Source organism: Myotis myotis, unplaced genomic scaffold (assembly GCF_014108235.1).
Source record: "Myotis myotis isolate mMyoMyo1 unplaced genomic scaffold, mMyoMyo1.p scaffold_m19_p_10, whole genome shotgun sequence".
NCBI classification, from domain to species: domain Eukaryota; kingdom Metazoa; phylum Chordata; class Mammalia; order Chiroptera; family Vespertilionidae; genus Myotis; species Myotis myotis.
This window is the reverse complement of record NW_023416314.1, coordinates 21314669-21458847: the sequence shown is the minus strand read 5'-3', so window position 1 is coordinate 21458847 and position 144179 is coordinate 21314669. Positions and strand designations below refer to the sequence as shown.

General features: G+C 39.4%; 3 protein-coding genes and 1 pseudogene across 16 annotated transcripts in view; 1 reads left to right on the top strand and 3 right to left on the bottom strand.

The window, feature by feature from the left end:
• Positions 1 to 44357: 44357 nt before the first annotated feature.
• FAM76B (family with sequence similarity 76 member B) lies at positions 44358 to 70303 on the bottom strand. 5 transcript variants are annotated; one of them, XM_036324633.1, is made up of 10 exons: positions 70054 to 70303; positions 68435 to 68499; positions 67330 to 67384; positions 66071 to 66226; positions 63380 to 63579; positions 60319 to 60366; positions 59542 to 59622; positions 58749 to 58884; positions 56548 to 56649; positions 44358 to 46934 (listed from the first exon to the last, which is right to left on the bottom strand). In XM_036324633.1, exons 1-10 carry the CDS (start codon positions 70156 to 70158, stop codon positions 46845 to 46847), a joined length of 1038 nt encoding a protein of 345 aa, XP_036180526.1. In that variant the 5' UTR covers positions 70159 to 70303; the 3' UTR covers positions 44358 to 46844. The 5 variants fall into 5 exon arrangements, with proteins under 5 accessions (XP_036180526.1, XP_036180527.1, XP_036180528.1 ...); XM_036324634.1 differs by having other exon boundaries at positions 58749 to 58881; XM_036324635.1 differs by lacking the exon at positions 70054 to 70303 and adding an exon at positions 69320 to 69598.
• A 118-nt stretch (positions 70304 to 70421) lies between these two features.
• CEP57 (centrosomal protein 57) lies at positions 70422 to 128751 on the top strand. 4 transcript variants are annotated; one of them, XM_036324629.1, is made up of 11 exons: positions 70425 to 70630; positions 85176 to 85332; positions 100046 to 100225; positions 100510 to 100631; positions 104479 to 104595; positions 105728 to 105805; positions 111168 to 111275; positions 111784 to 111861; positions 120054 to 120295; positions 120621 to 120765; positions 126986 to 128751. In XM_036324629.1, exons 1-11 carry the CDS (start codon positions 70586 to 70588, stop codon positions 127217 to 127219), a joined length of 1506 nt encoding a protein of 501 aa, XP_036180522.1. In that variant the 5' UTR covers positions 70425 to 70585; the 3' UTR covers positions 127220 to 128751. The 4 variants fall into 4 exon arrangements, with proteins under 4 accessions (XP_036180524.1, XP_036180525.1, XP_036180523.1 ...); XM_036324631.1 differs by lacking the exon at positions 104479 to 104595 and having other exon boundaries at positions 70422 to 70630; XM_036324630.1 differs by lacking the exon at positions 111784 to 111861 and having other exon boundaries at positions 70423 to 70630.
• On the bottom strand, positions 101829 to 102773 carry LOC118664076 (annotated as a pseudogene).
• Positions 128752 to 137418: 8667 nt separating the features above from the next.
• The window catches only part of MTMR2 (myotubularin related protein 2), a 93782-nt gene continuing 87021 nt past the window's right edge, over positions 137419 to 144179 (bottom strand). For 6 of the 7 annotated variants that reach the window (XM_036324626.1, XM_036324621.1, XM_036324622.1 and 3 more), the window contains 3 exons: positions 141332 to 141445; positions 139302 to 139478; positions 137419 to 138693 (listed from right to left, as the gene is read on the bottom strand). In XM_036324626.1, the coding sequence (XP_036180519.1) occupies positions 138532 to 138693; positions 139302 to 139478; positions 141332 to 141445 (453 nt within the window). In that variant the 3' untranslated portion in view covers positions 137419 to 138531. The remainder of the gene's footprint in view (positions 138694 to 139301; positions 139479 to 141331; positions 141446 to 144179) is intronic. The other variant, XM_036324625.1, reaches the window with a different exon arrangement.

The window sequence follows — 144179 nt, the reverse complement described above, 5'->3', positions numbered from 1 at the left end:
TTCGTGCAAGAGTAGGCCTTCCTTCCCCCGGCTGCCGGCACCAACTTCCCTCCAGCACCCAGAACCAGGCTTCCCTCACAGCCCTGGTTTCATCCAGAAGGTCATCTGGAAGGATGTCCGGTCTAATTAGCATATTATGCTTTTATTGTTATAGATTATAAACATGTCGAACAACCTCACCAGTGGAGTGGGGGGTTAGGGTATTGTCCTGAATAACTTTGGAAATCAGTGAAGTCTGTAAGTCTAAAGGCAAAAGGGACTCTACACGCATTCTAGTTGATAAAGTTGTTTCCCACAAAGTATGGGTTAACAATTCTGAAACCATTATATATCGATACTGGAATTGAACAGTGAGGTAAATGAGTGGCAGACGGTAGAAACCAGATTTCTTACTATTGGAGTGGGAGGTTGCAGATAAGCAATGGGAGGAACCTACAATGGTCTAAGCCAGTGGTTCTCAACCTGTGGGTCGCGACCCCTTTGGGGGTCGAACGACCCTTTCACAGGGGTCGCCTAAGACCATCGGAAAACACATATATAATTACATATTGTTTTTGTGGCTAATCACTATGTTTTAATTATGTTCAATTTGTAACAATGAAATTGGGGGTCACCACAACATGAGGAACTGTATTAAAGGATCACGGCATTAGGAAGGTTGAGAACCACTGATCTATGTGATGTTGAGTTAGAGCTGAAGGCTTCCGAATAAACTAACGTTTAACTTAATAGATACAGGAAATTATATATGGAGGTATATATAAATATGTGCATAGACACAGATAAAAATACATTTTTTTGTTGCTCCATCACCTGAGAGGGCTTGGAAGTAATGACACCCCATGCTAGTTTTCCCTCTCTCCCCAAATATGCCTCTCTCTCCTTGAGAACTCTTGTCTCTCCACACCTGATTTATTTATCTATAAAAGCATGCTGTGCAATGATGCTATAACTCAATAGAGCTGCCCAAGACAGAAAATTTAATTTTTCTAGTTGCTCTGCCTTCACACAAGGAAACTCAATTTATCTTGCAGGGAGCGAAAGGAAGCTTCATCCAATTTATTTTGAGAAGCAGGAAATAAGCTATATATACACAGAAAGAAAAAGCTAGAAAGTACATTTGAACTTAAAATCTAGGAGATGCACCCTGGCTGTGTGGCTCAGTTGGTTGGAGCATCATCCTGTACACCAAAAGGTTGGGGTTTTGATCCCCAGTCAGGGACGGGAGGCAACCAATCGATCTCTCTCTCTCTCTCTCCCTTCCTCTCTCTCTAAAATCAATAAACATATCCTTGGGTGAGGATAAAAAAAAAAACCTGGGAGATGCTATCTCATTAATTTGTATATCACAAATGCAGGATTTTGACAGTTCAGACAGAATGCATGTAATTTTATTGAATAAAAGTAAAAGCTAGCAGTTACAGTATAATATATTTAATGGCATATTCTATTTACATTATTGACTTGATAAAAATGAATCCATGTTAAATATATTAAATGTATATAAGTGTACTTTTTAAAGATTTTTTAATATATTGGAAAATTTAGTCACAATTATTTGGGATATACGATTTTGTATTGTATTAATATTACCAAGGCTCCCAGAACTGAACCCAGGAGCTTGACAAACATACAAATAACTGTGTGTAAAAACATGCTAGAAATAATGTTAAGATAGGAATGAAAGGACAAAGTAATACTTGGAACGTCAAATAAGAGGATGTCTTTGAAATGAATAGTCATCAAATTCATAATGATATTTAAGTCCAAATCCATTGCCTGGTTAATTTTCATTTTAATCTAATTCAGGTGATGATTTCTAGCGCCTGTTGAAGAAGTGGGTATCTTAACATCTTCACCAGCCTTAAAGCAAACTCAGGAGTAAAGATTATCCCTGCCTTCCTCTCCCCATCCTAGAACCTGGTTGAGTTAACAACTATTTAGATAGGTTGATGGTAGTAATTTATATATGGAGAATAAGGCATCACATGTATCAAATGCTAAAAAGGCTACAAAGAAGATTCTGATGAAAATATATATCTTATCTCATTCTTACACATTCACAAATATGTATTTCATCCTACCAAAAATCTTTATTCATTCAAATAATCATCACTTATTTGTATACCAGTTTTAGCTTGAATACAATTTGCAACATTTTTCTTATAGTACTTCCAAAAGGATTATAAAAGGAGTTCAAATAAGAAAAATTTGCATACCTGTCTTCTATAGAGAAACAGATAAACTGTCAATGTCCTTTTGTTTATTTTTAATTATTAATACCATACATTTTATAGGCTTTCTATTTTTCAGTGCCTTTTCATAACGTTACATCACTGGTCTGTTTTATAGGTGATGGAATCATTTCAGAAATATTAAGGGCCTGAATTAAAGTCCTACGGCAAATAAGTGATGATCCTAGGATCAAATTGCAGTCTCCTGACTATGAAGTCCATATTATTTGCAATACAGCTGCAGTGAAAGTTGTTTATCAAAAGGACGTTTTTCAACTTCACTGTTTCTGAACACAAACAAATTAATGACCAAGAATATTAAATTTTGCAAAATCAGAAGAAAATAAAATTATTCCCAAAATCTGTTCAGTTAATAGACACTGACAACAAATCACATAAGAAGCACAGGTTGAGCCCTCAAGATTAATAAATCCGAGAGCCTCACTCTGTAAGATATAACTAGTGAGGGAGTGTTTTGGGGATAACCTCGGGAATCCTGAAGGACTGGAATGACTCAGGACAGAAAAAGTAACTATGTGCAGAGATGAACAGACCGTCCCTTCCTTCACACCTATCATTCTTTTAGTTGGAAGTGACAGACACTAACTCAGGCCTGCTTAAGTCAAAAATGGAAATTTAGTACAAGGACACGGTGCTGCTTCGGAATTCAAGATCGTGTGTCAGGGACTCACAAAGACCCTATTGTGAAGCACTCTTAGCGGGGAGGCTTTCCATGTTGTCTGAAGGAAAAGGGGGAGAGTCTGGCGTATAGAAGGAACATGTCTATGGTTGACTCTGGGTAGAAAATCTGAACAGACCCATTTCTGTATGCACAGAGATGCTGTCTAAGGATTCCCACACTTAAGTGGAGACACTCCACAAGGGTGGGGATTGGTAAGGCCCTCCAGTTCTATAAGCGAGAGCAAAGGAGCCAGCAAATTTGTGGCATTAGGCTAATGTAATTTCATTTCTACCCACAGACTGGAGAAGCCTGAGAATATGGGTTATGCATACATGAGGGTGTGATACAGAAGGGGGGGGGAGATTCTCCACAGACCAGTGGAGAACACACATGGGATTTCTGCACCAACGCCGCCTTCGTCTGTGGTCTTGGCACAATGAAATGGCTAGCGGTAGTACTGAGCAGAGCAGGGGCGGGAGGCAGGGCGGAGCCGAGGCAGCGCCCTGGGCAGTGGCATCTGCTCTGTGGCCTTGGAGACTTTGGCAGCAGGCCTTAGGCAGCAAAGCTGGGGCTGGAAAGAAGTAAAATGATGTGTTTGGGTGTGCATATAGCGGTGAAACACTGTCAAGATGACTTGGCATTCATCAGTAAAGGTTCTAAAGGCATCTGAAGGGAATGAGGCAGAGCCAAAGAAATAATATATTTGTACTGTGATTCCGACCCCCTTCTTTTTACCTCTTAGTGCGTGGCTTGGAAAACATGGTATATACATCTTTAGACATATGTGGCTATAGCTCTCTATCTCCATATTTGTAGAGTTCTCTGAGTATTGCCTCTGAACCATACTATTTCATGGTGTTGGATGACAGAGGTTGTTGGCCCTTGCCTGAACTCTTTCTGACGCACTATAGAAACTCAGTAAACCTTTGCTGCTGATGGCAATCCCAATTCCTCACAAACATGGGAGCCTGTCAGTGTCATTTCCATGCTCCTCATGATATTAGTCAAGATGTCAGGAAGTAATACTTATGGAATGTAGCAACAAAGAACTTTTTTTAATTTATTAAGTTGAGAGAGGGGAGAGAGAGAGAGAGAGAGAGAGAGAGAGAGAGAGAGAGAGAGAGAGAGAGAGAGAAAGGAACATTGACTTGTTCTTCGACTTATTTATGCATTCATTGGTTGAATCTTTTATGTGCCCTGACCAAGGATTGAATCTGCAACTTGGGCATATCGGGATGACACTCTAAGGAACTAAGCTACCCGGCCAGGGAAGCAAAGATCTTTTGAAGCCCAGACACATCCATTATATTCATTGTAAAAGACATGTCTTATATTATGTATTATTTACATTCCTAAAAATTCTATATGTAGTAATGAATTGCATATAAAGACAAATGATATTTTAAGCATTGATCTTTGAAAAAATTCTAGAATCAATTTATTTGTAAAGGAAATAATCATCTATTATTCATTTTCTTGGTAGATTTGTACTGCCTCTTTCGGAGATTTGCAGAGAGGGGATACCATAGCAGAGTGGGAAGAGTTAGGGTTTAAAATTAAATAGATGAAGAATTGGTCTTTATTTCCACTAACTAGCTGTATGACCTTAAACAGGTTATTTGTTAAGTATTTATTTTCTCCTCTTCAAGTACAGCTATTACTAATCTCACAACTGAGGAGCCATGTAAAGAACTGGTACATAGTAGTTGCCCATATATGTGTCTATGTCATGTTTTATATTTCTCTCTCTTTTTGTATATATTAATCATATACATATATAAATTTATACATATATGTGATGCCCACATTTCTGTTTCCTAAAAATTAGTATTTCTAGAATTTTTAAGTGTATATACAGAAATAAAAATTTATACATATACAACACAGTTAGGCAAACTATCATAGCTCCTCAATAGTCTGGATAAAGACTATTAAATTTACACCTTTTAACCATTTTTAAAATTTTACTGAAATTAGTGTCTTAGCCTATTATTTTATTACTGCTTAAAGTTGACAGCTGCACCTCAATTTCTGCAAAATGAAGAAACAAATGAATGAGATGCACCTTTTCTATGTTCAATCCTTCTATCTCTATGAAAACCCAATCAACTGATAAATCAGTACCTGCCATGGCACAGGACTGTGTTGAGCAAATCAGAAAAGACCTTACTAAGTGCTTTTTTTCTCACTGGCATGATATACCTAGCTTTGCCAAAATCTTATTTTTGATAATTTCATTGATCCTTTAAATTTTAGATAAAAAGCTTGCTCAAAATAGCAATGTATTCCAAGAGTCAATTTCAGATGGATTTTCTTCTCTATAACATACATAGTCAAACAGATGCCATGACTAATAGTTGTTGTTTAAGGTTCAATATTTGTATTTTTGCAGTTGCAAAATGGGCCTTAAATTTGTTCAAAATCAATGTGCTTCAAATGTAAGGTTTTTCCCAAGAGGAAAATTAGAATAAATTTTGTATGGTAAAATCACTGTTCTGCATTCTGCACCTGTAGCTGATTTCTACACTAATGTGGAAGAATTACAGGAATAATTTCTGGAACACATTCATCATTAAGTTTGTTGGAAGATAGCTGATTGAGGGCTTAAAGAGGCTAAAACACGAGTTGGAAGGATCTGTTCCTCAATGTTGGGGACTCTGTGTCAAACAAAGACATTAGTTTGTTTTCTTAGATTCTATTAAACCCAGTAAAGCAGGTGTTTGCATAAACTGAAATTTCATTGATGTGCTTGCTCTACATAAAGATAGAAATTACTCCTTATTATTGGTAATGCTTGTCCTAAAAGCAGAATCTTGAAAGTGTTATAATAACTGGATTTATAAAGCTCTTTAGTTTCACCGAAATTCAGGTGGTCATATGCTATTGTCATAAAAAAAGTTTCAAAGGGGAAAAAAAAATACTATTTTGCAAAGTGGCTTAGCTTGACTGATCTCACAGGCTTCAAATCAAGTGATAGAATTTGAAATTTGGAAATGACCTTGTAGATTATGATACTTTCCAACCTACTTATTTTAGGTAAGCAAATTAATGCCCAGAGCTGTGTCTCTTATATCCAATATAAAAGATACTAGGAGCTGTGTCTCCTAGTATCCAATACTGACATTCCCAGCTTTGTGAGCAGTCTCAACTCACAGGATATAAACAATAAAAGGTTTTTTACACCCTACACCTCCCCCCCCCCCCCCCCCCAGTAATTGAAACTAGTTATGCTTTGTTGAACACCCTACACCATTTTCCAGGCTGGGTAGCAGACTCCCTTAAGGTATCTCGTTGTGGCTCCATGAATTTGTAGCCACTTTCAGTTACTAAAACAGTCACATTTTGGGTCTTTAAAGCTGAGTGCTGTTCATTTCGCTTCAGTCTCAAATTTTATCCAAAGTCCTTGTTCTCATTGCCCTAGCACTGGCTAACCTCATGACTTTAGCAGCTTGAGAGGAGAGTGAGGAACACGGGTTGTTGAATTCTCTCCTCTTCACCTCTCCCCATCCTCCACCCCCACCCCCACCCCCCACTCCCTGCCTCTGATGTTGAGGCAGGGGGAGGGAATAGGAGAGGTAAAGAGGAGAGAATTCTGTACCTATCCATGATGAGGTTTCCAGCCCTTTTCTATAGGCAGTGGCATCTTTTCTGTCAACCATGGGTAGGCTAGCAATCCTTTCACTGTTGCTGACATCCAAATATCCTTGAACCTCTTTTTTCTATTCACACTTCATTCCTAGTTGATCTCACCCAGTCTGCGGCTTTTAATATTTTTTATACATTAAAAAAATCCCAATATCCAACTGCTTATTCACTGTCTCTACTTAGATGTTCAGTAAGCATCTCAGACTTTACATGTCCACAGTCCTGCTCCACCTGAACTCTTCCCAATCTTAACTAGCAGCAACTCCATCCCTCTAGTAACTAGAGTCTAGTTGCTCAAACCAAAATTTAGGATCACTTTTCCTTCTTTCTTTCTCTCTAAACCCACAGACAATATTTCAACAAATTCCATCACTCCTACCTTGAAGACTCACCTGGAATCCAAATCCTTCTTACCGTGTCCACTGCTGCCTCCCTCATCCAAGTCCTTGTTAGCTCTAGGCCAGATTATTGCAATGGTCTTCTAATGGCTCTGCTTTGCTTCCTATATCTTCCTTAACATAGCAACAAGAGTGATCCTACTAAAACAGATCAATTCATGCCTGTGCTCAAAATCCTACAAAAAGTCCCTATCTCATCCAGAAGAAAAGCCAGCAAGCGGTCTTGCAATGGCCTAGTAGGCCTTACATGGTAACTTTCATCCCCTATGAGATCTTTGTCCTCTTCTTCTGCTACATTCTTCTCATTCACTTCACACCAGATAAGCTCATTTTCTGCTTTTCTTCAACAAACACTCGAGGATGTTTTCTTTTTTTATTTGAAGTCTAATTTACACACAATAAAACTATAAATCTTAGTGTCCAGTTCATAGATTTTTGACAATTATATCCACCCGTGTAACCAGCACCCAAATCAAGATCTAGAATATTGCTATCTCCTTAGAAAATTGCCTCGTGTTGTGTGTTTTTGTTTTTTTTAGTCAACTTCTACCCATCCCCATAGGCAACCAGTGCTTTATTTCTGTCACCTTAGATTAATTTTACCTGTTCTTAGACTTAATGCAAACAGAATCAAATAGTGACCTCATTCAAAATACAGGAAACTTCCCTCATCAATTATGTCAATTGTTATAACTATTACAAGTTAACAAAGATGCTTGTCTCTGAAATCTTAAAGTGATTCTCAGTACCTGCTCTGCTCAGGGAATAGCCAGGAAAACACATTTCACTTACAGTATTTACAGCAGAGGTTACACAATGCAGGAAGTTGGTTGCATGGGTGATGAAGGAGCTAGGAAGCCATGGTGAGAGGGAATCCAGAAATTAGCCATTTCAGGAAACCACTGCTATCCCTAAGCTGGAAGATAAATGGAGGAAGCAAAATTACCAGAGCCCAGGTGCCAGGGTCACTCAGCAGGAGCTTGTTTCATGGCACACCTGTCAGACAGGACAGGTGCCATGGAAAATATATAGCCCAGCCAGAGGTAGCCACAAGGAAGAGATCAGCAAAGAGAAATAAATACCCTGGCATATTCATTTCTCTCTCACTCCAGTCTCCTGGAGGGCTTCCCATTGGCCACACTGAGCCAGAAGCCAGTTGACACATGAACCTGGGAAATAGCCTACAGGGACCAGCCTACTCAAGCCAGGGATGGGCATGGAACAGATCTGAGGGCAGCAATTAGAACTGTGACAATGCTATAGCATAAATACACATAGCAGAATTTGGAAAACATTCAATAATTTCTATCAGAAACATTTCAAAATGCAAACATTAACATAAACAGATATAAATGCCTATGCTCCCCTGGTTTCAAAAAGGGAAAGAAGGAAGGAAGGAAAGAAGGGAGGAAGGACTACCAAATGCTAAAACATTATTAAAGTAGATTAACACTCAAACAGAGTTTGAAAGGGGGAAGGGGTCTTTTTGGATTCCATCCTATTCTCTTATGGCATTGAGATTGGTAGTAGTGAGGCAAAAAGGATTGGATAATTCCATGTAATTTTTGGTCACTCCAGTTGCAGCATGGGGGGGAAAAAAGAGACTAACAGTACTTGTTCAGATCTTAGCTTGATATTTATCTCAAAAATTTGTATATTTTTAGAGCAATGAAACTAGTAAATAAATTTGGAAGATAAAGTTCCTTTTCCTTCTTTTTGACACTGTAAAGTTATTTCAACAATTAAAAAATAGTCTGGAAAAAAAGGTTGTGCCCCTAAAAATCAAGGGTTTATATACTTCTTAAGCCTGCAATTTACTAGGCAGAATGTTTTGGCAAGACTCACAATTAGGCCATTGCTGTTATGACTGCGGTTAACTTACAAGCAGTGGAGAGTGCCAAGGATTTTGAGTTCCAAGACCCGGCTCTGAGTACCACCTGGAGTACTTTCCTACCTGTGTATTTTTAGACAAACAACTTGGCAACTCTGAGACCCTGGTCATTTAAAATAAACTAGCTCCAGTCATGGTACCACGACACAGGGTCATTGTGATGATTAATGAAATAAGGTTGGTGACTGTTACTGCACAAATGTTGGCTGTTGTTGTTGTTTTATCTCAAGGACCTGAGAATGAGCCGTTCTTTTACCCGATGAAAAAACATGGAACACAAACATTATGTCATCAGAAGCAACCTAAAATAGCCACTATATAATTAACTCAGTCTTCAGAAGAGAAAATAACTGCAGGATGAGAGAAGGAAAAACACAATTTTCAGTGCCTTCTCAGTTGCAGCAGCTGAATGAAGACTTGTCAAACTCATTTATGGTACCCAGCCATGTTACGGAATCTTTACAGCCCTCAGTATTCCAGATGTGTAGGGCTCACCGGTGTCTGGTAAGCTAGTAAACAGGCTAAACAGTGGTTTTCTACAAAACAGTGGATTAAAAAATCAGAAGAAGAAATGAAGAACACCTGGACATTTTCATCTTAAAATAATTGACAGAGGGGGTGGGGAAAAATTAGTTTTGTAAACCCAAGTTTCTTGCAGCAGTATTCCTATTTAAAGAATCCTGGAAAGCATTTTGTCTACCAAATCACCAAGTCCTGGTTTCAGCTCCATTGCTTATCTTCCTCTCTAATTCAGACCCCAAGAACAACCTATTACAACCCACTCACTCTCTTTTTAAAGGATCCTTTACTTCATAAACTCCTCTCTCTCTCTCTCTCTCTCTCTCTCTCCTCCCTCCATTTTAGTCCCTTGGAGTAATTTTACACATCATTCATCATACAATGAGACTTAAAGACCTCCAGTTATTATGTGCTCTGCTAGGCCAGGGTTGGGGGATGGGGGGGGGTGGACTACATTAGAAGTAAACAAAGATCCCTGACCTTCTGAGCTTATATTCTAGTGGGGGAGACAGACAATAAATAAGCAATATAATAAAGAGGTAAATTAGATAACATGTTAAGTGAAAACTGTTATGGATTGAAAAAATGAGTTGTAGACCTGACCTTGAGGAAGGGAAGAAGGGTAGAAAATTCTCCCCTGTCCTTTCAACAGTCAACATTCAAGAGACTGAGGTTTCTGTGAAGGCACATTCCTTCCTCGGGAACAAGGTTTCATACGGCCAGTAATAGCCTGTTGCCCTCCCATTCATGCAAGTAATGCAATTTTACACCGTTCTTTTTACACTTTCGATTTCCAGATCTGATTTTGTGGAACGACATATATTAAGGTACCCTTGTTTCTCTATTCATTATATTTCATTAGAACTAATTTAGCTTCTCATCTCCGAGTCCTCAATCTTTCCATGTTCCCTTCACTAATAGAATAATTACCAGTTCACATCCTTTGACGTCAGAATAGTCCGACCAACTCAGTGTTTTACCAATTCAATTCTGAGGCTTTCATCTGATTCCCTGGACCTCATTCGAACTTCCCCGGGTACAAGTCCATCTTAATAAAAGACACTGACTCAGTAAAATAGTAAAGCAAGTGAAGACTGGGAGGGAGCCCCTCCACTGTCGATTTATGAGGTTCTTAACCCATTTATTGCTGCACTTTCTTTCTTCTTCTCCCTTCCAATGGTGGACTATACCCTCATTCCATATTTCCCTCAGCCAAAGCCTACACCCTGTATGGCAATACCTTGAGGACTTTCCACATAACTGGTAAACCAATGCCTGCTGATACATTAATTCACACAGTTACTTTAAGTAAAGTGAATATTTTATTTAAAGGAAGGGGGGTGCTTCTGGCTTATTCTTATTCAGCATTGTATCTCCAGGGCTCAGTACATGTTAGTACTCAATATATGTTTGATGGAAGGATGAATGAATAACATTATTACAGGAAGATATAATTCTGACATAGAGGAAAGAAAACAATGTAAATTTTGTGTAAGTGGTTGAAACTTGGATTCTATCTCTCCTATAACTGAATGCTTTATCCCCTGCTCATACATGCTTTGATTTTATTTCACCATGTTTCATTTGTCCGTCTGGCTGCCCCCTCTTCCACTGGGCCCGGAGTTCCTTGAGAGATTATACGTGTTCAGCTGTTTTATTTCCCGCCATTAATATCCAGGCTGGGAGAACACCACTTGTTTCCAGCCAGAGAAGAGCAGGAATGTCTACATGCCTCCTCAGAAAAGAAAAGCTGGGAGAAACTACGAATGTCTCTCCAAGCCCTCTCGCTCCTCACCATTGGGAAACATGGGAGAAGACATCACAGGTACTCAGCTCAGCCCCATTCACCTCCACCCCACTCTCTGTGGCTGCCAGGGGGTAAGCTGGAGAGGGAGGAGGTTATACTGCTCGTCCAGGGCCTGGGTGGGTAGGTCTGCCCAATTCAGAAGTAAAGTCTTAAGTGGTTCATTGGGAATGTCATTTCTAAACCGCAACTTCTACTCAGCCTTACCCACAAAGCCAGTTTTCCTTCTGTTAGATTCCTGCATCTACGCCTGAATCGGCTCTCACTGCCATCACTAGCACAGGGCCTGGCTCGGGATATGCACTCAAAGATGAATGAGATTAATTCAAGAATGTTGTCAGGGTCTTTGTGATGCTTGGGTGGAAATGTGAAGAATGACCTAGATAAGCACAAGGCACTTTCATTGCTCAGGAAAATGGGGAGTAGTTCTCATTCAGAAGTCCAGGAGTCATTAATTTATTTGGTACTCGAAGGCAGCGATTTTCAACCTTTTTTATTTCATGGCACAGATAAACTAATTACTAAAATTCTGTGGCACACCAAAAAATATATTTTTTGGCTATCTGGCTAAAAAAGGTATAAGGTGTCATTGCGATTCATTCAATATTATTGATGTGTTGGCGGTTGGCGGTTTTTTTATTTGACAATCTAAGGGAAAAGAGGTCAGTGCCTCTGACTAAATAGTCAGGAATTGCATGTTTTAAAAATTCTTATATCTTACCAATGTGCCCACCAGTTGAAAATCACTGCTCTAGGGAGTAGGTTTAGGCTAGGGTGAACTGAAAAATGTCTAACTTGTCTCTGTTTTCTTGTCTCCACTATATCATAAATGTGTTGACCCAGAGCTGGGGCACATCCAGCAATACCTGATATATTTATCCTAGAAATACCCTTCCCAAAGTGCGATCTGTGAGATTCTGCTTGAGCAAGATGCTCTTGGGGAAAAGAAAAAAGAAAGAAAATAGAGCATTGTAATCAAGAGTATGGGTTCTGTAGCCAAACTGCTGATTCAAATCCCAGCAAAGGCACTTGCTCATCATGACTTTCGCAAAGTTTTTTAAGCACTCCAAGCCTCAAGGCCATCATTCCAGAAAATAAAGATACATCATAGAATAATTATATGGATTAAATGAAGCAATCTATGTAAAACTATGTAAATCTATAAAAGTAATTTATATATGTAATAAATAGTACATAGATGCTCAATAAATGCTGGTTTCCTTATATACATCTGATAATTGTATTACCTCCCTCCCTTAGAGATGCGCAATGCTCATATGTATACTCACTGCTCTGAAATACCCTGCACTAAAGAAATTCATTGTACTTTGTTCAATACAGGACTTTTTAAATGTATTTCACCATAAATTCTTTTCTGTGTGTGGGTTTTCAAATTATTCTTAACATCCATGCACAAACTTTAGGCAACAGTGTCACAGGATTGTGAATACAGCCCAGAGCCACACACAATCTTAGTGGCCATCAAACCTTAAAAAAAAAAGGAGATGCAATTCAGAAATATACACCCATTTGGCCAGTTACTCATTTCTGAACTCTAAGAGTACAGCGACCCTTCATCATCTGCTTTTTCATGACCAGCAGTCTGCACAGGCCTTAGCTAATTGAACTTGCAAAGTGCCACCCGCAGACAATGATCTCAGTATATATTTTAAGTCATCATCCACCGAAATCAGAGATAAGAGCAACATGTAATGGCTGCAAATACATAAATAGCCACGTCCATTCACTTTCAATTACTCTGCAGAGAAATCTGGTCACAAATGAGCTCAGTAAATTTACAATATGTTATCCTCAATAGCCAAGCTGAGCAAAATGACCCAATTTGTTAGACCATTAATCCTCTATAAGTGTTCCAACCCTAATCATTTTATGGCTTCAGATGGCTTAATGGTAAAGTTAAAAGAACCCCCAGGGATGCCCAGGTGTGACCTTCAGTTAGTCAAATGCAGACAGTCTCCTGATAACATGGATGCGAGTAGTGCTGCCTCGATACCTCATTTACACTAGTGTGGCAGGTGCCATACTCTCATTTGCACTACAGTACATGTCACTGACTAAGTCATCCTGGTTGGTAGAATGTCCAGATCTTTGAAAGTAAGGATTATGTCTTATTTATTTTTGAATCTCCAGTGATGGGTATAATATCAGGCACATAGGAGTCAAGGTACATAGGAGTCACTCAACATATTTTGTTAAACGAAAGATCAAATAAATGACCCTCAGTAGTCACTTTCAATAATGAGGAGAGGGGAGGGGTGCTTTTTATACCTGTCAATCTAAAGGTGGAGCTGTAGGCTCTTTTTGCTTGATTTTCCCTGTGAGGAGTAATTCTGAAGTGCTGATAATATAAGTAAAACTGGTAGGATAATGTAACAAAAGCACAGACTCTGCATCATACTTTATGGGTTTCAATCTTGGATCTGCCTCTTAGTAGCTGTGTGACCCTGGGAAAGTTACTTAGCCTCTTTGTGTCTTAGTTACTAAACTACCAGACAGGGATAATAATGAAGGTTGTCATGAAGAGTAAATAAATTGTATATATTTACATATATAGCTATCTACCTATACATATGTCTGTATCTATGTATCTGTCTACCTAATGTCTATGTGTGACCCTAAACCTGGGCTGTTACTGTGTGAAGGACTAGTAGTAAAGCAGTAATGAGTTTATTGCACTCATGTAAATTGCTCCCTCTTAAAGTTCTGTTCCCTTTTCTGCATCTCTTAGAATTCACTTCTCACAAGGCTGATGCAGCATGAGAGAGAAAAGCCTGGCAAGGAGTAGTGTATATTTGTGTGGCCTCGCCCTCTATTCAGATCTCTCTGGGACCTAGTAGAAGTGGGATCTGGTCAAGAGCACCATCAAGCACAAGGCAGACTTGTGCCCTTTGGCCCTCCCTTTCCTGCATTCTTGGAGTCTCTCACTCACACCTCCCACCACCCAGAGCCTATGATAAATTCTAGCCATGCAAAACCCCCACATCTCCATCAAAGGAACTGTATTCAGATCCTCGCTTGGATATTGAATCAGTGTAACATGAATTCATATAATCAGTAGGATGATTGTTGCTGGCTGACCAGTGATCATCTCAGGGAATCATGCTTTATAGTAACCTTCTTCTTCCCAATTTAAAAGAACAAACACCAAATGCCATTTAAAAAAATCAACTTGAGGTAAAAATTATCTTAAATAATAAAAGGCTAATATGCAAATCAACTGAATGGCAGAACGAGCGGTCGCTATGATGTGCACTGGCCACCAGGGGGTAGATGCTCAACGCAGGAGCTGGGCTCACAGCTGGTGAACGCAGTGGCTTTGGCATGAGCCTCTCCTGCCTCTGCAGCAGGGCTAAGGATGTTCAGGGAGCAGGCCTAAGCCACCAATTGGACATCCCCCAAGGGCTCCCGGACTGTGAGAGGGTGCAGGCCGGGCTGAGGGACACCCCTGCCCAGTGCATGAATCTCATGCACCCAGCCTCTAGTATGTAATAAAATGCTTCCATTTTTAAGTGTTCAGTTTAATGAAATTTGACAAATACCTATATATATATATATATATCTGTATAAGTATCATCATCAGTACATTTCCCTCACTCCATAAAGTTCCCTTGTACCCCTTGGTAGTAAATTATTCCCATCCTAATCCCCAAGCAACCACTCATCTGCCATTATGATGAGTTTTTCTTTTGCTAAATCTTCATATAAATTCACTTTTGTGTATTTTATTCAGCACTAGATGCCCGGTGTACGAATTCGTGCACCAGTGGCGTCCCTCAGCCTGGCCTGTGGGGATTGGGCCAAAACTGGCTCTCTGACATCCCCCAAGGGGTCCCGGATTGCAAGAGGGTGCAGGCCAGGCCAAGGAACCCCACCAGTGCACAATCAGGGCTGGGGAGGGACGCGGGAGGTTGGCCAGCCAGGGAGGGGCCACGGGAGGGCTCCAGGGCATGTCTGGCCCATCTTTCTCAGTCCCGATCAGCCAGACCCCAGCAGCAAGCTAACCTACCAGTCAGAGCGACTACCCCCTGGTGGTCAGTGTATGTCATAGTGACTGGTCGACTGGTCAACTGTCCCTTGATGGTCAGTGCACATCATAGCGAGTGGTTGAGCGTCCTTAGCATATAATTAGCATATTACACTTTGGTTGAATGGACGACTGGACACTTAGCATATTAGGCTTTTATTATATAGGATGTTTTTGAGAGCTTATCCATGTTGTTTTATGTTTCAGTAGTATGTTGCATTTTATTGCTAAGTAGTATTCTAGCATATGTATATACTATAATTTGTCCATTCATACACCTGTTGATGAATTGTTTCAATTGTTTGCAGTTTTTGGCTATTATGAATAAAGAATCTGAAAATTCATGGACAATTTTTCATGTAGTCATATGCTTTCATTTCTTTTGGGTAGATTCCTAGGCTATTGCTGATCCTATGGTAATTTTGTACTTAACTATTTAGAATCTATCAGTCTGTTTTACAAAAATTTTATAGTTTCAGCATTTATACTTAGGTCTATGAACCATTTCAAGTTAATATGTGAAAATGATGTGATGTAAGGTTTGTTCATTTTTTTTCTGAACTTATACCCATTTGTTCCAGCATTATTTGTGAAGAAGACTTGGTACAAAGGCACTTCAGTACACACACACAAACACACAAACACACTATCTTCTGTTCTATTGATCTGTGTGCCCATCCTGACATCAAAACCATACTATCTTGAATACCATAGCTTTTGTAAGTCTTGAAGAGAGGTGGTGTAAATCCTCCAATATTATTCTTTTTCAAAATAGTTGTCATTACTCTAGATCAGTGGTTCTCAACCTTCCTAATGCCCCGACCCTTTAATACATGTTGTGGTGACCCCCAATTTCATTGTTACAAATTGAACATAATTAAAACATAGTGATTAGTCACAAAAACAATATATAATTATATATGTGTTTTCCGATGGTCTTAGGCGACCCCTGTGAAAGGGTCGTTCGACCCCCAAAGGGGACGTGACCCACAGGTTGAGAACCGCTGCTCTAGATGCTTTGTAGTTCCTTTTTTTTTAGTTTGTTTTATTATTATTATTATTATTATTTTGTTTTATTGCTTAAAGCAGGGGTCCTCAAACTTTTTAAACAGGGAGCCAGTTCACTGTCCCTAAGACCATTGGAGGGCTGGACTATAGTTTAAAAAAAAAACTATGAACAAATTCCTATGCACACAGCAGCGGCAAAAACACCCGGCAGGCCGGATAAATGTTTTTGGTGGGCGGCATGTGGCCCGCAGGCCGTAGTTTGAGGACAAAGAGTATTACATGTGTCTCCTTCCACCCCCCCTTGACATTTCCCCGGCCTCCCCTACCCCCCAGTGTCTTATGTCCATTTGTTATGCTTATATGCATGCATACAAGTCCTTGGGTTGATCTCTTACCCCCGCTCCCGTCCCCCAACCCTCCCCAGCCTTCCTCAGTAGTTTGACAGTCTGTTCGATCAGCTTCACAATTTCTACCAAAAAAAAAATTGCTGTGTTAGAGCTAAAAATCTATGTCAAGTCAAAGCAAATTGATATTTTAATAATACAGCATCTTCCAATTAATGATGATGGTATTACCTTACCATTTATTATTTAGATGTTCTTTTATTTCTCTCAGCAATGTTTTGTGGTTGTAAAGTATTATAGTGTACAGTCTTAATATCCTTTGCTAAATGTATCCCTAATTATTTTATGTCTTTTATACTATTCTAGATGGAATCACTTTTTATTGCATGTTCTTGAGGTTCATTGCTAGTATATAAAAATACAGTTATATTTGTATACTACCTAGTGTCTTGTGACCTTGCTAAATTCACTTGTTAATTATAGATATTTTACCATGAATATGTATTGAATATTGTCCAATACTTATTCTGCATCTAAGGAAGCATTGTTTTTCTTCTTTATTCTAATGATATGATGACTGATATTAATTGATTTTTTAATGTAAATCAACTTTGCATTTCTGAAATAAACCTTACTTGTTCATTTTTTATTATTTCTATAACGTATTGCTGGATTTCTTTTGATGATAATTTGTAGTGTAGTTTTGTTTCAGTGCTGATGAGGGACATGGGTCAATAGTTTTCTTGTAATGTCTTAGTCTGCTTTGTTATCAGAATAAGGCTGGCCTCATAAAATGAATTAATATTTCCTCCTCTGCTGTTTGTCAATAAAATTTGTGACCCATTTGTATTTATTCTGTAAATGTTTGAAGGAATTCACCTTTGAAGCAATCTAGCAAATCTGTAATTTTCTTTGACAGAAATCTTTAATTTTTAATGCAATATCTTCTCTATAGGGCTATTCAGATATTTTGTTTTTACCTATGTTAGTTTTGGTAATTTGTGCTTTTAAGAAATGTTTATTTCATATAAACTGTCAATTTGGGTGGGGGGGCATATAGTTGTTCGTAATATTTTCTTATTTTTCTTTTAATGCAGAAAGATCTATATTGATAAATCCTCTTTAAATATTTATAAGTTGTATTTTTTCTGATCAGCCTCACCTGAGGCTTATCAATTTTATTTTACTTTATTTTTTCCACTTATCCCCTCTATGCCCTCTTCCACCTCCACCTAACCACCCCCCCAACATACACACAATCACCACATTGTTATCCATGTCTATGAGTTCTCTTTCTTTTTCTTTTTTGCTCAGTCCTTTTACCACCCACCACCCTTCACCACACACACACACACACACACACACACACACACACACACACACCAGAGCTGTCTGACTCTCTATTTTGCTTGGTAGTTCAGTTTGTTCATTAAATTCCACATATGAGTGAAATCATATAGTATTTGTCTTTCTCTTACTGGCTTATTTCACTTAGCATAATATTCTCTAGGTCTGTCCATGCTGTTGCAATTTTATTGATATTTTCAAAGAATCAACTTTTGGTTTTATTGATTTTTCTCTTAGTCCTCTTTTCTATTTAATTACTTTCTGTCTTTATTATTTCTTTCCTTCTCTTTATTTTGGGGTTTATTTCCTCTATAGTGTCCAACAGCATCTTCTTAAAGTGGAAGCCTAAATCGTAATGTACTTTTTTTATCCTGATAATATTCTAGTTTGAGTCTAATTTAAAATAGCCACTCTATTTTTCTTTTGATTAGTTTTTTCTTGGTATTTTTTTCCATTCTTTTAATTTTAACCCAGGTTTTGATATTTAAAGTAAGTTCTTGTAGGTACTATAGAGTTAATTGTTGCTTTGTTAATGTAAATGGAGTAAAGGCCCCAAATGAAAGGCCAAATTTGACAATATTGGTTTTTTATTTAGGGTCTTTAGTCCATTTACATTTCATGAATTATTGATATGGTTGGGCTTAAATCCACAGTCTTGCTATGTGGTGTTTATGTTTGTCTGAATAAGTCTTCTTTTCCTTTTTTATTTAATTTATTGAGGTGACATTGGTTAATAAAATTCTATAGGTTCTTTGAATATATCTTTTTCTCACCTTCACTCCTGAAGGACATTTTTGCTTAATATAGAATTCTAGGTTAACAGGTTTTATTTTCTTTTTCCAGTAGTTTAAATCTGTTTTTTCAATTACATATTGGCTCATATTGTTTCTAATAATAAGTCTGACATCTTTGTTCCCTTTTATATACATGATATTTCTTCTCCTCTGGCTGTTTTAGGAACTTCTGTTTATCATTGATTTTCAGTAATTTGATAAAGATATACTTTGGTAGGTTTTGTTGCTTATTGTTTATGTAATTGTTTTTTTTTTTTTTAAATATATTTTATTGATTTTTTACAGAGAGGAAGGGAGAGAGAGATAGTTAGAAACATCGATGAGAGAGAAACATCGACCAGCTGCCTCCTGCACATCCCCCACTGGGGATATGCCCACAACCCAGGTATATGCCCCCGACCGGAATCGAACCCGGGACCCTTCAGTCCGCAGGCCGACGCTCTATCCACTGAGCCAAACCGGTCTCGGCTGTTTATGTAATTGTTAATTTTGGTTGGGATTTGTTGAGTTTCTTGGATTTATAATTTATGGTTTTTACCAAATTTGGAGATTTTTTTTTTTTATTTCATCAAATACTTTTTCTACCCCCTACCTTTCTCCTTGGATTTTATATATAGGTATGTAAAGTACCTGAAATTGTGTCAAATATTGCTGAGGTTCCATTCACTTGTTTTAATCTATTTCTTTTTCTGCTTTCCTTTGGATAGTTTCTATTCCTATATCTTCAACTTCACTGATGTCTTGCACTATATTATCTAATTTTCCATTGTGTTCATCCTATAACATGTTCATTTTAAATATTGATTTTTTTTTCATTCTTGGAAGTTCCCTTTGATTTTTTTTAAATGTTTTTATTTCTTTCCTCACTAAATGTTTTTTTTTTTAATTCCATGAGCATATTTGTTACAGCAATTTCAAAGCTGTTACATGTTGATTTCATCTTCTATGTCATGTCTAAGTTTCTTACTACTAACTAGTTATTTTCCTGGTAATGCGTCACATTTTTTCATTTTTTTAACATGTCTAATCATTTTTATTGGGTGCTTGGAATTGTGATTGTTACACTTTGAATGCCTAGATATTATCTTCCATTAAAGTGTTTTCAAGTTTGTTTTGTCAGGCAATCAATTTACTTGTGGATCAACTTGATCTAATTGAGGTTTGTTTCTAAAATTTTAGGAAAGTCTAGAGTAGCCTTTACTCTAGGGCAGTGGTCAGGAAACTCATTAGTCAACAGAGCCAAATATCAACAGTACAACGATTGAAATTTCTTTTGAGAGCCAAATTTTTTAAACTTAAACTATATAGGTAGGACATTATTAACTTAATTAGGGTACTCCTAAGCTGGCCTTTGCTAAAAACGTGGTATTTTGTGGAAGAGCCACACTCAAGGGGCCAAAGAGCCACATGTGGCTCGCGAGCCGCGTTTTGCTGACCACTGCTCTAGGGTTAATAAACTGTGAACCTTCCAGGGTCCCTATTTAATATTCTGTGAGGCCTCACTACTTTGGCTAGTTGGAACTCAAATAGTTTTCAGTCAATTGTAATCTATGAAAATTGCTTAATGGTTCCCTGCTTGGCTGTGAGTTTTCATGCTCTGCATAGATAGATAGTTTAGAATTCAGCAACAGACTAAAGTGGGCTTCTGTGTAAGTTTCTCTGCATGGCTGCCTGCTCTTTAGTTCACTGATCTACAAATCCAGCTACCTCAACCTCCTCAACTTCTGATTTTTGTATCTTCAACACAAGAAGACCACTGAGTTCTGCTTGGGCTCTGCGTCTATGAGCCGCCATCCAGAAAGAACAGAAAGCCGGGGTCATTGAAAGAATGACCCCACATTGCTTTGCTTACCTTCTCTCAAGGGTCACAGTCCTGTACTGCCTGTTGTCCAAAATCTGAAGATAGTTGTTTAATTTTTTCCCCCCAATGTTCGAGTGTTTTGGGTGGGAGAACAAGTACAGTCTCAGTTACTTCATCATATCTGGAAGTAAAAGTCAAACATGGTGTTTCAATTGCTGTTATACTATAGGAAAAAGGTTTTCTGATTTAACTAAGATTTACATTAATCTACAAAAGATGTAACCTTCCCCTTCAAAGACCACAGTAATTCCTTTTAATCATTGAACGCGTTTGAAGAAGAGCAAAGAATAAATGGTCAAAGAAATCCTAAAGTGGTGATGTTGGCAAGGATTTCCATACAAGAAGATGTACCCCTTTCAGGTATCAACACTCCTCACCTCCCACCCTTCCTCATTCGCAGTCTTGGTTCTAGATTCCCCCCTGCAGTACACTATGCCCTTTACTTTTTTCAAAATATCTCTGAACAAAATTTTCTAATTATCCATGTGTTCAGAGCCCAGGTCCCCATTCAGAGGCTGTATGTGGGCCACACTTCAGTGGTGGTGGGAGACTAGCTCAGTGTTTACTGCTTTTGACCAACATAACATCTGTTCTTGTCAGCAGGCACTTTCTGGGGACAACAGTTCTGCCTTTGTTGTTTAACTCAAAAGAGCACATCTAATCAGCCCAGGTAGGAACAAAGGCTGCTTGGCCAGTCACTCAGAGTGAACATTTTAATTAGACCAACTCTTTAAGTAAGTCTCCAGGTGAATAATTAATAAAACTGGAAAACTTTTCATAACATTTAGACACAATATCTATACCTCCTTTCGGTCTCCAGAAGAGCAACTGAAGGGAGCATTCAAAACGATTGCTACTTAAATGACCTCCAAGGAATGATACAGCCATACTTGACAACTGTGTACAGTTTGAGTTTTTTTTGTTTTATTTATTTATTATTTTTACTGAGTAATTTGTTAATTGGCACATTTGGAGTTATTTACTTATTAATTCTGAAACAGTTATTTCACAGTTACTATGTGTCATGCCCTATGCTAGCCATTCTAGGGATGAATGGATATGGTGGCTGTTCCTCAGGAGCTCACAGCCTCCTGAAGGAGCAAGATATGTAACTGTGTTATTATAATATGTTGTGAAGTCATTTGATGGAGACATGCGCAGAGAGCTACAGGAACACAGAAGGGGGTGTAATTCTCCATGCCGTGAGAAAAGCTATCCACAGCAGGTACTATTTCAGTAGTAGATTACAGTCAATATATCTGAACATCTCAGAATTAAGATAGTTTTGAACTGAAAACATTGTAAGAGATATAGGGAGCTGTAATTTAATCATTACAGTTCCAAGTATCTACCTATGGGGCCTGGGAGGAGCTGCTGATTAAAGCTAAGTGAGGATATTCTTGTGCTCAATGCCAGATTATCAGAGAGGAGAGAAATCAAGAGAGCAGGTCTGCTGTAGTTCATAGTGAGAAAGCTGGATCCCTGTGAGAAGGCTGAGTAATGATTGCATATGAAGGAGAAACATAATTGACTAACAAGCACGTTCCTATAGAGCAGTAATGCCTAATCTAAGGTCCATGACTGGGTTTCAGCTGTATGGAGACAATGAACCTCTCCATCCCTGAAATTGTCTTCGCAATGATGTTTATGCATTTTTTTCTCAAAAAAAAGTTTCTTAGCTTTGATCAGGTTGTCAAAATATCACATGTTAAACACTGTTGCATAGTAAATTATCAGGTAATGGAAATAAGCCAGGAAGCCAAAAGACTCAAGTTTGAGACTTAGGCCCATAGACTAGCTATGTGGCCTTGAATATGTCCCTTTATCTCTCTATGCCTAAATCTGTCGTCTGCTTACCTTGTACAATTATCGTGAAAGTCAAAGGATTTCATAAAACATAAATTGCTACACTATTGTCTATAAAAATTAACTTAAGTAAATGCATATTTATTAGAAGTTTATTGCTCAATTAAATATAGCAAATCTACTAGTACTCTAGAGGTTAATTCCTACCTGTATGTGTATGTGTGTGTGTGTAAACTTTAAAAATTTTTTCCGTGTGAAAGTTTTCCAACATATGCAAAAGAAAAGAAAATAGTATAATACACCCATGTAATAGTTTCCATAATTATCAACATTTTGCTGATCTTGTTTCATCTATACCCCCATTTCCTCCTCCTCCATTCACTGAATTATTTTGAGGTAAATCCAATACATATTTTACTTCAGTATGTTTCTTATAAAATAGAGACTTTTTTTTTTTTTTTAGAAAATAGCATTACCATTTTAAACATAACAACAAATATCACTATCACACCCCAAAATAACTGTAAATCTTTAGCATCATCAGTGTTCCCATTTTCTGGTCTTCTTTCTGAATCAGGTCCAAATAAGGTTCACTGAACCTTTGGTTGATAGAGCTAGAGGTTCACTCCATGCTGACCTTCCCACGTCCTCCTCGCCAGGCCCCTAGATGCCCTTCTCCTGCAGCCAGGGCTGATCAGGCCAGGGACTCTAGCAGCAGCTTCAGCCACCAATCGATGGATTGGGAAGTTATTTTTGTTGCCATATCTGTTATCAACTAGGGCTCCGCTTGATTTTCCTCTGAGCTTTTGCTTTGATTTCCCTGATTAGCATCTGACAATTTAACTACTGCTCTCATGACTATCTGTGGTGGATTTAGTGCCCAGCTACAAATTCTTTGACACTCCTTCTATTGAGTAATGATGTTTATGCCCCACTTGAATCTGGATGAGATTCCACTGCTTTGACCAATTAAGTACAGCAGAAGTGGTACAATGTGACATACAAGGCTGAATCATAAATGGCCAGGGAGCTTCTATCATCACGCTGTACCATTCCAGCACGCTGATAGGAAGCTCAAGCTACATGGAAGGGCCACGTGTGGTCATTCCAGTGGACAATCCTGGTTGAGCAATCTTTACACCATCCCACGGGTATCATACCTGCAGCTGAAGAAATTTCTAGATGATTCCAGTCCCTAGTCATTTGAGTCAATCTAGATGTTTGTCTTCCCAGTTGGGACTAGAGGTATGATAAAGCAGGGACAAGCCATCCCCACTTAAGTTTTAGTAGAGAGCGCCCTGTCTGAAATCCTGACCCACAGAATCCATTAGCGTAATAAAATGGCTTATGTTTTATGCCACTAAACTTTGTGGTGGTTTGCTGTATACAATGTTAATAACCACTCTAGTTCTTGGCATACCTGTTTCCTTAGAGGGCTAAATACTCCCCCAAGCTCCTTTTTTAGTGCAATACACCGAGTGTCCACGATTTGGGAGACCAGCTAAAGAAACAGACTGAGAGAGCTTACCAATCACTCTGCAGAATTTAGTGTAATCCTCATTTCTAATAAAGTGACTCACTCTGACCCCAGGCTGTATTTGTCATCACTAAATCCAAAGTGATTTGGTTCAATTTTTTGGACAATAAACTCCCAGATTCCAGGCTTAAAGGGGTGGGAGAAGTGTTCAAATAGTCTAAATTCCAAGAAACCTTCATTAAGTCCAGCCTTACCCTGCCTCCAATTCCTAAGTCTTTCCTGGGTCCTGCAGAGTAAAGCCTCATTGTTGGCACCTTCTTTTCACTCGGCTAAGTTGGAATCCATAAGCTTTCTCTCTTCTACAACATTTGTTGGAACATCATGTCAGGTGTAGTTTCCTACTGCCTGTTCTCTATCATTGTGTATTTGCGCCTTGTTTTATTCATCCTCGGGCATCTGATCTAGAAGCAAGACAGGGAAAGTGGCTGGAGGGCTGGTCTTATTTTCTGAATGTAGACTCAACCTCAGGCCCTGATTTCTGGCCTGCCTCTCATCCCAGTCATACACGATACACAATATTGTGGAGTTCTGAGCTCAAGCTTTCTTTTGTTTGTTGCAGACTTTCAAGCAGTCTTCTAATTTTCAGCACTGGGCCTCAGTCGCAACTTCCACAGTATTTGACACCTCCAAGTTCTGAGCCTTGGAAGGTTTCGCTGCAGTGGACAAGCTCACGACTAGTAAGTTTCCCTTTTTGTAGACTCTACTGTGCTACCTCCGTCATCACTTCTCTGTCCACTTTCTATCTCTCAAAAATGTACCAAACTCCTGCATCTGTTGAATTGCCATTTTCTTCCCAGGTCTATAGCTTTTTTATTTCTTTAGTTTTAATACAATCTTGGAAGAAGATATAAACCTGTGTGGTTAATACACCATATTTAATAAAAATTGAAAATCACCAATATTTACTTAGAAAGTGACCAGTGAATAATGAAGGTTTTGCTTCAATAAAAATCAGTATTTGTAGAAATAATGAATAGCAGTTGCTGTATTGTTTCACCCTCAGTATCTGATTTTCTTCTTTATTTTGTGGGAGGGTGTTGCAGAATATTGAGGATCTTCTATTTCACAGAGAAAAGTTGCAAATGATAATGTTTTTTAACAGATTGCCCAACAGCCTCTGTTGCCTCCTGACGATATCTAACATTGTAAGCAATTAAGGGGAGAAATGCCAAAAGAGCAGAGAATGGGAAAGAGGATATCAATGTAGAAAAGTCATCAGTAAATTTTCATAAGATAGAAACTAGATGATATAATACCAGTGGATGAGCAAAAGTAGATGAATCTCCAACTCCAAGCATGTCCTGACATGGCTGAGGCAGAGGGCTGATCAATTTTCATGATACCCATCAGAGTCAGGACATAATAATTATCATGAGTTTTATTTTATTGAGCACTTACTACATGTCAAACAGTGTTTTAAGCTAGGTGTTATCCCATTTAATCCTTCAACAACCTTATAAAATTGATTCTAGGTCCATTGTATAGATAAAGAAATTGAGGCACATAAAAGTCAAGTAATATGGCCAAGATTCTCAGCTTGTAGGTGGTAAAGTTATAAGTGAAACTCAGGCAATTCATCTCCAGTATCTCATACTGGCTGTTTCAAGTGGCTATATTCATTTCATTTTGCATGTGGAATTCAAACTTTAAGGTTTGCTTTTATCATTGATATTTTATCTGCATTTATAAGCTGGAAAATACTGGAAGACTGTATTGTAAAATTGAGCTTATTCAGCTTATTAAAAGTTAGAAAGCACCACACACTCACAAATGCTAAATCTATCTATAATATAATTGGATCACATGTTACCCATTCACATATTTCCTAAAACTTCTATTTCTCCATGAAAATGCCACACATCCAGGGGATGCATCTAAGTGTTGCCTCACATTTAATTGAGTACAGCATATGTGGGTTGCTGTCATGTACTTATGTATATAACTTTATGAGGGAGCACACACAGCAGGCTGAGCTAATAAAACACTAGAGTAGGCCTATAAATCTCTTATCTAATGCATTTTTTTAAAAGTACAAATACAAAAGCTGTCAGAAAATTTTTATTCCAAAGTTTGCACAAAAGCAAGCTAAACTACGTATCATAAGTCAACGCATAACATGTGGCCCCTGTAGTAGCTCAGAGATACCTCAGTGCCAGCACACACAAAGCCCCTCACCCACAGGTGCTTATACTGTACTTATACTGCGTGATTCTGTGCCCTGCAACTAGGGATTCAAAGAAGAAGCCACATGGACACTGGTAGGAGGGGCAGAGATGAGAAACCGGCTGGTCCCACACCCACATGTGGCAGCTGAAAATCGGGAGGGATATCTCAGCTGCGGAGGTTCCCCACTGAAGAGCAAGAGGACCCAGCCCCACATCATGTCCCCAAGTCCAGGGTTTCAGTGCTGAGAAGAGAAATCCCCATAACTTCTGTCTGTAAAAACAAAACAAAACAAAACAAAACAAAAAACAGTGAAAATTGAGGCTGAGCCCAATGGAGGCTGCTGGAGTCCCAGGCAGCTCTTAAAGGGCCTGCTCAGGAATTTCCTATGACTGAGCTCCAGCGCTGGGATGGCAGCTCCAAAGGCATCAGGGGCATATGAGGAGGAACTGAAGTGTCTGGCATCAGGGCAAGAACTGGGGGACAGCTTTCTCCCAGATAAAAGTACCTGGCAGAGGCTACTGGTCCTTTGATAAGCACTCCCCTCCACAGAGCTGGGAAGTGGGTGCTATATCTGAGTCTCCACCAACCTGGTTATCACTGTTTGTCCCCACCCTGGTGATTCCCTGAGACCCCACCCCACCAAACTTGCAGGCCTACCCCAAGCTGTTTCCAGTGGAATGGCCTCTCTTGGCTCACACTTCAGACTTTTCTAAAATCTCTCAAGCAGCATCTGGACTTAGCATGCCCCTTACCCCTCTCTTAGTGGCTCCAGGTAAGCACAAGCAGAAGCTGGCTGTGTTTCACAGCTTGGCCTGTCCTGGACACCTCCAAGCCCAGGACAAATAGCAGGCAGCTGCAGATAGTTTTGTAGCTCAAGCCCTGGGCAGAACACAGATGACCACTGATCTTGGCCTATACCTCCCAGGGAGGCTGCAGAGCCAGCACACCTGGTGGACAGCTGTGGGTTGGCATTATAACCCAACCACCTCCATGATGTCAGTGGTTGTAGCCAGTCTTTGCAGCAGATCGACCTGGGGGTAAATCTCTCCAGTTGACATGCCAACATCAGTCAAGGATCAACTATAATAGGAGGGTATACACAGCTCACATGGGGTGAGGGGGTACAACTGGAATTCTCAGCTTGGGTGATCAGGGAGGCTGTGCCACTAAACCCTACAGAACACCTTCTACATAAGGCCACTCTACCAAGCCTGGGAGACATAGCGGTTCTACTTAAAACATAGAAACAAACACAGGGGCCGGGTAGAGGTCAATGGTGGGAAAAGGAGACTCATGTAATACTTTAAACAATAAAGAATTTAAATTTTAAAAAAAGAAACAAACAAACACAGGAAGGCCAAAATGAGGAGACAAAGAAACATGTCCCAAATGAAAGAACAAAACTCCAGAAAAAGAACTAATGAAAACAGAGACAGTCTACTAGATGCAGAGTTCAAAACACTGTTTTTAAGGATGCTTATTGAACTTAGGGAAAGAATAGCTGAACTTAGAGAGAACCTCAACAGCATAAAAAAAGGACATGGATACCATAAAAAAGAACAAGTCAGAAATGAAGAATACACTAACTTAAATGAAGAAAATGTACAGAGAATCAACAGCAGAGTAGATGAAGCCAAGAATTGAATCAGCAATTTGGAATATAAGGAAGCAAAAAACACCCAATCAGAACAGCAAAAAGAAAAAAGAATCTTGGTGAATGAGGATAGTGTAAGGAGTCTATGGGGCAACTTCAAGCATACCAACATTCACATCATGAGGGTACCTGAAGGAGAAAGAGGAGAGCAAGAGATTGAAAACCTATTTGAAAAAATGACAGAAAATTTCCCTAACCTACTGAAGGAGATAGACATACAAATCCAGGAAGCACAGAGAGTTCCAAACAAGATGAACCCAAAAAGGCCCACACCAAGATATATCATAATTAAAATGCACAAGGTTAAAGACAGAGAATCTTAAAAGCAGCAAGAGAAAAGTAGTTAGTCACCTACAAGGGAACTCCCATAAGACTGTCAACTGATTTCTCAACAGAAACTTTGCAGGCCAGAAGGGGTTGTTAAGAAATATTCAAAGTGATGAAAAGCAAGACTCTAAAACCAAGATTATTCTAGTCCACAAAGCTATCATTTAGAATCAAAGGACAGATAAAGAGCTTTCCAGACAAGGAAAAGCTAAAGGAGTTAATCACCACCAAACCAGTATTACATGAAATGTTAAAGGGTTTTCTTTAAGAAGAAAAAAAAATGATAAAAAATATGAAAAATAAAATGGCAATAAATACATATCTATCAATAAATGGATCTGGAGCAAAACAAAATAAACAAAGAAGTGCAACAGAAACAAACTCATAGATACACAGAATATTTTGACAGTTGCCAGATGGAAGGGGGTTTGGGGAGAATGCATGAAAAAGGTGAAGGGATTAAGTCCAAATTGGTTTGTTACAGAATAGTCATGGGAGTGTAAATAAAGTACAGCATAGGGAATACAGTTAATGATATTCTGATAACTATATATGATGTCATATGGGTACTAGATTTATTGGGATGTTCATTTAGTAAGTTATATAATGTCTGATCACTGGGGTATACACCTGAAACTAATGCAATATTGTATGGCAACTGTAATTGAATAATAAAAGATTAAATTTTTAAAAAATCTGTTATGTGAAGATTCTGATTCATAAAGACAGCCCTTTTGCTAGCTCTGTATCATACTGAGAACTTGTAGTCCTGAAGGACATTCAGGGAAAGGGCATGTAACTTGTTAACTTTGGCAGCTTCCTAGTGCATAGCAGAATTCTGACTGCGCTGTGTTTAAAGTACCCCAGTGGACTCAGCTCAGCTCAGCTGGCAAGGAAAGATCTGCTAGATGGTCTATAATAACAACAATATTTGATGGCAATCAATTGTATAGAGGAGCCAAAACCGGTTTGGCTCAGTGGATAGAGCGTCGGCCTGCGGACTGAAGGGTCCCAGGTTCGATTCCGGTCAAGGGCATGTACCTGGGTTGCGGGCACATCCCCAGTAGGAGATGTGCAGGAGGCAGCTAATCGATGTTTCTCTCTCATCGATGTTTCTAACTCTCTATCTCTCTCCCTTCCTCTCTGTAGAAAATCAATAAAATATATATTTAAAAAAAATGTATAGAGGAATTTTTATAATCATGATCTTATTTGCTTCTCATAGCCCTGAGGATTGAAGGTTACTGCAATATTATTGTGACACTTTAAAAGTGAGGGGGAAAAGTGAGATGCAAAAAAAAGTTATCTTTTCAAGGTTTCCTGATTCCCAATCTCACACTTCTTTCCATCCATCACAGGCCTTTAATTCGATAATTAATTTTATAGAAACTCAGCTCTGAAGGTTACGCAATGGCATAGATATCCCTTTCTCATGAAAGAGACAAATAATTTAAAAGCAAGTGAATATCAAGAACTTTTTCAAGTGAGCAAGTTGTCCAATCAGATTCCATTTTTAGGAAATAAAAATAGCCCATTTACTGAGCACTAACCATGTGCCAGGAAATGGAATCAGCATCTTCTGTGCTTTATTTACACTTAACAACACCATGTGATTAACCTCCATTTTAGCAAATGATAAAACTGAGACTCAGAGAGGTTATGTAACTCACTCACTGATGCACAGCCAGATAGTGACAGTGTCTGGGCTTGAACCATAATCTAACTCTAAAGCCTCTGTTCTTAAACAAACTGTGTTCTTAACCACATCTGTGGTCTCTATGCAACACTGTGCTAAATCTAATGAGAGATATCTTGTCTTTGAGTTAAGGAAAAGTTAAAGTGTTTTCAACAATTGCCATTAACAATGCTAGAAAGTGTTATTTACTAGTAGGAGTTGGGGAGAATCATCAAAAACTAGATTAAATTGTTTGACTTAAACTTTAGTGGTCAGGAAACATTACTTTCCCAAATTACTCTTTTTCCTGCAGTTCAGGATACATGAGTTGTTATCCCACTTTTATTTTGTATATCCTTGTTAAAATTTATCTTTTTTTTTTAATTTTAATTAAATCTTTATTGTTCAGATTACTACATTTGTTCCTCTTTTTTTCCCCTCCATAACTCCCCTCCTCCCGGTTCCCACCCCACCCTCCGCCCTCACTCCCCACCCACTGTCCTCATCCATAGGTGCACGATTTTTGTCCAGTCTCTTCCCGAATCTCCCACACCCCTTTCCCCCCCAAGAATAGTCAGTCCATTCCCTTTCTATGTCCCTGATTCTATTATAATCACCAGTTCATTCTGTTCATCAGATTATTTATTCACTTGATTCTTAGATTCACTTGTTGATAGATGCATATTTGTTGTTCATAATTTGTATCTTTACCTTTTTCTTCCTCTTCCTCTTCTTAAAGGATACCTTTCAGCATTTCATATAATCCTGGTTTGGTGGTGATGAACTCCTTTAGCTTTTCCTTATCTGTGAAGCTCTTTATCTGACCTTCAATTCTGAATGATAGCTTTGCTGGATAAAGTAATCTTGGTTGTAGGTTCTTGGTATTCATCACTTTGAATATTTCTTGCCACTCCCTTCTGGCCTGCAAAGTTTCTGTTGAGAAATCAGCTGACAGTCGTATGGGTATTCCCTTGTAGGTAACTGTGTTTCTTTCTCTTGCTGTTTTTAAGAGTCTCTCTTTATCTTTTGCTCTTGGCATTTTAATTATGATGTGTCTTGGTGTGGTCCTCTTTGGATTCCTTTTGTTTGGGGTTCTCCACGCTTCTTGGACCTGTAAGTCCATTTCTTTCACCAGGTGGGGGAAGTTTTCTGTCATTATTTCTTCAAATAGGTTTTCAATATCTTGCTCTCTCTCATCTTCTGGCACCCCTATAATTCTGATGTTGGTACGCTTGAAGCTGTCCCAGAGGCTCCTTACACTATCCTCGCATTTTTGGATTCTTTTTTCATTTTGCTTTTCCGGTTGGGTGTTTTTTGCTTCCTCGCATTTCAAATCATTGACTTGATTCTTGCGCTCCTCTGGTCTGCTGTCAGGAGTCTGTATAATATTCTTTATTTCAGTCAGTGTATGCTTAATTTCTAGTTGGTTCCCCAATATAACATCGAGGGTCTCATTAGTTTTCTTGTAGATCTCATTAAGTTTATCGGCGGCTTCTAAACAGTTCTTGAGAGACCTTAAAAGTGTGGTTCTGAACTCTATATCTTCCATTGACAATTTTGTCCTGTTTCTTTGTCTCCGCATTTTGTTATGCTTCCTTGGTGCACCCACAATGGTCTTTGTTCGCAGTCTTATAGTTAAACCTTGTTGTAGCTAATACCAGGGAGGGTTTGACCTCCAGGCCAAGTGGCTATGAGAATCAGCTGTGTCAGCAGTGAGAGAACTTTTGTCCTCTAGGGAGGTGCTAATCTAGTCTTTGCCTGAGGCTATCCGGCAAATGCCTCTGTGCAGGGCTTGGGCGGGGCGGGTCGCACAGGATCAACAGGGTGGGCTGGAGAGAGCAGTTATGGCGGCTCTCAGTCCTGTCCCCAAGGGCTCCGCCTCTCTGAGTCCCAGCACCCGCTGCAAAGCTCAGAGAGAAAGCTGCACTCGCTCTGACCGAAGCCAGACAGTCCCGCTTCTCCCGTTTGAGTCAGGGTCCCTAGAGACTCGCCCGTATCTGGAGCTCAGAGTCTGCGACTCCCTCCCGATTGAAAACGCCAACCGCGCCTCCACCGCCAGCCCGCTCCGCGCACTCCGCACTTCAGAATTTGACTTCAGCACTGCACCTCCTCTGAGTGTCCATATGCGTTTCTCTTTCCTCCTAGTTGTAGGACTTCCACTCAGCCAGCGTTCCTGTGGTTCTTGGTGATGTCCGTTCTGTCTTTTAGTTTCACTTTTGAAATAGTTGTTCAAAGCAGCAAACTCCGGCGTTAACCTATGCCGCCATCTTGGTTCTCCTAAAATTTATCTTTACTGTTATTTTAAATGCACAATTCTCTTTATTTACTTAAAGCAGAATAGTTTTTTCTAAAAATAAAAAAACTCTTCAGCACTAGGTCATTTAAAAAAATAAATACATCTAATTTTTGTATATTTAAAAACATGATTATATTCATGCTAGATTCTTGTGGCACAGTTTTTCCACATTACTTGCCACTTCTCTCTTCCTGTAGTTATTTTTAAATGATGCTTTCATTTTTCCTTTTCATTATTTTTATGGATTTGATCAAGCTGCTTTCAGCCTAGTTTCCCCCCAGTATCTTATAAGTTGTACCTCCTTTTCATTTCATTAATGGCCACAACTCTTTCCTGTGCTCACAATCACACTCATCTTTACCTGTTTCATTGAAGAAAAGACACCAATTGGTTTCTCCCACCTAAACGATTCTATATTTTCATTTTCTCCTCAATCCTTTATATGGTCACTAAAGGCCTGGTGCACAAAATTCATGCACAGGTAGGATCCCTAGGCCTGGCCAGGGAGCAGGGCTGATCAGGGCCTTCCCACTGCCAACCGGGGCCTTCTTTCATTCCATACCATCCCCTGGTGGTCAGCGCACATCATAGCAAGCGATCAAAATCCCAGTCTCCCAGTTGAACTCCTGAGGGGACACTTTGCATATTAGCCTTTTATATATATATTGATAGATTCCCCTTTCTCCTGCTGTCTGTCATTTGCTGCCTGCCTTGCTTGCTTGAAACTTTGGGAATGGAATTATTTAGTCGTTTCCTATCTCCAGCTCCTATATTTAAAGGAGATAGTCAAAATCTTTGTAGTTCCTTCTTTTTCAAGAGTTCATTTTTATCACTTCAAGATATTAAAAGACCCCAGGCTAACATTATCTGTTTAGATATAAAGATAAATATATCTTGCAAACTTCATTGCTCACCACCATTTCCTCTCTGCCACACCTCCATACTGGATTTCCTTTCCTAGTTCCTTTGTTTAGTGTCTTTTCTAGAATAGTTTTCCCGTATGTAGAACATGGGTGATACAGTCTTTGATTACTAGCACATCCACATTCTTCTTGACAGGAGAATGATACTTGGCTAGTGTAGGATTCCTTGGTAGCTGCCTCTTTCTGTAAGTGGTTTGTGGGATGTTGGTTCACTATAGCTTCTGGTGTTAACAGATGAGAGTCTAATTCCTTTTCCTTTGCAGGAAACCTCTTTTTGTCTGGAAGCTTATGAGATTTTTTTCTCTTTAGCCTTGGAATATAGACATTTTACCAGGATTTTTTTTTTTAAATCAATACTACCAGAAATGTATTAATTCCTTTTAATACATAGACTCAAGCCTTTCATAGCTCTGGGATGATTTCTACTATAATTTAATGTATGTCTCTATTCCTTCTGTTCCTTTTACATTTTTTATTTTAGAACTCTTTTTAAAATTATTATTGCTTTGCATGTCAGGACTCCTGAATCTATATTATAAAGAAATGAATATATTTTATCATTATTTCTGCTTTGCATTTTGGATGTATTTCTTGTCGTTATTTTTCCACTTATCCAACCTTAGCAATGACTATCCTCTCCATTTACTGAAATGTTTGGTTTTATCACTTTTTTTTTCATCTGTGTGTTTGTGTTTTAATCTCTACTATATATTTAATTATGTGCTGTTTTTTTTATTTTAAGCCTCCATCATTGCTGTGAGGTTTTTTAATTTAAATTATTGTTTAAAGTATTACATAAGTCTCCTTTTCCCCCATTGACCTCTCCCTAGCCATTCCTACTCCCCAGCACATGCCCTCACCCACCTACTATATGTGTCCATTGGTTATGCTCATATGCATGCATACAAGTCCTTTGGTTGATCCCTTACCCACCCCACACCGCCTTAGGTTGAATGACCTGTTTGATGCTTCTGGATCTATTTTTGTTCATCGGTTTATATTGTTCATTATATTCCACAAATGAGTGAGATCATGTGATATTTATCTTTCTCCAATTGGCTTATTTTGGTTAGCATAATGCTCTCCAGTTCCATCCGTGCAGCTGCAAATGTTAAGAATTCCTTCTTTTTTATATCAGCATTGTATTCCATTGTGTAGATGTAACATAGTTTTTAATCCACTCATCTGCTGATGGGCACTTAAGCTGTTTCCAAATCTTAGCTATTGAAAATTGTGCTGTTATGAACATAGGAGTGCATATATCCTTTCTGATTGGTGTTTCTGACTTCTTGGGATATATTCCTAGAAGTGGGATTACTGGGTCAAATAGAGTTCCATTTTTAATTTTTTGAGGGAACTCCATACTGTTTTTCACAGTGGCTGCACCAGTCTGCATTCCCACCAGAAGTGCACGAGGGTTCCTTTTTCTCCACATCCTCTCCTGCACTTGTTTGTTGATTTGTTGATGATAGCTATTCTGACAAGTGTGAGATGGTACCTCATTGTTGTTTTGATTTGCATCTCTCAGATGATTAGTGACTTTGAGCATGTTTTTATGTCTCCTGGCCTTCTGTATGTCCTCTTTTGAAAAGTATCTATTTAAGTCCTTTGCCCATTTTTTGATTGGATTGTTTATCCTCCTTTTGTTAAGATGTATGCGTTCCCTATAAATTTTAGAAAGTAGGCCCTTATTAGATATAACATTGGTAATGTTCTCCGATGCAGTGGGCTTTCTTCTTGTTTTGTTGATGGTTTCTTTTGCTGTGCAGAAACTTTTTATTTTGATGTAGTCCCATTTGTTTATTTTCTCCTTAATTTCCATTGCCCCAGGAGCTGTATTGGTAAACATATTGCTATTACATATGTCTGATATTTTGCTGTCTATGGATTCTTCCAAGATTTTATGCTTTCCCATCTTATGTTTAAGTCCTTTATCCATTTTGAGTTTATTTTTGTGTATGGTGTACGTTGGTGTTCTAGTTTCATTTTATTTTGCATGTATCTGTCCAATTTTCCCAACACCATTTATTGAAGAGACTATCTTGAGTCCATTGTATGCTCTTGCGTCCTTTTTCAAATATTAATTGAGCATAATGGCTTGGGTTGATTTCTGGGTTCTCTTTTTTTAAAATATTTTATTGATTTTTTACAGAGAGGAAGGGAGAGAAATAGTTAGAAACATCGATCAGCTGCCTCCTGCACATCCCCCACTGGGGAAGTGCCCTTGACCGGAATCGAACCTGGGACCTTTCAGTCCGCAGGCCGACGCTCTATCCACTGAGCCAAACCGGTTTCGGCTCTGGGTTCTCTTTTGTTGTTGTTTGCCAATTTAATTATAGTGTGTCTTGGGGTTGGTCTTTTTGGGTTCATCTTGTTTGGGACTCTGTGTGCTTCTTGGACTTACATGATTTTTTTCTTCCCCAGATCAGGGAAGTTTTCTGTCATCATTTCTTTAAACAGGTTTTCTATTCCTTACTCAGCTTCCTCTCCTTCTGGCACCCCTATTATGTGGATGTTGTTTCATTTCATGTTATCCCAAAGCTCCCTTAGGCCCTCCTCCTGCTTTTTAAGTTTTTATTCCAGTTGCTATTCTGCTTGGGTGTTTTTCTACCTTGTCTTCTAACTCGCTGATGTGGTCCTTAACTTCTTGTAGTGTGTTGTTGAAACTTTCCATTGTGTTCTTTATTGTAGTTAAGTCATTCTTCATTTCCTCTTGATTCTTACACCTTGTTGAATTTGTCTTCCATTCTTTTCAGTGTCCTAATAACTATTGCTCTGAATTCTTTCTCTGACAAATTACTTGCCTCCATTTCATTTATTTCCTTTTCTGGTGATTCCTCCTTTTCTTTCATATGGGGTTGTTTCTTGTCTCCCCATTTTTGCTATTCCTTTGTGATTGTTTCTATGTATTAGATCAAACTGCTATGCATTCAGACTTTTTGAGTTTATCTTATATAGCAGATGTTTTGTGGGTCCCAGTGGTGCAATCTCTCTGGGCTGGGTATTCTAGGGAAGCCCCTTACTTGGGATATTTGAGTTCTCTTGGTGTAGTTGGGTCTTGAGTGTTGTTATCCCCTTTGTGGATGGAGTCTCCTCCAAGGTGTCTGGTTATGTGGCTCACTCTCTACTACATTGACCAAACAGCACAAAATACAACTCAACAAGACATGACACAAAGGGAACAAAACCCAAATGTACTCAGGACACCAATAACCCCAATAAAAGTAACTACCAAAGAAAAGAGAATTAGGAGAGAGAAAAGAGAGCAAAGATGATATGGGTGGGGGGTAGGGGGGAAGGGGTAAGAGACAAAAGAAAAAGAAGAAAAAATGTGGGGAGAAAACACCACAAAACAAACAGATAAACCAAAAAATTCAAACAACAAACACCCAGAAAAAGAGGGGGACAGAATCTGTAGAGGCAGAGCTTATATAAAGAAATAAGGAAAGTAAGGTTAAGGAATTGAGTGAATAGGGGAAGAATCATGGTTCAGTATAGAGGAGGTAGAAAGAGAATGAGTGGATAAGAAGAGAAAAAGAAAACCAATAAAGTAAAAAGAAAATATTAAAAAATTAAAAATGCTACTAATAAAAATTTAAAAAAATAAAGATATATATATATATATATATATATATATATATATATATATTCATTTATTCATCCATTTTTTGAAAAGGAGAGTAGAGGAGAGAGCAGGTAGGCTTATTGAGTGGAACTAACTAAACAATTAAGAGAAGAAGAGAGCAAGAAAGGAGAGGAAAAACAAGCATAAAAAATTGACTAGTGAAGAAAGAGAAAGGAGAAGCATGTGTAGACTTGGAGCAGGGGAGAGGAAATTAGATATATGAGTAAGCCAACAGAGACTACAATAATAATAACCCATCAGTAAAGCAGGTAAAGATGATCAATTTTTAACAAAGGATAAAAAGAAAGGAAAGAGAAAAACTAAAGCAGGAACAGGAGAGGGGGAAACAGGATGAAAGGGAGAAGTGGGGAAAAAATATTTAAAGCTAATTTCTTGTGATGGGATGAGTGGCAGAGTTGGTGCTTAAGCAAGTTCTTTTGAGATCTCCCTCCACACCCCTGGGAACTCTTTATCTTACTTTCTACAACATTGGCAAGATATTTTCCTATAGCTCACTGTACATTCTTAAAACTCTGGTTTTTCTTTTGACTATTCAATGAAGACTCCTTGCTGGAATCCCCTCACTGCTCATCTCCTACTAACCCAAAGCAGTCCTCTTGGGCAAAATTTGGAACAACTCCACACTGGCTGAATCACGTCTCCTGCAATTGGAAACACTACTCACATATCTTGGACCCAATAATCCCTGAAAATGAAAATCAGTCTCGATGCAGCAATGTTTCCTTTGTTGGTACCATCAGAGAAGCCAGCCAAGCCAGTTGTATCTGCCAGATTTTAGATTTTCCAGGGAGAAGTCACACTCCAGTGTGGGGAACATATCAAACTCTTCAAATGAGTTCATTGAAAATTCTCTCCTTTTATGGGGTGTTAGCCTTGGTTGCAGAGAAAGGGTTTACAGTTCAGCTCTCTCCACACAGATATTTTCCTAGGTACCACTTTCAACCTGTCTAGCCCCTCATTGTTGGTGAGGGGTTAAGAAATGTGCCCTGGGTTTTCAGTTACTTTCTTTTCACAAGATCCCGGGGGTGGCCCATCTCACTTTGGTATCTACCATCTATTGTAGCTTGTTGTTTCACTCATGACTCTCATTTCATATCCTAGTACAAACAATCTGTGTGCACAAGCTGAATTCATAGCCCTATTCCTACCTGAAATGCTTCTTTTGTGCTCCTTTTCATATGCTCCCCAAAAGGTTGTCTTACTCCAGTGTTTTGAGACAGATAGATTGAGAGCACAGTTATAGAACATAGAAAATGTGTAGTGCTTTATATTTTAAGAATAATTTCTATCACAACATCCTCATGCTTCTTTACCCACAGGAGAGACTAAATACTGACATTGCCCTTTCTCCCTCTACTCTGTGCAGCCACAGAGATATTTATAGTCCGGGAACCGGGCTACCTCACCGACATGGATAATCAGGAATTGGAGCCCGTCTTGGTCACCATAGCAGCAGGCAGCCAGTGACATCAGAAGCCTGACATTGGTCAGCGCTGCTATGCTGAAGGAAACCAGAAGCTGATATAAAGAAAACATTATATAAAATGCTTTTTATTCCTTTTGAGAGGCACTTGGGAATGATTTCTGAAAGAAGTAGATGAATTCCTGCAACCATTTTTAAACCTTCAGCTTGTATTAATAAAATTTATATTAGAAAAAAAGATAATTTAAAAATAATGTAGAGTAATAAGAATGCAGATGTGAATATATGTATACACTAGAGGCCAGTGCATGAAATTCGTGCACTGGGGGAGGGGGGGGTGTCCTCAGCCCATCCTGCACCCTCTCCAATCTGGAACCCCTTGGGGGATGTCCAACTGCCGGTTTAGGCCCGATCCCACAGGGCAGTCGGACATCCCTCTCACAATCCAGGACTGCTGGCTCCCAACCTCTCACCTGCCTGATTGCCCCAACTACTTCTGCCTGTCAGCCTGATCACCCCCTAACCACTCCTCTGCCAGCCTGACTGACACCTAACTGCTCTCCTGCTGGCCTGGTCCACCACAACTGTCCTCCCTCCCCTGCAGGCCTGGTCACCCACAACTGCCCTCCCCTGCTGTCCTGGTTGCCCCCAACTACCCTCCCCTGCTGGCCTGATCGCTCACAACTGCCCTCCCCTGCCATCTTGTGGTGGCCATCTTATGCCCACATGGGGGCAGCCATATTGTGTGGGGGCATGACAGTCAGTTTGCATATTACCTCTTTATTATATAGGATATACATATATCATATATATTACATCATATATATATATATATAAAATTACCAACCATTAGTTTTAACTGCTAGTTTGACTATGAAGACACCCTGCTGTAGGATAACTATGCCATAATCCAGACTAAGTCGACTTGTATAAAGTCTTTCTAGTGTAAACAAATGGATGCATTAATTATGCTGGCCTTTGGTGTTTGTTGATTTCTATCTGAACTCCATTTTTCCTAATGCTCTGCTTTCCTTCTAGCTACACTCCAGGCTTCTCAGATTGCCCTCTCACACTTATTCTACTGCATCATCATTTCCATTTCCATTTCTTAATTTTCAGTGAATCTCTTAAGCCAGACCTGACATACTTAAAACATCGGTAGTTTATTATTCAGAATTAGAGGCCTGGTGCACAAAATTCGTGCACGAGTAGGGTCCCTAGGCCTGGCTGGTGATCAGGGCCGATCTGTGGGGCAACTGGCAGGGCAATCAGGGGATCCCGTTGGCACCCCCCTTGGCCAGCCTGGCGCCGCCTGCTCACTGGCCCTGCCCCCCGCTGCTGCCAGTTGCCTCTCTCTGCAGGGCGACTGGCGGGGTGATTGGGGGATGGGGCGGGGGGGCCCACTGGCACCCTCCTTGGCTGGCCTGGGGCCTGGGGGCAGCTCCTGTGTTAAGAATTTGCCCACTGGTGGTCCGTGTGCATTGTAGTGACCGGTCATCCCGCCAGTTGTTCCACCATTCGGTCAATTTGCATATTAGGCTTTTATTATATAGGATGATAATGCATGTGATACATTTGGCCCAATGCCTCAATAATGTTCGCCATTCACTCAACAGAAGTTAGTGATTTTATTCAAAGAAAATTTACAGTTCTCATCATGACTAGAAATACCTAACAGTTTGGTTAGTTGTTATGTGGGCAAGGCAGAAATGATTTTTCTAGCTTAAATTAACAATTAAGAATATGAAAAGAGGGGCTTTCGATAGAAGCTGAATGGCCCCATCCACATGAGTCCCTGGTATCCTGGAAGATCTTTCCCATTACTAACAAATAAGGGAGGCCTTAACTAACCTCTCAAAGAAAAGTCCATGCCACAGGAAGTGCACAAAGATAAGCAAAATCTATAAAGAAGTGATCGCTCAGGAGCTGTCCAGTACATGCAATAGCGCGGCTCAGAGCACACCATTCCAGCCAGCAGGTGCTCCAAGTCTCAGGCCATCAACCATGGGCTGTGTATTGTATAACTCCATGGAGGGTTTTTGACTTAGGACCGCTGATTCCCTGACTCATCATGTTGCCTCTAAGTATAGTGGGTAGAGGAACTCCCTCACAGGCTTTGGAGAGAAAGGAATGTGTACAGAACTTCAAGACAGATATTAAAAGCAATTATTTTTCAAATAAAACTTCTGAATTCAAAATTGATACTTCCAAAGGCAAACATTTTAAATTCTTTGTGTGTGTGTGAGCTAATTGGTTGTATTCTGAAAAGTTATATTCTGGAATTAAGCAAAACCAATTGCTTTTGCAAATAGGTTTTCCCATTTATAACAATACCTAGCCCTTATTTAATAAAACTTGCTGTTGCCAAGAGTAGCGATGAGAATGCTTGCTCTTATTACAGTGCCTCCCATGGCTGGCTGCACAACAAATGAAGATTGTAGGGTATTATTTAGTAGTGAAGTGCTCCCCCTAGTGAACATAAGTAGGAATTTAAACAAAAAGAAAAATCTTGAAACTATTTCAGTTCCTCTTTAATATTTAAATCATAGAATTAAAAAAAGTAGGGCACTAGCTACTTTACTGATTGGTCCTATAAGCTTTGGTGAGGTAGAGACACATTAAAGTCAAGGCTTTTTAGGCTACTGTAAGGGTTGAGATGTCAAGTCTTTTTAGGGTTTTGAGTGCAGCAGGGTCTCTCAACCCTGTCATTATTGACATTGTAGGCCAGACAATTCTTAGTTTGGGCAGGGCCATCCTGTGCATTGTAGGATGTTTAGCAGCATCCCTAGCTTCTACCCACTTGATGTTAGCAGCATCTTCTCCCTACCCCCGCCCACCCCCCCACTCCCGCCCCCAACACACACACACTCCTACCAGTCCTGATGACCAAAAATGTCTTGACATTGATCGCCAATTTCCCCAGAAGAGCAATATATCCCTCCAGCTGAGAACCACTGGAATGGAGGGATGACACAATATGACATCCTTTAATAGAATCACGGTTTCTCTGCTGAGAATAGCCGGCAGGCAACAAAAATACCAGATAGGAATGGAGATGGTGAAAAGTGGTCAACTTCTGAATATATTTTGAAGTTAGAACTGACAGAAATTTTGAAAGAACAGATATGGAGACAAAGAGATAGAGGAGAGAGGAGAGACGAGAGAGGAGAGAGGGAGGGGGGAGGGAAGAGGGGAAAAGGGAGAAGGAAGAGGGATAGAGGGAAGAAGAAAGGGAGAGAGGAAGGGGACAGGGCGAGGGAGAGAACTGAGTCAAGGATGACATCAAGAGACTTTAGCCTGAAGAACTAGAACTGAGTTGTCATTAACTGAGATGTGGAGACAAAAAGAGGAGCTGACTTCAGAGGCTTTTTAGATACCCAAATAGAGATGAAACACAGTTTGGAAATTAGGAGAGAGGTTAGGTTATATGTTTGGGAGTCATTATCTTATAAATAATATATATATAAGTTGATCTATGAAGTGAATATATATATAAGAAATTCCAACTATTCAATGTAAGAAATGTGAGAAGAAACCAGCAAAAGAAACTGAGAAGCAATAAGTACAGTTGGAGAAAAACAGACCAGTGTAATGTTCTAGAAGTCAGGAGCCTTTGCACAGTTTTTCTCTTTACATGAAAGGGTCTCATCTTAGTAACTTCCTTCTTAAGGTGATCATTTGTGAATATATGCAATATATCATATTTTCTGCAATACCATACTTACCTGGCTGTCTCCCCTAGATTGTGAGCTCCTGAAAATAAAGATCTCTGCATCTTTGTAGCAACCAGCACAATAACTGGCACATACTACATAATACATGTTCAGTTGATACTGAGATTTAATAGGATATCCACCCTTCTGAAATAAATTAAATCAAGGCTCTCAATTAATTCAAAATTAGCAATAACTCAGACATAATTCAAATAACTGAGATGTTTAAATTCTGTGTTGGATCATACCATGAAAGGGATAGCATTGCTGCCTTGAATTCAAAGTGTCTCAGCTTTTATTTTATGTGTTTGGGACTCTTGATAATATTGTGTTTGATAAAAGAAAATTAGATCCATGGCTAATAACTATAAAGCCATTAATCATCCCTAATATTCTATTGCCATCAGACCCATCAAAGAGACATGCTTGAAAGCTGAAAAGGCAGTTAGCCTACATGTTACCTTTAAATATTTTTAATAGATTAAATAAATGAATTGCCTAAACATATTGTAAACCTACTATGTGCCAGAGAGTACATAACTTTCTATATTAGTGCTTTATCTTATTTAACACTTAAAACTCTATGAATTGTTAATGACACAGATAAGGAAATTGAGACTCAAAGATGTTAATATCCCCCCCCCCCCGCAAATTAAACATAGCTGAAATACCATATCACATCTGAAAAGTTAACAATAATTCCTTAATATCATTAGCCAGTCAGTATTCAAATTTCTGGTTGTCATAAATTATAATTTTTTTCAATTTTTAAGTTTCTTTGATTCAAGGTCCAGATCAGTTCAATCATTATGACTGGTTGATATCTCCTAAGTACATCTCATTCTATAAGTTCCCCTCCATCACTTTTTCCCCCTTGCAACTTATTGAAGAAATAATCATGCCAATTGCATCCCTTCAGTGGCATTTTTGTCCTATTTCCTTAGTAGATGCTTGATCAGATTTAGGTAGAATTCATTTCCATAAAACCAGAAAGCATGTAATGTTAAGAATGTGTCTCTTGTGTACTCTAGCAGCTAACCAATAATCTGTTCTCTTTTTCGAAGAATCCCAGTCTTAAGCAACAAATAGAATGATAGGATTAGAATACCACATTATTCACTTGCCTTATCCTACAGTATTTTTATCCTACACAATCTCAGAATAACAACACTAACACTGCCACCAACATGATCATTATAGACAGTGTAAGATGATTTCTGCAGTTCTCTTTTTACTTTAGGACATATCCCATTAGAAAAATACACATTGAACTTTATAGCAATAAGAATAGTTCTCTGTATTGTTATGGTACCAACTGGATATATATTTAGGTATGTTCTTTTAAGATTGACCTAAGTTTTGAGAAAGCAATGACACCTGTCTGACAATTCTTAGAATGCCCTTGATAAAGGGGCACTTTATAATATCAAAGTTAAGTTCTAGATACCTTTTTATGTATATTGTCTCCCCAACTAGACTATTATCTTGTCTTCAACTTTTATCCTATCAAACAACCTTGCATAATCATATGCCAAAGTTTTCAAAAACTTTACTGTATGTAACTTGATTTGTTGCTTTGAAATAGCATTAAACATTTATATACTGTTTTTCCCCCCAGAAAAACATTTCATGAAAGCAGTCTGAATGAAATTAGGAAAATAAAGCGTCTGTTTGGCCTGAGCCAATTATATCAAATATGTTATTTTAGGACCTCATCCTGGATATAAGTAGATAAAGCTTATGGTAGGTTCAATAATGGTCCCCCAAGATGTGTATGTCAGAATCTGTGAATGTTGCCTTATATGACAAAAGGGAGTTTGCAGATGTGATTAAGGATTGAAAATGGGGGGACATCCAGGTGAGCCCAATGATCTATATTATTAAAGGCCAGTGGCTGTAATCCCATAACCAAACGACCAGTCACCAGGAGGTGCATTGATGGGTCTCACGGCGCGGTGGGGGTCTGGGTCTCGTGCGATTTTGCATGCTTGGCCTCTAGTATATATATAAAAGCCTAAGCAACCATTATGACCAGTTGACCGAACGAGCAGTTGACCAAACAAGCAGTCGACAAGTTGCTATGACGCGCACTGACCACCAGGGGCAGACGCTCAATGCAGGAGCTGCCCCCTGGTGGTCAGTGCACTCTCACAGCTAACCTCTGCAGCCAGCCAATCTCCCGCGGTCCCTCCCCCCAGCCAGCTGGCCCTGATAGGCCCCAATTGCCGGCCAGGCTAAGGGACCCCACCTGTGCATGAATTCATGCACCAGGCCTCTAGTGTCTTTATAAGAGGGAGCAGAAGGAGACACTACAACCAAAGAGAGGAGAGCATATGATAATGGAGGCAGAGACTGAAAGATACTAAACTTTTAGCTGTTAAGATGGAGGAAGGGGCAAAGAGCCACAGAATGCAAGAAATGCAGCCCCAGAAGCTGGAAAAGGCAAGGAATTGTATTCTCCACTAGAGTTTCATGAAGAAACCAGTGCTGTCAATACCCTGACTTTAGCCAGGGAAACTGATTTTGGACTTCTGGCCTCCAGAACATAAGAAAATCTTTGCTGTTTTAAACCACTAGGTTTGTGGTAATTTGTTATAGCAGCAATAGGAAACTAATACAAAGCTTTTGACAAGTTTTATTGTGAAATATTAGATTTAGAAAAAAGTACAAAATGTCAACAGTTGGATGTGTACAAGTACAGTATTTTAAGTCTATACATGTGAACAGCTTAACAGGTTCACCTCAGAATGCATATTTAGACCAATACAATCTAAAAAGGACTGTAATATTCACAGGCTATTAATACGTAAATAGCTTGAGCCAAAATGATCCACACTGGTAAATGCTAATAGCTGAAAACAGGCTAAAAAGCACAATACAGCACACCATAGTATCTCCTTACAGGTCCACATTTAAAGAATATCAGCTCATTATGTCAATACACTATAGATCCGGGACTGGGACTCAATTACTAATACAACTGAAATAATTTTAAGTGATAAAATAAAGTCATGGGAAAAAGAGAGGGCATTTAATTAGTGCTAAATACTGTGAAACCCCTAAAAGATTTTAGCAAAGTTTAATTATTTAGATTGATTTTCAATTTTCAATGTTACCTAAAAAAGTGGGAAGGGGCACCTTTCCTTTGCAGCAGCTCCAAAAAGGTGTAAGAACTACTATACATCTTAATTTAAAACCATAATAACCACAGTGGATTGTCAAATGACTATAATCAGAATATAAAATATTAAAATCTGTGATAAGGAGGCAGTATCTAGCATTGTTCAAAGTACTGAAATTTATGAAGAACATTACATATAAGGATCTCATAAAAATAAACTGGTTTAGTTCTTCCAAGTCTTACAGATTCAGTCTTTTGCTATCACTTGAAAATTACCCTAGATTATGTTTTCAAATTTGGCAAGGAATTATTTTATATTACTTTATAATGAATGACCATAGGAATAATCTACTGAAACATGAGTCATATTACAATTACAATTATCCTGTGTTCTGAGAAAAGATGACCTTTGATGAGATTCATAATCATTGCTTGCTTAAAAACAAACCTTTCCAAAATTGACAAATTTAATAATCAGTTTACTTGAAACAAATTTACCCTGCTCATAAATTCCTAAGAGAAAGAACTCTTCCACTCTATCCAATATACTAGCAATGCCTGATGCTTTAAAATTTAAATACAAGTCTGAACTGGCATATATTAAGTAGGCCATCAATTCCATTACAGGCTGAAAACAGATGGATCAGAATATAATTAGTCAATAACTTCCCATAACCTATCCCACCCTACCTTAATCTTTTATAGACAATTTTAAAGACTCTCATATAATTTTCTTATAAATAGTACCTGAATCTTAAATAAGATTCCAATTTATTCAAAGATAGTCACAGATTGATTTAAAAGTTATTTAATTTTTTCCAGATTTGCTTTAAACTTACAAATTAAGTATGGTGTACATAAATATTAACTTAGATAACCACATATTATAAGGAAAGCATATATATGGACCACTGCAGAAAAATTATAAATTTTTAAATTTTTTATAAAAGAAAAATAAATCAAAACATGTAACTTATAAAATATGAACATGAAGCCATATCACATAAAAATAAAATTACTCTATCAGAAGTGATTTAAAATTAAATCTTTGGGAAGTATTTTGACTAATTCAATGAATTCAATGACCAACAACTTCCCATTTTACACAGAAACAAACCATAAAATCATCTAAAGTTTATATGCATAATCAGTTCTTAATGCAACCTCAAACATTTTACTAGCAAGTTTGATTTCCTTTTGAAATAGGCTCCTATACATATGCATTTATATACAAACATTTATTAAACATGATTTTAAAACAACTATGTACAAAAGATCAACATTCCTATAAATAAAAACATTAGGTGGCAAAAAGGCACTTGTAAGTAAAAATCCACAGTTTATACAAAACAAAACACATTTTACCTTGGGTACTGTACAATAAACATTAATTCCTAATCCAATAATGAAAATACTAGTATACTAACTAATGTTAATTATGTAAATTTAAAAACATATTTACATATTCTCTGAAGTTCATTTAATAAAAGCACCATGATTCCTAAATCAATGTTGATGCAAAGTGAAAAAACAATCACCAAAAAAAAACCCAGTGTTCACCATTTTCCTTGTTTAAAAGCTTTTGTATTTCTAAATTGAAAACTGTTTATTTGAAATTAGCATGGTGTAAAACAAAAAAACAAAGCAAAACCCTGCTGCTATGATTTCTTAAAACCATACCTACTCTATTATTGCATGTTACATTTTATAAAAAGCACTACTCATGCACTCCTTTACAACTGTTTAATACTATTGCTGGCAAAAAAGTTCCTGGATATCAAATAATATAAAGTTACTTCAAACCAGTTGAAGTTTTATTTGGATGTTTTACAACTTAAAAATGCTTATCAGTTACAAAAGTGAATAGGAAATATGCCAATTCATTTGGTGTGCAAAAATATTTTTTCACTACACAGAATTTAAGGGCTTTACTGAAATTTTTTAAAATTTACATTTTCAGCAGAAGCATTAAATCAATAACTTTCTCAAGGGGATGTTAGTATACTTCCACTTTTGTCAAACTTTTTACCCTTTGACAATGCAGCAACCTGTTTGAGTAGTTCTCTGTTTTTGGCCTGTGGGAGACAAAAACATTTAAAAGATTTAAGATTAACAATTTTTGAAATATTAAGACATGCTGAAGACTACTACTTAATTAATGCTTTTTTTTTCACTTACAGAACAAGATTTCATTGAAACACTAACAATTAAGTAAGAGTATACTTAGATTCATCTCTTTAACTCTGGCTATGTAGATGGAAAATTATAGATTGGTTTGTAAATGTCAATATAATTGTTGTCTAAGGATATAATCATTTAAAAAAAAAACAGGCAACTTAAAGTGAATCTGCTTAAAAGAGTCAACATTTTATTTTATTATTATTTTTTATAAATATATTTTTACTGACTTCAGAGAGGAAGGGAGAAAAACATCAATGATGAGAGAGAATCATTGATCAGCTGCCTTCTATACACCCCCTTACTGGGGATCGAGCCAGCAACCAGGGCATGTGCCCTGACTGGGAATTGAACCTTGACCTTCTAGTTCATAGGTCGATGCTCAACCACTAAGCCACACTGGCCAGGACAAGAATAAACATTTTAAATAGAAAAAAAGTTTTGGCTCTTAATCATATAAACATGAAGTGAAAAGTTTTATTTTAAGATGAATAAGATCAAATGACTCAAGTGATGATCTGGAAGGAGTATTTCCCTACGAAATGTACAAAGCCTTTTATTTTACGCTCACCAATTAACAGAACAAGCTGAAGAAGTCCTTTTTGCAAAACGCTGACTTTATTACTTTGCCACAAAGACTCTAAGCTTAATGATATTCAATACTTAAAAAAATACCCATCAGAACCATCCTTCCAATCTTATTTTTGTTCTTTTAATTGCCATTTTGTGCTGGCTTTGATATAATTTGAGCAGTTATATCATCATTTTTAGTTTCATTAAAGGGTGAAGTTTTTTTTTTCAAAGATTCAGAATTTCACATTGTCATCGATCTGAACTGAATTTGCATTTCATTCAAATGTTGCATCCACCACTGACGAAGACACTACCCTTGAGCCAATGTGCTGTGTCATATTTTGACTATCTCCCTATGTAATCTCCTGACTATGGAAATGTAAATATAGTGGGGCCCTGACTTACGAGTTTAATTCGTTCCGTGATGGAGCTCGTAACTCAAATTACTCGTATGTCAAATCAAAAAGTGAACAAGTGAGACACGTGATGCTGGGCTGATGTTGTGGCATTCACTGTGACGTTCGCTGTGCCAACTAGCGGTGGGGTATCTGAAGCTGGCTCGTAACCCGAATTTTAGCTTGCAACTCAAAGCAAAAAATCGGCCGAGAGACGGCTCGTATTTCGAAAAACTCGTTAGTCCCGACACTCATAAGTCAAGGCCCCACTGTAATGACTCTCCATATATACAAGTACATTAATGATCAGATCCTTTCGGAGCTTCTGAGCCAAAATGGGGACAGTGCCGACAATAGTTTGAAATCTGAGCACTGTCCTAAAATAACAGAATCCTATCTAATAAAAGAGAAACACGGTAATTGGCATACGACCGCTACCCTTCCCATTGGCTAATCAGGGAGATATGCAAATTAACTGCCAGCCAAGATGGCGGTTAATTTGCATAGTATCTGCAATGCTGGGAGGCAAAAGGGGAAGGACTGAAGAATGGTGATCTGCAACCCAGGCGGCAGGCAAGAGCTGGGGGGTGGGCAAAGGCCGCCTTCAGCCGGTGATCGCCATCGGAAAGCCAGTTGGGGTTGCTGGCTGGCCTGCGCACAGCTATTGCCATGGCGATCGGAGGGCGGGAGGGCCAGGGCGCAGGCCAGGGGGCAACCCCAAACTCCCTGGGGCTGGCTGCTGGCCTGCTGCCCCGAGATCGCCATGGCGATCGGAGGGCGGGAGGGCCCGGGAGCAGGCCAGGCAGCAACCCCGGTCCCCCCGGGGGCGGGGTTGCTGGCTGGCCTGCGCCCTGAGATCGGAAGGGCGGGAGGGCCAGGGCACAGGTCAGGCCGAAACCTGACCCCCGGGGGCCAGGGTTGTAGGCTGGCCTGCGCCCAGCGATCGCCATGGTGATCCGAGGACGGGAGGGCCTGTGCCCCGCGATTGGAGGGCCGGGGCGCAGGCCAGGCCGCAACACCGGACTCCCGGGACAGGCGGCTGGCCTGCGCCCTGAGATCACCATGGTGATTGGAGGGCGGGAGGTCCCGGGAGCAGGTCAGGCGGCAACCCCGACCCCCCAGGAGCCACCTGCCCGCACCCCTGTGCAGCCTCTGAAGCCGCCTGCCCACAGCATGTGCAGCCACAGAAGCCGCCTACTCACGCCTGTGTACAGCCACAAAAGCCGCCTGCCGCCGCCTGTGACCTGATCCGGTCCCGGGTTGCAGGCCCGCACCCGTGTGCAGCTGCAGAAGCCACCAGCCCGTGCCTGTGTGCAGCCGCAGAAGCTGCCTGCCTGCAGCATCCCACTATGATCCACTGAGTTATGAGGCCAGAGAGTAAGGAGAACTTCCACCCCTGAGTCAAAGTGGGGAGCGGAGGACACGGCCTCCCCTCCTAAAGTCGCTAAAGGACAGGACCTAACCTAAGCCACATCCTCTGAGACAGCTGGGCAGGCACCACTGACCCTGTCTGCAGGCCGGGCCCCCCTCCCACTTCCCCTGTCCCTGCACAGCTCCCATAGCTCCCCACTGGCTGAGTCAGGCACAACAGGTTTGCAGCCACGGGGGCGATTTAGCAGCTAATGAAAAATGCAAGAACGAACAAATGAAGCAGCTACTGCAGTGGGGAAAAGATGTTCATCAAATTCGTTGTCGCTGAGAAACTGAGGCAGCCAGCACAGGCCCCTGCACATGACGAGGCTTCTGCTTCTAAAGAAACTTCCTGGGTTAGAGGTGAGGGGGTGCTGCCTTTCCCATTTCAGCACTCTAGGAGGAGTCTGTGCTCCCCCTCCTGGTATTCTTAACACCCAGAGACCCCTCCCCAGTCCAGGCAGGAATGTTCCACGCTGACCGCCTCCAGAAAGCAGAGAACAAAGAGGCACTTCTTGACTTCAAGCCTCTAAACCAGTGATTCTCAACCTTGGCTGCACATGAGAATCACCTGGGAATCTTTTTAAAATCCTGATTTCTGGGCCTCATCCTCTGGAAATTCTGTTTCTTTGTTATGGGGTAGAGCCACAACATTAGTAACAAAGAAACAGAATTTCCGGAGGATGAGGCCCAGAAATCAGGATTTTGAAAAGATTCCCAGGTGATTCTCATGTGCAGCCAAGGTTGAGAATCACTGCTCTAAACAGACTTGACCACTGTGGGCAAATACCTGCAGCTGAGAGGGGGCAGGTTCTGGGTGTCGAGGTCCAGAACGTGGAAGACCTCCTGGGGGAGCAGGGGATCTGGAAGCCTGTGTGCTGGGTCAGAGACACGCCTGCCTCCCACCCTCCCCTGCCCTGCACATAGACGTGCCTGGACTGGGGTGAGGAGGAGAAGGAGAACTAGAGGGAAGGAACACTGAGTGTTTGTTGGCGGCCACGTAAAAAGGACTGTGACCCTCCCCTCCCGCTGCGTCACTCCCTAAGGCAGCAGGAGACGGAGGGTCTGAGAGCAGCCACACAGCTTTGTGGCCGTGACCAAGGCACCAAGATGGTGTCCGTGCAATGGGGCTGAGGAGGTGTCAGAGGACCTCACCCCAGAAAACCCAATAGCTCTTTGTGTGAGAGAGAGAAGGTGGCAGGGAGGGAGGGAGAGAGCAAATTGGACTCAAAAGGCCTCATGGCCCAGATGAGGAGAATATACCAGGGATCAGCATGGACTTGAGCTCTGAGGTGAGGGTCAAGACAGCTGGGTGGGGGCCAGCCCAGACAGAAGACTGAGTAAGGTCCAGATGTTGACCCTGCTCGGTTCTTTGGCACCTCTGCCTGAGATATAAACTGTCTGACATGGAAGTACAACTCCAGAGAAGGGGGTGGGGAACCTAAGTTAAATAATATTTTGTTTTTGTTTTTTCACTTGGCAGAATGGGGGCTAAAGTTGAAGTTAGGTTTGGTTACTAAACAATAAAGAAAGCAACATTTCTTGCACACCCGACTGTGTGGTCTGAGTTTGCTGCTGCCTATAAACCGAGAAAAAGTTGTAAAATGAAGTACTAATCTCTAGGGTTTAGGTCAGACCGAGGAGTAGTGCCACTCAGCCAGAAGCTGGCTCATGGCTGGCCAGTGCAGTGATGGTGGCAGGAGCTTCTCCCACCTCCGTGGCAGCACTAAGAATGTCCAACTAACAGTTTAGGCCCGACCCTTCGGGGCCTAAGCCTTTAGTCCGACATCCCCCGAGGGCTCCCTGGCTGCCAGAAGGATGTCTGACTGCAAGCTTAAGCCTGATCCCCCGGGGAGTGGGCCTAAGTCAACAGGCAGATATCCCCCAAGGGGTCCTGGACTGCAAATGGGCGCAGGCTGGGCTGAGGGACGCACCCTTCCCCCCCGCCCCCCAAGTGCACAAATTTTGTGCACCGGGCCTCTAGTTTTAAAAGATATCCTCTGGTTATATTCCAAACCATTTCCCTTCACAAGTCTCAAGAGTTCTTATTATTTAGGTAGACTCCATTTTAACCTCAGTGCTCCATCTTCTACTCTAACTTTAGCCTTTCTATGGCAACATAACACCCTGCCTTCTCTGCATACCATCTTAAAAGCAGTTTCATGAAACAGAAACCTTTGCAGGCTTTGTGCTTTCACTTCCCCACTCTTTTCCAATCAAACTCTCCCTAATTAATACCTATGACCTCCAAAATGCAAATATTCTTAGAGCAATCTTATATTTGTAAATCAAAAGTTTTTTTCATGTTTGACTCCATAATTAACAGCATTTCTCTGTTCTTGGTTGTTAAATATTTAAGGTGGTAATTAAGAATTTCAATTTCAAATTTAGAAAACCATCAAGAATTTAAAAGGGCCCTGACCGGTTTGGCTCAGTGGATAGAGCATGGGCCTGTGGACTAAAGGGTCCCAAGTTCGATTCCAGTCAAGGGCATGTACCTTGGTTGTGGGCACATCCCCAGTAGGAGGTGTGCAGGAGGCGGCTGATCGATGTTTCTCTCTCATCAATGTTTCTAACTCTCTATCCCTCTCCCTTCCTCTCTGTAAAAAATCGATAGAATATATTAAAAAAAATTTTTTAAAAGGATTTTTATTTTTCCTTAAAACTAAAGTTGAGAAATTCAGAGGACAAATCATTAAGAATGCCTGACAGTTAGTGATCATGATCAACTGCCTATTACTCAGCTGACCAGTCCTAGTCAAATGTAGATTTTAATTGTTTTCTTCCTTTCTTTTTTTAAATTTTTGAGGTGACATCTATAATAATAAAAGCGCAATATGCCAATTAGATTGGACAACCTTCTGAACAAAGCCGGGGCTGCAAGGGCTGAGACGGCTGCCATGGCGGGCGGGGGCCAAGGCAGAGGCAGCCACCACGGTGGTGGGGGCCGAGCCCCTTGCACAAATTTCGTGCATCGGGCCTCTAGTTGGTTAATAAAATTATTATATAGGTTCCAGGTGTATAATTACAATTCTATTACAGATCATCTGAAAACTCCATTGTGTGTTCACCACCCAAAGTCAACTCTCCTTCCAACACCATATATTTGACTTCTTTTACCCCTTTACTACCTCTTCCCCACCCGCTTCCCTCTGGTAACCATATTGTTATTTGTGTCTATGAGTTGTTGTCTATTCATTTGTTGATTCCAGTTTTGTATCTCATATATGAGTAAAATCATATGGGTCTTGACTTTTTCTGTATGACATTTATTTCCTTAGCATAATATTTTCAAGAGTGATCCATGTTGTTGCAAATGGCAGTATTATTTGTTAGATACAGATTTAATTTATAACTGAAATAGACTTACTGGCCAAAAAAGAAGTATCTTAAGAAACAAATTTTAAAATACAAATTTATGAAGAGCATGAAAAAGGATATGTCTGCAAATTTGCTTCAAAGAGATCTCTATCAGATCTGTAAGCTATCCTATATAATAAAAGCCTAATATGCTAAGTGTCCATTCGTCTGGTCAGCCATTCAACCAATCAAAGCATAACATGCTAATGATATGCTAAGGCTGCTCAACTGCTCGCTATGATGTGCACTGACCACCAGGGGGCAGATGTTCTAACAGGTAGATTAGCTTGCTGCTGGGGTCTGGCTGATTGGGACTGAGCAAGAAAAGCCTGACAGGCTCTGGAGCCCTCCCACAGGCTCTCCCCTGCTGGCCAACCTCCTGCATCCCTCCCCGGCCCTGATTGTGCACCGGTGGGGTCACTTGGCCTGGCCTGCGCCTCTCGCAGTCCAGGACCCCTCAGGGGATGTTGGAGAGCTGGTTTTGGCCTGATCCTGCAGGTCAGGCCGAGGGACCCCACTGGTGCATGAATTTGTGCACTGGGCCTCTAGTATTTCTATAAAAGCATAACAAATTATTAAAAAGTTAATCTTCAAATTTTTTCTCTCAATCAAGAAACAAAAAATGAATTTATAATTTTCACATTTTAAGTATGAAATACCAGAACTTAAAAATTCGGTAATGATAGCAATTTTCCCTTTTTAATTCTACAGCAGCTAATTTTCAATCTGTACTTACATATTCAGTCTCCTAATCATGACACTAATAAATTCAATTGCCAATAAATTATGTTAAAAAAAATGCCTTTCAGAAAAATAAACAGTACACCAGTTGTTAAATGGAGACAAGCCTCAAACTGTCTATTCTAATATAGGTACAAAAATATATTTTATAATGCAGCATTTAAATATAAGCACTCAAAATTTATATGCTAATATAACTTCTTTATTACACACCCTTAAAAATCCATTACATTATTTTAAAACTCTTAAGCAAGTTAAGTTACAAATGTTTAGAAATGCTGTCCTAACCAAAAGGTTATCTAGAATAGGAAGCACACATATCCTGCTTTGAATCCTGGCTCTGCTACTTATCTGCTATGTAATCCAGAGTCTATTTTTTCACAGGTAAATAGAAACTTCACCCCCCCATAACAGGAGTTGAAAGAACTAAATCCTATTAATAAAAGTCTAATATGTTCAGTGTCTGGTTGACCGTTCAAACAATCAAAGTGTAATATGCTAAGGGCACTCAACCGCTCGCTATGACGTGCACTGATCACCAGGGGGCAGACAGCCGACTGGTCGACCAGTCGCTCTGACATGCACTGACCACAAGGGGCAAATGCTCCAACCAGTAGGTTAGCTTGCTGCTGGGGTCCAGCAGATCAGGACTGAGTGAGACGGATCGGACATGCCCTGGAGCCCTCCCACGGTCCCTCCCCGACCCCAATCGTGCACTAGTGGGGTCCCTCGGCCTGGCCTGAGCCCTGTTGCAATCCAGGACCCCTGAGGGGATGTTGGACAGCCGGTTTCAGCCCTATCTCACAGGCCAGGCCGAGGGACACCACTGGTGCATGAATTCAAGCACCGGACCTCTAGTAAATATATAAAACACTTAGCCAAACACAGTAGCTCCTACATAGTAGGCACTCAAATGTTAGTACTCTATCCTCTTTCATCAACTCCTAAATGAAAGGAAGCTGCTTTAATCTGTTATTCTTGATATTTTAGATAATTTAGGGTGTTTGTGGGTGTGTTTTTTTGGTATTTTGTGCAATTTTTCCTTGTTATGTTCAATGCTTTTTTTCCCCAGATTTGATAGTTTAAAAAGTTTTGAGAGCTATTATAGAATAAGGTAAATTTCCTGCTACAGGGTTCAGTTTCTTATCACAAAAAGATAAGACAAAGAGTTAACTATATTTACTCACCTACTAGTACATGGTTGCTAAAGGGAATGGGATTAAAAGAGGGTATTTAGCTGTAATAGAATGACTCCAGATATGGGAAAGTGGTCTGATAACAAGAATAAAACAGAAAATCTAAGTAACATGAGATGGTAAGAAAACTATAGAACAGGAGAAAGTACAGTCAAATCAAAGTCAAAAGATATAGATAGGTTTCTATGTCACTTCCAACTAATTATATGAACACAGTTTCATACCACATAACAAAGTTATCTTAAGGAGCAAAAAATGATAGACTATGTAAACTCACATTGAAAATGTCATACTTCTATATAAATATTAGTCATTATTCTCTCGTATGAAAACTTAGCTATCAATCAAGATGCCAATCAGGCTAAAATGACAAAGATAGTAAATATAATAAATACTGTAAATACACTAAAAAATGAGACAATAAATTGCTCTTTTGAACAGAAGTACTAAGTTTTATCATATTTAAATACCGCTCACAGTTTTTCTGTTACTTCATTCTGGATTAACTCCAGAGTTTTGGTTATACCACATTAAATCAGATCAGAGATCATCATACAGAAGATTTTGTCCCCAGGTAATCACTCAACATTAATAACTGAATGAGGAAAATAAGAGTAAATAAAAATAAAAATAATTAGTGAACACAGTTCACTAAAAATAAAAATAAAACTAATACTTGCTGGTGATGATAAACAATAATGCATAAGAAATCTAATATATGGGCAATCTCCCAGGACAGAGGGAAAAGGGGCAGTTACATAAATCACCACGCATTCAAAGAATTACCTGAATGCCTATTATGTGCCAGGTTCCATGCAAGATTTCTCTTCAAAATTCTTTGTAATAGTACAAAGAATAAGAGTTAAGAGTAGACAGAGATAAGAGTAGATAACTTGTACTTCAAATTTCAACAGGATTTCCTAAATCTAATTCTAATCTTACACAATTTAAGCTATTTATGAAGAATACAAAGCCAAAAGATAGACACAGCAAATATTCTTTGGTGTTGCATTGTTTAAAACAAAAAATAGGGCAAAATCCTTACTTCCCAAGCTGCACTCTCCCATCAAGAGTCTAAAGCTGTGTACTGGCATGTGCTATGCTTTCAAAACTTCTGAAAACCCTGTTACCCAAAGATTAATTCTACAATGAAAGACCATAAACCAATAGGATATGTAATTAATTTAATGTGGTCTAATTTCTAAATTTATGAAACCTAGATGAGAAAAAGCTTGGATGTTCTCCATCTCAGTGTGCCAGACATCAGATATTACCTTCTTTGTAACTGTGGTGACTCTTGGCTTCATCATTCAGTTGTTTGCTATATAAAAATCCTACTGAGTATATATACTTGTCAGTATTTTGAGATTGACCAAGTGCCTTACATCACTGCAAACAATGTAAAGTTCCTCCACTTGAGGCCCTGAAAATTAGTTTTCTACACCCATCTCCCTTCCCATTATGTGGGAGGAAATAGGAAGAATAATTGCACAATGTACTAAAGACCTTGTTTTCACATATCCAATATTTAATGTTTTGCTTTACAATGATCACTGTAATGCCATCCTCCTCTAAAAATTTCATTTGATGTTTACGCAGAAGTTTTCAAAATTAATATTGAATCCCCTATTGAGTGATTTCTTTTAATGGGAGTAGGATTAAGCAATAACTTTTAATGGGTGTAGGATTAAGAACTATTGTGAAATCTAAATCAAAGCTGAAAATGCACCAAATATGCATAAAACGGGGATACCAATACCTGTCAAAGGCAATGAATACTATTAACAAAGTTTAGCTTTCCTCTTCTAATAGTGTATATAAATAATGTCACTTACCTGAAGTTGTTCCACAGTTTCTTTGTGAGCTTTTTCCATACTGTTCATCTTTGTCCTCAAGTTTGACTCTTGGTACTGAAAGTCTGCCTTTAGTTCAGTTAACTAATAAAAACAAAAAACACCATATAAATGTTTATGTGTGTGAGATCATTTTAAATATTCTTTACCATAAACTCACAATTCATTATAAAAATGGAAGATGTGAACAATGGCTTCCTGAGTTTTACAACGTATCTATAATTTCTCCTTTGTGAAATGATAAATTGTCTACTTTAGTATAATTTTAATGTTAAAATAGTATTAAACCATCATTTAAACTTTTGAAAAGTTGCCTTTTTGTTTCTATTAAGGGCTTTAGCCCAGCTAGTGTGGCTCAGGGGTTGAGGGTGGATCCAGGAACCAAAAGGTCACTGATTTGATTCCTGGTCAGGGCACATGCCTGGGTTGTAGGCTGGATCCCCCACCCCAGTAGGCAGCGTGCAGGAGGCAGCCAGTCAATGTTGTTTCTCTCTCATCAATATTTCTATTCCTCTCCCTCTAGAAATAGGAAGGCTGGCTCTAGAAATCACTAAATAACGTGAAATAAATTCAAGAAAATAACTTGCTTGTCTTAGATGTACGTTTATAAGAAAAACTGCAAATATGTAACTACTTTAGACTTACCATTATTACTTTCCTTACATCACTGCTAATCCCCATACCCGTTAGTGTTTTTTAAGAAAAAAGGAACACTAACAAAAGCAGAAAATTCAATGTATGCACTAATATAGAATAATTATGCTAGGAAAAGGAAAAGTAGCTAAAAAAGTCAAAATTCCACAATTCATTACTACTTGGTTTTGGAATCATTATTATAGTAAACTTACCATTTTATTTAACCTTTATCTGGGTTAATACAGATATACCAATCTTAGTGCAATAGAAATGTCTCTGAGATTTTGAGCATGAGACAAATTTCCATAAAAGCCCACTAATATAAAAAATCCTGCAATAAAAAATGACCCTAAAAAATAAGACACTTACAACTATCCTATTTTTCTTATGTCAATCCTAAATTTCCTATACTGAATTTGCTTAAAATAAGGTACAAATGTATTGAAAAAAATTTAAATCTGCTAAACCATCAAGGTATGGGAAAATGTAACATTAAAGTTGTTGAATGCCAGAGGAAAAGCTAGCTCAAACTGAAGCACTACTACAGATACTTAGAAACAGGTAATTCATGTACATATTTATAATCTATATTATAAAAGGACTGTGGCCCTAACGCTGTAACAACCAAAGACTGGCGTGGGTGGGTGGGGCTGTGTGATTTCGCGCACTGGGCTTCTAGTCAAATTATAATTTTAAAATTAATGTTTGTAATATTTTCCTACTGCATAAGATATCTCAAATAGAATAAACTAGTCTACGACAATAAAACAAGTACAAATGTAGGTTCTACCCTCAAAGGTGAGAGTCTCTATTGAGTCTTAGAACAGTAATAGCATTATGAGCACTTACACATGCGAGGAGCTGTGGTAAGTACTTTACACGTTCATTTAATAGTAACAACCATCCCATGTGATGGCATTAACACTCTCATTTTTAAAATGAGAAAATTGAGATCCAAAAAGGTGAAAACATTCTGCTCAAGTTCACCCAGAGAGTGTCAGAACTTTTCACTAAATAGGCAACATATTTTGATATCCTTTTTGATCAAGTCCCATAAATACTTCCTTCCTACAAAATGATTTTAGACATGTAATGCTAATCACTGACTAAAACACAGGAAATTACCACAAATTTACTTTCACCAGTTATTTGATCTCGACTGAAATAAATACATGATTGGATTATCACCAACTATATTCAATTGCTTTCTTAAATCGTAAGAATTCACATAATATACCATATATATCTCATTTTCAAATTAATACATTAGACCTATTTTAAATTACAGGCTTACTGAAAACTAATGTTCAGAAATTATTACAATTCTAATTAGCTCTCTATTGACTCTTAGAACAAAAATTCTGAAAGACTATTTTATCTATCTTCACTAATGGCTTAGGTTCCAATTTGGGCTTTTGTTATGTGTCCTACAAGAATCATGTATAACAAACATTACCATTTATTAAAGAAAGTCTAATAAAATTCACATTTATCAAGCAAGAGTCAAAATGTAAGTTTTACCAGGCTTCAGTGAACCATGTACTTACCTTTTTATCTTTTTCTAAAATGGTCTGGTCTCTCTGCTGTAAGAGACGTTTAAGTGACATCACTTCTTCTTTCAGTTGACTTATAAGGACAAAATTGTCTGTTCCCCCACTATCTGCTGACTGATTTATAGAGCTACTAAAAAGAAAAAAGTAAAACAGAGTTAAATGAAGTAGAAGGAAAATAAGCAAGTGTTCAAATTGCATAAATTAGACAATTCCACAAACATCCTTAAGGCTAATGCAAAAAAATATGTACCTGACAGAAATGGATGCAACTGGCAAATTACCTTACTAATGGCACACATTACATACACCTGCAGAAATATAATTCAGTATTAGCTTTTAGGGGGTCAATACTTCTAGTGTAAAGCAATAGGCAGCCAATTTGTACAGTAACATCAGCAAAGTTTTGGCTAATGAACTAAAACAAAGTAACGTTCATACTACTTTACATCTAAAAACATTTTCCAAGCAGGCCAATTTAAAATATCACAATTAGATTTGTGTTTCATTGAAGAATTATTAAGATAAAAAGAATGTTCTCTATTCAGATTTGTTTTCCTTTTTTCAAAACCCAAATTTATTTCCCAAATAGAACAACATAGTTCAGTGCCACTTTCTTATTGCCAAAATTAAGTTAAAATTTTTTAACTGTTATGTTTACTCTTCTGAATGACTCAAAGAAGTCAATGTAGAAGATACATGTTTCTGTTCTTTCACCTAGTAGTAACTGGCAATCAACTATAACTGTTTTCAACTAAGTTGGATTTTCGCTAAAGGAATTCATTTTTACCTATCTCCATTAGATGGCTTAGATTCCAATTTGGGCTTTTTCTTTGGAGTTTCATTCTGAATTGCTGCAGAGGATTTATGGCTGAAACCAAACATTAATAAGAATAATTAGAGGAAAAAGGGCTGAGGCACCAAATGATGTTATTTTTCTTCCCCCCAAATATTACCAAACATCATTGATTTTTTTAAAAGCCTAAGTAACAAGGTTAATGGGAAATCGCATTTAAAAAATACTTTTCAATATACTTCAGAAAATATGTTAACACCAGAGGCTGGGTGCACAAAATTCGAGTGGGGGGGGCAGCGGCAAGGGGGAACCCTCTCCAATCCGGGACTGCTAGGGAGATGTCCGACTGCCTCTTGCAATCCGGGACCACTGACTCCTAACAGCTCGCCTGCCTGCCTGATTGCCCCTAAATGCTCCCCTGCTGGCCTAATCACCTCTAACCGCCTCTGCCTCGTCCTGCACCCAGGGGCCCAGGATTTCCTCCTCTGGCCAGTTGCAGGCATCTGGGACCCGGGCTTCCTTCCCTCTAGCCAGCCGCAGCCGCAGGGGACTGTGGGTGGGGAGCTTTGTGCAGGCCGCAGGTGCCCGGGACCACAGGACGGGTGGCTTGTCCCTCTCCTGGGCCGCAACCTGGCTGGTCCCCATTCCTCTCTCATGAGCTCATTTGTGCCTGGCTGGTCCCCATTCCTCTCTCACCAGTGTTGAGTGTCTGAGCCATTACGACGTTGACGACCATTTGCACATTAGCTCTTTATTATATAGGATATTTACCTCTGTTTCCACAGTCCCTGCTCTTGTTCTGGACTCAGATTGCTGATTCTGAAAAATATACAAATGGCATCTAATAACAACATTTATTTAATACATCTACATTTAATAACATTCTTCCCAATGAATTTACACTATATATGCTTATTATAATCTCTTGTTCAGAGAAAGGCATATTCAATTAAGCAAATATATATTGAATAAATCACATTCTAATAAGATGCATTCTAATCAGATGACTGCTAGTCATCTTAAGTTCTTCAAAAAAGGTACAAAGACAGGGACTGAATTTTATTTTAATGAGGACCTCCAAATTCAATTTACTATCATACTAAGGGTGGGAGGATATGACCATGAAACACCACAAAAGGGATTTATAATTATAAACTCTGAGAATCATCATACTTAGGCTGCCCTTACTATTTCAGATAGATTTCTACCTTTAGAGTCAGGGCTTCCTAATAATCCTACATGAAGATTCTTCCTTTGGAGTAATTCAAGTTGCTCAAAATAGTGTATCAACTTGAACCAGGAAATATCTTAACGTCTTTGTTTCCTTCCTACTTTTTCTAAGAACTCTCTCCAAAGTCTCTAGATCTTCCTTTAATCAGTACTCTGAAGAAGTCATCCTGAAATACTGGGAAATTTCATAGTAACAACTGATTTAACTTTTACTTATAATTAGTACTATACCACTTCTCTTTCGTTATGCCATAGTATCAATACAGCCACTTCATAATGCACTATGAAGCCTACAAACTTCCCCCCGTCCTTGCACATTAGCCAATTCTCCATTAACCCCTAGTTCACTGACTCAACATGTATAGAGCATCTACTACGTACATATTTATACAATAAAAGAGACGTAGAAGCCCTGGGTTGTGTGGCCTTTTTCAAGGTACTTAAAATTCCTTAGTTCCCTCATCTATAAAATAGATATAATACATCTGAGGATTAATGAGTTATTTGTGTATGTATAAATATGTATGTATATATATACATACACACACACGTCTGTGCATAAATTTTTTCTATTGTTTTAGTCTAGAAGTTTTTTTAAGCAAAAGTAAAAAACAAATCATGTTCTTAAAAATCACTTCTAAGTAAATATCATCTAATCTATATACCTGAGTTTTTCCTTACATGTGGCAATGTATGGCAACCCTAAGAAATTCAGCTGCCATTTTGTTTATTTTAAAAAACTTCATTAGTAGCAGTAGCAAACCATAAAATCTCATGTGAATTAATGGCACTATCCAGATTTCAAAGTGAGAACTATCATATTAATAATGATTAAACTGAAATAGAATTATCATCCTCACTTTCTGAGGTAGGCCATTTCTGGATCCAGACTGACCAGATTTTCTTCCCTTCCCCCCTTCCATCACTGTATTTCACAATATGTATGCTCCTCATAATTTTTCTAATCTACTGAACTGAAGATAGGACCCCACAAACTGGTTAGTTGCATGTCAAAGGTCTGTATCCATCAAATACAAAACAGTATTTGCATTTCTTAAGTAGTCAAAAGGAAAAAAAGTCAATCCCATCCTCTCTCCCTTTATTTTTGAAACCTGTGATTTTTAAAAGATTTAAGTTCCAGTCCTAGAATTTGATCTTATAAGCATACTCTGAGTGTGTCCTTTCACATCACACTAAGACCAATTTATCTGTAAAGGACAAAGGAGAGGGACACTTCGGCTGAGTCTTAGCAGTAGGTCTGCTGGATACCATTTGTCATATTTTTTGTTAAAGCAAGAAACAGAAAAAGGAAAGATTTGCTCCTCGGGGTATTCTGATATAAAGACCACAAGATTTCTTCAAAATAGCCATATTAAAAGTCACCATTCGGTCTAGCATTGTTACATCCAGAAAGCACAACACAATAAGGAAAGAAAGTGGAAAAAATTGCTCCTGAAGTAAACAACATCATTGCCTCAATAATACCCCATAATCTAATATATACTTGCCTTGATTTAAAATCAAATTTTAATTAGAACCATGTTATATTTCCTATATATCACTAATTGTGTTCCTAACTAATTTATGTTTCCTGTAAATAAAATTAAGTTTTGCCTATCTAGAACTTTAGACTCATAGAGAAATTTTGGGGGGAAAAACAGTGAACTCTTCTGAAAACCTGTATATGATGTTCCTGTGTTCTCCATTTAAATACGTGTTCGTGTTTCAATATTCTTGATTTTTCCCTGCATAAAACCACACTTAAACATCTTTATAGTACAGACGTTAAGTGTTAAGCTATTACTACTATATAACTCCCCCCCATTTTAAAAATCAAGGAGTTCTTTATATTTGAATAGAGTTCCTATGTATTTTTTAAAAATACAGCAAAGCACCACCAGTTAAAAAAAATTACTTCTCACACTTTGAGAACTTTCAAGATTTCAAATGTTTCTATCATGGTCACTAATGATAGTGTTACAATCAGTTCTCAATAGTATTGAATTTACATTTCCTACTCACTGGTTTAATTGTTTTTAACTAAAACAAATTAATGGTAACAAAGGTAAATATAATTTTTACAAGTAAAGTCATAACAATTATTTAAATAAAAAATTTAAAAAAGAAAGAAAATTGCCCTGGCCAGGTGGCTCAGTTAAGTTGGAATGTGGTCACATACACCAAGAAGATTTCAGGTTCCATCCCTAATCGGGGCATGTACAAGAGGCAACTGATCGATGTTTCTCTCTCACATGGATGTTTCTGTCTCTTTCTCTCCCTTCCTCCTTCCTCTCTCCCTTCCTTTCTCTCTAAAAAACCTGGGGTGAGAATTAAAAAAAAAATGAAAGAAAATCGAGGCTTTTTTTTAAAAAAAAATCATCACTTGTATTTTGACTCCATAAAATTCCCTAAATGTCCTATCTTTATTATAATGGTAAATAGCTAAACACAGTCCATGTGTACAAATTAAATACATTGAATAAAGTGGGGAAACTATAGACACTCAAGAAGTTTACCCTGTACCATGGAAACCAGCACATAGCTAATATTTGGCATTAAATGCCTGGGAGGATTTTTAAAAACATGATTTCAAAGTACTTACTTGTGATGGCCACTGCTGTGACGATGGTGATGGTGATGATGGTGATGATGATGTTTTGAATGATGCTGGTCTTTCTCCGTAAGAGATGAAGATGATGAATTTGAATGGGAAGATCCCAGGCTCTTCCTTTGTTCTTTTGTCTTCTGTAAAACTCTTTTGTATGATAAAGTACAGAGCCAGCATAATAACTTTCCATCAACCTTTTTAAAGAAAAGATTTGTATTAGATTAAGTGTACCTATTAACTGGCCATAGGTGAAACCAAGTAATATAAAGTGCTATAAACTTCTAGCTGTATTTACCTCTCCCCCACCCCCTTCTTCTCTCTCGCTTTTACACATACATACAGTGTTGCAAAATGGAAGTAAAATTTAGACTTTTCTGAAATTTGGGAAAATGCTTGTTTGGAGTCATAAAGTTGGTCATAAGGGATGATATCTAGACTTCCGTTAGTTTTGAGATATTGATTACTTTGGAGAGAGAAAGTTGTTTTCTTATTACTTTGAAAATTGATGATATACTTCAAAAAAATATTACCAAAACACTAACTTTAATTCTTAAATCAGTGTAATTACTAAAATAACAAAGTATTTTCCCCTACAGCAAAAACTATTAATTTATATAAAAAAGAAGAGCTTGAATAACATATACAGTGATTCTCATTATTTGCAGATTCTATTTATTTTTTATTTTTTTATTGTTTTTTTTACAGAGAGGAAGGGAGAGGGATAGAGGGTTAGAAACATCGATGAGTGACAAACATCGATCAGCTGCCTCCTGCACACCCCCTACTGGGGATGTGCCCGCAACCAAGGTACATGCCCTTGACCGGAATCGAACCCGGGACCCTTTGATCCATAGGCCGACGCTCTATCCACTGAGCCAAACTGGTCAGGGCCAGATTTCACATTTTTAAATTCATCACCTACTTGCTGAAATTTAGACATAACCCTAAAGTCAACTTGCAGCACTTTCGTGATCATCCATGCACATGCACAGAGCAGCAATTTGTGTAGCTGGATGGCAACAGGCTGAGCAAAATGACAATCTGTTGACTTCTTTTAGCTCTCACACTGTAAACAAGTATCCTTCTCATGGTCTAGCAGTGCCACGTGTTTTTTTTTTTTTGCATTTTGGGCTTTTTATTAGTAATTTCACTGATTAAAATGGTTCCAAGGTGTAGTGATGTGATGTGTTCCTAAGAACAAGGCTGTGAAGTACCTTATGCAGAAAATACATGTGTTAGATAAGCTTCATTCAGGCAGTTTTAATGCTGTTTGCTGTGAGCTCAATTTAATCAATCAACAATATATATTAAAGTGTCTTTAAACAGAAATATACACAAAACAAGATTATGTGCTGATCGCCACGTTGTGACTAGAGGCAGGAACCTATTCCTATAATTATCCTTAGGAGCAATGGTTCAGTATTCACTAACTCAAAGTTTGCAGTAACTTTATAGACTACTAGAGGTCTGGTGCATGGATTTGTGCACCCGTGGGGTCCCTGGCCTGGCCTGTACCCTCTCGCAATTGGGACCCCTCGGGGGATATGTCAGATAGCCGGTTTCGGCCAGATCACAGCAGGCCAGGCCGAGGGACCCCACCAGTACACAAATCCGTGCACAGGAACTCTAGTATGCATATAAGATCTTTGGTTAATCTCTTCCCGCCCTCCCCCACCCCCCCTCCCTCCTCCCACCTGAGATTCATCAGTCTGTTCTGTTTCCATGCTTGTTCATTGAGCGTCTGCTCCCTGGTGGTCACTGTGCATGATAGCTACCAGCCAGTCGCTTAGGCTTTTATGTATATAGATAACTACTACCAGTAACAAGAATCACTTGTACATGTCAAGGGGGAGGAAAAGAGACTTCTTTCCAAAATTATTCAGACTAAAACTATAATAATAAATTAAGTTTCTAGCTTCTATTTGTTCACCCAAAAAGTGCTGGAGGAACATTTCTTATAAGTAGGGTACATATATTGCTGTGGGAGCAGCTAGGGGAGCTCCTCAGTTAGTCACTTTCCAAGTCAACTGAAACTGACAGACAACAGGAGGCCTGTGTGAATGCTGATCAGAAGAATGCCACATGCATACACACACTTTTTAGGCCACTATAGGTAGAGAAAAACAATGATTTAAAATATGAGCCCCAAATCAAAGGCACAAGACTAACTTTGAATTACACATGTTAATGTGCCATCAGGTAGTTTTTCATACCAGTAACTTCAAATAACCAGCAAAAGTATAAGTAGCTATAAGGATGTAAAAGCAGTAATTCTCCGAAACCAATTGTTAGATAACCAAGTAGTACAGAATAGCCTAAATGTATCCAGTATTTAGGGAATAAACTTCTACTAATTTAATACCTTGGTTAGGTTAATCACTATACCATTTATTCAAAAAACATTTATACAGGTACAGATGATGCAAGGAATGTACACTATAGGTGAGTTTTCAACTTTAAAAAATTGGCATATGCATACCTTGATACAGTAATTTCAATTGATCAACATCTATCTACATATGATGCAAAGAAAAGATGCACTGTTCCTACACTTTCATCTAACTACCTGCTTTCAGGGACCCAAAGAATACATCAAGTCTCACTAGTGTATTAGTTATAATGACTTCCATTTGTTTGGTATTTTATTTAATTTCCAGAATATGTCATAACATAAATAAAACATACCTTCTTTCTTCCTTCCTCCTTCCGATCAAAAGCACATTGTTGTTTGCACTGTTCACAGGTCTGAGGTGGTCCATATTTCTTTTCTGAATTTGTGCAACGCTGACATTTCGTACCAATAAATGCTGCAATTATGTTACAGTACTGGCAAGGCTTAGGCTGAAAAACAGATATATATTTTTTCTTAACTGAGACATTTAAAAATGTTAAAAATCTGCTGCACAAAATATACCCAATGCACAATTTCTGGAATTAAGAAAAATAGGTAAACAATTTTTTCTGTTAAATATAGCAAGTCCTCAGTTAACATCAATGATGTGACTTTAAGTGAAATAATGTATATGAAAACCATATGGTAAAATGTCATATTCAATAACATTCATAATGTTTATGATGTTTCCATTAATTTAATAAAATTTATTTCTAGTTATGAACTTTTTGTTACTCTATTGAATAGCTAAAAAAGATGAGAAACATTTATGATTTGCAATGTATGTTATATAATACACTAACTACAGGGGTAAAAGGTCTTAAAGAATGAAAATAGAAGTACACACTGATAGAAAATTTTCATGTATCCAGTATTTAGGGAATAAACTTCTGCTAATTTAATACCTTGGTTAGGTTAATCACTATACCATTTATTCAAAAAACATTTATACAGGTACAGATGATGCAAGGAATGTACACTATAGGCGAGTTTTCAACTTTAAAAAATTGGCATATGCATACCTTGACTTTCTTTTGATATTCAAAAAACAATTAAGGATTTTGTAGAACCTTAAGGCCTACACTTTGACTAATCATGACTGTAATAGACCAATAATGGCTATAATATACATGATAAAAAAAAATTTGTACTAGAATAACGTCCTTACTTTTGTGAGTAAACGCCTGAATTGTGCTGCTATATAAAAATTGTTGAAGGTTCTGAAGGGAAAAAACCATGATTATGCCAACTTTATCGGTAAGTCGGTTCTCCATAACCAGTTTATTATATTTGAATCTTTAATGAATAAATTATATTTGAATCTTTAATGAATAACTTTCACCGTTTTTTAATATATATAAAACATGCACATATGACTGTTTTTAAATATTGTCATCTTCCCCAGACTGTCTACAAAAAATTTATTTCCTGAAATATTTTGACATGTTGAAATATTTAAGAACTACATATATATTTTAAAAGGTCCATCTTTGTGTAAAACATTAATTGACCAGTGACAGTAACATGAAATGAAAATATATGACATACTTACCGTGCCAAACTGCTTCACATTTTGAGCACACTTCTTACAAATTGTATTAGTTTTGCTGAAAAGGAAATTGTAGGTGATCAAATTTATGTAGCTTTCAGAGATAACTGGCATGATGCTGATTTAAAACAGATAAAGAATACAACTTGCTTTAGTACTTAAAACTCACTCAAATAAAAACTAACAATTTTAAAAATATACAAACATAAGAATCTTTTTAGGGTTATCTATTATTCAAATTTACTCCTCTTCCATTACCTGAAGACAGTGATTGGTGTGCTGCAGGAATCTTTAAAACATGCAATATCTGACTACTTAGCCAGGGGCAATGACCTCTTTTCCCTTAGATTGCCAAATAATAACAGCCAACACAACAATAACTGTCCAGTGGAAATGAAATAAAATTTTTTTTTGTCAGATAGGCAAAAAATATCTTTTTTGGTGTGCTGTAGAATTTTAATAATTAGTTTACATGTGCCATGAGATGAAAAAGGTTGAAAACCACTGACTTAAGATAAATGTTTTATATACATTTTCATTGTGCGTTTTTGGTAAACAAAGAGTCTTAATGTTTGGTATCTTGTTGCAAAACCAACACGTGCCACTATTTATGCAGAGCATCGTAAGTCAGCGCCTACCTAACCGCCCAATGGCCTTCTCCACTAGATCATTCCACACCAATTTATGAAGAAATTACTGTTCTTCTCTTAGGTTACTCTCTTACGTGTACTCTAATTTTCTAACAAGAACCATCCTATTAAAAAGTCCTAGATTTCACTCTTGGAAGATAGTTGGTAACACTATAGTCGTTCCCTCAGGTCCATGTCAGCACTAATATTGTGCCATATTTTTAGCTTAAGAGTACATGCTTATATTTGAATTTTTTGTTAGCAGGTCTATTCATGTTCCATACAATAATTTATTTCCTCATGTTCAAACGGAAGTCTAGAGAAACAATTACCATTAATTTTTTGTCAACATTCTCTCTTCCGCAACTTAACATTTAAGAAGCTAAACCATTTTTTAAAAAACACCTTAAATGTGGAGTTACAACCCCCAAGTATTCCTTACAGACAATATCTTTATCAAAAAGTGTTGTTATACAAACCTCTCTTGTTGAAACTCTGATCTGCAGTAAGTACATTTTACAATAGGATGCGCAATCCGACATTCCTGTAGTAAGACAGTGAATTGATCAGTACCTCTCTCAAAGTCCCAAGTTTCACTTTTCTGGTTTAAAATTATTATCTAACCTAGGCAATGTCTAAAACATTAATAAGATTTATTGGGGCGACTCATCATACAAGTGGTGTAATTCCTTAGGGAAGGCATGGGTGTCTTTGTCTTTATTAGATGGAGTTGGGGGGGGGTAATGCTACTGATAAATTAAGAAAAGCTGTCAGGGCCGACTTCAAGCACCGCTTAAATGCGAAACTACTCATTATTGTGCACCGTTGCTCACAGACAGCACCCCGGCTTTAAGGGGCTGGGAGGAGCTCCAAATCATAGAGCATTCTGTTCCCAAGCTAGTCGCTTCGCTTTCCTGGACAGGGAAGGAGGATGCCATCAGCTTTGCTGCTTCAGGTTCCTAGCAAGAAAGTGCAAAAACCGTCCCCTGCCTCCCGGTGGAAGGAGAGGGCAAACCAGGCAAAGGAGGGGAAGAAAAAAAAAAAGAAGCCCAAAACCAAAACATCTCCAGCCCAGGGTCTCTGCGGCACAGACAGGTGGCTGTCTCTCTCCGTCAGCCCCACCCCCGGGACCCCGGAATGTGGCCCGGGTCCGGACCCCTTCCGGGCGGGATTGCCTTCCTCTCGGGGGCCTTTGGCAGCTGGCGCCCGGGTCATGCATGAAACGGGTCCCCGGGCGTGGGGGCCAGGGCTCCAGAGCCCCGAGGCGCCGGCACCGAGAGCGGGGATGCAGTTCGGCGGGCACCCAGCTCCCGGAGGCTACGGCCGAGGACACCCCACCCGCCCGCCGCCCAGCGCCCACGGACCTTGCAGAGCTGCTGGCCCTGGGAGAGCTCCTCGAAGGGATAGCGCTGGGTACACTTGGTGCAGGCGTACAGGGCCGAGGCCGCCATCCTGCTCCTCGGTCTCCTCCACCTCCGCCCGCTCCGAGGCGGGGCCCTACGGGGAAGTCGGGCGCTGCCGCCGCCCGGGCCGCGGGCTCCTCCTCCGCCCCCTCCCCCTACCTTAAGCCCACCAGGGCCTTGCCCGGGGAAGCCCGAGCCCTGCGGACGCCGCCGTCTCCCTCCGCCTCCACTTCCGCCCCAGCCCACCCAGTGACGCCGTCCCAGCCGCTCCCGCTCAGGCCCCGCTGGCGGCGGAGGGAGACGAAGCGGGTTGCTGGCTGCAGTTTAGCTGCGCGGCAGAGGATCCGCTTCCTTCTTGGCCCCCCTTCCCCATCCCTGATTAGCTGGCCGAGCTTCTGCGTCACTCGGCCGCTCTTCCCAACCCCTAACCCCGGCGACGCAGGGAGCTCCCACAAAGGGAGGAAGTCGCTGGCCAATCAGCGCCCGGCGCTCTGGGCGCGGGAAAGCCGCTTTAAACTCGCCCCGCCCCCCAGCAGCCAGTCTGAGGTTTGGGTGAGAGCTCCCGGATCCAATTGGGCAAGGGTTCGCGAAGGGTTACGCTCGGCCTCCACGCCCCTTCCCTGGGCTTGTATTGGACCAGATCGTCAAGCCCCTCCTCTTTCTATCTGCTATTGGCCAGAAGGTGAGTACTTCACCTGGACTGACGTCCCGGAGTCAAGCGAACGCCCTCCTTGGCCTTTAGTCCCAGAGTACCGGTGCAGTGTGTGAACTTCGCATTCGCTTTCATTCCTAACGGTCATTCGGGTCAAGTGCCTTAGGAGACAAAACACGACCCCTCGCCCACGTCTACTCTGGGAGACTGCTCGCCCTCAGAGCTGTCTAGCAGCCACCGCCTTAGCGCCGTGGCGTTCTCGGCTGCGCGCTACCTTGTGACGTCACCGGGAGAAGAGGCGGATTCGCTCCGACTCCCGGAAGACACCCGCCTTTTTGATTGGCTGTTCCGGACGCCCGTTAGTGCGTGTGGCCCGTTCCGTGTGCGCGCTCAGCGTGGGCGTCCCTGTGGGGGTGTGCGGTAGGGGTTTCCAGACCCGGCGCCAGCACCCTAGCGGCCCCTTCCACCTGGGGCTCGGCTTAGGGTCGCCCTCGGCGGGCGGCTCCCGGATTTGGAAGGACGGCAGGAGAACCAGCCCGCTCCGGGGCTGCGGGGTCCGCTGGGCAGACGGGAAGATGGCGGCAGCGTCGGTCTCGACGACTTCTGGGTCTCAGTTCTCGGTAAGAAGCGGGTGCCCCGCGCCTGGGCCCCAGGTGGGTCGTGGCGCCTCTGCTTCTCTCATCCTTCAGAGCGCCCTCGGCCCCGCGTCTCCCCGCATCCCGGGGGTCGGCGGAGGGCGCCCGAAGCCCCGTGCTGCCCCCCTCCGCCCCCTGCTCCTCTGCGAGGCTGCACTCCCCCCCATGGCCCGGCCCGTCTCTATCTCCCACGCCCCCTTACCTTTAGCCTAGCAGCCCCGGGGCACAGCCAGGACCCGCTAGGATGACTGTGCCCACACCCTGAGTTGCGAAAACATTGCTGAGTGGGTCACGTGGGTGTAACGGCCCCTCTAGGAATCTTGCCCAACCAGGTAGGCGCCCCGGCCGGCGGCTTCATGGCTGCAGTGGATGGACCGCAGCCTGGCGTGCACACCAGCCCTTGTTGAAGCTGACTCCTTTGACCGCAGGGCCCCCGCTCCCGTCCTCCCGGTAGCTCCGTGCTTATCCTGCCCGGAGCTCGCGCTTCCTACCTCCCACCTGGCTACTGACTTCAGCGTGTCAATGCCCTTTTGCAGAAGCCACACGGGGAGCTAGCTGGATGTTCATTATTGTTTTTGCCTTCGCGAGGGCCACCAGCCAGTTAGGTCCCTCATATTTGCTAATGGAGCGTCGAGCATGCATTTTGGAAACCGCCGCTTTGGGAATACTACTGGAAATAAGCAGTAAATGGGAGGAGGCCCGAGTTAGAGCCATTATCTCTTAATTAGCAAATGCCCAGTGCCTCGCATACCTTTACGAGCCTAACCTTGTGGTTCTCAACCTTGGCTGCACATTAGAATCACCTGGGAATCTTTTTAAAATCCTGGTTTCTGGGCCTCATCCTCCGGCAATTCTGTTTCTTTGTTATGGGGTGGAGCCACAACATTAGTAACAAACAGAATTTCCGGAGGTTGAGGCCCAGAAATCAGGATGTTAAAAAGATTCCCAGGTGATTCTAATGTGCAGCCAAGGTTGAAAACCACTGCTTTAGGCGCTGTGATTACACAGATAAATAGGATAGAGTCCGTATTCTGAAGCAGCAAAGCACTGAACAGGAACCACAGGCAATGAGATTTATTGCACTGTGGAGGCTGATCAATGCTACTACCATCCTGGAATAACTGAGGGAACAGTGATTAGCTGTGCTTAGGTTAAATTCCTAGAAGGGAAGATGGAGCCAGCTGGATGGATGATGAAGGGATTCTAAGTGCTTGTCACAAGAAGAGAGCAGAGAGAAAAAGGGACCACAGGCATTTGAGGTTTGTGCCGAGAGAGTAGGTACTTTGAGTAAACTTGAAATAATTTGGGATGAGCAGTAGTAGTGTAGGGGTAGAGTCGTATTTAGATGGATTATAAAAGTAGGTTAAAAAAAGGGACTGGATAGTGAAGGAAGAAGACAGGAGAATATCAGGGTAAAGTTATCTCATAGAAGCAGGTGGGGGAAAGTGTTCAGGGAATGTTAAAAGAGAGCAGTCACCTTGATAAAGACTTTTCCTTAGTTTCAGTTTTCGGTGACTATATTGTTAGGGTCTGTGTTAGTGAGACCAGAAATAACCTTCAGGGTTTCAGCTGAATGAGGGGAACAGGTTTGCAGAGGTCAGGGCTGATTATGGAAAAAGAATGACTGAAGCAATTGGAATTCAACCAGGAATTAGGTCAATAAAAAGGAAGGTAAAAGAAGAACCATTTGACTATTAGGAAGAAGTGTCACTAAGTATAGATGGATGAGATTATATAAGATTTGAGGTGCATTAAACTTAATTGGGATAAGAGGCTTTTCGCTGCTCTCAAAAGCACCTGTACTGGGAGACTAAGCAAGGAATGCTATTATACAGGCATACCTTGGAGAAACCATCACAATAAAACAAGCAGTAATCTTTTTGCCGGGGGAGGGTCTTACTTTCCATTTGTAAAAAATACCTCGCTGTGCAGTGCAACAAAGCAAAGCACAAATCATGAGGTATGCCTGTAAATGTTGAATTGAACTGCACACTGCCAAGACTGTCCAGCTAGCAGTGGTACTGCAATGTGGTCTTTAAGGTAACCTGGTCAGAAACCTCATAGAATGTTTAATAGGAAAGCGTATATATTTTATATACCAAGTTCAGCTTTAAGTGGATTCTAAATATCAAGAATACATTAAGGTTTAAATATCTACCACCCTTTACAAATCAAAACATGACCAACCTTCCTAATCACATTGAACCTGCTACATCAAAATGTCTAATTTGGAAATCACTATTTCTCAAAACAAAATGACAATTTAACAGAAGAAATGGCACAGCTTAGATACTTTAACTGTCATGTCAGAAATAAGGCTGGCATTTCCAAAAGAATTTAAAAAGCATTTTAGCTTAACAAACATATGACCATAAAATATGACAACACAAAATGACCTTTTAAAACTACCACATGGAATCAGAAGGCTACTCATACTCAGATTTCAGGGGTATGAACATTAACAATTCACTTAACATTGATAAATCCAGCACAGAGTTAGCTATAGTAAATAGAGGTGCTTTGACCAGGCAAGGATTTTTAACAAGTAGATGAACAAATAACACAGTCTAGGAAGCAGCTACCATGTAAATCTCATAGGTAACATGGACTTAGTTGATACATTTGAATTGTTCTTTTAAGTATGGTAGCCTTTTACTTTAAGAGTAACACTTAGAAGCTCTTGTTACTAATATTTATTGAATGGCAGTTTTGGAGCCTATCCCAACTCACTAGTGGAGAGCAGCCGGAAAACAAAAATGATAGTACAGGCAGCATAGTCTTGTCCTTTTTATTTTCCTAGTAACCATAGTCAACACTTAGGACACTTTGGACTTAATTTATAAGCTAATCTAATCGATCTCTGGCCAGGCCTTTTACCCAAAAATGTTTTGTGAATATATCATAGATTTTATAACAATAAATATATAAAAAGTTTATTTTTGAAAATAAAATGAATACTTGCATGCCCCTTTTTGCATTTTCCTGCTTTCACACACACTATCATACATCTTGAGATTATAATAATACATAATAGTTAGTACTAATTGGTAGTCATATTTTAAATACTTTTCATAGCATTTAATCCTCAATGACCTTACGAGATTGGCATTAGTATTTCCATTTTCTAATGAGCAATGAGGCACAGAAAGGTTGTTGAGGAAAGAATGTCCAGCCTATAGAAAAGGTTTTTTAAAAGAGTTTATTTGAAACAAAATTTTGAGAACATGCCTGGAAGTAAAATCTCAATGGATTGAGAAAATGCTCCAAAGAATGGCAGTTTTGCAGCCTATCCCATACATCAGAATCAAAGGAAAAGATGTAAGGAAGATTACATGAAATCCATTAATGGTATGGTGGATCAAGGAGGTAGGAGAAAGGAAAGTAGGGAAATCTCTAGAATTGGATGAAAAGTAAAATGGGGAAGCCTGTTTTTACATTAGTGGGTACAGGATAGTTAATTAACATTTGCAGCATAGAGAGATGGTATGAGGGGATCAAGATAGCAATGAGGGGTTTGTGGTCTTGTGCTCTGGTGCCTTTAAGGGTCTAGAAAAGAATTACTCTGGTATATTATCCTAGATGCATAAGGACAATGGACAGAGCTCATTTAAGGTAATGATTGATCTTTGCTAAGGAAGGAGACTGTAGGCTTGAGATGGAACTATACACCATGGCCTATGCTAGGAATCTATGGACCATCCTCTGATTACTCTTGAGCTTGTCAGGCTCCCCATGTAGCCCCTGGTAGCTTGTCAGATGTTAACATCTGTTATTTCTTTCCATTATCCTAATGTGCAGGCTAGGAAATGTAGCACATCATTGACTAGAAGTTGTCTTGTAAATATCTTTGTCTTGTTCCTGAATTTAAAAGGAATGTTTAAAATTTTGCACCATTAAATATGTTGTCATGTGGGTTTTTTGGGGAGTAATTTTTCTTATAAGAAAATATTTAATAATGGCTAGATAATTGAATTTTATTGAGGTGTATTGCATTAAAAGATGTTCTCATGTTCACCTAGTTTTATCTGGAATAACCCCACCTTGATCATATTGTTTTATCTTTTCTACAGAGTTGAGTATGGTTTACTAAATGGTATTTAAACTTTTATGTACCTGATTTTTTTTCCAGCCATATTGAACATTCTGTTTAAAAAGAAGGCAAGCAGTGTACATTTTAAATTATACTTTAAATTTAACATGGTGTTGAGAGATGTTAAGTAAATATTTGAATCATAAGTGTTCTTAAATATAATATTTGCCCTAATAACTAAAGCTACCAGCAAAGAAAGTGGTTAGGTTAAACATTTTGTCTTTAATTCTGGAAATTTTTCCTAGAATTGTATCATTGGTAGTTGGAAAAATATTTACTGAATGCTTGGGGTCATGGAAGTAGTACTGCATTAGGAGGTGGTCTTGGGCTTCTTAGTAGTTATGAGACCTTAAACAAATGGGTTAAATTTCCTTAGCCTCTTTTTTTTTTTTAACCTACAAAATGGGGACAATAATATTTGCTATGCTTCACAAAGTTCTTGTGATAATTAAAGGAGAATATGAATGTGCTTAAAAAAACCAACAATGTGCTAACAAATCTAGGCTACTATGTTCAGTGTTCTGAGAATAAGTCCAAGTATCTATATATATAAATAGCCAGTGGCCGTCACATTTGAAACAACCAAGCAGATGAACAGGCTCCATGGGGTGACCAGGCCGGCAGGTGGGTTAGTGAGGGACGAGCAAATGACCGAGCAGCAGGCTGCGTGGGCGACCAGGCCGGCATGGGATTTAGTGAGGGACAACTAAACACCAGTCTGTGTGGGGCAACCAGGTCGGCAGGGGGGTTAGTGAAGGACAGCCAAATGACTGAACAGCAGGCTGCATTGGGTGACCAGACTGGCGGGGTGGGGGAGGAGGAGTTAGGGGCAACCAGGCCGGCGGCGGGGGGGGAGGGGGGTGGCAGTTGGGGGCGACTAGGCCCGCAGGGTGGCCAGTGAAGGGCGACCAGGCCAGCAGGGGTACAGTTGGGGGCAATCAGGCTGGCAGAGGAGGCCATGAGGGGCAACCAAGCCGGCGGGGGGGAATTGGGGGCAACCAGGCTGGCAAGGGGGGGAATTGGGGGCGACCAGGCCAGCAGAGGGGGGCAGTGAGGGGCAAACAGGCTGGCAGGGGAGGCAGTTGGGGGCGACCAGGCCGGCAGGGGAGGAAGTAAGGGGCGACCAGGCTGGCAGGGGTGGGGGGGGCAGTTGGGGGCAATCAGGTCAGCAGGCAGAGGCAGTTAGGGGTGATCAGGGGGGCCAGTTAGGGGCAATCAGGCAGGCAGGCAGGTGAGCACTTAGGAGCCAGCAGTCCTGGATTGTGAGAAGGACTGCTGGTTTAGGCCTGATCGATCCCCAGCAGTCAGACATCCCCCAACGGGTCCCAGATTGGAGAGGTTGCAGCCCGGCCTGAGGGGACACTCCTGCGCGCCCCCCCCCCCCCCCCGCCTGTTCCCCCCCTCCTCCTCATGCACGAATTTTGTGCACCGGGCCTCTAGACCAGCCATGGGCAAACTACGGCCCACGGGCCGAATCCGGCCCATTTGAAATGAATAAAACTAAAAAAAAAAAGACCGTACCCTTTTATGTAATGATGTTTACTTTGAATTTATATTAGTTCACACAAACACTCCATCCATGCTTTTGTTCTGGCCCTCCAGTACAGTTTAAGAACCCATTTTGGCCCTTGAGTCAAAAAGTTTGCCCACCCCTGCTCTAGACTATATTATAAAAAGCCAGTGATTGTAATGACCAAAAGTCTGGTCACCAGGAGGTGCATTGATGGGCCCCCCCCGCGCTGTGGGTCTGGGTCTCGCGTGATTTCATGTGCTGGGCCTCCAGTGTCTTTCATAAAGTGGAGATGTTTTTTCTTACCCGTCAGGATTGTTGTGAGGATCAACCCAGATACTGGAGTGTAAATTGTTAGCTGCAATGGGAATTTGTGGTTTATGGGTGGTCATTTTTAGTATGTATGTGGAGGGAGTGAGCATAAACATTCTGCTTGAAGGATCTTTTGCCCTTCCATAGTTTTCAGGTGCCCATGATTGTATGGCATATGGCATTGAAAACAAGAATAATTATTCACTTGAAATCTACCATCCTAGGTTACTGCTATCTTAGAAAGGCCTGTTTACAAGTTTGGCTCTTGGTTGACACCTATGAACTGAATAGTAAACAATTTCCTACACAGATAGGAAACTTCAGCCTAAATGATGAGTGCCTCACTGTGCCTGAATTGTTTGTACAAACAATTTGGTTTATGCTGAACACCTGTTTTTTTTTTTTTTATGGAAGTCAGGAATGTGACTAGCCCCCAATAAAAACATGGCACTCAGTGTAACGTGAGCTTTCTTGGTAGACAACACTTCACCTAAGTTGTTATTAGTTGGTGGAGGAATTAAGCACATTCTGTAGAGAAACTTTGAAAGCTTGCACCTGATTTTCTAAGGTCTTCACCCCATGTATCTTTCCCCTTTGCTGATTTTACTCTGTATCCTTTTGCTATAATAACCTCAACCATGAGTATAACTCTCTGCTGAATACTGTTAATCCTTCCAGCAAGTTATTGAACCTGGGGCTGGTCTTGGGAACCCATAACACTCATGCTGACAATAGTTGGAACCTTCCCCAAATTAAACTTCCCTAGATAACTAGGTAAGAACCAACCTTGTAAGTGGACATTTCTAAGGATAGCAGTTGCAAAGTTTGCTATTACCCCTACTTCTTATGACATTTGTGCTATTTGTTTTTTGATATAAATGAAATCAAAAGCTTTTATTGTCTTTCAATGGGTTATAGCAACTTTATTGAATAGAATAATTCAGTTTCATAAACAGGTGTTTTTTTCCCCCTGTTTTGCAGGGGAATTGTGTAACTAATTTATTAACATTTATTCAGCAGATGTATCGAATGTCTTTATTAGAACTTAAACTCTATTGATGATGACAGCTTTTACTACATCAGTTCTTTGCCAACTGGGTGCCCAACAATTCAATTCACTTCTGGAACTAACTTCCTGGATATAGTGCAGACCCTATAGGGATTAGGTGCTACAAAATTGCTCCCACTTCAGTTGTTAGCTCTAAGTCCCAGATGTTCCCAATGCAAACTGCCCAGCCAACTGCAAATTAAGGAGTTACATTTAATAATTCTCCAGAATGACTCTCAGAACTCAGGAAAGCACTAAAGGTATACTTACAGCTTTTTAGTAAAAGATAGTACTGAGAAACAGGCAAATGGCTGAGACACCTAGGGCAAGATGTAAAGAGGATTTCATGACCAATACGGACGCTCCCAGAAATTAACTGCAAGAGTTTTTTGGAGGTTTCATTATGGAGGCATGATTGATGAAATCATTGGCCATTGGTGACTGAACTCAATGTCCAGTTCCTCTCTCTTCTGAGGTCTGGGTGTGGGGCTAAAATGTCTAACGCTTTAATCACCTGGTTGGTTTTTCAGGCTACCAGCTCTCTTCCTAAAGTTACCTAGGGTGCCCCACTATTAGCATAACAAAGACACTGCTATCACTTAAGAAATTTCAAGTTTTTGAATGTCAGGAGACAGGGACAGACACCAAGTATATTTTTTATTCCACAGGGCATCTACACTAATAAAAGAAAAACATGCAAATTGGTGTCACTCTGCTATGCCCACCAGCCAATCAGATGAGTATGCAAATCAACCCAACAAAGATGGTGGTTAATTTGCATACACAGGCGCGGAGCAACGACTGAAGACAATGTAGAAGGAAGCCAAGCGCTGCAGAAGGTAGCGAAGCTTCAGAGAAGCGAGCGGGGCGGCGGGGACGGGAGGGAAGCCTGCCTCGGCGGGTTTCACTCCCTTCTCTGCTTTGCTTTGGCCACAGGAAGCCCTATTCTTGCAGGAATCTTCCTGCAACTGGCATCTAGTATAGATAATATATGTATGTCAGGTAGGATAATTTTTTTTTTTTCAGAGTGAGGAGATTGAGTGACAGAAGGGCACTTACTACTTTAGATAGGGCAGTCAGGGAAAGTTGCACTGACAGACTTTGGGCAGATTACTCCATGGTGTGAGGAAGGGGCTTTCCAGGCAGAGTAAACTTAGCAAATGAAAATGCAGGGTACTGTGTATTTCAGAAATCCAAGTTAGTTAGTATGGCTGGGAAATGGTGCTGGTGGTAAGGAGAGAGAGGTGGGGAATGAGATCAGGGTTAGCCTGGGTCAGATTATGTGAGGCCTTCTAAGCCATAAGATTTTTGGGTTTTTTTTTAGTGATGGAAAGCCATTGGAGGGTTTGGATTAGGAATATTATTTGAATTAATTTACTTCTTAAAAAGAATCATAAGGACTATTTGGAGAGGAGACTAAGGCAGCGGTCACCAACCGGTGATCCACAGACCACTGGCGGTCCATGAGGTCCGAAAGGTTGGCGACCACTGGACTAAGGGGATGTGGGCAAGAATGGTTAAGAGGCTATTCTGTTAGTTCAGACGAAAGATCACAGTAGTGTCAACCATAGCATTAGTAGTGGAATTGATGAGAAGTTGGGGGAGTTTATTGATATATTTTGACAGAGCTCCAACAAAGATTAGATGTGCGATATATGAGAAATGACTCCATCCAAGGATTTTGGCCTGAGCAGTTGTGTATATGGTGGTGCCACTTATTGTGCTATGCTGAGAGAGGAGCAAGTTTTGGGATAAGATTCAATAATTTGATAATAGACATGTTAACTTGGGAAGCCCATATTGACATCCCAGTGGCGATGAGTGGGAAGGTTGGTTTGAATATAGAGTTTAAGAGGGAGAACTCTGTATTCTGTGTTTAAACTTGAAAGTTTTTAGCAGAGAGGCTTTTCAAAGCCCTGAGAGTAGGTGAGATCATCAGAGGAATCCATGTAGGTGAAAATAAGAAGAGGTGGGAATACTAAGCTTTGGGGAATGCCAGCATTTACAGAAAAAAAAAGAGCCAAGGAGATTCTGACTGAGGAGCCTGTGTTAGGAGGAAAACCAAAGAGTGTGGTGTTCCATCCACTAAAAACAGTAAAGTGGTCTATCACATGCTTCTGGGAGGTCACTGAATTCAGCAGTGTAAAAGTCATTGGTGAACTTGAGAGCGGCTTCTCTGAATTGATGAAGACTGGGAGAGGTGATTAAGAGGTAACAGCACTTGTAGATATTGTGAGGGACTTTTTTATTAAAGCTGAGAAATGAAGCAGAAGCTGGGAGTCCTAAAATTCAGAAAAATTTGTAATCCCCCCCCCCCCCCCAAGTTTTGTCCTTAATAGCAATGTGAAAGATCTGGTAGGGAGGGAGAATTAGATGGCATCAGAAGGGAGGAGAGGGGTTTTATAGGAGACAAGACTTTCAGTAGGTTAGTTACACAAAGCTCACTCCTTGTTTCAGGAGAGGGGGGCAGAGTAAGAGCAGTGTAGGTAGGTTGGCCAGTTCTCTTGAGAACTAGTTCCTTGTTCAGTTAATCACATAGAATGTGATTGCCCTGATTCTGCAGGGAGTGAGGTTGTGGCGGGAGTGGGGGGAGATAATAGGGAAAGGTAATAGGTAAGTCAACTTTTTGAACCTCCTTTTTTCTTTTTTTGTAAAATAGGATTATACTAGACTAGAGGCCCAGTGCATGAAATTCGTGCACAGGTAGAGTCCCGAGCAGCTGCTCCCTGGTGGTCAGCACACGTCATAGCGAGCGATTGAACTCCTGGTCTATCAAACTCCTGAGAGGACACTTTGCATATTAGGCTTTTATATATATAGACTAGAGGCCCGATGCACAAAAATTTGTGCACTCGGGGGGGGGGTGGGGGGGACAGGTCCCTCAGCCCGGCCTGTGCCCTCTCGCAGTCTGGGACCCCTCGGGAGATAACGACCTGCTGGCTTAGGCCTGCTCCCGGGTGGCAGAGGGCAGGCCCAATCCCTAGGTGCAGCCCCTGGTCGGGCTCAGAGCAGGGCTGATTGGGGAGTTGGGGTGCCGCCTCCTGTCATGCACAGACAAGGGCGGATCGGGAGGTTGCGATGCCACCCTCAGGCACGCTCAGGGTAGGGCCGATTGGGGGGTTGGGGCACCGCCCCCTGAACACTCAAGGCAAGGTCGATGGGAAGGTTGTGGCGCCACCCCCTGTCACGCACAGAGCAGTGCCAATCGGGGTTGGGGCACTGTCCCCTGTCACTCACAGAGCAGGGCCCAACGGGGTTGGGGAGCTCCCCCCTGTTACGCACAGAGTAGGGCCGATAGGGGAGTTGGGGCACCGCCCCCTGTCACACACAGAGCAGGGCGGATCAGGGGGTTGGGGCGCCATACCCTGTCACACTCAAGGCAGGGCTGATGGGGAGGTTATGGCTCTACCCCATCACACACAGAGAAGGGCCCGTGGGGGGCAGTTGGGGCGCCGCCCTCTATCACCCACAGAGCAGGGCTGATCAGGGGGTTGGGGCGCTGCCACTGTCACACTCAGGGCAGGGCCGATGGGGAGGTTATGGCTCTACCCCATCACAGAGCAGGGCCCTTTGGGGGAGGGGGTGTTGGGCACCGCACCCTGTCACACACAGAGCCACTGGGCGATCAGGGGGTTGGGGAGCCCCCCCCCATCAGGCACAGAGCAGGGCTGATCAGGGGGTTGGGGCACTTTCCCCTGTCCCGAACAGAGCAGGGCAGATAGGGAGGTTGTGGCCCCGCCCCCTGTCACACACAGAGCCGCAGGGCGATCAGGGGGTTTGGGTGCTGCCCCCTGTCACGCTGATCCCGGTGCCGGGAGGCATATTACCCTTTTACTATATAGGATAGAGGCCTGGTGCACAGGTGGGGGCCGGCTGGTTTGCCCTGAAGGGTGTCCTGGATCAGGGTGGGGGTCCCCACTGGGGTGCCTGGCCAGCCTGGATGACGGGATGATGGCTGTTTGCAGCTGGTCACACACCCTTAAGGGTGGGGGTCCCAACTGGGGTGCCTGGCCAGTCTGGGTGAGGGGCCGAGGGCTGTTTTCAGGCTGGCAGGTGACTGAAGCTCCCAACCGCTCCTTTTTTTCTTTTTTTCTTTTTTATTCTGGGCCAGCTTTAGCTCTGAGGCTTGGCTCCAGCTCTAAGGCCTCCGCTGCTGAAAGCAGGTATTTGGTTTGTTTGGGTTCTATAATCGAAACACTGTTTCAACTCCAGCTCTGAGATCCCGGCTGGGGTTTTGTTTAACTTCTATATTTGTAACAATGTTTCAAACTGCAAGCTCAGAGGCCGGCAGGCGGGGAACGGGGAATGTTGGAGTCCTCCGTCACTGAAGCAAGCAAGCCTCATGTTCGCTTCAAGCTGCCTGGCAGCCAGCCGCCATCTTGGCTGGCAGTTAATTTGCATATCTTGCTGATTAGCCAATGGGAAGGGTAGTGGAGGTATGGCTAATTACCATGTTTCTCTTTTATTAGATAGGATAGGATAATTTCTATGGCGTTTCCAACTCTTAAAAAAAATACTTTTCTAATCCCTGAAGTGTATAACTCCTTACAATTCTTGTTATTTGTCTTAAGTGTTTACCTAAACTTTACCATCTTAACCATTTTTAAGTGTATGGCTTATTTTTTCAAATATATTTTTATTGATTTGGAAGAGGGAGAGGAGATAAAAACATCAGTGCTCAGAGAGAATCATTGATTTGCTGCCTCCAGGTCCCTGTCCCCCCCCCCCCCCCCGCCCCGGGATTGAGCCTGAAATCCAGGCATGTGCCCTGACCGGGAATTGAACTGTGACCTCCTGGTTCATAGGTCAACGCTTAACCACTGAGCCATGCCAGTTGGGCTAAGGGTACAATAGTGTTAAATATATTCACATTATTGTGAATCAAATCTCCAGAATTTTGTCATCTTTTAAAGTTGAAGCTCTATATCCATTCATCAACTCCCATTTGCAACCTCCCCTCAGCCCCTGGTAACCAAGATTCTACTTTCTTTTTCTATGAATTTGACTATCTAGATACCTCATGTACTATTAAGTGGAATCATAAAATATTTGTCTTTTTGTAACTGACTAATCATAATGTCCTTAAGGATCATCTATTATGTAGCATGTGATGGGATTCCCTCCTTTTAAAAGCTGAATAATACTTATGTATATATCACATTTTGTCCCTTACTGTTTTTAGTAGACACATTTCTGTGCATATGATTAAGAGTATATGTTCGTTTTGCATGTCTTATTTTAATTTTATTTAAAAACTGTATTGTAAATAATTTTTGCAAAGCCATTTTATTTTGTCTTCCTATTCTTTGCTTCAGACTGCTGGCAGTAATGAGGACATTTGAATTTCATTGATTAAACCTTGGCATTCAAAGTGACTTAGAATATGGAGTACATTTAGAATTGCTTTTCTCAAATGTCAGGGTGTGGGGGAACCCATCTTATTATAACTTGCATTTTTATATAAAGACACTGCATAGTTTGCTAATCCAACCCAAGCAGTATTTCGATGACATATATGTGGCAAATTTTTTTGGACAATCTTAAACTATTTTATAAGAGCTTGCAGGCAGTGATTTTAATGAGGTTTGTTTGTTTTCTTTGCTAAATTATTTAGGCACAGTCCTGTTAATATAAGGAATATTTCCTAACCATTGTTACTACGTGATAGGATTTAGTAGTTTGTATGAAGTTTTCTGTGAAGAGTCGTATTTAAAATTAAGCTATATTTATGGTGCTTTGCAGAAGCTTTGGCAGTATTATATGTTACTAGAAGCCCGATGCACGAAATTCGTACATGATTAGGGTCCCTAGGCCTGGCGGGCAATCAGGGCCGATCTGTGGGGCGACTGGCAGGGCGATCGGGAGGGGAGGGCACTGCTGACACCCCCTGCAGACTGGGGGCAGCTCCTGCATTAAGCATCTGCCCCCTGGTGGTCCATAGTGACCAGTTGTTCTGCCATTCGGTTGACTTGCATATTAGGCTTTGCTACCTGCCAAACCTGATGCCAGATTGCCAAAAAGCTTGAAAAATGTAACTCTCGGTCCTTGTTTCATGTGAACATACTTTTTTACAATAGACCTACCATTGATTTACCACTTTTTAGACTTATTCTTACCCCTTCCAAGTTCTTTCCCTTTTCCTTTAGTTTTCATAGCCATATCGTGTGTTTTGAGTTGACTTTCTTAAATCAACTGAAAAATTGCCTGGTTTTTAAAAAAGAAATAGTCTTTAGTTTTTAATAAGATTTAGATCCAATGTGGTTATTTTGATGGCCGTTGTTTGTACCAAGAGATGTTTTTACTGTTATTGTAAATATTTATATTTCTTTGTCCTTTTCTGGAAACAGATTTTTCTGGTGCTGTATAAATAGTTGTAGTTCTCCAATAGTAGGAGTCGAAAGCCTACATTACTGTGGCTTCTTGAATAAGAAAAATGAATGTTGAGAATTTTGAGCAGCTAGCAGTCATATCTTCCTTCCCCTTTAGATTTTAGTTTCTCCATTACGTCCCCCACTCTAGGTCTCTTGTACTAACAGGAAGTCACCTATAACACAAAACTCCACATTTATTATCTCCTGCACTGAAAATTATCATGTGGAACAGAATCCCATTTATGACAGAAGGTGTGTGTGTGTGTGGAAATACACTTTGATAAGCTTTAATGTTTTCTTGGTGTCCCCTTTCCCCCCATAACTAAATATAAAGTTTTTAAGGCAAGGACTATGCCTTATTTTCTTATGTACCCCACATTGATTAAACCTTGGCATTCAAAATGAATTGGCTGCACATTTGACAAATATTCATGAAGTATTTAGTTGACTGGGGATAGATTAATGCAATCATTTTGTGTCAGTTTCTGATACTGTAAAAATACAATATTTTTCTGAATATGTATTTTACAGTAAATACTTTTAAAATAAAACTAATTGTGAGTATAATATTAAAGTATTTCTATGCAGTGTTTGTATTCAAGTAGTGTGAACATTATTTCTTATTTATGCACTCATTGGTTGATTCTTGTATGTGCCCTTACTGAGGATCAAAGCCACAACCTTGGTGTGTGAGGTACACACTCTAACCAACTGAGCTACCCAGCCATGGCTAACATTATTTCCTTTTTATAGTGTCTGGCATATGGCTATACTCACACAAATTTGAAACTCTTTAAAAGTTTTATTATTTTCAAGCAGACATGGGGAACATCCGGCCTGCGGGCCATATAAGGCCATGAAATAATTTGGTCTGGCCCTGCCAAGGCATTAGGGGCGAGTTAGTTAAATGTTTGACCAAATATAGCAGGCTATTTGTATGGCCCACAAATGATGTTATAAATGTCCAAATGGTGCTTGGCAGAAAAAAGGTTCCCCACACCTTTTTTAAAGTGATGATTGGATTCTGTCACATATGATGAGTGGACTCTGTTGTTTCTGTTGTCGCTATGATTGGAACATATACACAGTCCAGTTCTCAGTCACGAACATTCATGGGTGAGTGTGTGTGTGTGTACACATACATATATGCCATTTGCGTTTAAAATTTGAAAGGTAATTTCTGTAATTTTATCTTTCAGAACGTCTTAGCTGAACCATCAAGGTCTAATGGAAGTATGCTTCGCCATTCCACATCTTCATATGTAGTATATCCACCAGATAAGCCTTTCCTTAATAGTGATCTACGACGCTCCCCAAATAAGCCTACACTTGCCTATCCAGAAAGCAACAGCAGAGGTAATAGAGCCTAGCAAAACAGATGTGGGTTTTTGTGTGTGTGTGTATGTGTGAGTTTAGTTGATGTTTAAAAATTCTTAATTGTGTCTTTTATTTTAAATTTAGAGGAGAGAATATTTCCCCCCCTTCCTGTTTTAACCTCCTCAAAATATAATGTCTTTTTTAGTTTGTTTCTTGTCAAACATCATCATTTTTAATATTTTATCCAGCAGTAATTCACTTTTCTCTGAACTTTTGAAAAAGTTCCATTACATAGATGTAAAAATCAGAACTAGGTATATTGTAACACAAGGAATAATATCTAACTCTTAAACTTTTTGTTCTGCTGGAACTCTAGTGCTTGGGGTTTTTTTATATGGGTTTTTTTGTTTTGTTTTTGTTTTTAAGAAGAAATTATTACTAAAACGAAACTTTTTATTCCACTGTGAACTTAGTTATTTGTTTTTTACTTTTTTAACCTATGTTAAATTGTTTGAATGTCATGTAGTTTTTGTTATTTTTCAGAATTGCCAGTCTTTACTGTATTCTGATAAATAGCACTTTAGCAGTTGTTTTATTAACAATTAAAGTAGCATGTTCTTTGTCATCATCATCTTTGAGAAACAGCATCTTATAAATAAGGTTCTGATTAGGAAATTGAATATTGAATTTTGAAATTCTTAACACATTGTATGAGGGAAATGTATTTATACATTTTACATTGACTGTAGTAGTTGAGCGCGGGACACGTATTAATATGTTTTTTTATAGGCTAGCGGTAGAATGCGGGTAACGTATAAATACGTAAACTAAAGTTATCGTAATTTTACTGAACGTTGCCATTTGCGCAAAAAATTAGCAAAAATGGCCCGCGCCACCTGTTAGCGCGCGATAAAAACTACCCGCAATGTGTTAACAGATATCAGACACCAGGTTAAATTTATTTTAGCAAACACCTTTGAGGTCCCAAGATTTACATTGGAGACTATACTTGGATATTATTATCTACCTGATACTTTACTATACCGTCACCTCACGGTTTACAAAACTGTCTTTCTGAGATTAATCTTTTAAGAGATTTGCAGTGCATTTCCCTCTTGAAACAAAAAAGTTGCAAACTTTAATTTACAAATGCCTATTTAACCTATAAGTGGCAAATCTAACACTTCTTTTATCTAGAGCAGCGGTTCTCAATCTGTGGGTTGCGACCCCTTTGGAAGTCGAATGACCCTTTCACAGGGGTCGCCTAATACCATCCTGCATATCAGATATTTACATAATGATTCATAACAGTAGCAGCATTACAGTTATGAAGTAGCAACGAAAATAATTTTATGGTTGGGTCACAACATGAGGAACTGTATTTAAAGGGCCAGAAGGTTGAGAACCACTAATCTAGAGAATTGTTGGTAAATAAAATTGCCACAGTACTAGTGATTGTGTTAAAAAATTAAACACAACTTTTTTTTTTTAAAGAATGAAATGCAGTAGCATTCCAGGTAAAGCAAATACATTTGATTTAATCACAATTGGAAAATAGTATAAGATAGGTATATTCAAAATGGACAGATGAAGAAACATCTCAAAGACGTTTAACTAAGTATCAAAACCTTTATCCCTTTCCACTTTTCCCCTCATTTGTTTAGTGTACCCTCAAATATTTATTGAATGATGTCTTATTTTGAATAGAACTCTCTTATAATAAACTCTTTTTTTGCATATTAATAAGCTTTTTTCTCACTAATACTTTAGCTGGGGAAAGCTTTGTAATTCTTTAGTTATGTTTTAATATATTTTCATTGATAAAAATTTTACACTCCTATCTGATAATTACTGCTGGGGTCCAACCCCAGCAGGTCCAGGGGTCCCCAAAGGTGTGGACGGAGTCAGTGAAGAAGGAATGACACGGAGAGGGCGTTCAGATTATCATCATAGCGAGGTTCTCTAGCCAAGTTCTGGTCAGGATCTCCAGCAAAGTTCTGGTTAGGATCTCCAGCCAGGTTCTGTATAGGTTCTGTGTGTAGGTTCTGTCTTCTGAGTTCTGTGTCTTGCTGTCTCCTTGCATCTGTATTTATACCAGTTGATTCCAATCCTATCAATCTCTATTCCAAAGGTTAGGGCGTTTCTTATCTCCATTCCAGGGAGTAAAGATTATGTAGCTTAAGCATGATTGTTCGTAGTTAAAATGATTAATTACCCGCCTGGCACTTAGTTAAGAGGTTTTATTCCCTCCCTAACTTCAGGGGAAAATCCCTACCTGGGGATTCAACCTTTCTCAGAGAGGTGACCTTGGTTAAAACACAGCACCAAGAAGGTGAGCAAACATATTAAGAACAGTATGCCATATATGCCAGGTCCTTTGAAACAGCAAGGATGGACCGGCTCCCGGCAAATTACAGAACATGAAAATACTAGAGGCCCGGTGCACGAATTCACGCACGCGTGGGGTTCCTCAGCCTGTCTGGCGATCTGGCCGGCTGGCCAAGGGAGGGAGCGCGGGAGGTTGGCTGGCAGTGGGAGGTTGGCTGTGGGAGCACACTGACTACCAGGGGAAGCTCCTGCGTTGAGCATCTGCCCCCTGGTCAGTGCGCATCACAGCGACCAGTCAACCAGTTGTAATGGTTGCTTAGGCTTTTATATATATAGACTAGAGGCCTGGTGCACAAAAACTTGTGCACTCGGGGGGAAAAGGGGGTCCCTCAGCCCGGCTTGTGCCCTCTCGCAGTCTGGGACCCCTTGGGAGATAACGACCTGCTGGCTTAGGCCTGCTCCCGGGTGGCAGAGGGCAGGCCCAATCCCTAGGTGCAGCCCCTGGTCGGGCTCAGAGCAGGGCTGATTGGGGAGTTGGGGCGCCACCTCCTGTCATGCACAGAGCAGGGAGGATTGGGAGGTTGCGATGCCACCCTCAGGCATGCTCAGGGTAGGGCTGATTGGGGGGTTGGGGCACTGCCCCCTGTCACACTCAAGGCAGGGTCGATAGGGAAGTTGTGGCGCCACCCCCTGTCACGCACAGAGCAGGGCCGATAAGGGAGTTGGGGCGCTGCCCCCTGTCATGCACAGAGCAGGGCCCATCAGGGGGATTAGGGCCCCATACCCTGTCATGCACAGAGCAGGGTCGATCAGGGGGTTGGGGAGCTCCCCCCTGTCACTCACAGAGTAGGGGCGATAGGGGAGTTGGGGCACCGCCCCCTGTCACACACAGAGCAGGGCGGATCAGGGGGTTGGGGCGCCGCCCTCTATCACCCACAGAGCAGGGCCGATCAGGGGGTTGGGGTGCTGCCACTGTCACACTCAGGGCAGGGCCGATGGGGAGGTTATGGCTCTACCCCATCACACACACAGTAGGGCCCTTGGGGGGTGGGGGGGTTGGGGTGCCGCCACTGTCACACTCAAGGCACGGCCGATGGGGAGGTTATGGGTCTACCCCATCACACACAGAGCAGGGCCCGTGGGGGGGCTCTACCCCGTCACACACAGAGCAGGGCCCGGGGGGAGGTTGGGGTGCCGCACCCTGTCACATACAGAGCTGCAGGGTGATCAGGGGTTTGGGGAGCTCCCCCATATCAGGCACAGAGCAGGGCTGATCAGGAGGTTGGGGCGCCTTCCCCTGTCACGAACAGAGCAGGGCGGATAGGGAGGTTGTGGCCCCACCCCCTGTCACACACAGAGCCACAGGGCGATCAGGGGGTTTGGACGCTACCCCCTGTCACGCTGATCCCGGTGCCGGGAGGCCTCGCGGTTCCGCTGATCCCGGTGCTGGGAGGCATATTACCCTTTTACTATATAGGATAGAGGCCTGGTGCACGGGTGGGGGCCGGCTGGTTTGCCCTGAAGGGTGTCCTGGATCAGGGTGGGGGTCCCCACTGGGATGCCTGGCCAGCCTGGGTGACGGGCTAAGGGCTGTTTGCAGCTGGTCACATACCCTTCAGAGTGGGGGTCCCCACTGGGGTGCCTGGCCAGCCTGGTTGAGGGGATGATGGCTGTTTGCAGCTGGTCACACACCCTTAAGGGTGGGGGTCCCCACTGGGGTGCCTGGCCAGTCTGGGTGAGGGGCTGAGGGCTGTTTTCAGGCTGGCGGGTGACGGAAGCTCCCAACCGCTCCTTTTTTTCTTTTTTTTTTATTCTGGGCCAGCTTTAGCTCTGAGGCTTGGCTCCAGCTCTTAGGCCTCCGCTCCTGAAAGCAGGTATCTGGTTTGTTTCGGTTCTATAATCGAAACTCTCTATCAACTCCAGCTCTGAGATCCTGGCTTGCTGAAAGCAGGTTTCTGGGGTTTTGTGTAGCTTCTATATTTGTTACAATGTTTCTTAAACTGCAGGCTCAGAGGCCGGCAAGGCAGGCGGGGAACGTTGGAGTCCTCCGTCACTGAAGCAAGCAAGCCTCATGTTAGTTTCAAGCTGCCTGGCTGCCGGCCGCCATCTTGCCTGGCAGTTAATTTGCATATCTCGCTGATTAGCCAATGGGAAGGGTAGCGGTCGTATGCCAATTACCATGTTTCTCTTTTATTAGATAGGATAATTTGACTAATGGCTATAGAAAGAGATAATTAAGCTGTTTCTTGTACTTCTCATTCATTTGAACTTTAGTTAGAAAATAAATTGGAAATTATTACTGCCTTCAAAAATATATTAATGTGTTTAGAGTTGTTTAAAAATTTGTAACATCATTCCAAAGAGTTTTAATATTAACCTATTGCTCATGTTACTTGTTCAATACATTTCATATGACAATGACATGGAGAATAAATTGGACAGCTGAAGTAAGATAACTAGCTGTAAGGCAGTTCTTCTAGGCCAGCCGCGGGCCGGATTCGGCCCCTTTGAAATGAATAAAGCTAAAAAAAAAAAAAAAAAGACCGTATCCTTTTATGTAATGATGTTTACTTTGAATTTATATTAGTTCACACAAACACTCCATCCATGCTTTTGTTCCGGCCCTCCGGTCCAGTTTAAGAACCCATTGTGGCCCTCGAGTCAAAAAGTTTGCCCACCCCTGTTCTAGGCAGTGCTTTCTAACCTTTCACACATTATAGCACATGTGGAAAATGAAAGGGCAATCTATGTACACCACAGAAAGTACAGATAAACTGCGGGCTTGATGACAACTAGTTTGGTCTCTTTAACTGTCCCAGGTCACTCCTGTCTCCCCACCCCTCCTCAGAGTTGAGAGAGAAAACATCTTGGCATATCTATTACAAATTTGTGTCAGATCTGTAGAAAGCTCAGTGTTTATTGTGTTAGGTTTTAAAAATGTACTGCCCATCTGTTCATTTAAAGCATTGATTCTCAAGTTTTTTGGTTCAAGAAGCCCTAATAAACCTATTGCATTATTTACGTAAGTATTTTGATGAATAATAACTATTTTCCAGATTTAAAAAAATAGTCTAAAGCAGTGATGGCGAATCTTTTCAGCTCGGCGCGTCAGCATTTTGAAAAACCATAACTTAACTCTGGTGCCATGTCACATATAGAAATTTTTTGATATTTGCAACCATAGTAAAACAGATTTATGTTTTTGATATTTATTTTATATATTTAAATGCCATTTAACAAAGAAAAATCAACGAAAAAAATGAGTTCGCATGTCACAGGTTCACCATCACTGGTCTAAAGAGTGACATTGTTTTATTTAAGAATTTGTAAGTCTCTTATTTATGACTTATAGAAGACAGCTTGATTCTCATATATACTTTTACTAAAAATTTCATTTGGGGTGATGTTATTTTGATTGAAGTATGTGAAAAAAATCTACACAGGTATGTAGTTGGAAAAGGATTAATATTTTAATTGCCTTTCCAACAATTTAGATATTCTTTGATACTACACCAAAACTTAGCACATGATAGTTTTTTAAAATTTAGTTGCAATATGCAACCTGAAAATATCAGTGAATTTTCTAAACTCTGTGACTTTAGGAACACCTATATGTTTGGAGATTAACTATGACTTTTAAGATTCACAAGTGGTTTTAATTATGTTTATGGTTTATTACAATGTAATCTAAAGAAATCTAGATGTTTCCATAGTCCTCCCTCATAGAGGTCACACAGAAGCACACTTCTTTCTCCACCAATGAACTCTCCAGCATCTATTCTGTGTTTCTGTCCAGTAAAGCCCACTTAAGGCTCAGATTATGGCTTTTGTCTGGAGCACTTTTTGCCTGCTCAGCCAGTTGTGATATTTACTATAAAACACATTGTTTACACAAACACTCTAGGCAGACTTATGCAGTAGAATTCAGTGCCCTAGACCTACAAAACATCTTATCAATTAATAACATAGGAAACACTCCAAAAGCCAAGTTCCATAGATTAGCCAAGGTTCAGGCCTGCTGAATAAACTTTTTTTATCCTATTACATTGAAATCTAGTGTTTGCTGTGAAAAGTCTGTTTGTGAAAATAAATCTAACACGTACAGTATTTTTAGGACTTTTTTTTTCGATTTTTTCAATATTCCAGTTTGCTTCTTCTTCTAGAAATATATTTTCCACAGTATCTCTCATAATTTATGAAGTTAGAAATCTTCTAATCTTTCAATGTTCATTTCTACATAAAGTATTTTTTTACTCCAGGGTCTCTCTAGGTCATGTGGTAATTTGAACATAAATAGCACAACTGTGCATGACCTCATAGAAGTGAGGGCAGTAGAAGGAAAGAAAAAGCAAGGGTTTGAAGTGGGGGAAAAAGCTTAAGATCAATCACTTGGTCATCTAGAATGATTTTTAACTTAAGAAAGCCATCATGCTAGTATGAAAGTAAATATTTATAAAACTAAAAATTTGTAAGACAAATACAACTTTTGAAATGAAAATATTATAAAGCAAATTATTTTATCATTTGGACCCAGATATCTCCAATGAAAACATTAGACAATAAGGGGATAAAATAAAAGTTTGTTACATTTCTTATGTGAACTTTATTTTATATACAATTTCATTTTTGTCATAGAAAATGTATTTAGAGATGTGTTTATGTATGTATGTATGTATTCATATATTTAAAAATATATATTGTGGATTGGTAGAATAAAGTTATATTGTATCTTTATGATACTAGATTTATTTAAGAACATTTTAGAAAACAAAGTCCATTTAATAAAATGTTATTAGTGATAGAAACTCCCAATCTGAACTAGTTTTGGCAAAGGGGACTCTGGTTTACAAACATGCAAGGTAGGATTGAAAAACCAAGAATAGGCAGGCAGATATAACAGTGAACTTAAGAACATTAGGAGCCAGGGACTCAAAGATGGCCTACATTGCCCTAGCTGGTTTGCCTCAGTGGATAGAGCATCAGCCTGCAGAAAGGTCTCTGCCATGTCTTTTTTTTTTTTTCTGCTTGCTACAGACCAGTTTTTCCACATGTTAGGAAACATGGTTACTAACAAAGTAAGCTTTAAGTTGAACTAATTCTCGTTCTAACTTTTTGGACAAAATTCTAAAAATTCCCTAAAGAACCTATGTCTGAGTAAGTCATCTGTGAGTCACTAGCTTTGGTGAGTTGTGAGAGGCCGCTAAAAGAATCCTATATAATAAAAGACTAATATGCAAATTATCCCTTCGACCGGAAGTTCAACTGGGAGTTTGACCCGAGGGTGGGGCTGGCCAGCCAACTGCCCACGCCTCTAGTGTATACATAAGTTGTAGTTAAAGCCCTGTTGACATAAAGGCAAATTCCCTGGAAAAGCTATGTGCAAAATCAGGCAAACCACTATGGTATGTTTCATATAATAGATACTAAATGCCCATTGCAGGAAGATTCCTGCAAGAATAGGGCCTCCTCCGGCCTATTCCTGCAAGAATAGGGCTTCCTGAGAACGGAGTGAAGCAGAGAATGGAGCGAAGCCCGCCTAGGCAGGCTTTGCTCCCTTCTCCACTGCCTTGCTTCCTACCTTCCCCGCTTAGCTCTCGGCTCCCTCCCTTTTCTGCCACCTGGGCTCTCTCCCTTCTCCACCGCTTTGCTCCCTCGACAGGTTATGGATCCGGGGCCTGGGGCCCACGGGCAGCCTCGCATGCTGCCGGCCCTGCCTGCAGTATGCAAATTAGGTGCCATCTTTGTTGGTGCTTAATTTGCATATCACGCTGATTAGCCAATGGGAGGTGTAGCAAAGGTATGGTCAATTACCATGTTTGTCTATTATTAGATAGGGCTAGAGGCCCAGCGCATGAAATTAATGCGCGGATATGGTCCCTAGGCCTGGCCTGCATTCAGGGCCATCTTCCCCAGCTGCCTGCAGCTGGCTGCCACCCACCCCCAGTTCCCCGTTTACTATTGGGTGATTGGAACTTGCTGGCCCGAGGGAGTGGGGGGGAGAATGGAGAGGTCAGCCGTTCTGCCCACTCGCCAGCCCCGCCCCCACCGCAGGTTGCCCTCTATGTGTGGGGCGACTGGTGGGGTGGGGGCCTTGGCCTGGCGCCACCCACATCCCCCACCACCCACCCCCGGTTCCCCGTTTGTCATTGGGTGATTGGAACCTGTCAGCTAGAGAAAGGGGCCAAGAGGTGGCCAGTGCGCCTCATAGTGACTGGTCAAACGGTCATTCTGGTCGTTCTACTGTTAGGGTCAATTTGCATATTACCCTTTTACTATATAGGATTATATAGGGTGCTTCATATAATAAAAAGTCAAGAAAACAAAATTAGAAAGCATAAAATACAATGATAAAGAATAGGATGACATCAGATATGATGGTAAATGGAATTATGTTAAAAGACTCAAAAAAGCCCTGGCTGGTTGACTCAGTGGTTAGAGAGTCAGCCTGCAGACCCAAGGTTCCCGGTTAGATTTCTGGTCAAGGACACACCAGGTGGGAGCACTTGTGGGAGGCAACCAGTGCATGTGTCTTTCTCATGTAGACCTACCTTCCTCTCTCTCTCTCTCTCTCTCTCTCTCTCTCTCTCTCTCTCTCTCTCTCTCTCTCTCCCCCCCCCCCCCCTCCACTCTGTTGAGAACTCAGTGGAGAAAATATCCTCAGGTGAGGATTTAAAAAAAAAAAGACAAAAGAAAAGTCAGTATGTGCTTTTTAAGCCAAAACTGAAATAAAAGGACACAAGTTAAAAATAGAAAGTTGGCAAAATCTAGATATAAAAATATCTAAAATAATAAACGCATAATATGCTAAATAGACCGGGCAACCTTCCGGACGAAGCTGGGGCTTCAAGAGAAGGCCTGGTAACAAATATAAAGGATGGATGGCAATATTGTTGTCAGATTAGTATGATACACAAATAGTTTCATATAATAATAAATTGCAATGACTAATACCCAGATGTCAGAAATAAAATGAACTTGAAGGATAAGCAGTAAGGAGGTAAGTAAAGGCCATAGTCTCGGGGACACTAAGAGTCTACTAGTATATGAGCCCTAGGTATTGGGATACAATTGAGGAGATGTTGGGATTTAAAATCTAGGTAGGGACTGGAGAACAAAACTTTAAACCCATGTGAGGGGTCTAAAGCTTCTGAAATAATGTTTTCTTTGAAAAACTGAGAGTAATGGAGAAAGGGAACTGGAACAACTCAGCCCCCTGGCCTGGGAAAGAGGCTGTGGATAGAAAAGTCACCTCTCAAAAATCAACCTAGGAATGTCTCTCTGCTCACTGAGGTGCATACATGAATGAATAAATAGAGCTGTACAGTGTTACCTCAGTGGAAACTCTTAATATTGTGAGTTGCATTTAAAGAATAATATGTGAGAGCTGCATTTTTTTCTTTTAATAGAAGGGTTCACTCTATGTAAGTGATGGCCTCACTTTGTCAACTAATAACAGATTATAGAGCTATAAAGATAGGAAGTGTGGAACTGGTACAGAACTAGATATTAGTGAAATAGAAAGTTTATAGACACAAATGTATAAGGATGGAATTCTAGAAATGCATCTATTGACATAGAGAATGATTATGCATATGAGTGTGATATGACATAGTCGAGAGTAATCCCACTAACATGAAAGCATAGAAAAGTACATAAGGATTTCAGCAAAATATTTTTAATTATTGTGCCAAGATGTTATCATATGGGTGTCAGATTTTTCCTTCTCATTCCTGTTTTTTTCTAAATTTAACTATAGTTAACACTGCTGTATACAGCAGGTCCTCAATATCGTTTCAAAGTTTTATTATAACGTTGAATAGATGGATGCCTTAGGAACTTTTGCTTATATCAATTAGTCTATGGTAGAATTGGTTTTGTTATACATTGTTTTCCTTAAAGTTGTAAAACCTATTGATGATGTTAGGTGAGGACTTACTATATAGGAAAGTTGTTAAGAGAGTAGATCTTAAGAGTTCTCATCACAAGGAGAAATTTTTTTCTTTTTTATCTATATAAGGTAATGGATGTTAGATGAACATATTGTAATCATTTCAAAATACATGCCCATCAAACCATCAAGTTGAACATCTTAAACTTACATAGTGATGTATGTCAGTTGTTTCTCAAAACTGGAAAAAAATATGCATTAATTGAGGTTTGTTAGACTAAGGAAAGTGGGAGAAAGAACGCATGTTTGGCTTGTGTTGTGTTTTGTATTAAAATAAAAATGCTGAGGATCCGAAGGAACTTCTAAGAAAGATTCTAAAGAAGGTACATAAATCTATTATGTAGAAAATTAGAAATAGGGGCAATGTGGTAGATGTTTATAAGACTAAAATGTTTGGTTCTCTATTAATAAATTTGAGTATTATAATAAAATTTTTAAGGTGTCAAAGTCTCAGTAAAGCTCTAACCCCAAGTAGTTTTAGGGAATAAATTTTGCAAAATGTTTAAGCAGAAAATCTCCATGATATATAAGCCATTCCAGAATGCAGAAAAAGAAAGCATATACTCACCCCAGATCTTCTTTGTTAATCCAGCATATCCCTGTCATAACCACATTTGCTCTGTTATAAAACAAAAATTGAGTGTTCTAGCCAATTGCAAAATAACTATAAATGTAAAAATAAAATACTAACAAAATCGTATACTAATTTGTATAATTTAATGAAGGAATAAAAGAAATGTTTGGTATTACAAAATTTTAGGAAATACTCCTATGTGGTTCAGAATAGGTTAATGAACCTCATTTGATATTTAAAGGCATTTATTAACTGTCTGGTTAAATTAAATTTCCTATTGCATTTGTTATCTGATTATTCCAGATATATCAGAGAATTATTACTTTGAATATTAATCTTATATTGAGCTCTTTTGGTATTCTCATAGTCTGTGTGCTCATGTCTGCACTCTTCCTATGCATAACTGGAAGAAAAGCTATCTATATTATCTCCTATTTGGGCATGTTGCACTGAAACATTTGGTAAATGAATGACTTGTGTTAATAAATGGAAATGTATGCCTTGTTTTGAGTGCAGGCTCGATTTTTAAAAGATGTTAATTCTTCCTACCTATTGTATAGTTTAAATGAAGTTTCATTAGATCAGTATTTAGGCAAAATGATTCTGAGCATCTGATTAGTGAGGATAATATTGAAATGGTTTAAAGCAGGGGTCCTCAAACTACGGCCCACGGGCCACATGCAAATACAAATATTGTATTTGTTCCCGTTTTGTTTTTTTACTTCAAAATAAGATATGTGCAGTGTGCATAGGAATTTGTTCATAGTTTTTTTTTAAACTATAGTCCGGCCCTCCAACAGTCTGAGGGACAGTGAACTGGCCCCCTGTTTAAAAAGTTTGAGGACCCCTGGTTTAAAGATTTATATACTCCTAGAGGCCCAGTGCACGAGTCCCTCACCCAGCTTGTGCCCTCTCACAGTCCGGTACCCCTCAGGGGATGTCCAACTGCCGGCTTAGACCCTCTCCCTAATCCGGCAGTCGGACATCCCTTGAGGGGTCCTTAGCACTGCTGCAGAGGTGGGAGAGGCTCCCTCCATTGCTGCTGTGCTCGCCAGCCATGAGCCTGACTTCTGGCTGAGCGGCGCTCCCCCTGTGGGAGCACACTGACCACCGGGGGGCAGCTCCTGTGTTGAGTGTCTGCCCCCTGGTGGTCAGTGCTTGTCATAGCAACTGGTTGTTCTGCCATTCGGTCAATTTGCATATTAGGGTTTTATTGGATAGGATGGGAGACTGGAAATATTAACATTTATAAAGTTAATTAAAATATTGGCATAATATTAATGGAATTAGAATAATAGAATCTTGAAGTTGTCTTGCTCATGTGTCTAAGTAATAATTGTATCTGTATATATAGGTATTTGTGAACTTGATATATGATAAAGTTGCCATTTAAAGTTTTTTAGTACAAAAATACCTTTTATTTGACTTACAGAATTAAATATAAAAATGTGTGAAACTACTATACTTAAGTGAAATAAAGGAAAATATAAAGTTTAATCTTCATTACAGGAAAACATTCTTTGTATATAAACAAAGAACTTGATGGAAAAGATTGTTAGATATAACTATGAAAAATCAAAACATTAGTACATTAAAACTAGAAATAAAGACTAAAATGAAGGGTTGGACTTTGTCTTATGTAAAATGAGCGAAGAAATTCATAAAAGTAGAAAACTGACCAATTATATAAACATATTTAAACCTCTAGCAATCCTATACAGACAGTCCTCTGGTTACGTTGGACTCGACATATGTCGTTTCGTGGTTACATCACCACCTCCCATCTATATATATAAAAGCCTAAGCGACCAGACAACTGGCCATTTGCTATGATGTGCACTGACCCCCAGGGGGCAGATGCTCAATGCAGGAGCTGCCCCCTGCTGGTCAGTGTGCTCCCACAGCAGGAGTGCTGCTCAGCTGACTCCGGGCACCAGATGCCAGGCTCACAGCTGGCCAGCGCAACTGTGGCAGTGCTACCAAGCGGTGGTGGTGACGGCAGCAGGCACAGCAGGGCCGGAATGAGTGGGAGAGGCACAGCGCCCAGCCCAGGCTCTTCCCCACCCGCCTGCCACTGCCCGCACTACTACATACTCCAGGGGTCCCGGATTGTGAGAGGGTGCAGGCCATGCTGAGGGACCCTACTGGTGCACGAATCCATGCACTGGGCCTCTAGTTTATTTATAAAAAAAAAAAAAGTTGCGTCATTTTGACATATGTACATATGTGCTTTATGTTTTTTATTACTTATTTACCACAAGTAAAGGTCAGGAATTGTTATCTTTCTTTTAAATTATTTTTACTGTTTCACTTCATTACTGCTGTGTATGTGCTCCATGTGAGTCACGTAGGTGTTTATGTAGGTGGGTTCAGACTTACGGCAAAAATCGCATTATGTTGTGCAGCAGGAACGGATCTCCGACGTAACCCAAGGACCTACTGTATAATAAAACCCTAATATGCAAATCGGCTGAACAGCGGAACAACCGGTCGCTATGACACACACTGACCACCAAGAGGCACATGCTCGAGCAGGAGCTGCCCCCTGGTGGTCAGTGCACTCCCATAGGGGGAGTGCTGCTTAGCCAGAAGCCGGCTGTGATCATGGCTGGTGAGCACAGCGGCAGTGGCGGGAGCCTCTCCCACCTCCGCAGTAGCGCTAAGGACCCCTTGGGGGATGTCTGCCTGCCAGCAGTCAGACATCCCCCGAGGAGTCCTGGACTGGGAGAGGGCACAGGCCAAACTGAGGGGACATCATTCCCCCCCCACCACCATCACCACCCCCAGTGCACTGATGGCATGCACCGGACCTCTAGTGCAAAATAAAATAGAAGTTTCATGTTTTAAACAGAGTGTCAGAGGTGACCCTGACCAGGTAACTCGGTTGGTTACAGTTTCATCCCTATACACCAAGGTTTTGGGTTTTATCTCTGGTCAGGGCACATACAAGAATCAACAAATGAATGCATAAATAAGTGGAACAAGTTGATGTTCTTCCCTCCCTCTTCCTCTCTTCCTGAAATCAAGAAATTAAAAAACAATGGCAAAGAGATTATAATTAATAATGGTCTGTGTTGGCAAAGACATGCTTCTGATGAAAGTATAAATTGATGCAACCTTTTTTGAAGGTACTTTACTTTTTCAGGAAACTTTAAAATATGAATTTTTTTGACCCAGTAACTTGGTTTTTCAATTTTTATTTGTTTATAATAAGACAGCATGAATGAGAGCTCACAGTATTTTAATGCTAGAGTGAAAAACAAAAATAAATTTTAATCTCAATTTTTAGTAAAAAGTATATACAGTAAAAAATTGAAAGAAATAACAAATTGACAGTCATTATCTTTTGGTAGTAGGGTTATCAGTTATTTTCTTTGTTGTATTTTCCTGTGCCTTGTACAATGAATACGTATTACTTTTATAATTAGGAACTTTGATTAGGCAGTGAAAGTGTGCTTAGATTTTTATCCTAAGTAATGAAAAAATAGACATTAAAAATAGTCCTTTTTATGCTTGACTATTTTAACTCTGATTGGATTCTGCCTGTGATCCTTGTAATGAAACAAAAAAGAGCGATAGTTAATGTACTTCAGGACAGTTATGTGAACTGGTATGATTAGCTAAATATTTTCACCATTTTGAAAATCTGAAATATCTTTACCATGATAAAGTGGTTTTTATTTGAGTACTTTGCATGTTTCAGAAACTCAAAAGCTATCTTTAAATGGATTTTTTTTTTAATTCTCATATGATGGTAATTAACATTTTATTGTTCCCAAAGAGTGATCCTCCACTGGACCCATCCATCAATTTTATTTTTTATTTAGATAAGATTATTCTTTCTAAGTGAACTTTCTCCATATATATTGTTATCTTATGGTATTCATATTTGTATTTGGCAGCCATATTTTCTGCTCTGAAGAATCTTCAAGATAAGATTCGACGCTTAGAACTTGAAAGGATTCAAGCAGAAGAAAGTGTGAAAACCTTGTCTAGAGAAACAGTTGAATATAAGAAAGTATTGGATGAACAGATACAAGAAAGGGAGAATTCAAAAAATGAGGAATCAAAACACAATCAAGGTTTGTTTAATTATAAAGGAAATGAAACACTGTAAAGAATGTAAAATTACTCCAAAATTGCACTTTAGCATTTTCTGGTGGCCTGTCTTCAGGCACTACAAAATTGCATTATACTCTGGTGCGTTTTGAGAAGCTTATAAGGTACAATTTACATCATCTGGAAAGGCTCAGAGGGCTACTGGAAATGTTTATTATGTACACAGTAGACTAAATTCCTTTTAACAGCTTGTTAAAACTGTTCTATGAGTGACCTAATTTCTGCTTTTCTTACATATTCTTTTTAGAGCTGACATCTCAATTGTTAGCTGCAGAAAGTAAATGCAATCTTTTAGAAAAACAATTGGAATACATGCGTAATATGATAAAGCATGCAGAAATAGAAAGGACGTCTGTCTTGGAGAAACAGGTATGACACCTCACCAATTCATTCTCAAGGACAGTTATTGGTGGGAAAAATTAGACATAAAGGACTAATGGTGCTGTTGTAATAATCATTTCTACTTTTATCTTAAAGTAACCATTGGTAAGCTGGCTAGAGCTGGAGTGAACATGGCCAACATGACCTGGGGCCACCTTCATGGGAAGGCTATTAATATTTGGGGACGGAATGGGCTGAGATGTCCTGGAGTTTTCCTTTTCACATTTTTTCTGTTGGGGTGGCAAGCTGGATCTGGGGTGGGCCTGGGCTAAGGTGTCCTGGTCAGGTAGCTGACTCGAGGTGGAAAGCTGTTGGTGACTAGGGGTCCTCAATGTGCTGGGGCGGCCTTGTAGGTTGGCTAGAGTGCATAGCCCAAGCTCTTCACCCATGCTACCCAGGTGGTGTGGGATTATAAACTGTGGCCTCTTATCCTGGTATCTTCTAGCAGTTCCCTACCCTTCCCTTTTGGCAGATGCTTTAGGATTAATTTACTTAAGTACCTTACACCTTTGTGAGAGGACATCTGCAACATCTGTCTTGAATATATATTTTTAAAAGTACCTGATGTTCCTATTATGAATCTAAAATTTTAATTCATCATGAATATTACGATACCTAAACATCTTACCTTTATTATGTAAAATTTTAAGATTTATATGCTTCACATTTTGCTAGATGCTCTGCAGTGTGAAAATGTTTATGCTTTTTACCGTCAGTCAACTGATATTAGATCTAAAAAAAATAGTTGAATAATTACACGACAAGGCTATACTAAGCTAATTTAAAATTTTAAACTTAAATCATCCTTACTGTATTGTTCTCATCCTCTTTCCTGTTATTTTTTCATTATTTCTATAAATATTCAAATTAAAAAATAAAAACCCTCAATTTTGAAACAAACTTACATTGGAGTTCTAAGTTTGTTTATAACTTTTAAAATATTGTGTTAAGCCCTACCGGGTTTGGCTCAGTTGATAGAGCGTCAGCTTGTGGACTGAAGGGTCCCGGGTTTGATTCCAGTGAAGGGCACATGCTCGGGTTGCAGGTTTGATCCCCAGTAGGGTTTGTACAGGAGGCAGCCAAGCAGTGATTCTCTCATCATTGATGTTTCTTTCTCTCTGAAATCAATAAAAATACATATATTTTAAAAAATAAAATATAGTATTAAAATGTAAAAACCCCCAAATCACAAAAAATTAACTGTCTTGCAGTATATATCTAATTTATTTTTTTTTAAACCTGAATTGTTTTTATACAGGTAATCAAGTGTTATTTCTTTCAAATGAAACTCCTTTATATGCTAGAAGAGGTTATGTGGTATTGCCCTTTAAAAACCAATACAAATTTCATTTTTTCTATGCTGACACTTCAAGAGATATGTCTTTCTCTTTATGGAAGTGTACAGCCTTCTTTACTGTTTCAAGCTGTTGTTCTTCTGTTTCATTTCTGTGCAATCTTGAGTTTCTTTCTGAGTTTTTTTACTTGTGTTCCAGCTAGTGAGTCCTTTTTCTCTTGCGCATGTATCCTCTTCAGTATACACTTGTGATCACAGAAAACTGAAAGATTATCAGGGCTCTGAAGAGGAGGCATTAGTAATCCAATAGCAACATTATCCTGGGAATTAGGAGGTTTTAAAAGAGGCAGGGAAGCTGTTCTTGTGGCTCTAGAAGATCTTCCTTCTCGTCATGTGGTTCAGTACAAAGAAATATTGTGGGCATAGCATTTTTTTTCAGTAACTTATTGCATTCCCTTGTAAAGCAATCTGGAGTAAAGTGTTCCCAAAAAATACTGCTATACTTGTTGGGTTTAGTTTTTTCTTCTGATAGCTGCCTCCCATTCTTTGCAAAGACTGGGTCAAGTAAGAGGAAACTTGTGGAAATAAATGGGCTTATCCTTATCCTATTGGTTTCTTGCCACCTTTGGTGGAACAGGACTGCACCACCCTTCACTTCTGCCGCCCCAGCAAGCAGGTGAAGCTGTTTACCAGTGTCACTGCTCTTAGCCTTGACACCCTCGCTTCTTCTGTAGCTTTGACCAACAATTATGATGATAGCCTCAGTCCCGGTGCCTAATGTGCCTTTATGTTGTTTGCAATAACAGAAGGACCACATACCATCTCCTGTCTCCCATGTCTAATTGTCACCATATTTTTTGTTTCCAATGGCATCTTCTTTATGTCACCTTGTTTTAATGTACCATAACTCTGGTTTTTATTTCTTCCTTTTATCTCTTTAAACACTATAAACTGTTTTTAATTTCTTCTTAATTATCTGATGTTTTCAGAGTACCAGTTCTGTCATTTATTGTATCTATTTAATCTCACTTATGGTGGCTTTTTTTCCTTATTGGAAATAAAAACATACATTGTATGGTGAGCTTATTCTTTCCAAGTACTTTTCCCCCCTTGGGAATTTATACTTTCTAAGTGGTGTTACAACTTTAGGAGACAGTTGTGTATTTACCTTTGCTGAGGCTTGATGGTTTTCACTGGTTCTGGTCCCGATTTATATTAATGTATTGGCTGGGGGTTCTTATATCTGCAGATGATGGTACATTGAGATTTTGTAATATTCCTGGTATATTTTATACATCAAGTCTAGTACAGCCTCATGTGATATTTAGCCTCCTTTTCCCTTTTCCCTTGCTTTTGAGCTTATCTTTTGCATTTGTAGATTTTTCTTTCATGCTTTCAAACTTAATTATGTTATCATTTATTGCAGTGGTTTGTCTATCACTTTTATGTGATAGATTGGGTGAGGAAGGGAAAGTGTTCAGTTCAATCTGCCACATGATTGGAAATGTAAAACATTTTAGGTTTGTGCAAGCACACTCTATGATGTTTCTACCTTGTCGAAGTCGCCTAATATGCATTTCTAAGAATGTATACCTGTTGTTAACTGGTATATATAAGAGTTGACTTTGAATTATAGCCCCATTTCATCAGTAAATTTCAAATATTCAATAGGAATGGTTTCAATACTGGAAATAAAATGTGACTTTTGCCAATTTTTATCTAAATATATTCTTTTAAAGTCAGTAAACTACCCACTGTAATGAATAGGGGGAAATTAGTAATTCACACATTCCTGAAAAAAATATTGCTGTTTGTATTACTTTGCCATTTTCAAATTTCTGATAGTATATTATCTACTGCTATAGACTTGTATGTGGAGATATACTCTTTACAAGTTTAGGTACTTAGTATATTGGCTTTTTACCAAAAGACCTCAATTTAGCATATTTCCACTTCTCATCTTAGTTTAATAGTTCATCTTGTGATTGTCAGTTCTGAAACCTGATAGGTGGCAGTCTGTTCAAATCCTTTATCCGAAAACTGAAAAAAGAAAAAAAAAAGTTTTACATAAAATTCACAGGAAATTAAATAATAGATTCTGAAACGGTAATTATTGCCTTAATAAAGAGATTAACTGTTTAGGATAACCAGACTAATTAGAAGAGTGTGTGTCTTTAACTATTTAAGATAACCAGACTAATTAGAAGTGTGTGTGTGTGTGTGTGTGTGTGTGTGTGTGTGTGTGTGTGTCCCCTCTACATGTCTAGTAAATCTCTGCTATTTCACAGTATAATGATAGTTTCGCTATAATAGAATTACATTATAATTGTATTTAGTGAGGACAGGAGTCCATTTGTATTAATGTGATGTTCCTGTGGTTTCATCTTAATATTTTCCTAGAATTCCTCTATAGTATGTAAGTAGTTATATGAAAGGCCAGAAAAAAATAGCATACAGTGTACTTACTCTAAATTAACTCAGTGTTGTTTTTCAGTTTTATTTTGCTGAAATCATCATGCTGTATTTAATATTGTTTCCCAGGTTTCCCTAGAAAGAGAACGACAACATGATCAAACACATGTTCAGAGCCAACTTGAAAAATTGGACCTTCTTGAGCAGGAATATAACAAACTAACTGCAATGCAGGCCCTAGCTGAAGTCAGTGAATGTATTTTTTACTTATCTATATTGACAGATTGACCGGTCGACCAGTTGCTATGGCGTGCACTGACCACCAGGGGCCAGACACTCAATGCAGGAGCTGCCCCCTAGTGGTCAGTGCACTCCCACAGGCAACCTCCTGCGGCCGGCCAATCACCTGCAGTCCCTTCCCCTGGTCATCCCCTAGCTGGCCAACCTCCCGCGGTCCCTCCCCCAAGCTGGCAGGCCCTGATCAGCTTGCCGCCCGCTCACCACAGTCGCAGAGTGATGACAGAGGCATCAGCATCTGGCGTCTGCATCTGGCATCCTTTCCTTCCGTGCCCAGCCTGGTGACATTTGCCTCCTCTCCCAACTCCGCCAGAGCCTTCGGACCCTGGACTGGGATGGGGAACCGGGGGTGGGTGGCAGTGGATGCGACCCCTTTCCCAGGGCTGGAAGCCAACCTCCCACGATTGTCCGCAACCCCATCCCCACCCCTGGCTGGCAGGCCCTGATTGGCCAGGCCCAGCCAGGCCTAGGGACCCCACCCATGCATGAATTCGTGCACCAGGCCTCTAGTCAATGTATAATATCTATAAGATCATTTTATAATACTGGATGTTTATAGAAAGAAGTGATACTATAACAAACGAATTTTTAAAAGGAAGAAATATAATTTGGAGAGAATGTTCACATTTTAAAACTTATATACATGAAAAGTAGGTGTTTGTTTTTTAAATGTTTGAAGATTAAATGTTTTTGAGTATTCCTGAGGCTTGCATCACTTGTTTTAAGTTATTCTGTTACCTAATTTTAGTTCTAATTAATTTTCTCGGGAAATACCAGTACCACTGACTAATGTTTCAGATTCGACTTCCATCTAACTTGAGTGTGTTCATACAGAGCTGTGTTCTTTGGTCATAGATTTTTACACATAATTCTTTCGAACCTCACAAATGACTAATAATAAATCATAAGGGAGTGTCGAGGATACTGGCAAACGCAGACCCATTAGTAGAGTGAACTAGCAAGCTTATATTTACTATGCTAAAATTTTACACATATTCCTCTGTTGCTATATTAAAATTTTACAAATTAGTAAGACTTTTTCACTGTTACCACTTTGAATGTTTTTTGTTTTTTTCACTAGAAAAAAATGCAAGAATTGGAAGCAAAACTTCGTGAAGAAGAAAAGGAAAGAAAACGTATGCAGGCTAAAGCAGCTGAGGTAAATTAAAATGTGAACAACTAGGTTCCTCATGTTTTGTACTGTTTTTATGTAAGTAGATGGTTAACTGTGGGCTTCTTAGATTATTTGTATTTTGGAATGGTTCAGTATATAAATTCTTAGATGTAGTTTAATATGGAAAATTACAAACATTTTTACAGAGTAAAACCTGAGCATTTCTTTAGACTTTTTCAAATTGTGAGATTTCTGTCAGGATTTTGTATGTGCCCTTGACCAGGGATTAAACCACAACCTTGGCGTATCCAGACAACGCTTTAACCAACTGAGCTATCTGGCCAGGGCTCAATCAGTATTTTAAAAAATCAGTAGGCTGAAAAATACCAGAAACTGTATACATAATGTAATTAATAATACCTAATCATGTAAAACTTCACACAGGTCACTATTAGAAATATATTAAAGCCATCATTTGGTATTCTATTTATAGGTGCTTTCCTTTCCTTGGTGGTCTCAAGACAGAAGTAGAGGTAGAGGGCTGCCCCAATAGCTACTGACATATTAATTCACAAAAGCTACCATATTAGGCAAATGAGTTTCACTTACTAGTCTTGGCTTTTTTTTTTTTTTTTTTTTTTTTTAACTTGATTTCAGAGAGGTAGGGAGAGTGAGAGAGAGTTAGAAACATCAGTGATGAGAGAGAATCATTGGTTGGCTACCACCTGCATGCCTCACACTGAGGATGGAGCCCACAACCCTGGTATGAATCCTGACCAGGAATTCAACCATCCTGGTTCATGGGTCGATGCTCAAACACTGAGCCATGCCAGCGGGTTAGTCTTGGATTTTTATTCCTTGAAGTGGCCACTAGGTAGAATAGGTAAGGCAGTTTGAATTCACAAAAACATTGAGTTCATGTACAGCAACCAGAACTGCATTTCTAGAAGTAGTAACACTTCTGTACCCATTAAGTCTTTATTTTTTTAATAAATCTTTATTATTGTTCAGATTACTACAGATGTTCCTCTTTTTCCCCACATAGCTCCCCTCCACCCAGTTCCCACCCCACCCCATGCCCTTACCCTTGCCACTGTCCTCATCCATAGGTGTAAGATTTTTGTCCAATCTCTTCTTGCACCCCTCACACCCCCTTAACCCTGAGAATTGCCAGTTCACTCCCATTCTATGCCCCTGCTTTTATTATATTCACCAGTTTATTCTGTTCATCAGATTTTTTATTCACTTGATTCTTAGATTCACTTGTTGATAGATATGTATTTGTTGTTCATAATTGTTATCTTTACCTTTTTCTTCCTCTTCTTGAAGAATACTCTTCAGCATTTCATATAATCCTGGTTTGGTGGTGATGAACTCCTTTAGCTTTTTCTTGTCTGTGAAGCTCTTTATCAGACCTTCAATTCTGAATGATAGCTTTGCTGGGTAAAGTAATCTTGGTTGTAGGTTCTTGCTATTCATCACTTTGAATATTTCTTGCCACTCCCTCCTGGCCTGCATAGTTTCTATTAAGAAATCAGCTGACAGTCGTATGGGTACTCCCTTGTAGGTAACTGAGTTTCTTTCTCTTGCTGCTTTTAAGATTCTCTCTTTGTCTTTTGCTCTTGACATTTTAATTATGATGTGTCTTGGTGTGGTCCTCTTTGGATTCCTTTTGTTTGGGGTTCTCTGTGCTTCCTGGACTTGTAAGTCTATTTCTTTCACCAGGTAGGGGAAGTTTTCTGTCATTATTTCTTCAAATAGGTTTTCAATATCTTGCTCTCTCTCTTCTTCTGGCACCCCCATAATTCGGATATTGGTATGCTTGAAGCTGTCCCAGAGGTTCCTTACACTATCTTCATATTTTTGTATTCTTTTTTCATTTTGCTTTTCTGGTTGGGTGTTTTTTGCTTCCTCGTATTTCAAATCTTTGATTTGATTCTTGGGATCCTTTAGTCTACTGTTGAATTTCTGTATATTATTCTTTATTTCAGACAGTGTATGCTTAATTTCTGACTGGTCCTTTTCCATTTTTTTGGCATTCTCATTAAGGTCCTTGAAGGTCTCACTAAGTTCCTTGGAGGACTCACTAAGTTCCTCGGAGGTTTCTAGAAGATTCTTGAGTAACCTTATAACCGTGGTTTTGAACTCTGTATCCAGTAGTTTGCTTTCCTCCGTTTCTTTCATTTGTGACATGTTTTTGTCTCCACATTCTGGCTGCTTCCCTGTGTTGATAGGGTGGCTTTGTGTGGTAGGTGTCCTATAGGGCCCAATGGCTCAGCCTCCCCAATCACCTGAGGTGGACACTCAGTGCACCCCTTTGTGGGCTGGGTGCACAGTCTTGTTGTAGTTAAGCTTTGATTGCTCTTGGTATCACTGGGTGGAATTGACCTCCAGGCCAATTGGCTGTGAGGACCCGCTCTGTCTATAGTGGAAGAACTGCTGTGCTGGAGTACCCTTATGGGTCAGGACTTGCTTCAGTGGGGCTTTGGTGCTCACTGAGTCTGCCTCTTGAGTGTGTCATTTATGGATGTGAGGAGTTGAAATCTGGTATTTGACAACTGGGTACACTGGCTCCTGGATCTCCAAGGAGGTGTAAAGTCAACCACTGCCTGAGGCCACACAGTAGGAGCTACAGTGAGATCTGCAGATTTCTCCTCTTTGGGGTTCAGAAGTTTTGGAGCTCTCTGACCCAGCTGCAGTTTATTAGGTTAGTCTGTGAAAGGACAGGCCATTCATATGCAAAAGCCACTGCACTATGCACAGCTTAGGTGGGATTTTAAACTGGGTGGGGCAGGGTCTCAGGGAATCACCAGGACGGAGCAAACAGCGATGACTGCCAATCAGCTGTCTCCAGGTCCCCGCATCCCACACCCCCACGCAGTGACTGATTCCCTGTGAGCACCTCTGCAAGAAAGCCACCCTCGCTTTCCGACCCGATGTCAGACAGTCCAGTTTCTCCCATAGGGAGTCTGGGTTCCCAGAGTCTCCCCGGAAACGAGTTCAGAGCAGTCGGGTGCTTGTATCTCCCTTCCAATTGAAAAAAACAGCACACCCAGTTGGCAGCCCGTTTTGCACGCCTCTGTACCTCCACTCTTCCGCGCCTCCGCACCTCCTACCCAGTCTCAGTGCACTTTTTTCTTTCCTTCTGCTTGTAGAACTTGCACTCCGCTTTCCCATGATTCTGGATGATAGCCATTTTGTCTTTTAGTTTTAATTTTGATGTGGTTGTGAGAGGCAGCACATACTGGTGTATACCTTATGCCGCATCTTGGTTCTCTCTCCCATTAAGTCTTATTTACAGGCTTAATAAAAGACTTACGTTTATAACTGTTGACTCTCCCCTTATGAGTTTATTTATTCAAATATCTCCTATATATTGCCCTCCCCATTCCAAAGTTTTTAAATAACATTTGAATATAATATTTTCATAATAATATTAACACAAGATGTTGATCCTGATTTCAAAACAATTGGGAGGGAAGGATTTGTAGTTCAGGCTGTGGCAGATGCCAACACTATCCTGGGATCACTTCATGAGTGTGCTCATAGGTTTGTGACCATTCTAGTAATCTCATCTTTGTTATCTATTTCTTCCTATGCCTCCCAGAAGTCATTGACTTCACATACTCTCATTCTTTAAAACTTGTATTTTTTCCTTAGATATCTACCTTTTGATCCGTATGCATATATTTTTTCCCTTAGTGTGCTTTCTGCGTTATATAGTCATGTGACTTTATTTTTGACTACCAACAAAGTTTAAAATTACTTCTTTTCTCTGCCCATTCCACTTTGGGGTGGGCCACTTTTACTGTGTCTACATTTCCTCACTTGCAACATGAAACTTATGGGTTGTGCTTTATATACGTTGTGGTGGTGAGTTTTATTGTACATGTAATACAGATTAAACAAGTTCATAATTTTATTTTAATAAAAGGTATGAAAGCAACCAATAAGTCAAAGTACTGATTATTGGTCATAATTTATGTATCATATTCCTTGCTTTTTTATTAAGCAGGCATAAAGTAGGGACCAAATCAGTTACTACTGATAGTGTAATGTCAATAAAGCTTTTGAGTTCTGATAACTCTATAGTAGTGGAAGAACAATGGCCGAGCTTAATAAGTGGTTCCAAGTCTAGATAACCCTAATTTGTTTAGCCTTAGGCAAGATATTTGACCATTCAAAGCTTGAATTTTACCGTGGATAAAGTAATCTTCATTTTATTTCTTCTTACTATTAGATCAAATTAGAGAAAAAGATAATGAAAGCACTTTAAATTGTTAAAACTCTGCCATAACAGCTACTGGGAAGAACTAAAAAGCTGGAAGTTAAAAGTATTCAAACAAATTGTTCTTTTGTTTACTATTTAAACTCTTTGGCTTCTTAGGTCTTCCATATAGTAATTTCATGATCCTTGAATTATAGTTATTCAGTTTACTGTGTATAAAACATTGTTAGATGTGTACGAATTTAGGTGCTCCTGAAAACGAAGGTCCTGTATTTCTTTGTCACTGAATACATTCTATCCTGGGAGAATGCAGTAATTGTGGGAAGTCTTAGTAATGATCTCAGTATTTCTTTTAACTGATCCATTGGTTCTAAGTGTTTGTTCCAGTTCCATTTTAAATTCCTGGGGAACTTCAAGATACTGTTAAATACAAATTTCCCCAACCTAGGAGGTTTAAAATGATGTGGTCAGGAGAGGAGCACTTAATTTTATTCCTCATAAACTCCAGACAATTTTGATACATAGGCAAGTTTGAAAACCACTATTCTAGACTAATGAACTAACTCGTAAATGTGTATGATTATATTGATTTAAGTAAAGTTGTAAGTTGGCTTAGGGAAAACAGCAGTACTTGTTTGAAATCCTTAATAATTGCTTGTGGATTTCCTCTGATGTAGATAGAAAATTATTTTTATTGTAGTTACTAAGCTTCTAGAGAAATGGGCTTGATTACATTTGCTGACATACCATCCAGTTCTTTTGGACATAAATTTCCAGTTCCTTTTTCTTATATCATTAAGTGTATGGTTTTTTAAAAGAGGAAGAAATGTATTTGCTTTCAAGCTGTTTTTGTGTCAGGTGCTGTTACAGATTCTGAGTGCGAAAGAAAGAAAATACTGAAGCATCAGATTGCAGTTAGATATAGTACATTTAACTTATTATCTATAATTTATGGAGCAGCTCCAAATAAGGGAGCTTCAAGATAAATTGAGATGCTAGTATTGATTTAAAGTGTTTGACAGATGTTGACAGATTGGTTTCAGACATAGTTATAGAGCTATGATGTAATTTTTAATCAGATACTCCTGTAAGTTTTAGAGGCTTTTACATGGAAAATCTCAAATTTGAATTCTAGCTTTTATTTCTACAGCGTTAACTTTAGGCTCATATTTTTTCTAGTTGCAGACAGGTCTAGAAACAAATAGACTTATATTTGAAGATAAGGAAACTCCTTGTGCCCCCTGTGCAAGAAGAATTAAAAAAAAGAAGTCAAAACCACCAGAAAAGGTATGAAAGCAACCAGTAAGTCAGTGTACTGATTATTATTGTCATAATTTATGTGAAAACACTCATAAACCCTGTAATATTACAACCTTGGACGAGCAAATTAAATCTATTTCATTCTCAGTTTCTTCATTGGGAAGATGGGGATAAGTAATACCCACTTCTAAATTTTACTGATAGTTAGATAATATATATGAAAACATTTTAGAGCTACCAAACACTCCATAAATATTAGTTATTAATAATCAGTATTGCGTTAATTACTCTTTGCTCTTGAAATGTTTTGTACTAGTATACACAAACACAGCACTAGACTGTAATTGCTATTTTGTCAGGTTTCATTTTTTCTTTCCTAGACTGGATGCAAGTATTATTAGGAACTTGAGACCATAATATAAATGAGGCAAGTAGTGGCCCAGCAGTAAGCTGGAGTTTCAGGTTACTCATATACTAGTATAGTTAGCTTTTACTGTCATGTTAGTAAAACTGTTTTTCTTTCCTTTCCATTCAGAAAGGTTCTAGGAACTATTTTGCTGCTCAACCACATTATAGATTATGCTTGGGTGATATGCCATTTGTAGCTGGGAAGGTGAGTTGGTTGAACTCTAGATTTTTTTTTTTGTTTAACTTAGATCTTTGAATTAAATTTACCTGTTTGCCTGTATACCTAAAAATGATGAAAATATTTTCTGCTCTTTTGTGGGTCATAGTGATGTAAGGATGAGATGTAGGAAGGTTTTATGGGATTGGGGGAGTAGGGAGGAGACTAGGAGGACACTTTAAAACAGAGAAATTTTTTGTGGAAGGGAATTTACTAACAAAAGGAGAGACCCCAGTTTGGAGAAGGCGTGGTTGCAGAGAAGGGTCAAGGGAATAAGAAACAGTACGTTTGTAGCATTGAATTTTTAGTATCAACCCTGTTGATTTCTATTTAGATAAGGATATTTAAATAAATAAAAATCACATTCTGTGCCGAAACCGGTTTGGCTCAGTGGATAGAGCGTCAGCCTGCGGACTGAGAGGTCCCGGGTTTGATTCCGGTCAAGGGCATGTACCTGGGTTGCGGGCACATCCCCGGTGGGGGATGTGCAAGAGGCAGCTGATCGATGTTTCTCTCTCATCGATGTTTCTAACTCTCTATCTCTCTCCCTTCCTCTCTGTGAAAAATCAATAAAATATATTTAAAAAAAAAAAATCACATTCTGGTTATCTTCACTTCCATACCCTATCTAATAAAAGAGAAACATGGTAATTAGTGTACGACCGCTACCCTTCCCATTGGCTAATCAGCGAGATATGCAAATTAACTGCCAGCCAAGATGGCCGCCGGCAGCCAGACAGCTTGAAACTAACATGAGGCTTGCTTGCTTCAGTGACGGAGGAAACCAACGTTCCCCGCCTGCCTTGCCAGCCTCTGAGCCTGCAGTTTGAAACATTGTAACAAATATAGAAGCTAAACAAAACCCCAGAAACCTGCTTTCAGCGAGCCGGGATCTCAGAGCTGGAGTTATACATTGTTTAGATTATAGAACCCAAACAAACCAGATACCTGCTTTCAGCAGCAGAGGCCTCAGAGCTGGAGCCAGAGCTAAAGCTGGCCCAGAATAAAAAAAAAAAAAAAGAAAGAAAAAAAGGAGCAGTTGGGAGCTTCCGTCACCCGCCAGTCTGAAAACAGCCCTCAGCCCCTCACCCAGACTGGCCAGGCACCCCAGTGGGGACCCCCACCCTTAAGGGTGTGTGACCAGCTGCAAACAGCCATCATCCCCTCATCCAGGCTGGCCAGGCACCCCAGTGGAGACCCCCACCCTGATCCAGGACACCCTTCAGGGCAAACCAGCCGGCCCCCACCCGTGCGCCAGGCCTCTATTCTGTATAGTAAAAGGGTAATATGCCTCCCAGCACCGGGATCAGCGGAGCCGAGAGGCCTCCTGGCACCGGGATCAGCGTGACGGGTCAGTGCCCAAACCCCGATTGCCCTTCGGCTCTGTGTGTGACAGGGGGCGGGGCCACAACCTCCCTATCCACCCTGCTCTGTTTGTGACAGGGGTAGGCGCCCCAACCTCCTGATCAGCCCTGCTCTGTGCCTGATACGGGGGAGCTCCCCAACCCCCTGATTGCCCTGCGGCTCTGTGTGACAGGGTGCGGCGCCCCAACCCCCCTCCTCCCGCCCCCCACGGGCCCTGCTCTGTGTGTGACAGGGTAGAGCCATAACCTCCCCATTGGCCCTGCCCTGAGTCTGAGTGTCGGCGCCCCAACCCCCTGATCGTCCCTGCTCTGTGGGTGATAGAGGGCGGCGCCCCAACCCCCTGATCCGCCCTGCTCTGTGTATGACAGTGTATGACAGGTGGCGGTGCCCCAACTCTCCTATCGACCCTACTCAGTGAGTGACAGGGGGGAACTCCTCAACCCCCTGATTGGCCCTGCTCTGTGCGTGACGGGTTGGCGCCGAAACCTCCCCATCGACCCTGCCTTGAGTGTGACGGGGCGGTGCCCCAACCCCCCAATCAGCCCTACCCTGAGCGTGACTGAGAGTGGCATCGCAACCTCCCAATCCGCCCTGCTCTGTGCATGACAGGGGTTGGCGCCCCAACTCCCCAGTCGGCCCTGCTCTGAGCCCGACCAGGGGCTGCACCTAGGGATTGGGCCTGCCCTCTGCCACCCGGGAGCAGGCCTAAGCCAGCAGGTCGTTATCTCCCGAGGGGTCCCAGACTGTGAGAGGGCACAGGCTGGGCTGAGGGACCCCCCTTCCCCCCCCCCGAGTGCACAAATTTTTGTGCACCGGGCCTCTAGTTACTTATAAGACTCATTCTCCAAAAAGCACTTATACATAGAATTGAATCTTATTTTCCTTTAGTGCTTAAATATAGAGATGATGACTTTGTCAAATATCAGCAAGTACTGAGTAATTTCTACTAAGTGCTTAACACTGTTAGTTTATACCACTTTTGATGAATTATTTGTGTTGATGGGGTGTGTGTGTGTGCGCGCGCACACACAGCTAAATTGTGCGTTTATGAATTTGAGAGGATTTGGGAATAAATTTTTATTTGTCCTTTATTTAATTTTAAATTCTCCCCCCCTCCTCCTCCCCCCCTCCCCCTCCCCAGCATTGAATTGGCAGTGAAAGCTTGGGAATTAATTGTTTCCAAGATTTTTCACTTGCCTTTTGTAGGAAGCACCGATTGCTTGGAAAAAAAGTATTGCATTGGCTCTATGCTATCCTCTACCCTAAAATTACCCTGTTGTTGGATTGCAGACCATCTTTTGACCTATGTTATATCCTTTATCTTTTATTCCTCCCAGACTTCTTCTGTTTCACCATAGAATATTTGATATAGGTTGGAAATGGAGGTTCTCAAGGAATAGCCAGAATCACCCAGTATGCATTTGAATAAGCATCTTACAAAGCCAGTCACAACCCTACTAAGTCAGAAGTTTCTGGGTATGGTGTCTAGAAAGTCTTTATTTTTTTAAATGTATTTTTATTGATTTCAGAGAGGAAGGGAGAGGGGACAGAGAGAGAGAAACATCAATGATGAGAGTGAATCATTGATTGGCTGCCTCCTGCATGCCCCCTAATAGGGATCGAGCCCACAACCTGGGCATGTGCCCTTGGTCAGAATCAAACCCAGGACCCCTCAGTCCACAGGCCAATGCTTTATCCACTGAGCCAAACTGGCCAGGGCTAGAAAATATTTTTTTAACTGTTCCCTGGTCCCACTCTAATGTTCAGTGTAATTAGGAAAGCACTGACACACCTTCCTGTTCAATTTTTTTTGTGTAAATATTCAGAACAATGATTGTATGTTCTGTTAAAATATATCTACTGGTGAAGACATCATTTTACCTCAGACATCCCATCATATTTCTAGACTGCTTTATTTGAAAGTGCCTAAGTGAGTTGAAATCTGTCACTGTATAAATTCTACTCATTGGTCTTTTTTTACTCATAGGGATTCACATGGAACATATGAGTAAACCCGTGACTATAGTAAAATTTAAAAAATTTTGAAGATAGCTTCATCTTCTTATCCTCTTCTAGGCTATAAATAAAGACCATTTTCTTCACTTATTCATAAGATGTGCTTTATGAGTTTCTTTACTGTCTCATCACTCTTTTTGCTTCTAAGTTGAATATAACCTTCTAAATGGGTTGTTACTAGCCCAGAATAGAATCTTTGTCATATTTTGGATAATCTCTTAACTCAGCCTAGTATCACATTAATTTTATGGGATAAGCTGAACTATCTCTTTCATTCAGTGCTTTTTGAGTCAACTAAAATTACAGATCTTTTGTTGCTGTTGTTGTTGTTGTTAATCTTCACCTGAGGATATATTTTCCATTTATTTTTGACAGAGTGGAAGGGAGCGGGAGAGACAGAGAGAAACATTAATGTGAGAGAGAGACTTAAATTGGTTGCCTCCTACATATGCCCCAACCAAGGCTGGGCAACTGAGGTACGTGCCCTTGACAAGAATCGAATCTACGACCTTTTAGTCTATGGGCCAATGCTCTAACCACTGTGCAAACCAACTAGGACAATTACAGGTCTTTTACTGAATCTTTGCATCACCCTCTGTAGATTCTGTACTTGTGGAATTGATTTTTTTAATACAGACTCTTAATCTAATGAAGCTCTATAAGAATGGATTCACCCACTCTCACATTAGATTAGAATCAAGTTCAGTCTTCCATTATATTTCTATTATTTCCAAATTTAATTGCCTATCTTTGATAATTCTCACTGATGTCATTTATACAAAGATTGAACAAGACAGGTTCAAAGACAACTTTTCAACCTGAGCTTCCCTTTTGAAGTTATTTATATTATTCAGACAACTGTGTCACCTAGCTGAGTGTTTCTCAAACTATCTATTGTGTAGGACCAGTATTTATTTGTAATTACACATTGTCATAGACCAATACTTTTGTAAAATGCAACAAAAGTGAATTACTAGAGCGCTAACCGGTTTGGCTCAGTGGCTAGAGGTCGGCTTGCGGGCTCAGGGGTCCCAGGTTCAGTTCCGGTCAGGGGCATATACCTTGGTTGCGGGCACATCCCCAGTGGGGAGTGTGCAGGAGGCAGCTGATAGATGTTTCTCTCTGATCGATGTTTCTAACTTTCTATCCCTCTCCCTCCCTCTCTGTAAAAAATCAATAAATTATATATTTTTTTAAAAAGTGAATTACAAAAAAAATAATTTAAAAAGACAAAATACAAGTCCCTATATTTTTATTACTAGATTCAACAGACACAAAATTACATTAATAAATAACAATTGAAAAAAAAAACAGGAAAACATTTTCAAAAACTACTGCTTATTGAGCGTGTATATATAAGCAGTTAGTATAATGAATACATATTGCAGTTTATGAGCAATGTAGTGATTCAACTCATTTTTTAGTTTAAATAAATACCACATATATCAATGTTTAAAGTTGTTAATGAGACATGAATTTGGATCTTGATAATCAAGGTTGTAATGATGATAGTGTAACTTGAAAGAGGAGTATGTATATCTACATCATTTAATTGTAGTTGAATTAAAATTATCTTGATAAACATGGATTAACTTTTATTTTGAAATGATTGTAGATTCATAGGACATTGAAAAAATAATACAAAAAGGTCTCTTTACCTCATTTGTAACATAATATGTAACTAAAGTACAGTATCAAAACCAGGAGATTGCCATCAGTACACAGACCTTCAGATTTCTGTAGTTTTACATATACTCCTTTGTGTGCTTTATGCATATACTCAGGCACAGGTCAGTGCAGTTTTATCATGTAGATTTGTGTAACCACCACCATACCATATCTACAATTTTGTCATTTCAAAAATGTTATGTAATCGAAGCATACAGTTATACCTTTTTTGAGATTGAATGAAAACTTTTTTACTCGGCATAATTCCCTTGAGATCCATCAAATTATTTTGTGTCCATATAAGTACTATTCCGTGGTGTGGATATACCAGTTTGTTTAACCATTCATTCACCCATTGAAGGATATTTGGGTTGTTTCCAATTTTTGGCATTTACAATTAAAGCCAGTATGAACGTTTACGTACAGAGTTTTGTGTGGACATGTGTTTTACATTCCCAGTAGTAGTGTATGAAAGATGCAGGTTTTCCACATTCTCACCAGCATTTAGTATTGTTACTTTTTATTGCAGCTGTTCTGATTAGTATTTTGTGATCCCTCACTGTGATGTTAATTTGTATTACCCTAATGATTAATGATGTTTGAATTTCTTTTCATGTGCTTATTTGACATCTATATATTCTCTAGCAAATTGTATGTTTATATCTTTAGCTCTTTTTAATTTAATTTTCCTTATCACTATTAGGTTTTGAGAGTTCTATATGTATATGTATTTTAGAGACAATGCATTTTTAAGATATATGGTTTGCAAGTACATTCTCCCAGCCTGTAGCTTCTCTTTTCATCCTCTTAACAGATTGTTTCACAGAGGAGAAGCTTTTCATTATGACAATGTAGTTAATTGATTTATTTGCTTTTATGGATTATGCTTTTGGTGTTATATCTAAGAACTCTGCCTTAGACCTATGTTATATAGATTTTCACCTATTTTCTGTTTTATATTTAAATCCATGAGCCACTTAAAATAATTTTTATATACAGTATGAGGCTATTAGGTCAAGATTCATTTTTTATTCTGTTTGGCATATGTGTTTGCTTCTTTGCCAATACACACTGCCTTGATTACTGTTGCTTTTTATAGTAAGTCTTAACATCAGGGAAAGTGATCCCTCCTACTTTATTCTTCTCTTTTCAAAATTGTATAACTTTTCTAGCTCCTTTGCCTCTCCATTTGAATTTTAAAATAAACTTGACTCTAAAAGAAAAAAACCTTACTGGATTATGATAGGAATTATAAGTGTAGACCAGTTTGAAGAGAATTGACATCCTTGTTGAGTGTTCCAGCCCATGAATACAGTATATCTCTAATTTATTTAGATCTTTGATTTCTTTTATCAGTGTTTTATGGTTGTCAACATATTAATTTCATGTTTTATTAGATTTATACTCAATTTTTTTGAGTGATTGTAAATTGTAGTTAGTTTGCATTTCAGTTTCTATATGATCATTGCTAGTATATTTAATTTTTGTATGTTGGTTTTACATTCTGTTACCTTGCTGAATTCACTTATTAGTCCTAGGAATTATTTTTTGGATTATATAAGATTTGCCGTGTAGAGAATCATGTCATCTATAAATAGGACAGTTGTAATTTTTCCTTTTTAATTGGTATACCTTTTATTTCCTTCTCTTGTCTTACTGCACTGGCTAGGATTTCCAGTATTGTGTTGAGTAAGAGTGATGAGAATGGACATCTTTGCCTTTTTTTCTGATTCTAAGGGGAAAACATTCAGTTTTTCACCAATAACTATGATATTAGGTATAGGTTCTTTGTTAGTGCTCTTTATCAACTTGAGGAAATTTCCCTTTGTTCCACCTTTACTTACTGAGTATTAATTAGTACCCTGAATGGGTGTTGGATTTTTTCAAATGCTCTTCTTTATCAAATGATATGATCACATAATTTTTATGTTTTACCCTATTGAGATGTTGGATTGCATTGATTGATTGTTGAATATTGAATTAGTCTTGCATTCCTGAAATAAACCCCACTTGGATGCAGTGTATACTTCTTTGTACAAATTGCTGAAATCGGTTTACTCCCTAACAGTAGAAACCAGGATAAAAAGAACATCTGTTTAGCTTATCACAGTGATCTCCAAACCTGGCTGATCAGAATCAACCTGGCAGGCTTAAAAAGAAACATTTCTAACCCCTGACCCCACCGTGATTGAGTTTGTTGTGCTGCCTAGGAATCTGCATTTGAAGTAAACTTATCTGGATGATTCCTTTGGAGCGAAGTTAGCTCAGCCATCTATGTGTGAGTTGAAATAGCATGTTGAGGTTACTGTTTAGTATTCAAAACAAAACCAAAAGTTTTGAGAAGGCTACAAGGTTTTTCTTGTTGATTATGTGACAAATACAGCCTTACTGCTTTCTATTATTCGAGGACAAAGAAATAAATACAGTAATCCTTATGACCTAGAAGCACATACACTGTTTAATAGGGGAAATAGATATGCAAACACGATTACAATCTTTTGTGATAAATATTGTGATAGAGATAAAGGCCATAAGTGATCTAAGTTTGGACAAATTAATTACCTGGATATTTTATGGAAATGTTTAAAAATTATATATTTGAACTGGATTTTAAAGGATAGCATAGAAGTTGTCACACACAAAAATATGGCATGTGCAAATAGTTTGTTCAAATAATGAAGAGAAATTAGGAGATGGGACATGAGGCCAAGGAGTATAAATTACAGATCAGTTTTTATAAAGCCTTATTTTCTAGGTTCAGGAGTTTGGAACCAGTGGGCTTAACACCAGAGAATTTCAAATAGAACAACCTGTTCAGAATACTATTTTAGAGTAGCTGATAGCATTGTGCAGTTAGAGACTGAAGAGGCTAGGAGCAAAGATACCAGTTAGGATGCTCATCCTATGAGGTGGGTGCATAAACCAACTGAATTGACAATAGGATGGAGAATAAAAGGGGGATTGGAGATTTTTCAATTGTTAAATCTTTGGTAGTTGGTAATTGATTTAACTAGACTAGGAGACATAGGCTTTTTGGGAGGTAGGGGGAGTTCTTTTTTTTTACCCAGGATAGGGAATGAAAAAAAAAATTTCAAGGATGAGGCTTCTAATTATTTCTCATTTTTCTTCAGTCTACGAGTCCCAGTCATGCTGTTGTAGCCAATGTCCAGCATGTCTTGCATCTAATGAAGCAACACAGTAAAGCCTTGTGTAATGATCGAGTAGTCAGCAGTGTTCCTTTGGCAAAGCAAGCATCTTCACGAAGTGGTAAAAGTAAGAAGTTGTCAGTAAGGCCGTCCTCCTCTAGCAGCATTAATGAAGAGTTATCAGAAGTCTTACAGACTTTACAAGATGAATTTGGGCAAATGAGCTTGTGAGTTTTAATTTTGCTTTTTTTTAAAATTACATTTAGTTGTAAAATCTCGTTTTAACTTCTTGGTGACTTTACTAGTCATATATTTTGTTTGTTCCACAAATATTTGTTCAACACAATTCTTGCACCAACCACTGAGCAAGTTACTAGGATAATAATAAACATAACAATTACTATCACTGGTAATTTGGAAATTTGTTGCCCTATTAAAAAAAATTGAGACTTTTTTAAATGCATGAGCAATGGTCCCATGGTGAGTGAGATGCATGACCTAATCATGATAACACAGGAAACTTAACCAAACCTTACTTTTGTTTTTATATAGTGATCATCAGCAACTTGCAAAACTTATCCAAGAATCACCAACTATTGAACTGAAAGAAAATTTAGAGTGTGAACTGGAAGCATTAGTGACAAGGATGGAGGCAAAAGCCAATCAAATAACTAAAGTTCGGAAATATCAAGCCCAGGTAACTCAGATTTCCCGTACTCATTTCTAATGATTAAAAAACAAAACAGTACCAAAAAAACCTTTTTTTTTTTTTTTTCAAGTATATGAATTTATGACATTGTAAGTGTATCATAGATAGGGAGCTACAGAAAGTCTTTCTGTACTGTAGACACTTGTTAATTTGGTTTATTATTAAGAATTGGTGTTAAGTGGGCTAGGAAAAAAGACACTGTCTTTTAGTCTCTTAGAATCTTTGAAATACTGATTATGTTTCATATTCTGATCTTTATATGAACAAACTTAATTTCTGTGATGAATATAAATGGCTCTGAGTTTACCCAAATCATTTTAAAAGCACCTAGAACTTTTCATTTCTAATCTTTAGTTATATGGTTACTAATTATATTAAATTAATAAAACCATTTATTTAGTACCCATTAAGTGCAGTGGGAAGTCACACGCCAAGGTTCTCATCTAGATGCACTTCTATCAGGGTCATCAGTGACTACAATTGGGGAGAATGAGACAGATTGGAGGTGTGTTTTAGAAGTAGAAATATCAGGGCTACTTGCTGCTGGCTCTCATGTGGACTGAAATGTAGAAAACTGAGAGCAGAATATGGTTGGCTGACATTAATTGGTAGCTATGTAACAGGCACAATGCAGGTGCTATGCATATGTCATCTAAAACCTGAGGTTTTAAGCACTTTGTCTAAAGATTGTTTTCCAAAAAATAAATATGATTCTTGTAGGAGTAATAATAATATAATTTGTTTCTTGTACATTAGACTTGACTTTGTTCTTTCTAATAGAACATTGACATGCCAGCAGCAATTCATTTTAGCCAGCAGCTAAAGTAAAAATAAAGCCCCCCTATTTTTTTAAATTTATTTTTATTATTGACAATATTACAGATGTTCCCCATTTCTCCACTTTCCATTTACTCCCACCCTCCTGCCCCATCCCAAGCCTTCCCCACACAAGTGTCTGTGTCCATGGGCTATACACATCTATCTATCCTATATAATAATCCTATATAATAAAGCTGTAATATGCAAATTGACTGTCACACCCTCACACAAGATGGCCGCCCCCAAGTGGTCACAAGAAGGCCACCACAAGATGGCTGGCAGGGGAGGGCAATTGGGGGCGACCAGGCCTGCAGGGGAAGGAGGGCAGTTAGGGGCAACCAGGCCTGCAGGGGAGGGCAGTTGGGGCGACCCAGCCAGCAGGGAGCAGTTAGGCGTCAATCCACTAGCAGGGAAGTGGTCAGGGGGTGATCAGGCAGGCAGCCAGGCAGGCGAGTGATTGGGAGCCAGCAGTCCTGGATTATGAGAGGGATGTCCGACTGCTGGTTTAGGCCCAATCCCACAGGCAGTCAGACATCCCCTGAGGGGTCCCAGATTGGAGAGGGTGCAGGCTGGGTTGAGGGACACACACACACACATACACACACACACACACACACACACACACACACACACACAGTGTACGAATTCCATGCACTGGGCCTCTAGTGTATATCCTATCTAATAATAGACAAACATGGTAATTAACTGTACCTTCGCTACGCCTCCCATTGGCTAATCAGTGAGCTATGCAAATTAACTGCGAACAAAGATGGCGGCTAATTTGCATACTGCAGGCAGATCCCGCTGCGCCGCTCCACCTGGGGCTGGCGGCAGCGCGATCCCAGCCGCTGGCCGCCCCAGCGCGAGATCCTAGCCTGCCATGTGCAGGGTGGGGCGGGCGGCAGCGTGACCTTGAGCCGCCACCCGCCCCAGCGCGGGATCCGGGCCTGCCCTCTGCGACGGGGGAGACGGGGCAGACACCGTGGGATTGGGTGTGCCATCTGCCACCAGGGGAGCGGTCCTAAGCCAGCAGGTGGTTATCTCCCGAGGGGTCCCAGACTGTGAGAGGGCACAGGTTGGGCTGAGGGACCACCCCCCGCCAGTGCACAAGTTTTTTTGCACGGGGTTTCTAGTATATATATAAGATTAATAATGCTAAGTGTCCCTATGCCCATCTGATCAGTCACTATGATGCACACTGACCACCAGGGGGCAGATGCTCAATGCAGGAGCTGCCATGACATCACACTGGCCATTTATAGACATATGGCAGCGCAGACCTGGCACCAACAAAGCAACACTCAGCTTCCCCCAAGTGGGATACAGGCCCCGCCGCCACCCCAAAGCAACACCTCATCAAATCACAGCTGATGCTGCTGAAACCCCATGGCCAGCCCGAAAAAGTGGCTGTAGGCACTGGATAATGACATCACGTAGCAGCACCCAGATTCTTCTCCCTAGCAACTAGCCTCCTTGCAGTTTCTTCAGCCCAGGAACATGACTTACTTTATATAGAGCCAGGTGGCAACATTTTACACTCTAACCAAATATCTGTTTTCCCATGCCTCATCTCATTTGATCCTCACAGAAGTCCTGGAGGAGGTAGATAGGCGACTAAGTAGAATCCTATTTTCTTTTCATTAGCTAGAAAATGGAGATTTAGAAAGTTTAGAAACTTGACCTGACTGAAAAGAAGAAATGGTGGACTTTGAAAAATGACTTCATGTTTTCTCACTGCGTAGAATATAGCCAAACACTGCTGCAGTTCAGTATTTTACCTTTCTTCTCCCTGTGTGATCTACAATAATAATCTGCTTCATTTTGATAGTTACTGCTGTGTTGCTGACAATTACCTGAAAGAGAAGTTGTGGTACTTCTCTGGGCTGCAAAAAGTTTAGCTAAATCAGAAAGCATGTCTAATTAAGCAAATTTACTCTATATCTATAAAAGGCTAAGTTGACTTGCACATGTGCGATACGTATAAAGCTCTCGCTGGCGCCAATTGCACGTGTGTTTCTGTCATTGTTGATTGTGAATTTGACACTTCTATTAGAAAGAAAGGGTGTATGGCGATATTAAAATATTCTAATTAATTTCCTTTCAATGTGCACAAATTCGTGTACCAGGTCACTAGTATGCATATAAGTTCTATGTTTAATCTCTTCTAGTCTCCCGTACCCCTGCCCTCTGAGATCTGTTAGCCTACTTCATGCATCCCTGCCTCTGTACCTATTTTTTCAGTTTATTTTGTCCACTAGATTCCACATATAAATGAGATCATCTGATATTTGTCTTTCTCTAACTGCCTTATTTCATTTAGCATAGTAATCTCCAGGTCCATCCATACTGTCTCAAAGGGTAAGAGCTCCTTATTTTTTACAACTGAATAGTATTCCATTGTGTAAACGTACCACGTCTTTTTTATCTACTCATCTACTGATGCTATTTCCAGTTCTTAGCTATTGTAAAAAACACTGCTATGAACATAGAGATGCATATATTCTTTCTGATTGGTGTTTTGGGATTCTTAGAATATATTCCCAGAAGTGGGAACATTGGGTCAAGTTGCAGTTCCATTTTTTACTTTTTTAGGAAACTCCATACTATTTTCCACAGTGGCTGCACCAATCTACATTCCCACCAGCAGTGTACCGGGTTTCCTTTTCTCCACATCCTCACCAACACTTGTTGTTTGTTGATTTATTGATGGTAGCCATTCTAACAGGTGTGAGGTGATACCTCATTGTCATTTTAATTTGTATCTCTCAGATGATTAGTGATGTTGAGCATTTTTTCATATGTCTGTTGGCCATCTATATGTCCTCTTTAGAGAGTGTCTATTAAGATCCTTTGCCCATTTTTTTTTTTTTAAATTGGGTTGTCTTTTGTTGAGTTGCATGAGTTCTTTATATATTTTGGTAATTAACCCTTGTCAGATGTATATTGGTGAATATGTTCTCCCATACAGTAGGATCCCTTTCATTTTGCTGTACAGAAGCTTTTTAGTTTGATGTAGTCCTATTTGCTTTGTTTTCTTTTTTCTTTCTTTCTCTTGCCCTAGGAGATGTTTCAGTGGAAATTATACTACATGAGATGTCTGAGATTTTGCTGCCTATGTTTTCTTTTAGATTTTTATGGTTTAGCAACTTACATTTAAGTCTTTTATCCATTTTGAGTTTATTCTTGTGTATAGTGTAAGTTGGTGGTCTGGCTTCATTTTTTTGCATGTACTTGTTAGATTTTTCCAATACCATTTATTGAGGAGACAGTCTTGACTCCATAATATGTTCTTGCCTCCTTTGTCAAATATTAATTGACTAATAGCATTGGTTGATTTCTAGGGTCTCAGTTCTGTTCTATTGATCTATATACCTGTTCTTGTGCCAGTAACAGGCTATTTTTATTACAGTGACTTTATAATATAGCTTGATATATGGTATTGTGATCCTTCCAACTTTGTTCTTCTTAAGACTGCTATGGTTATTCATGGTCTTTGCTGGTTCCATATAAAGTTTTTGAATATTTGGTCTAGATCTGTGAAATATGTCGATGGTATTTTAATAGGGATTGCATTCAATCTATAGATTGCTTTCGGTAGTATGGATATTTTAATTATGTTAATTCTTCCAATCTTTGAACGGGCTATATGCTTCTACTTGCTTGTATCTTCCTCTATTTCTTTTTTCAACGTCCTATAGTTTTCTGAGTAGAGGTCTTTTACCTCCTTGGTTAAGTATATTCCTAGGTATCTACTTTTTGTTGTCGCAGTGGTAAATGGGTAAATGCTAAATTTACCACATTTAGCATTCTTTCTTTAGTTTCTCTTTCTGAGAATTAATTATTGGTGTATAAAAATGCCATCCATTTATGGATGTTAATTTTGTATCCTGCTACTTTGCTGAATTCCTTTATTAACTCTAGTTTTTTGATGGAGTATTTAGGGTTTTCTATGTACAATATAACGTCATCTTCGAATAATGACAGTTTCACTTACTCCTTTCCAATTTGAACGCCTTTTATTTCTTTTTCTTGTCTGCTCACAGTGGTTAGGACTTTCAGTACTATGTTAAATAATAATGGTGAAAGCGCTCATCCCTGTCTTGTTCCTGTTCTTAAGGGAAACAAACACTTTTAGTTTTTGCCCATTGAATATGATATTGGCTATAGGTTTGTCCTATGTGGCCTTTATTATGTTGAGGTATGTTGCCTCTATTCCCACTTTGCTGAGAATTTTTGTCAAAAATGGTTGCTGGATTTTGTCAAATGCTTTTTCTGTGTCTATTGATACGATCATGTGGTTTTTATCCTTCATTTTGTTTATGTGATGTGTCACATTTATTGATTTGTGAATTTTGTACCAGCCTGGCATCCTTGGACTAAATTCCACTTGATCATGATGTATGATCTTTTTAATATATTGCTGGATCCAATTTGCTAGCATTTTATTGAGGATTTTAGCATATGTGTTCATCATGGATATTGGCCTATATTTTCTTTCTTTGTCATGTCTTCATCTGGTTTTGGGATTAGGATAGTGCTGGCTTCGTAAAACAAGCTTGAAGTGTTCCTTCCTCTTGAATTTTTTGGAATATTTTAAGGAGGATAGGTGTTGATTCTCCTTTGAATGTTTGGTAAAACTCCCCTGTGAAGTCAGCTCTCTCTAATGGAACATTGACATGTTAGCAGCAGTTCATTTTAGCCAGCAGCTAAAGTAAAAATAAAGCTTCCCTATTAATATTATTCTAATTATAGTGAAATAATAAAATAAAAATTATTTTCATATTAGTACATTACCACTACATCTCTTCATCCATCTGGAACATGCTTCTTTGCCTGCTCAGACTAGAATGCCTTTCTTCTCTCCTTCACCTACTATCCTTCATTTCTCTTGTCCGATATTTTTCCTGCAAAGTGTTCTGCACTTTGGCAACATGACCTTAACTTATGATACTGCACCACAATTGATGTGTTTACTCTTGTTTACTTATTTGTATGTCACTATACATTTTAAGCACTAAGTATTAAATGACTGGTAAGTTAGATTTTTGAAGTCTTAAAAAAAAATAAACCCAGAATATATTATTTTTATTATTTTTAATTTTTATTGATTTTAGAGAGGAAAAGAGAGGGAGAGAGAGATAGAGACATCAGTGATGAGAGAGAATCATTGATTGGCTGCCCCCTGCACACCCCACACAGGATCAAGCCCACAACCCTGCCGTATGTCCTGATGGGGAATCCTGGTTCATAGGTCAATGCTCAACCACTGAGCAACACCGGCCAGGCTATATTACTTGCATTTTGGTATGAGAGTTTAAAGTACCGGTTGTCAGAAAAGAATGTTTTCATTAAATTTTTCTTTTTTCCTTGACTTGGTTATTTGCTATAGCTGGAGAAACAGAAGATAGAAAAGCAGAGAAGGGAACTAAGAACCACCAAAAAGACTCTTGATGAAGAAAGAAACAGCAGCAGCCGTTCTTCTGGAAGCACGGGGACCACAAATAAGAAGGACTGTACCAAACCCAGACCTGGGGAAAAAAGCAGGAAAAATCTTCAGTTACTGAAGGACATGCAATCCATACAGAGTTCATTACAAAGCAGTAATTTGTGTTGGGATTACTGACTGGTACCAGGTTATAAATTTTATTCAGATAGCCTGTACTTCATCAATCAAATGTTGACAGTTTCTTTTCCAGGTCTCATATTCTTATGTTGGAATTAATAGGTGGTACCGGGCCCACGCTTTATTCATTACACAGGCTTCTTGTGTTTGCACATCACAACTCAATGTTAAATCATCTAAATAGAAATCAGTGGCGTTTCAAAGGCTAAGAAGCTACACATACTTTGTTTCTTTGAGATGAATTTGTTGTACTGAAATATTGTGCTTTGTAAACAAAATACCAATTTTTTACTTGTGGGCGTGATCTTTTAAAATAGTTCTTTATTTGTCTAAGTAAATTTAGATTTAAATTATCAAAATAGAGGCTGTCCCATAGGCAGTATTTGCTGGAAAAGTCTCATTTTTAAATCTTCCCCTGGCATGAATTGCCCTTTTCTTCTTACTACTACAAACATTAAATATACTTTGTTTTGACTTTTGATGGAGGTTTTCTATATTTAAATATTTATGCATATTTAAGAAGATTGTTTCATTTTGCTTTTTAACATTTCAGACATCAATCAGTATTGAATACAGTTAAAGTTTTTAAAAAGACTCAATCATTCATTTTAAGTCAATGAAGTGTGAAGATTATGAAAGACTTTTTTAAAGTATAAAATTGTTAAGTAAAAGGTTTTGGAATGAAGAGATAAGGGGAGGTATGGGAAAACATTTGTTTTTAAATAGTATGTGTTTGTAATCATGCTATTCAGTTCAAAGAATTATGGGTTTTAATCTGTGAAGAACCCCTTGGATATTTACTTTCATTGGTGTACAGTATGAGTGCAGTCTTAACTGTACACGTGCAATTGTTATCTTAATAATGTAAATCATTTTGAATATATAAAATCGTTAACCTTTTATAAATTTGCCATTTAAGTCAATAAAAGCAGCTTTTTTAAGGAAATACTGAAATTTTCCTTAACAGCCTGTTAATAAAGGCTTTATTTGTTATAATTTTTTAAAATGCATTTCCAAGTAGTAGCATATTCAAAAAAATAAGAATATGTGGTATTTATAAGTACATAATTTACTTGCCTTTCTCATGCTTACATGGAAACTAAATCCAAGAAAATTGAATTATCTTGTGGTACAGGATATGGTACTCTTAGGGTACTAAGGAACACATTAACCACATATCAAAGAAATTCATTTTTATGCCTCCTCTGGGATTGAAATAAATTTCTAGGATTTTTTTCTAGATAACCAACATGAATTGTATTGGCTGTCCAGGCACTATACTTATTAAATTATTTTTCTATAAAGTTTTTATTTTAGGATCTTTACATTTGGGGGTATTTGTGAATTTACTGAAATTGTATGTAAACTTTTGCTTGCATGTACAATTTTCTGATGAGCAGGTTTGTATCTTCATTGAATGCATAGCTCTGAGTCCACAGACCCAAGGAATCACTGTTCCATGACATGGAAAATATTTCTTGTGTCTCAATCACTTTTTCAACTATTAAAATTTTGTTGCCTTTGTTTTTGAATTCCAGGTCATTAAATTGTGTGTAACCCTCACTTGCATTGTAGTGGCTCTAAGTCCCAATTAGAAGAGTGGTTTAATGTTGGTAGAACCCATCCCATCCTTCAGCTTGGAGTCAAACCAAAATATTCACTCCATCTTTTGATACCCTCAGGTGAAAACTGAAAACAAGAAAATACTGCTTCAGCCTCTTAATTTGAGTTTACAGCAGAAGATTATGTTGTCATTCATCCAATTCTGTTGTATGAGAGCTTTGTTGCAATACATTTCAAATACAAGAATCTTCTGTGTGTAAGGTGCCAATATGGATACCAAGCTGAGTAAGAAAGGTATGTTTACAGGTAGGTGGTAGATACTTGAATCATCGTTTCAATACAATGTGAATGCAGTGGTGATAGCATGGGCACACGTTATAGGAGCACAGAGAAAGGTGGGGCATGGCAGAGAAGGTACCCAGGAATCAGGGAAAACCTCCAGGAGGAGGAAATGATGCCTAAACACTAGAGAATAGGAATTAGCCACAAGGGAGAACAGTTTCAGGTCAACAAGATAAAATGAATCTGCAGTTTACATAGGAGCATTGTGACTAAGTAGAACTGGTACATACATAAATGTTGATGTATGCGGATAAGAAAAATAGGGTAAGCAGATGAGTCACAGGATGCTACTAAGGCGCTTCAACTTAATCATATTGGTCTCTAAATTGTGTATTCCTTATCCTAAAGGAAAAAGTAGTTCCTATATGACCAATATTCATAGTTATTTATGAAGTTATACATAAAACTCAATGTTCTCTGCAAAAATGTCTTCAATAATTCTGTCCCTTTTTAAAATTAGATTGGGTTTGTTAAGTTTATGAGCTCTTCATATATTTTGAGTGTTAATACCTTATCTGATAAATGGTTTGCAAAAATTTTCTCCCACTCTGCAGGTTGTCTTTTCTCCCACTCTGCAATTGTTTTTTGTTGCTTTTTTGCTGTGCAGAATCTTTTGAATTTGTTGTAGTTTCATTTGTTGATTTTTGCTTTTAGCGTCATGTAAAAGTATCATATCCAAGGGCTTCTTTTCTACATTCTCTTCTAGTACTTTCTATGGTATCAAGACTGATGTATAAGTCTTTGATCCATTAGAATTGATTTTGGGGATTTTCTATAGATAAAATCATATCATCAGTAAATAAAGACAATATTTTCTTGTCCTTTCCTACCTGGATGCATTTTATGTATTTGTTTTGCCTAATTTCTCTAGCTAGGACTTCTAATACTATATTGAATAAGTAGTGAAAGTGGGCATCAGTGTTTTGTTCCTGACGTTAGAGGAACAAAGTTGAGTATGTTAGCTATGGATGTGTCTCATATGATTATGTTGAGGAAAGTACCTCCTATATTCAGTCTGTTAAAAGCTTTTATCCAGAAAGGATGTATTTTGCCAAGTGTTTTTTCTGCACCTATTGAAATGATCATATGATTTTTATCTTTCAATTTAGATATGTGATATATTACATTTATTGGTTGTACATTTGGAACTATCCTTGTACCCCAGGGACAAATTCCACTTGATCATGGTGTATAATACTTTTAAATGTGTTCTTAAATTTGGTTTCTTAATATTTTTTGAGAATGTTTACATGTATATTCATCAGGGATATTGGTTTATAGTTTTTTTGTGCTATCCTTCTCTGTTTATTTAATCAATGTAATGCCTCCTGTTATGTATGAGTTTGGAAGTGTTCCCTCTTCCTCAATATTTTGGAAGAGTTTGAGGAGGATGGACGTTAATCCTTGTTTAAATGCTTGATTATCTCACCAGTGAAGCCATCACCTATCTGGTCCTGGAGTTTTCTGTGTTGGTAGTTGTTTGATTACTGATTCAACCTTTTTACTCATTATTGGTCTGTTCATATTTTCTATCTCTTCCTGATTCAAATTTGGTAGGTTATGTGTTTCTAGAAATGCATCCATTTCTCCTAGGTTATGTAATTTTTTGGCATATAATTGTTCATAGGACTCTCTTTATGATCCTACATATTTCTTTAGTATCAGTTGTATGTAGTGTCGTCTCTTTGCTTTCTAAAGTTTTCTGACTTATTCCAGCTAAAGGTCTGTCAATTTTATCTTTTCAGTGAGCCACCTCTTATTTTCATTGATCTTTTCTCATTGTTTTTCTGCTCTCTTATTTCTGTGCTGATCTTTATAGTTTCTTCCTTCTGCTAACTTTGGGCTTAATTTGAAGTATAAAGTTAGCTTCTTTGAGATCTAATTTCTTAATATGTTTGTTGCTATAAACTTTCAGAACTGCTTTTGCTCGAACCACAAGATTCAGTATGTTGTGTTGTATTTTTTTTTCAAGGTAACTTATTTCCTTTTTTAGTTTTTATTTGTGTATAAGTGTGTTCAGTTTCCACATATTTGTAGATCTTTTTACTTTCCTCATGCTTTCAAGGTCCATACCACAGTGGTCAGAAAAGACAGTTGGTATGATTTCAGTCTTAAATTTGCTAAGATTTGTTTAGTGTCCTATCATATGGTCTATCTGGGAGAATGTTCTGTGTGCATTTGACAAGAGTGTGTATTCTGCTGCTTTGGGATGCAATTATATATATATATATATATATATATATATATATATATATATACTTGATAAGTCCATTTGTTCTAAAGTATGTTTCAATTCCAAAATTTTCTTTTCTGGACAATCTTTCCATTGGTAATAGTGGGGATCCCCTACTCTTATTGTGTTTTTGTCTATTTCTTCCTTAAGACATATTTAGCATTTGCTTAATATGTTTTGGTGCTCAGAGAATATATATTTATGATTGTTTTACCATTATGCAATTTTCTTTGACCATTTTTGGCTTGAAATCTATCTTGAATGATCTAAGTATGGCTAGGCCTGCTTTCTTTTGGTTTCCACTTGCTTGAAATACATCTTTCAGCCTTTCGCTTTAAGCCTATGTGTCCTTTGAGCAGCGGTTCTCAACCTGTGGATCGCGACCCCTTTGGCAGTCAAACAACCCTTTCACAGGGGTCGCCTAAGACTATCCTGAATATCAGATGTTTACAGTACAATTCATAACAGCAACATTACAGTTATGAAGTAGCAACGAAAATAATTTTATGGTTGGGTCACAACATGAGGAACTGTATTTAAAGGGCCACAAGGTTGAGAACCACTGGATTAGAGCTAAAATGAGTTTTTGGTACACAGCATATAGTTGTGTCTTGTTTTCAACCCATTTACATTTAGGGTTTTTATCCTATATAATAAAGAGGTAATATGCAAATTAACCCTAATGCTGTCACAAGATGGCTGCGGCCACAGCAGAGGCGGGGCTCCTATAACAAGCCGTAACAAGCGATCAGCGTGGCGCCGGGGCAGGAGACCTGAGGCTGAGCCCCCTGCCCAGCGGTACTTGACCGGGGACCTCAGACTGCGCCCCCCCTCCACCCAGCGGGGCTTGATGGGGGACCTCAAAGCGCGCCCTGCCCCAGCGCTGGGCCGGGAGACCTCAACCATGACCCTATCCCTGGGCCGGGCTTGATGGGGGTGGGACCAGCCTGGTCTGGATCTTGCCCAATGGGGGTCATGGCGGCCAGGTTTGGGTCTTGCGTGATTTCGAGGCATGCACGGGTGGATGGGGACTTGACTCTGGGTCCCACAGTGCGCCCCAGACTCTGACAGGAGGAAGATTTTCATACACATTTTACTAATTTTCTTTCATCTCTGACATACCTATTATAAAGGGCAATTAGCAATATTAAAATATTTCCTCTAATTCCCTTTTAATGTGCACAAATTTCGTGCATCTGGGCCACTAGTTAATATAAGGGCTTACTACTGCCATTTCATATTTTACTGTCCAGTTATTTTGTCTCCATTGTTTCTTTTTCCTTCTGTTTTGAGTCTACTTTTGTAAGTTGCTGGCTTTTCATGTTTCATGTGTCTTCTCTAAATGTTTGCTTTTTGTTTACCATAAGGTTTACATAAAGCATCTCAGATAAAATAGTCCATTTTGTGCTGATAGCAATTTATCATTCTTTACCTATAAAAGTTCCATCCTTTCACACCTTCCCTTTTGTGTTTTTTTTTTGATGTCACAGATTATCCTTTTATTCTGTGAAATTTTTAACAGGTTGTAATAGCTATAGTTATTTTAAATACTACCTTTATGCTGTAATTGTTTACTATATTCTAAAATAGAGTGAAAGTTTTCAAATTCTGTCACCTTAGTAAGAGTTTTGTGTACTTCTACCTTTTTATTTGTTTGAAGACCTTTTTTCAACATTTCTTACAAGGCAGTTGGTGAACTCCCTCACTTTTAAGAAAATTTTTATTTCTGCTGTGTATCGGAAGGATAACTTTCTTTGCAAGTATTCTTGGGTAGCAATTTTTATCTTTCAGCATTTTGAATATGTCTTTGTGGTCTGTAGAATTTTCTGCTTAGAAATCTGCAGATAGTCTAGGAGTTTGTTTGTAGGTTAATGGCACCCCCTCCCCCAGCTGCATCTAAAACTCTTTATAAACTTATTTGATAATCATGGCGATGGTCTTATGCATTGAGATAATTCAGTGTTCCATTAGCTTCTTGAACTTGTAGGTCCAGTTTCTTCCCCGGGTTTGGGAAATTCTTGGCTGTTATTTCTTTAGATGATCTGCTGCTTTCTCTCTTCTCTTTATACCCAATAATCTTTTTTAAAAAATCTTTATTGTTGAAAATATTACATAAGTCCTCCTTTTCCCCCCATTAAACTGTTCCACCTGCTCCTGTCTCCCCTTCAACCGCCCCCCCCCCCCCAGGCCTTCACTACCCCATTGTCTGTGTTCACGGGTTATGCATATATGCAAACAAATTCATTGGTTGATCTCTTCCCACCCACCCTCCCCTGCCTTTCCTCTGAGGTTCAACAATGTGTTCATGCTTCTATGACTCTGGTTCTATTTTTGATCATCAGTTTGTTTAGTTCATTAGATTCTACATGTGAGTGAGATCATGTGATACTTGTCTTTCTCTGACTGGCTTCTTTTGCTCAGCATAATAGTCTCCAGGTCCATCCATGCTGTTGCAAATGGTAAGACTTCTTTCTTTTTTATTGCCGAGTAGTATTCCATTGTGTAAATGTACCATAGTTTTATTATCCACTCATCTGCTGATGGGCACTTAGGCTATTTCCAAGTTTGAGCTGTTTGTACTGCTATGAACATAGGGGTGCATATATTCTTTCTGATGAGTGTTTTGGGTTTCTTAGGATATATTACTAAAAGTGCAATTACTGTGTCAAATGGGAGTTCCATTTATTTTTCAAGGAAACTTGATAGTGTTTTCCCTAGTGGCTGCACCAGTCTGCATTCCCACCAGCAGTATACAAGGGTTTCCTTTCTCCACCTCACCAACACTTGTTGGTTGATTTGTTGATGATAGCCATTCTGACAGGTGTGAGGCAATACCTCATTGTCATTTTGAATTGCATCTGATTACTGACTTTGAGCATTTTTTTATGTGACTCTTGGCTTTCTGTATGCCCATGTTGGAGAAATGTCTCTATTTAGGTCCTTTCCCCAGTTTTTAATTGGATTGTTTGTCTTCCTTTTGTTAAGTTGTATGAATTCCCTATATATTTTGGAGATTAACCCCTTATCTATCATTGGCAATAATGTTCTACCATGCAGTAGGCTCTTATTATTTTGTTGATGGTTTCTTTTGCTGTGCAGAGCTTTTATTTTTATGTAGTCCCATTTGTTTATTTTCTCCTGTTTCCATAGTCCTAGGAGATGTATCCCTAAACATACTGCTATGAGAGATGTCTGAGATTTTGTTGCCTTTCTAGGACTTTTATGGTTTCACATCTTACATTTAAGTCTCATATTCATTTTTAGTTTATTCTTCTGTATGGTGTATGTTGGTGGTGTAGTGTAATTTTTTTGCATGTACCTGTCCAATTTTCTTCACACCTTTTATTGAAAAGACTGTCTCTTCTCCATTGTATGCTCTTGGCCTCCTTTGTCAAATATTGAGCATAATCGCTTGAGTTGATTTCTGGATTCTGTTTTGTTCCAATTGGTCTATATGCCTGTTCTTGTGCCAGTGCCAGGCTGTTTTGAGCACAGTGACTTTGTAGTATAACTTCAAATCTGGTATTGTGATTCCTCCAACTTTGTTGTTCTTTCTCTAGATTGCTGCAGCTATTCGGGATCTTTTTTGATTCCATATGCATTTTTGGAGTGTTTGTTCTAGGTCTGTGAAAAATGCCGTTGGTATTTAATAGGGATTGCATTGAATCTGTAGGTTGCTTTGGGTATTATGGATATTTTAATGATGTTGATTCTACTGCTCCATGAATATGATATATCCTTCCACTTTTTTATGTATCTCTGTCTCTTTTTTAAACACCCTGTAGTTTTCAGAGTACAGGTCTTTTACCTCCTTGGTTAAGTTTATTCCTAAGTATCTTAATTTTTTTGTTGCAATGGTATTTGGGATTGTTTTATTCATTTCTCTTCTGAGAGTTCATTATTGGTGTAAAACAATGCTATGAATTTTTGGGTGTTCATTTTGTATCCTATGTTTCTGAATCCATTTATTAAATCCAGTAGTTTTCTGATGGGAGTCTTTTAGGGATTTTCTATGTACAGTATCATGTCATCTGCAGGTGAGTTTTACTTCCTCTTTTCTAATTTGGATGTATTTTATTTCTTCTTTTTTTCTGATTACTATGGCCAGGAATTCCAGAACTATGTTGAACAAGAGTGGTGAAAGAGGGCATCCCTATCTTGTTCCTGTTCTTAGGGAAGATGGTTTTAGTTTTGCTCATTATGATGTTGGATGTAGGTTTGTCCTAATATGGCCTTTATTATGTTGAGGTATGATCCCTCTATTCCCACATTGCTGAAAGTTTTTATCAAAAAAAGATGTTGGATTTTGTGGAATGCTATTTCTGCATTGATTGATATGATCACGTGATTTGTGTCTTGCATTCTGTTTGTGCTGTATCACATTTATTGATTTGCAAATATTGTATCAAGCTTGCATCCCCAGAATAAATCCCACTTGGTCATGATATATGATCTTTCAAATGTATTGCTGGATCTGATTTCCTAACATTTTGTTTAGGATTTTAGTGTCTACGTTCATTAGGGATATTGGCCTGTAATTCATTTTCTTTGTAGTGTCCTTATCTGGTATTGAAATTAAGGTAATGCTGGCCTCACAAGAGTTTGGAAATGTTCTTCCTTACCCAATAATCTTGTGTTGGCTTTTCTAATGGAGTCTGATGATTCTTGTAGGGTTTCTTCACTTTTTAAAAATTTCAGTTCTCCTTTTTCACCTGAATAATTTCTAAATTCCTTTACTTTCTCATCCCTCTGATTTCTATTTGCAATGCTTTCTGATGCATTCTTCTCCTCATTTATTGAGTTCACCAACTCCAGATTTTATTTAGAATTTCAATCTCTTGGTAAAATACTTCTTAGGTTCACAAATTTTATTCTTGAGTTTATTGAATTGCCTTTCTGAGTTTCTTTTAGCTTGTTGAATTTCATCATATTTTGAATTCTTTACCAGTTGGACCACAGTATGCTGTGTCATTGGTTTTGTTTGCTGGAGTTTTTTCATTTTGTGATATATTGCCATGATTTTTCATAAGTTTTGACAAGTGTGCCTCTGCTGCCACCTTTGGGTAGTGAACATCTTTCTTATTTAGATAAGGTTTCATAAGTCTACTTTGATTCTAACAATTCAACAGATTGACAATTAGAAGTTCAGTTTCCAGAAGGTGGTGCTATAATGTAAGTTTTTATCTTATGGGAGCCTACTGGCTGCTAAAGTTGAAAATGCGTGCATAAAAAAGGTGGCTTTTCCAAAAACAGGCTGGTGGCAGAAGGGGAGGAGGTGTGTGCTTAGCATGGTCATGGCTTTGACTCTGCCCACAGCCCAGTAGGACGATCCTCGAGTTAGTCCAGAGGCAGGCCTCTTTCTGATATCCTGGGGCAGTCAGCAGGAAACGTGTACCTTCAGCTCTTTGTCTTCTCTTCTTTCCTTTTCAGTCCCCTTCCCCAGTCAGAGAGGTCTCAGGTGGATGTTGGTGAAGAGCAATGGGACCCTTAGCTACAGTCCAGATGGCTCAGCAGACTTGCCCTCATCTCTTACTTTCCACCACCTCTGCAGCTTCTGTGGCTCTAGCCTCCTCCTCGGTCCAGTTCACCCCCTTTGGGATGTACTGGTGATGAACTCTTGGGTGTCCTGGTGTGCAGTGCAGTCATCTACATATCAGACCAAGATAATAAAAGCTTAAATGAGGAGAATGGTAGAATGGACAGGAGAGAATGGGTGTATAAAATATTTGGAATAGAAAACTCAGCTTTAATTCTGATAGACTGGCCACTTAACTCCTGATTATAAATTTCCTTAAGAAATTACACATAATGACAAAATTTTGCATAGACAGGAAGAGCAGGGCTAAGGTTCAGACTATAGTGAATTAACAAGTGAAAAAGCACTGTATGTATTGTTTGAACCTATTTTCCCTCTAATATACAAGTCAAATTGAACATTTCATTTTGAAACAGATGCAAGGAGCATACCACTTTCCTCAAAAAAAAAAAAAAAAAAAAATCCAAATAACATTTCTGCAAAAGAAACAATGTAAATAAATAGGATAAGGTCAAAGTTTAGAAGTCAGTTGAAATTTGTTTTTATTTAAAGACCCAAGGGCCAAGAAGCTCCTTTGTTACAGTACATAACCTATGGCTCTTTTAGAGTAACACAGGCATCAAGGAGTCCACGTTTATACCAGTACTGACCTCCTGCTGCAGCAGGTGCACAGTGAAGCGGGAGTTCCTTTTCTGGCTTTCAGATTGTAATACATTTTTACATGCAGTAAGTTCTTTGGTAGACTTTATCATTCAGTGGAAGTACAGACTTTACAAAGGACAGTAGTAAAATATTTCATGTAAAATTTGAGCATAATGCTTATCATAAGCAATTTATAGATTTCAGAAAAAAATCAATCCTTGTAAACTTTAAAATATTGCCTCAAAATTTAGCAATTCTGTGCTCAGATACGCCAAAAGAAATCTAAAGTAGGGTAGATAATGAGCTTTTAAATGTTATTTCTAGTAATTGGTCAACTGGAAACTAATCTGAAGGATGTGGAATTCTTTGAAATCCTGGACAGCTACTCAATAATGCATCTTAAATAAGTCCATAAATAATGACCACAAAATTTTCAACTACACCATAATATCTTCAAGACTTTGCCTTATCATGTATGAAGAATGTGGGTGACCAAGTAGATCAATTACCACGCAAAAATAAAAAGAAAACGCAGGATGGGGAAAGGTGTGTCAGATTTGATCTGTCATGAGATTACAGTGTATATAATGCCAGGAACTTCAGTGTTGGTTTGAAAAGTGATGCTCCTCCTCTCCTCTGTGCAATGAGCTCTCTTCCAGCGAGTTATATTTTTGAAGTGTTTTGTATTTTGATTTTACCAGACACCAAAATTTATGAGCATTTTCCTTTTAAAATCAAACTTATTCCCACTGTAGATTTAGGATTGAAGCATTTTAATATTCTTTGGGTAACTTAATATTAGTGTTATGATCATGTAGTTATATATGTGGTTATTCCACTTAAGCCCCTTGCACTGCTACAGTTCTGAACTCAGATTTAAATAAATAAAGGACTGACTTTCTCTCATAGATGGGTTCTAAGTTCAGGAGACTTTACTCAGAGCTGCCATTTGTAATCAGGAGTTTGTGGTTGTGATGGCTCCGGCTAACGGTCCTTTCACACCACTGTCTGGACAGGAGTGACACACTGTGCAGGAGAACTGGCTCTCTCTGAGGATGAGGTTGATCGGTTGGAGATCTCTCTCTGTAGTTCCTCTACTTTTTTCTGAAGTTCTGCTCGTTTAGCAAGAAGTTCTTTGTATCTATTGTGAATGGGCTCCTACAAAAGCAAAACACCACAAAATTATTCCAACTAGGCAGTTCTAAACAAACCCAAAGTCACATTCTGGTATGTAGTTCTGTCCCTAAATGTTAAAATGTGGGGGTTTTTCTAGCACCACTGCTCTTTCTCTGGCTTTCCCAGTGCCCCTAAGTATTTCCACAGAATACTCTAAAACTGGCAATTTTCCAAATATAACAAATAATTAACAATACAATCTAAAAGCCAATGTCAAGTAATTCCTATAGTTTAGGTTAAGGTTTTTAGTCTTTTGAAGAGTTTAGTAGTAAGTAGTCCACATTTCAAACTGAACCAAAATTTTCTATTTCTCTAACCTAATTAAGAAAGGCCTCTAGAAGTTATCCAGTCTGACACCTTCACTGTACAGGGGAGAAAGGACGAAACAGAAGTGTTATTTCCAAAGTAATCCAATCGAAGTCAGGAATGATAAGAACCAAATATACCTATTACCCCTGTGGAGTGCTTTTTCTACTATACAGTTGTAACTATTAATCAGGAAAGGGAAAAGTTCTAAATATGCACATACTTTTTCTAGTTATTATACAATTGCATGGATGAAAACTCCTGCTGTGTATTGTACAGCATACCTGTGGTTTCATACATGGATTCCACCTCACATAATATCCCACCCAGAGCTCTAGGTGGCGCATGCTGGCTACTGGATAAAGGACGTGATTGGAGTAGCTCCCATAGAGAGGATTTGTGAAGTCTTCCAGCTGGCTGTTTATGTAGGACCACAGTGACACTGTCCTTTTAGGAAGGTTCTGTAAAAAGGAAAAGTCGAGATTCATCACATAAGCTCTTTGTACTTTAGATGAAAGTTATAAAGAGGTATGTTGTGATCACTTAAGTGACATCCCCACTTACATTAAAATCAGAGGATATTGGAAAACAGTGCAGTTCCTCAAAAAGGTAAACATAGAGTTACTATGCCCATAATTCTATTCTTAGGTTTATACCCAAGAGAATTGAAAACAGGCACATAGAATTCTGTACATAGATGTTCAAAGCAGCATTTCTTATAATGGCCAAAAAGTAGAAATCCAAACGTCTATCAACTGACAAATGGACAAAATAGTTATACGATGGAACGTTCATCCATAAAAAGGTATGAAGTACTGATAACTGCTACAAATCAAACCTTATGCTACGTGAAAGAAGCCAGACACTGAGGCCATATCCTGAATAACTCCATTTCCATGAAATGTCCTGAAGGGGCAAATCCACAGAGACAGATTAGGGTTTGCCAGGGGCTGGGAGGGCAGGAGAATGGAGAATAAGTACTAACAGGTACACAGTTTCTTTCCAATGTTGTGAACATAGTGCTGATGTTTGTACAACTCTAGATACCTTAAAAACCACTAAACCAAGCATGTCAAACTCGTGCCTGCTGACATGCTTGTACTAAACTATATACTTTTAAGAGAGTGAATTTTGTGGATTGCAAATTATACCTCAGTAAAAATGTTCCTTTTTAAATATCAAGATATAGTAAATCCTATTCAAGGCTCAAAAAATGAAAGTATTTAGGAACTTAGCTATTCTGAATTATCTAACATTTAACCAATTCTTGAGTGTCTATTATGCAGGCAATTATTTACTGTGTGTTAGCAGACACTGAAGATACTATGGTGAATTACTATAGTCCAGGAAGCACTTACTACATGGCAATGATTGTAGAGTTTTGTATGGTGGAATCCTCACACCAATAAGTACTATTACCCCTAATTTTACAGAAGCAGAAATTAACTTGCCGGAAGTCACACAGTAAGTGAAAAATCCAAGGTCTGAATCAGGCAGCTTGGCTCAAAGCAAGCAGCTCTCCACTCTGCTTTAGCAGTGGTGAGAACATCTGGCCCTGCCAAGGCATTACGGGGAGTTCATTCAATGTTTGACAAACATAGCAGGCTAATTTTTAAGTTTATAATTTTGTATGGCCCAAGAATGATGTTATAAATATCCAAATGGCTCTTGGCAGAAAAAAAGGTTCCCCACTACTGCTTTATAGAAAAGCATGGAAAACCTATTTTATAATCACTTTTTAAAAAATGAAAATTGATGCAGGGAGATACACTGATCAGTAGGATTAAGAATTTCATACAGAGGTAATCCTTATATGGTTTCTTGTAAATAATACCAACCACCAGTAATATCTTTGGCTAAATGGGGTAACAAAATAACTTTATACACAGTATCTTTTCAGTGTTTAAATGTTTTACAGTATTATTTTACGATTTTAAAAACTAAAATGTCTCATGAACAAAATATTTTCAGATTTGAGTTATCCATTTATTTAAATGTATGTTTTATCATATATTACCAATTATATGTACTGCACCTGTTCTGAAGGATTTCCATCCTGCAAGGATAACAGGTACACTGGTGCTCCTTAGCCATAACTCACCTGGCAGCTAGCTGGCACTTTAGCATTGCAACAGAGGTACTTTAAAATACTAGTAGATCAGGCTTAGAAGTTTGGGAAGAAGGAATCATAATAAAGTATGGCCAAAGAAATCATTCAAAAGAACAACTATTCAGTTGCAATCCATCACAACATACACTCTAGTAGGAAAAATACATGTTGAGGATAGACCAGGACAGGGGCTCATTATTTTACCTCTTTTACTCTCTGCTGTTCACTGTTACAAAGGAATGTTCCGAATAAACAGCTATACAGGTGGTCCAAAATGGTAATGAGAAAATATTCATTGAATTCAAATGCTGTAGGAAACTGCAAATCAAACACCACAAACAAAACTATTAAGACATTTTTTTCAAGCATATTCACCCTGTAGTATATGAGTAGATCCTTTATAATATTTAAAAGTAGGCTAAACAATATTCAAAACTCTATTTCTAAGCCATTATGGCATCCGCTTGGTTTTCTGTTCAAAAATCACTTTACCATTTAGTTCTAAGATTATTATTCCAAAATCTTTTCTTATGCATCAAGAATTTGAATGATCTGACCTTGATGTTTCTGATCTACATCTGCTAGCCCCACAAGCTGAGGAATTTTGACCTGGGCAATTCTGGAAACTCTAATCTTTCTCTGCCAAAAGTGACCATAAACAACATAAGGTTTTTCTTTAAATTTCAAAAACATTGTTTTGTTTTAGAAATTACAAAAAAATAGCATCAATGTCTCCAAAAAAATGTCAGCAATGCACACAAATAACTGCCCCAGGCAGATGTGCAGATCATTTAAAGCGAACCTGCTCATCTTTTCAAGGAGCAGCCAGGCAAATGGAAGTATCGTGGAGCCCAGGACTTTGGCAGCCTCTTTCTAATTAAAAAGAAAATTCACTTTCTCCATAACCTAATGGCAGCGGCCTACTGGATGTCTTAATATTATACAAACAACACAATCTGGGGGGGCTTTATCAAGGTCAAATTACAGACCACAGGAAGGTAAAGGATTTAGTTTAATCCATCCTGTCAATGTAATAGTTCAAAATTATCCCAAAGTTTCCATGTAAGATTGTACCAATTACACAACCGAAAAGGAATTCCATGAACATTTAGATTGCAGAGTTGGGAAATATTCACTTCAAGTAAGTTTTTTTTAGAATGATTCCTACCCAGTAGTGAAGGAAAATAGCATGAACTGTAAGCAAAAGGTACAGGGTTAAAAACAACTTTACCTTAAAATTTCCTAAATTTTAGAAAGCCCTAAGCAGGGTAATATAGCAGATTTCTCAAAGAATAAATGATAACTCCATGTTGTGGCTATGGAACTGAATGAATGCAGCAGGTGATCAAGCACATGCCAACAAAAAGCCAAGTATTTTAAGGAACTTGGCCAAATCCCATTTATTTACAAAATAAATCCCATCACCTGATTAACACTCTTCGCCTTATTTATTAGCCAACTATGCGTGTACTCTGACTCATGAAATAGCAGTCCAGAAGAGCTGAGCCTGTGGGTAGCTCTTCTTGGCAGGGCTTTTAGCTCAGTTATGAGAAGATATCTTAATCAGTGGGCATTTCCTCACAACAACACTAAAATAGCAGAGCATTAACTGCTGGCACTGCTTTTAAAATCTTAAACAGAAGAGGAATATTTTGTTCTTGCATATTTAAAATCTCAAGGGCCCTTCATCCGCTGCTTCCTGAAGATGCGAGTAAGAACAGAGGTGGAATCTGGTTAACTACAACATGATTCTCATTTTGACAAATGTGTTATTTAAATCTCTGAACAAACATGCAATTATTTGTAAACCTGAAGATTACCAATAAACACTGTAACATTTATGTTCACAAAGAAAATGTACATAAAACATAACTAGATGTCTAAAGAATCATCGCTTCTATAATGTATTTTAGATTATCTAAGAAACAAGATTAAACTGATTTTCTACTTTATAGTACCTTAAGCTCAGCACTGAAGTAAGACTGCTATTAGGTATATAGCATATAGAAAGTTAACACAGCTACTAAGGAAGACATGTACTAGTCATGTACTCTGCCACGTAAACAACTGGTAACTTTGATTTTTTTTTTTAACAAGCATACCAGAACTAATATATTCACTTATGTTGCCCCTTTAAGATAGTCCCCTTGGGAAGCAGTCCATATAAGCATCAATGATGCCACGGCTTCACACAACCTTCCTAGTCCGTTGATAGGGCATTTGAATTTTGCCAACAGCCAAATGCTATTTAGAAACTGAATATGGTAATGGCCAAAAATGGGTCCTGCCCTGGTCAGTTTGGCTCAGTAGATAGTGAGTCTGCCCTTGGACTGAAGGGTCCTGGGTTTTATTCCAGTCAAGGGCACGTATCTCAGTTGCAGGCTCAATTCCCAGCCCCTGTCGGGGTACATGTGGGAGGCAACCAATCAATGTGTGTCTCTCACATGGATTTTTTTTTTTAAAAAAATGGATCCTATTATTTTTAGTCAAAACCCAAAAAAGGATTGGTAAGGATTTGTATAGCTGATATACTACCTCGAAGGCAATTCCAAAGGAAAATTTCTCACCTGCTCCAAGAAGTAGTGAACATTAAAATATGTAGCATCTCCCCTCCCACAACATATGAGAACCTGATGCACAGAACAAAACTGAATTGTATACACATTCGTAGAATATGTGTGAAAATACCAGCCTCTTCATACTGTAGTCATATCTACAACACAGTTTAACCCAGCAAGTTTCCAAATAATCCACCCAAATTGAAATTCTTTTGGGAAGAAACAAACTTCAATATACACTGTAATTGGTGTATTTTTCCCTAAGGATCACCACTTCCTTTTAAATCAGGGGTCCTCAAACTACGGCCCGCGGGCCACATGCAAATACAAATATTGTATTTGTTCCCGTTTTGTTTTTTTACTTCAAAATAAGATATGTGCAGTGTGCATAGGAATTTGTTCATAGTTTGTTTTTTTTAAACTATAGTCCGGCCCTCCAACGGTCTGAGGGACAGTGAACTGGCCTCCTGTTTAAAAAGTTGGAGGACCCCTGT

Excerpts from the sequence above, each read along its gene's own strand:
- FAM76B (XM_036324633.1), bottom strand. The coding sequence starts at position 70,158 with ATGACCGTTAGGAATGAAAGCGAATGCGAAGTTCACACACTGCACCGG. Across the intron at positions 59,623-60,318 it reads CAGGGACTGTGGAAACAGAG|CCATAAATCCTCTGCAGCAA; the intron begins GTAAATATCCTA and ends GTTTGGTTTCAG. Across the intron at positions 56,650-58,748 it reads TTTTAGAAAAAGATAAAAAG|TTAACTGAACTAAAGGCAGA; the intron begins GTAAGTACATGG and ends TGTTTTTATTAG.
- CEP57 (XM_036324629.1), top strand. The coding sequence starts at position 70,586 with ATGGCGGCAGCGTCGGTCTCGACGACTTCTGGGTCTCAGTTCTCG. Across the intron at positions 111,276-111,783 it reads AGTCAAAACCACCAGAAAAG|AAAGGTTCTAGGAACTATTT; the intron begins GTATGAAAGCAA and ends CTTTCCATTCAG. Across the intron at positions 120,296-120,620 it reads GAATTTGGGCAAATGAGCTT|TGATCATCAGCAACTTGCAA; the intron begins GTGAGTTTTAAT and ends GTTTTTATATAG.